Source organism: Podarcis cretensis (assembly GCF_951804945.1).
Source record: "Podarcis cretensis genome assembly, chromosome: 16".
NCBI classification, from domain to species: domain Eukaryota; kingdom Metazoa; phylum Chordata; class Lepidosauria; order Squamata; family Lacertidae; genus Podarcis; species Podarcis cretensis.
In genome coordinates, this window is record NC_137186.1 from 15,851,495 (window position 1) to 15,985,810 (window position 134,316).

The 134,316-nt window shown below is 48.5% G+C and overlaps 13 protein-coding genes across 20 annotated transcripts; 5 read left to right on the plus strand and 8 right to left on the minus strand.

The window, feature by feature from the left end:
* Nucleotides 1-7,021: 7,021 nt before the first annotated feature.
* On the minus strand, nucleotides 7,022-36,815 carry POLA2 (DNA polymerase alpha 2, accessory subunit). Its single transcript, XM_079957558.1, has 18 exons — nucleotides 36,601-36,815; nucleotides 35,527-35,651; nucleotides 34,495-34,571; nucleotides 33,936-33,993; nucleotides 32,605-32,711; nucleotides 30,818-31,011; nucleotides 29,709-29,797; nucleotides 28,645-28,800; nucleotides 28,016-28,078; nucleotides 27,743-27,785; nucleotides 26,517-26,641; nucleotides 24,955-24,993; nucleotides 23,242-23,315; nucleotides 22,594-22,699; nucleotides 18,462-18,568; nucleotides 9,753-9,812; nucleotides 8,664-8,790; nucleotides 7,022-7,480 (listed from the first exon to the last, which is right to left on the minus strand). The coding sequence occupies exons 1-18, from the start codon at nucleotides 36,695-36,697 to the stop codon at nucleotides 7,328-7,330; spliced, it is 1,800 nt and encodes a 599-aa protein (XP_079813684.1). The 5' UTR covers nucleotides 36,698-36,815; the 3' UTR covers nucleotides 7,022-7,327.
* Nucleotides 36,816-38,557: 1,742 nt separating this feature from the next.
* LOC307205288 (solute carrier family 22 member 20-like) lies at nucleotides 38,558-46,195 on the minus strand. Of its 3 annotated transcripts, XM_079957486.1 has the most exons (11): nucleotides 45,841-46,194; nucleotides 45,315-45,743; nucleotides 44,834-44,937; nucleotides 44,465-44,619; nucleotides 43,888-44,056; nucleotides 43,311-43,434; nucleotides 42,445-42,560; nucleotides 41,724-41,938; nucleotides 39,983-40,091; nucleotides 39,593-39,796; nucleotides 38,558-39,218 (listed from the first exon to the last, which is right to left on the minus strand). In XM_079957486.1, the coding sequence occupies exons 2-11, from the start codon at nucleotides 45,723-45,725 to the stop codon at nucleotides 39,134-39,136; spliced, it is 1,692 nt and encodes a 563-aa protein (XP_079813612.1). In that variant the 5' UTR covers nucleotides 45,726-45,743; nucleotides 45,841-46,194; the 3' UTR covers nucleotides 38,558-39,133. The 3 variants fall into 3 exon arrangements, with proteins under 3 accessions (XP_079813612.1, XP_079813611.1, XP_079813613.1); XM_079957485.1 differs by having other exon boundaries at nucleotides 45,315-46,194; XM_079957487.1 differs by lacking the exon at nucleotides 39,593-39,796 and having other exon boundaries at nucleotides 45,315-46,195.
* A 2,808-nt stretch (nucleotides 46,196-49,003) lies between these two features.
* Nucleotides 49,004-56,676, minus strand: LOC307205239 (uncharacterized protein; the record flags this gene model as incomplete). The annotated part of the gene is made up of 6 exons (XM_079957434.1): nucleotides 49,004-51,531; nucleotides 52,311-52,418; nucleotides 53,196-53,262; nucleotides 53,478-53,606; nucleotides 53,883-53,911; nucleotides 55,189-56,676. 6 exons carry the CDS (start codon nucleotides 56,674-56,676, stop codon nucleotides 50,545-50,547), a joined length of 2,808 nt encoding a protein of 935 aa, XP_079813560.1. The 3' UTR covers nucleotides 49,004-50,544.
* Nucleotides 56,677-60,184: 3,508 nt separating this feature from the next.
* CDCA5 (cell division cycle associated 5) lies at nucleotides 60,185-66,073 on the minus strand. The gene is made up of 6 exons (XM_079957474.1): nucleotides 65,881-66,073; nucleotides 65,330-65,460; nucleotides 65,021-65,083; nucleotides 64,187-64,225; nucleotides 63,185-63,718; nucleotides 60,185-61,271 (listed from the first exon to the last, which is right to left on the minus strand). The coding sequence occupies exons 1-6, from the start codon at nucleotides 66,062-66,064 to the stop codon at nucleotides 61,191-61,193; spliced, it is 1,032 nt and encodes a 343-aa protein (XP_079813600.1). The 5' UTR covers nucleotides 66,065-66,073; the 3' UTR covers nucleotides 60,185-61,190.
* Nucleotides 66,074-66,135: 62 nt separating this feature from the next.
* Nucleotides 66,136-73,927, plus strand: ZFPL1 (zinc finger protein like 1). Of its 4 annotated transcripts, none has more exons than XM_079957471.1 (8): nucleotides 66,136-66,276; nucleotides 67,029-67,167; nucleotides 68,121-68,232; nucleotides 68,652-68,845; nucleotides 69,464-69,539; nucleotides 70,048-70,227; nucleotides 71,103-71,232; nucleotides 72,071-73,927. In XM_079957471.1, the coding sequence occupies exons 2-8, from the start codon at nucleotides 67,066-67,068 to the stop codon at nucleotides 72,255-72,257; spliced, it is 981 nt and encodes a 326-aa protein (XP_079813597.1). In that variant the 5' UTR covers nucleotides 66,136-66,276; nucleotides 67,029-67,065; the 3' UTR covers nucleotides 72,258-73,927. The 4 variants fall into 4 exon arrangements, with proteins under 4 accessions (XP_079813597.1, XP_079813596.1, XP_079813598.1 ...); XM_079957470.1 differs by having other exon boundaries at nucleotides 66,146-66,263; XM_079957472.1 differs by having other exon boundaries at nucleotides 66,152-66,307.
* Nucleotides 73,832-77,073, minus strand: TMEM262 (transmembrane protein 262). Its single transcript, XM_079957475.1, has 3 exons — nucleotides 76,679-77,073; nucleotides 75,132-75,231; nucleotides 73,832-74,085 (listed from the first exon to the last, which is right to left on the minus strand). Exons 1-3 carry the CDS (start codon nucleotides 76,850-76,852, stop codon nucleotides 74,009-74,011), a joined length of 351 nt encoding a protein of 116 aa, XP_079813601.1. The 5' UTR covers nucleotides 76,853-77,073; the 3' UTR covers nucleotides 73,832-74,008.
* Nucleotides 77,074-77,844: 771 nt separating this feature from the next.
* VPS51 (VPS51 subunit of GARP complex) lies at nucleotides 77,845-86,664 on the plus strand. The gene is made up of 10 exons (XM_079957469.1): nucleotides 77,845-78,052; nucleotides 79,020-79,149; nucleotides 79,410-79,556; nucleotides 79,794-80,013; nucleotides 80,510-81,254; nucleotides 82,249-82,464; nucleotides 83,756-83,974; nucleotides 84,672-84,793; nucleotides 85,145-85,232; nucleotides 86,253-86,664. The coding sequence occupies exons 1-10, from the start codon at nucleotides 77,861-77,863 to the stop codon at nucleotides 86,511-86,513; spliced, it is 2,340 nt and encodes a 779-aa protein (XP_079813595.1). The 5' UTR covers nucleotides 77,845-77,860; the 3' UTR covers nucleotides 86,514-86,664.
* A 1,499-nt stretch (nucleotides 86,665-88,163) lies between these two features.
* LOC307205302 (toll-like receptor 5) lies at nucleotides 88,164-92,038 on the plus strand. Its single transcript, XM_079957505.1, has 2 exons — nucleotides 88,164-88,243; nucleotides 89,643-92,038. Exons 1-2 carry the CDS (start codon nucleotides 88,198-88,200, stop codon nucleotides 91,568-91,570), a joined length of 1,974 nt encoding a protein of 657 aa, XP_079813631.1. The 5' UTR covers nucleotides 88,164-88,197; the 3' UTR covers nucleotides 91,571-92,038.
* A 2,998-nt stretch (nucleotides 92,039-95,036) lies between these two features.
* Nucleotides 95,037-107,372, plus strand: TM7SF2 (transmembrane 7 superfamily member 2). 2 transcript variants are annotated; one of them, XM_079956903.1, is made up of 11 exons: nucleotides 95,045-95,143; nucleotides 97,705-97,834; nucleotides 98,616-98,812; nucleotides 99,820-99,874; nucleotides 100,162-100,356; nucleotides 101,390-101,493; nucleotides 102,105-102,224; nucleotides 102,847-103,015; nucleotides 103,822-103,902; nucleotides 104,269-104,391; nucleotides 107,069-107,372. In XM_079956903.1, the coding sequence occupies exons 2-11, from the start codon at nucleotides 97,780-97,782 to the stop codon at nucleotides 107,227-107,229; spliced, it is 1,260 nt and encodes a 419-aa protein (XP_079813029.1). In that variant the 5' UTR covers nucleotides 95,045-95,143; nucleotides 97,705-97,779; the 3' UTR covers nucleotides 107,230-107,372. The 2 variants fall into 2 exon arrangements, with proteins under 2 accessions (XP_079813028.1, XP_079813029.1); XM_079956902.1 differs by lacking the exon at nucleotides 97,705-97,834 and having other exon boundaries at nucleotides 95,037-95,143.
* A 1,168-nt stretch (nucleotides 107,373-108,540) lies between these two features.
* On the minus strand, nucleotides 108,541-110,162 carry ZNHIT2 (zinc finger HIT-type containing 2). Its single transcript, XM_079956947.1, has one exon. It carries the CDS (start codon nucleotides 110,023-110,025, stop codon nucleotides 108,796-108,798), a length of 1,230 nt encoding a protein of 409 aa, XP_079813073.1. The 5' UTR covers nucleotides 110,026-110,162; the 3' UTR covers nucleotides 108,541-108,795.
* A 3,094-nt stretch (nucleotides 110,163-113,256) lies between these two features.
* On the minus strand, nucleotides 113,257-118,090 carry FAU (FAU ubiquitin like and ribosomal protein S30 fusion). Of its 2 annotated transcripts, none has more exons than XM_079957316.1 (5): nucleotides 117,964-118,090; nucleotides 115,556-115,638; nucleotides 114,231-114,375; nucleotides 113,801-113,856; nucleotides 113,257-113,422 (listed from the first exon to the last, which is right to left on the minus strand). In XM_079957316.1, exons 2-5 carry the CDS (start codon nucleotides 115,628-115,630, stop codon nucleotides 113,297-113,299), a joined length of 402 nt encoding a protein of 133 aa, XP_079813442.1. In that variant the 5' UTR covers nucleotides 115,631-115,638; nucleotides 117,964-118,090; the 3' UTR covers nucleotides 113,257-113,296. The 2 variants fall into 2 exon arrangements, with proteins under 2 accessions (XP_079813442.1, XP_079813443.1); XM_079957317.1 differs by having other exon boundaries at nucleotides 115,556-115,643; nucleotides 117,964-118,072.
* A 93-nt stretch (nucleotides 118,091-118,183) lies between these two features.
* On the plus strand, nucleotides 118,184-121,526 carry MRPL49 (mitochondrial ribosomal protein L49). The gene is made up of 4 exons (XM_079957256.1): nucleotides 118,184-118,343; nucleotides 119,539-119,704; nucleotides 120,618-120,745; nucleotides 121,354-121,526. The coding sequence occupies exons 1-4, from the start codon at nucleotides 118,248-118,250 to the stop codon at nucleotides 121,498-121,500; spliced, it is 537 nt and encodes a 178-aa protein (XP_079813382.1). The 5' UTR covers nucleotides 118,184-118,247; the 3' UTR covers nucleotides 121,501-121,526.
* A 600-nt stretch (nucleotides 121,527-122,126) lies between these two features.
* Nucleotides 122,127-133,611, minus strand: LOC307204758 (pre-mRNA-processing factor 39-like). Its single transcript, XM_079956670.1, has 14 exons — nucleotides 133,456-133,611; nucleotides 132,168-132,478; nucleotides 131,835-131,960; nucleotides 131,208-131,326; nucleotides 130,620-130,787; nucleotides 128,960-129,155; nucleotides 128,545-128,652; nucleotides 127,725-127,889; nucleotides 127,137-127,263; nucleotides 126,186-126,454; nucleotides 124,527-124,711; nucleotides 124,324-124,398; nucleotides 123,098-123,260; nucleotides 122,127-122,726 (listed from the first exon to the last, which is right to left on the minus strand). Exons 1-14 carry the CDS (start codon nucleotides 133,520-133,522, stop codon nucleotides 122,664-122,666), a joined length of 2,142 nt encoding a protein of 713 aa, XP_079812796.1. The 5' UTR covers nucleotides 133,523-133,611; the 3' UTR covers nucleotides 122,127-122,663.
* Between the last annotated feature and the right edge of the window lie 705 nt (nucleotides 133,612-134,316).

The following is a 134,316-nucleotide window of genomic DNA, read 5'->3' on the forward strand; positions in this document are numbered from 1 at the left end:
AAATAGGGACGTCCTATTCCATCATAATGATGATAATATTTTTATTATTTATACCCCGCCCATCTGACTAGGTTGCCCCAGCCACTCTGGGCAGCTTTCAACATCTGAAACATAATAAAATCTGAAACATAATAAAAAATTGTACATTAAAAAACTTCCCTATACAGGGCTGCCTTCAGATGCAACTGCCTTCAGTTACTTATCTCGTTGGCTCGGGAATCATATAACTCTATACCCTCCAACATTTCTCTGATGAAAATAATAACATCCTAAGGAAAAGCAGGACAATCTGGGATCAAATCAGACCCATAGGAGCCAACTGCTAGGGGCTGAGGCCCGTTCGTGCCCCCCCCCCCACAACCTGGGATGTCCTGTTTTTTCTGCGACACTTGGGGTATGATAGGATAGCAGGTCGCTTTATATTGAGGGACCATTTGGTCCATTTAGCTCAGTATTGTCTACAGCTGCTCTGCCTCTGAGAAACACGAGCTCCTCAAGTGCTGGGTCTCAAAGATTATAATATCCCTCTACTTTTCCCTACAACAGCTGGTTTGAATTTCCAGCCGGGGGGGGGGGAGAGGACGTACATACAGGTGTGCCCTTGCACATGAGTAACAATAGGTTGCAGCCCATGTTAATCCTACTCAGAGTAGACTTATGGACATGACCAACTCAGGTCAGCGAATCTACTTCGAGTACAATTTAGCTGGAAAGAACCCATTGTCCAAAGATGGAAACTCAACACCAAAGGAACAATGTGTTTATTTTATACTTATTATTTAAAAGTATAAAATTGTGGAGTTGGAAAGGATCACGAGGGTCATCTAGTCTAACCCCCATTAAGCCGGAATGTGGGGCTCAAACCCACGACCCTGAGATTAAGAGTTTCGTGCTTTACTGAGCTATCCCACTTATTTATATTCCCTCTGCTTTCCTCCAAGGCAGTGTGCAAGGTTCTCTCCCCACCTCACGCCATTTTATCCTCACAACAACCCTGTGAGGCAGATTAGGCTGAGGTCACAGGCTTGAAAAACTTTATGGTTTAGTGGGGATTTGAACACTGGTCTCCCTGGTCCTAGTCCTACACCCTTTCCAAGAAACCACCCACCCATTTCCAGAAAAAGGACCCAGGAAATCTAAGTCTTTTCTGGTTGATGGGGAGCGTCACACAGGAAGAGGGAGGGCCTACTCCATATCTTTACACACATAAACTCTTTTTTCCCATGCGTGATTCATTCCGCGAAGAAATAAATAAATGTCATCAGCTCTGCTATCTGGCGGCCGGCCAGAGGCTGAGTTTTCCCTATTGTGAAATGCATTTCAGCTGAAATCTAAAACAAATATCCCCTTAACAAAGGACAGCCTGCTCCCCCCCCTCTGTTCGCCCCGCAACCCAACCCCCACACCCTGCAGCAACATTTCTGGAGAAATGCAATCAGTTTTGTTTTGCTTTAAAAAAAACACACAATTGGCAGCAAAAATGTGGAGAATATTTCCTCCTTTCCCTTTACTAGCTGTGGCTGGGACTGGAAATTTTATCCCAGGCTTCAGCTGGGATGGGATTGCCAGGGAGTGAGGGGTGAAGCATTCAGATTGGCCTAGGCCAAAGGTCAACCATAACAGATTAAGCCTGGGCTGAGCTTCTGCCATTGCTGATATTACCTCAGGTTATCAGCATTTATGACAGGGAAAGGTTCCCTTTGGAGGCACATCTTCAGTGAGTCGTAAACTGTATTGCACGCGCACAAACACACGTCAATAGAGAGGCCAAATGCTCAGTGAGATGAGCTATCGCTGACTGAAAGCAACTTTTTCTTGCCTCAGGTGGAAAATCCACAACGGCCCTCTGCATTTCCCTCTTATAAATTTATTGATTTCATTTGTGTCCTGCCTTTTCTCCAAGGAGCTCAAGTTGCCATACAAGATTCTCTCCCTCTACAAGAGGAGTGGAGACCCCCCCAAGCTCACAGGCTAAATTTGACCCACCAGTCCTCCACATTTGGGCCACAAAGCCAATTTGGGGAAGCTACGCACACCCATCTTCAATGCATCCAACGTGACGTCGCACAGGGTGCTGATGGAATTTGAGACCCCAATATCTGCCAATATCACCATCAAAGGAAGAGTCCACCTTCTGAGGGAGCCCATTCTACTGTGGAATGGCTCTTGCCCATCAGAAAAGCTCTTCCAGAGGTTTAGACGGAATATCCTTTCTTGTAATTTGAATCCCTCTGGAGCTGCAGAAAATGAGCTTGCTCCATCTTCCATGTGACAGCCCATCAGGGATTTGAAGATGGTTATCATATCGCCTCTAAGTCTCTCCTCTTCTCCAGGCTAAACATCCTCAACTCCCTCAACTGTTCCTCATAAGACTTGGTATCCAGGCCGTTGAGCATCTTGGTTGCCCTCTTCTGCACATGTTCCAACTTGCCAATGGGCCGGTCCACACTTAACTTCCCCCCACCAATGCTTTCTAGGCACGGATCTGCACTTTAAAGTGCCGTATCTGAGCTTTTTTTCATTTTCATCCCCCCCTCTTTAATGCTGAATTGGAACAAACAGCAGTTTATGAGCAATGCCTTGAAACTATGCTGTTGTAGAACATGAGTGTTTTTTTAACCTTATTATGTCTGTATAGTTTTATCTCAAAGCATCTTCTTCTGTGAACAGATGCCAATTTTATGTTTTGATTCATATATTCCTGTCTTCTCTGTATGCCAATAAAGGTTGATTGAATTGAATTGAAACAGCAATTCAGGTTTTCTGCAGATTGCTGTTTGTTGTGATTCAGCAGTAAAACATCGGGTATGGGGGGAGCACTCGGATAAGGCGCTTGAAAGTGCAGACCTGGATGAATCCAATAGCCTTCTTAAACTGTGGTGCCCTGACCTAGACACAGGACTCCAGGTGGGGTCTGACGAAGTCAGCAGTTCTATTACTTTACTTGATCTGAAACACTAGACTTCAGTTGATGCAGCCTAGAATTGCATTAGCTCTTTTTACTGCTGCATCACAGTTGAATCATATTAAGCTTGTGGTCTCCCCCATTTTTTAGCTGGAGAAACAACCTGGGTTGACGCTGAGAACTTTTGCATGCAAAATGGATGGCTTGGCCATGAGACCTGTTCCTCACAAGCACCCCACACAAAACTGAGATTTGTCTGGGGAGGAGGGTGTTTTCCCTAACATGCAGATCTTTCCGCTTCAGCAATAGAGCTCCTACTTTCAGAGCTCAATCCTATTTCCCAAAATTCGGAAGTAAAATAATGCAAAGCAGCCCTGGCTTAAAAGGGGAGAATGACTTTCTTAGAAAGGAATTCAAGGCGGTTGGCTTCAGAGACAGCAGGCAAGAGAATCCCCAGAAGGGAGGGAGGGGAAGGAAGAGGAGGAAAGGTGAGGATCTTGAGGAAAGGGGGCAGTACAGTATTGTCTCTTTGGGTGCGAGATTTTTTGTACACTCAAAATGCTGGCTCCTTAACTGAACCTCTCCCCCTTCCCCAAAAGACTCCAGATTTCTAGCTTTGGGGGTTTTGGGGTGGGGCACAGAAAAGGAGAAAGAAAATAGCAGCTAAGTGAGGAAAGCAGTTGTACACCTCAGTGGAAACTTTCAGAGGAAGCCACCTATTGCTTTCAGTCAAGGATGGTCACATCTGTCAATTCTGGTCTAAGTTTCTCACTTAAGGTCAATTCTCCACATTCTCACATCAGCTTGAGAATTTTTTAAAGGAAAGGTTCACATGAAAATCCACCAGCATTTTAATGCAAATGTAAACTGCCCCATGATCCTTGGATGAAAGGAGGTATCTTGTGGCGCTGAATTCCACCCATCCATTGTGGGGGGGGGGGAGAGGCTTGTCATGTGACATCACACGTGCAACATACACATTAAGTCACACATGTTGGAAGGAAGCCGCAAGGCCCTCCACCACCGTGAGGAGGCCGGGTGGGGCCTGACCCCTAAAGATTGGGGGAGGGCTCAATCCCATCCCCTCATACTTGTGGTGGGCATATTTCAAAAAGTCTGAATGGGGTGGGCATAGGCGCCAACTCCAGGGGGCCCTGGCACCCACAAGATATCTGCTGTGGCTGCCCGGCCTCCGCCACTGCTGCTGCCCACCACCACATCTGTCAAGTTGGGATGTGCCGGTTAAATGGGGACACTTGAAGGGTATGCAGTCACTCAACAATCCAAATGTTCCCACAGGCCTAAAAAGGTTGGCAGCCCTTGATGTGGATATTTCTGAACTAGAAGGGTCAATGGTACAGCTGAGTATAAGGCAGCTTCTTAGGAGCATAATTTTATCACAAGTTGATTTGTGGGGTCATTTAAAGCACTGGTAACAATTGGGGGTGCGCTGCCAGCAGAGGAGGGCGGACAAAATGCTTCTGAGAACCAGCCATGGCGCTGGGGGGGTGTGGTGGCAGCAGGTGGTCATTCCTGAACGAAGCGATCATGATAGGCTTGGGGTGGGGGGAAGCGGAGCCAGCCTCAAGTCTGAGGTATGCATGGCTGAAGGCATAGGGAGTATCATATGTTATATACAGCATTTTGGACTGCACCTCAAGCGGCTAAATAAGAAGAATACATTGCAGTGGCCTTCCCCAACCTGGGGCCTTAGGCTGCAACTCATCCCATCAACTCTCAGGACAGGACAGTCAATGATCAGGGAGGATTCAAACTGCCAGCAAGTCAGATTTTCTGACGGACCCATGGTGTCACAGTGGAGGCACATGAATGCTACCATAGGGGTTTCTACCGCCTGAGGCAGCGGCCTCACCCCACCTAATGGCTGTGCCGGGACAGAACAGGAGTGTTTGGAGGATTCAAATGGGGAGAACCATGCACATCACCTTAATATCCTTGAAGGAAAAGGTGATATGCAAATAAAAAGAAAAAAATAGAAGTCGTCATCCCCCGCCAGCAACCTATCCATATAGAAACACCTTGAATTATCGCCTTCCGATCTCTTCCTTCAAATGCCTTCTCAGAATCATTTCCCTCCTTACCCCAGGAAGTATTAGCTTGACCGTCTCCCCGCAAATGAAACAAAACCAACTTCATGAAAGTTGTTGTGGGTGCTATTTCTAGTTGCTGCTGTAGCCTAACCAGCTAACCTAGCAAGTGAATTAGAAGAGACACTCAGCAACAAACACACTCCACACCCTTCGGCAGGTTCAGTCGCTCACACGAAGACATAGGATGAGCAAGAGGAGGAGAATAATTACAGGGTTGTCTCAACAAGAAGCCCTTAAAACACTGTCAAGACCAGGAATGGGCGACCTGCGACCCTCCAGAACTGGGGTGGGGAAGCCTTTTCAGCCTGAGGGCTGCACACCCAACTAGGCAACCTTCCGGGTGCCACATGCCGGGGGTGGGTGGGCCAGAGGCAAATAATGTGAATTTCATCTTTGCATGGTGAGCTAGATTCTGTACATTCCCCCTATCTATCCTGCACCCAGGCAAGCAAAGAGGCAGCATCAAAGGTTAAGAGCACATTTCAGCCAGGAGGGTATAAAGCAGGTTCGCCAAGGGGGCTGTGGCCTGGGGAAAGGTCCCTCCATCCCCCCCCCAACCCACTCGCTGCCCAATAATGCAAAGTGAACTACATAGAACCAACCAACACACATAGCAAGAGCCAAAAGGCAAAGTTTACTTCCAGAAGAAGCACTGATCTATGGGTGGGGGCAGGGGGTGGAGGCTGGGTTGCCAACACCGAGTGCTCTAAGCTCTAGATCTAAGTATTATCACATTTCTTTTATTAGCTGCTCTGCACTTTGCTTTTATGGAGCAGTGTGGTTTTATAGGCGGGTGGTACTGGGTCATTAGCATGGAAGGCAGTGTTCCTCCCCCCCCCCCGTTTTCCCAAGAATGTGTGTGTTAATAGGTTTAACGAAACACATCACAGGTTCAGTGCAAAGCAGGAGGAATACTTAGCTTGTATCTTTCTTAAGCTCTTTGTCGGTCTGCCTTATTGAAAAAACGAAAACACCATAGTTCAGTTGGTTAGAACAGGCTTCCTCAACCTCGGCCCTCCAGATGTTTTGAGACTACAGTTCCCAGCATCCCTGACTACTGGTCCTGCTAGCTAGGGATCATGGGAGTTGTAGGCCAAAAACATCTGGAGGCCCGAGGTTGAGGACGCCTGGGTTAGAGCATAGTGCAGAGAACACCAAGGTCGCAGGTTCCATCCCCTTATAGGACAGCTGCATATTCCTGCATTGCAGGGGGCTAGACTAGATGATTCTCAGGGACCCTTCCAACGCTGCAATTCTATGATTCTTTGATCTCCTTAATGGCCATCACTTCATCAAGAGAGAGCAACTTCCACAATCCAACTCAGCGCTGTGTGAAGATGCATTTTCTTTTGTCTGTCCAAAATCTTCTAACATTCAGCTTCCATTGGAAGGCACCCGCTGGGTCCTTGTGTTATGAGAGAGGGCATCCGTAGTGTGCTCTGGAGCTCAAGTTCATAACACTCTATATGTATATCGCACTCGGGAACCCTTTCAAAATAAGCCTCCGAAGTAGATCACTTATGATCCCTCACACATTGCAGGCAGGGCCAAAGTTAAGCCTAAGGCAACCTGAGAAGAACCAGGGGCTCATAATTCAATCTCTTTGCCCCACCTCTCAGGCTGGTGCACCTTGTACAACTCAGCAAAGAAGAATAGGGACAAAACCAGTGCTAGATGGTTCAACCTGTCCCTGGCCTCTCTACTTTCCACCACACTGGTCCCAATGGGCAACAGCAACCACTGAATATATCCAAGACTAGATAACAAGACAAACTGCAGGAGAATTGTGTTTTTTTGTTTTAAATGTCTGCACCCCGGCCACATGCAAGACCTGAACTTTCAGTTTTCCAAACTAGAGGTCAGTTTCACCACCAACTTTGCAGGAGAGGAGCGTTTGAGAGGGGTGGGGGAGGGAGTTAAGACACCTCAAAGGATATCAACATTGAAGCACAGAGGGAGACATTTTGCTCCCCCACCACCCAAAAAAATGCTACACACCAATGAATATAGCTAACTTTTTATCTGTCTTCTCAAAGTAGAAAGTGTTTTGTCAAAAGGACATTAGCGTAGGCAAATCCATTCTTCCCCGCCCAAACTTGGGGAAATTGCAACAGAAGAGATTCTCTCCAGCTGTGTTGGCAGCAAAGGTGGAAGGCAGATTCCCAAACAGCTGCAGCCCTGAGAGACCCCTAGACATTGGAGGAGAAACCCGTCCCATCTCTTCAGTCTCATCCCTAAACTGTGTTTTGGTCCCGCTCCAGCAAAACCTCTGCAGTCCTCTCTGCTGGTGGGTTGAGGAGACGGATGCAAGTTAGATTCTCACGACCTGAGCAGCGATGCAAGGGCTCTTCCGCTCCTCTTGGTCCTTGGAGACCTTCTGCTGGATGCACAAACGCCCGTAGGTGCCCCCTACCTGGCCTTTTGTTAGCCGGCCTGGGTTCACACAGACACACCCAAGGACATCCTAGGGATGGGCAGGAAACAAGCGGAGGGGGGAAGAGACATTAAAAACAAGAATCAGGCTCTCTAGTCAGATGGGAAGGTATCATTAGGACATACTGATTTTAATCTCCCTAATATGGGTGTAGGAACTGTCTTGCCAGATCAGAAAAATCTGTCTAGTCCAGCATCCCAGTTCCAAAAAATGGGGGCAGCCAGATGTTTCTCAGCACTCACTAGCTGGGTATGGCAGCAATGGCTACCCTTTATTGATCTTAAAGGGTGTCTCTCTCAGTATCAACCACTCTGGGACCTACAATCAGCAAGGTTGGCCCTGATTGGTGGCAACCCGGACAGGGCCTTCTTGGTGGTGGTTCTGTTTGTGGAGTGCCCTCCTTGCTGAAGTGGGCCTGCTCCACTCATTATTAATGTTGCTATCCAACTGAGAGTATGTGGCTTAAAGGTTTTCAATGTTTTTTCTTAATGTAATTGCCACCACCACCACCCCCCGCTTTGTTGTTTGCTGTCCTTGGGTAAGCAGGATAAGTAAGCAGCTTGCCCTCTAAAATAGACTGCCTCTGAACATGAATGGTATAATAACGTTTTATCAATGGATCTTCAGTGAACTCATCTGTATTTCTCGCCCTCTAAGCCTTACTCTGCCATCTATTCTCCACCCCAACTCCTGCTCAACAGGGCAGCATGCAGAGATCCTTGCAGTGAAGTGGTGTGGCTGTGTTCAAGAACCTGTAGACCGGAGGTCGAATCCCAATGCTGGAATTAGAGGGAAGGGCAATGGCAGAGCATTCGCTTTGATTGCAGGTCCCAGATTCAATCCTGGCATTTCTGAGGAAGACTCGGAATATCTCCTGAGTAAAATCCTAGAGAGCTGTTGCCAATCAGTGCAGGCAATACTGAGCTAGACCCAATCCCCTGTTTCTATATAAATCAGCCCTTTATTCAGCTCTATGCGGACTGGAATCTTACTTTATTTTTAGAGCTGTAGCTCAGTGGTCAGATCAATTGCTTGGCATGAAGATCCCTGGCTCAGTCCCCAGCATCTTCAGGCAGAGGTGGGGGATACTCTCTTGCTCAAAACCCTGGACAGCCGCTGCCAATTTGTGTGGAGAACACTGAGCATAAGACAGCTTGGAATGTGTCCCCTCCCTCCATCGCCCTGCACCCAGACAGCTTCATTTCCCCCCAACCTTGATAAAGTATCTCAGTTCCGACGGAGTGATCAGCACGTCCGGCGTGACAGGCAGGGCTGCGTATTGGTAGAAATGTTCGTAATCAATGTTCATCTCTTCCGCGGGAGGGTAGAGTGGATAGTAACTGCTCAGGAATTAAAGAAAGAAGGAAAGATCGCGTTACCCCTCCCATTCCACAACCCGCTCCCTCGCATACATTGACACGCCTAGCAGCTGTTCCTCTCCCCCTTGGGTACCCACAGGATGCCAAGCTGTGCTTTTCAACACTGCTGCCAATTTCAATTTGCATGTGTGTGTTTCTGCAGTCTCTAAATTCAGCACCTTAAAGGCACCATGTTCCAAGGGATGTTATCTCCATGTTTCTAAAGTGTTGGGAAGGGGAGGAAAATAAAGGGAGTTTGCCAAATATCATAGAATCACAGAGCTGTAGAGTTCCAAGGAAGGACAGTTCACCACCTCTCGTGGTAGTCTGTTCCCCTGTTGAACAGCTCTTACTGCCAGAAAGTTCCTCCTGATGTTTAGTCCTGACCTTTGGACTTGGCGTGCATGGCTTGACCCCCCAGACTCTGGACTTGCTGCCAAGTAGGCCAGGGGTTCAGGACACATACAGCTTGGAAAGACAAAATACAAATGGCAATAATGTCGAGCCTGGAAAGATCCCAGCCAACTGGCTACCCCAGCCTCTGGTTTTTCCCTTCCTCTCATTTCCACGGCTACAGATGTTGCGCTTCTTTACAATACTACACGTAATCATGCAATGAACCAACTTTATTTTAAGGGGCAAGGCCACAGCTCAGTGGCAGAGGCCCTGCTTTGCAAGCAGAAAGTCCCGGGTTCAATCCCCCCCAGCTTTTTCCTGGTAGGGCTGGGAAAGACTCTGCCTGAAACCCCGGAGAGCGGCTGCCAATCGGTGCAGACAGTACTGAGCTAGATGGACCAATGGAGTTGCTGTGATTTGAACCCAGGACTTTTGGCAGGCAAAGCAGGAGGCCTCACGCTGCCAAAGGAAGAAATGAGGTCAAGTCTTGCCACAAAAGATACCTGGGAGCAGGGAGGGTTTGTTTTGCTGCAACAAAAGGAGCTTACCTCCTCTGAGTCAGGATGTGCTTCAGAGTTCGGGAAAAACGGTCCAAGACATTGGAAGAACTAGGACAGAAAGAAAAGAGAGAGGAAGGTGGCAAAATTAAAAAGAGGGCGTGAAAATATGTATTAAAAATAGAACCAGTACCGAGCCCCCTCCCATATCTGCTTCTCTAAAACAGACTCCCTTTCAGCCTAAAATAAGTCCTGAGTTGTCATGAGGATAAAATGGGTGGGGGAGATGGGAGATTTAATAATAGGACTGCTTAGTTGCATACCTTAATTATTTGTATTTTAATTTCTGTGTAGATGGATTTTCATATTTTGTAAAACTGCTTAGAAGCCTATTTTGCCAAGTGGGATTAATTATCATCATCTTCTTAGAAATGACTGGCTGATGTAAAGATTTCATCCTTAAATGGCTTCAACACATTAAACCTTAATTAAAATTAAAAGGTTTAAACCTGACCCTCTTAAATCCAACCCAGACACGTACACATACCAGGCAACATCAAGTCAGCCACCCGCAGGAAATTTAGACTGCTACAAACAACAGCAAGGGTGTGGAACCTTTGCCCCCCGCCCATATTGCTGAACTACAACTCCCATCAGCCCCAGCAAGCATGGCCAATGGACGAGGGATGATGGGAGTTGTAGTTTGGCAGCATCTGGAAGCCAAAGACTCCCTTTGCACCTGATGTACAGGATAATAAACCTCAGTCATTACACACACACTCTCTCTCCACAAAATACAACGCAAGTCAGTTCCCTGGCATTTTGGAAACATCAGCAGGCTTGTTCCCAGTGGAAGCTGCTTCTGTTCAGGAATATTCCCACCCGTCCCCTCTTGGGAAAATACTTACTTGTTCCATAAAATTAATATACTGCACAAGTGTAAAAACAAAAAACAAACAGACAAACAAACAAAAACAACATCTGCAGAATTTAGCAAAGATGTATTATTATTTATCTGCAGTGTTAGCACCCCAGCCTTTTCACCAAAAAGTGTTTCAGAGTAGCTTGTAAGAAAATCCCTGCCTTCAGGCTAACAAACAAGATATGGCACACGAGGAAAAGGGAACAGGAGGGAGGAGGGATGTGCTTTGGGAAGAGGGGCTGCAGCTTGGAGGGTCTGTTGTCTGAGGGTCAGCTAGAGGCCTGGGGGGCTGCTTTCAGCTGCTAGGTCTTAAGTTCCCCAGCTCTGCCCCAGCTTGAATATGCAAAGGCTCCAGGCTTCCTATTCTCAGGAGACAGATTCAAGGATCTTGAGATTAAGCCAGAGAAGGCAAGGTCTACATTCTTCCCCCCCCCCTTTTTTTTGGCGTGTTTATCTGCCAGTTCAGCTATTCCAAGCAGGATTTTTAAACAGCTTTTAAAAAATCAGCTAAAATAGGCTTTAGCAAATTTTCTGCAAGCCGCCATTAGTATTTATATAGCTAAAACGTGGGCTATAAAAATGCTTTCATAAATACATCAGGCACTGCCCTATGGACTCCCGCCACAATTTATCAGGGAAAGAAACTTGAGATTGGTTTGGGCTTGTAGTTCTGAACAGAAGCATTTTTAAAGATGCCAAATCAATCTTTCAATTGACTGGCCAGCCACATAAACAAACAAACAAACAAACAAACAAATCCTTCCCCAGCCACTCTGGGCAGCTTCCAACAAAAGATTAAAAATACATTAAAATGTGTATTCTGCTCTCTGTTGTCATCATCATCATCATTATAATAATATTCTCTATCGTCGTCATCATCATATTTATACCTCACCAATCTGACTTGGTTGCCCCAGGCACTCTGGGCAGTTTCCAACATAATAAAAAAGCCAGCAAAACATCAAACATTAAAAGCTGAAGAGTTCATGGAGATGTATGTGGAGATTCCCTACCCCCCAGTTATCTTCACAAACACCCTGTGAGGTAGACCAGGCTGAAGAAAAGGTGGTTGGTTGGCTGGCTGGCTGGCTCCAGTGGAGCTTCATGGCTGAGCAAGAAGAGTTTGGATTTGATATCCCGCTTTATCACTACCCTAAGGAGTCTCAAAGCGGCTAACATTCTCCTTTCCCTTCCTCCCCCACAACAAACACTCTGTGAGGTGAGTGGGGTTGAGAGACTTCAGAGAAGTGTGACTGGCCCAAGGTCACCCAGCAGCTGCAGGTGGAGGAGCGGGAACGCGAACCCGGTTCACCAGATTACGAGACTACCACTCTTAACCACTACACCACACTGGCTCTCCTAAGCAAGCCCAACTCTCTTAAGATACTGCAGGGATAGGAAGGATGGGGAAACGCATGAGGCCCTCCAGGTTATTGGACTACTATTCCCATCAGCTACACTGGCTGGGGCTGATGGGATTTAGAGTCCAACAACATCTGGAGGTGAGGGACCTGAGATGAAGGACACACATACAGCAAGTGGATGTTATAACTGGCAAAGCAGGAAAAAAAAAACCAGAAAAGAGGCCTCTGCATTCAAATTTTACCCTGCTGGTGTGGTCCACGTATGTGTGCAAGGGAAAGAGTCATGTGCTTACATTACATTATGTCAGAGCTGGCCCTCTGCCAGCCTATTGTAATATTCGAAACTCTGCTGCAGTTGAGAGGGCTTTTTGGCAGTCGCTGTTAAATCACCCACAAAACCAGCTTAACGCATCATGTTTTTGTACCCTCCCCCCTCCTCCCGTGGAATCCCAGCTAATACTCATAAATTAAAAGCTCTCTGTTGTCTGAAGGCACGGCGACTCACCAAAACACAGAAACCCTGACAAAAGGGAGTGCGAAAGTCAGGCATGAGACACACACACACAGACACAAACAACACCATGTCATCCGTGTTTTGTATGCAATGGGCAAAAGAAAAACAAAGGCAACCCAACAAGTCCTCCCCGATATAATAAGGGAGAGAGCTGGGTGGAAGAACAACAGGACAGGATCAAACGCCTTCCCTGGCAGGCGAGAGATTGCTCACGGCACCTTTTGCTTTGCTGGTTTCTAGTCCACGTGATCCCAAAAATACAGGGCAAGGTGAAAAGGCAATAAAGTATTACCTGAAATTAATAGCTTTTCATCCAACTCCCATAATTTCTGACCACTGCCCATGCTAATGGGAGCTGTGTCTTCATCTGCCCCACAGCTGACGCCAGGTGTAGGGAAGGTGGGTGCGGTATGGAAGAAAATGCACTTGTGGGCCAAATTAGGGACCATTTGGCAGGCCTAGCTAAGGATCCAGAGGTCCTCCACCTTTTCTCTAACAGTTGTGCAGAAGTGGGGGGATTTCAGCAGCATGACAAGTCATAAATCTGTGGGGGCAGAGAGGAACTTGCTCCAGCCACAAAACCACTCTTTCTGTGCAGCAGCTGAGAAGCCCCCCTGCCTTTCTCTGTACCAACTCACTGTGAGAATATAGATATTATTTTCATTTCACAAGATTTATATACCACCTAATTAAACAACAAAAAAGACCTCTAAGCAACTTACAAAAGACAATCTAAAGTTTTCTTCAAAATATACCAATGAAAGCAAACATTACAAATTTTAAACTTCTTTTAAAAATCAGTACAGTGGTACCTCGGGTTAAGTACTTAATTCGTTCCGGAGGTCCGTTCTTAACCTGAAACTGTTCTTAACCTGAAGCATCACTTTAGCTAATGGGGCCTCATGCTGCCACCGCGCCACCAGAGCACAGTTTCTGTTCTCATCCTGAAGCAAAGTTCTTAACCTGAAGCACTATTTCTGGGTTAGTGGAGTCTATAACCTGAAGCGTATATAACCTAAAGCGTATGTAACCTGAGGTACCACTGTAATTTAAAAATTATACTTATCAAAACCATGTATTAAAATTGCATGACAAAATTACACATCTGGGTAGGCTTGCCTAAACAAAAATTTTTTTTTGGCAGGCACTGAAAACAATATAGCAAAGGTAACTGGCTAATATCAAGGGGCAGGTAGTTCCAGAGATTAGGTGCTGCCACACTGAAGGGTTGATTTCTTGCAGATGTGGAACGAACACAATGTGGCACTTGTAAAAGTGCTACTTCTGCAGACGGAAGCAGGTTGTGTGGGCACAGATGAGGTGAGGCGAGCCTTCAATATTATTGAATCATTAGATCCTAATATTCATCAGGAGAAGGGGAGGCATGGGGTGGAAAGAGAGAGGAGAGAAATGCAGCCCCCCCCAAGAGATACAACATTGCTTTCCTGTCTTTATTCTGGAGAAAAGCAATCCTCTTTCCCCCAAAATGAACAGTCCCTGGAGATCTAAAAATAATAAAGTCAGCACTGAGAAGACAGTTATAAGAGCCAACTGCCGGTTTTCCTGGTATTTCAGGGCAAGTTTAAGGAACTGGTTTCCCTGTTATAGAAAGTGGAGGAAAGGCAGCAGAATTTGAAGCTCCCAAGAGAGAGTCTAACTGGACTAATTCAATTAAGATATTTTTGGCATGTTTTGGCCTTTCTCCTCCAGTGAGGGAAGTGTTTGAGGTAGTTTCCTTTGAAGGAGGAAGTGTGAGGTGACGTCTATGTGCCCCTTCCCTCTCTACAACATGGGACAGGGAGACAAACTCCTACAATCTACAAACTCCCCCACCCCAATCTCCACTATGCATCTAAAGTGGTGTGACATCACTTTAAAGAGTTATGGTTTCTACACACCCCACCAAAGAATCCTGGGAACTGTAGTTTATTAAGGCAGCTGAGAATCGCCAGGAGACCCTTATCCCCCTCACAGAGCTACAGTTCTGAGTGGCTTCATAATCAACCCCTCTTTCCCAGGATATTATTATTAATTCAATTTATATAGTGCCCTTTATCAAAGAGATCCCTGGGTGGTGTACAATGTTTAAAGCACATTACAGAACACCAGTGATAAAAACATAATAAAAAGCATACAGACAGACAGCCTAATAATAAAATAGTCATCAAAATAACAGTCCTCTCTCCCACAGGTCATAGATTATAGCCATAAGACTGGGTAAAGAGGAATATTTTGGCCTGGCGCCTAAAGATATTGCAATGGTGGCGCCAGGGGGAGAGCATTCCACACTAGGGGAACCACCACCGAAAAGGCCTGTTCTCTTGTTATAAAGTAACATGACAGAAGATGACAATGTGAAGGAGAGAAGGCCTGGGCTGGAGAGAGAGATTCAAAAATTTTAACCCACTATACTTCCAGAGGACATCTAACTAGTGTACAGAAATAAAACATTAAAAAATACAGGTCATGAACAGTACTGAAGCATAAAAACCCAGAAGTTAAAAACTTCAGGAAACAAAAAAACAGGCCAGTTTGGGACAAATGAATGGAAAGAGCCTAGCTGCAGAATCAGGCCCACCTGGTGCCGTATCCTGCTCTCATAGTGATGAACCAGAAATCCCAGTAAGAAGACCAAAAACAGGGCATGAGTACACCATGCTCTCCCCCCTTGCAACTAGTATTCAGAGGTTTATCAAGGTAGAACATAAACTTATCCACCATTAATTTGTCTAATCCTCTTTTTAAATTCCAAGTGCAGTTGTACCGCAGGCTTGCATTAATCGCGTGATATAGGCGGTTTTATTTTCAGCCCCTTTCTTAATTATCCCTAGCATGGAATCTGCTTCTTTCACACCGGAGACACCTTTGTCGAGTTATCCACTACACCTGAAGGTCTCTTTCCTGGTCAGTCACCACCGGTTCAGACCTCATATGAAATAAAGATTTTCAGTGACCCTCAGAATCATAATGTCAGGGCTTGTTTCCCTCCTGAGGGAAGAGAATTCCGGAGAACTGGTGCCACAAGGCTAAAAACATGACTTCGAGTCGCAGCACGTTTTTTGCTCAGATGTGTGACGCCACCAACAGATGACGATGGCGCTGACTGAGAAACGGGGAGCTGTCTCCCCATAAAAGAGGAAGAAAAGAAGAAAAACACATGGTGAAGGGAAAAGAGAGGATGTGACACAAACCCTCAAGGCAAAGGATGACTGCGATGCTTGATTTACTTAATGACAGGCCATGGTCGGCTGGCACCAGCCAACCTCTGAAGCACGCCACTTGTCAAGAGATTTTCTCAGGAACTTCACTTTGAAGTGAGACAGACTTTTTCTTTCTTTCTTTCTTTCTTTCTTTCTTTCTGATCTTGTTTGGAGATCAACCCATTCGGACGATTGATTCATTGGCTAAGACAGAAGGAACTCTGCATACACTCAGGAACACCATATTTGGGATGTAGGGAGCCAAACCATTGCTCCCTCGGTATTGCCTATACAGTGGTACCTCGGGTTACAGACGCTTCAGGTTACAGACTCCGCTAACCCAGAAATAGTACCTCGGGTTAAGAACTTTGCTTCAGGATGAGAACAGAAATCGTGCTCTGGCGGCGCGGCAGCAGCAGGAGGCCCCATTAGCTAAAGTGGTGCTTCAGGTTAAGAACAGTTTCAAGTTAAAAACAGACCTCCGGAACAAATTAAGTACTTAACCCGAGTCACCACTGTATTGCTCTCCAGATTTTCAGGCAGGTGACCTCTCCAGCTCTTCACCTGGCACCTAAAAGGTTTGCCAGCCAAACCTCCCTGGGGAGAACATTCCACAAATGGGGAGCAACTGCAGAGGCCTGTTCTTTCGTTGCCACCCTCCAATCTTCTCCTGGAGGAGGCACATGAAGGAGGGCACCACATAATGATCTCAGGGTCTGGGTAGGTTCATAGGTCCTTGAGGTATTGCGGTCCTCAACCGTTTAAGGCTTTATAGGTCAAAACCAGCAGCAATTTGAATTAGCAGCCAGTGCATTCGGGCCAGAATTGGTGAAATATGCTCAAATTGTCTTGCCCCAGCAAGCAGCCTGGCTGCCAAATTCCACACCAGCTGAATTTTCCGAATTGACTTCAGGGGCAGCCCTACATGTAACGCGCTGCAATAATCTCACCTCGAGGTTGCCAGGACATAAACAGCAGCAGCTATCTGGACAGGGGGCAGCCTAAGTGCCGCAGCTGGACCACCAGCCACAACTGATGGAAGGCACTCTGTGCCACTGAGGCCACCTGAGCGTCAAGTGACAGCGAAGGATCCAGGAATACACCTCCAAGATATGTACCCTTCCCTTCAGAGGGAGTGTAACCCCATCAAGAGCAGGCAATCTCCCAGCCATCTGGTCTGGGAAACCCCCACTAACAGTACTTCAGTCTTAGCTGGATTGAGCTTCAGTTTATTAAGGACTGAAAACTTCTGGACATTTCGGCATGATAGAAAAAATGAACTTGTAATGAATCCATATGGATACAAAGATTGAAAAAAAAATGGCTTATAGAAAATAGTACTATATTTAGAGGACAGAGAACTCAATGTCTGTCTGTCTGTCTGTCTTTTTCTTTCTTTCTTTCTTTCATTTCTTGTTTTCTCTTTTTTCTTCTGCTTCTTTTTAGATTATATTTTTAAAGCATTTCTTTTACAGTGGTACCTCAGGTTACATACACTTCAGGTTACATACGCTTCGGGTTACAGATTCCGCTAACCCAGAAATAGTACCTCAGGTTAAGAACTTTGCTTCAGGATGAGAACAGAAATCGTGCAGTGGTGGCACAGCAGCAGCCACAGGAGGCCCCATTAGCTAAAGTGGTGCTTCAGGTTAAGAACAGTTTCAGGTTAAGAACGGACCTCTGGAACGAATTAAGTACTTAACCCGAGGTACCACTGTATTTTGATGTATTATATTTATCTTTTGATAAGTATCAATAAATATATTTAATGTAGATACAAAAAGCTCATCCCGTACAGAAGTTACACGCAGCCTGTAGCACTATCAAAATTACTAACACGGTTTCACTGTAAAGTAAGCATGCAAGTGCACACACACACACACACACACACACACACACACACATCCAAAGGGTTTACAGCAGAAATGTGGACTGCACTTTGGAAGGCATTAGCAACTTAAGAGGGAATTTTGTCTGACATCAAGCCATGTGATTCCACAGCTCGACATTTCTTTTGCTCACAGAGCGATTACACTTTTTGGATTCTGAATCATGCCTGATTCATGCTGTGTCATCCCCGCCCCCCCCCCCCCGCCATTATCACATCTTCCACGCTCACAGCTGTCTGAAGATCAGCAGATATCCTTTTAAAAAGAAGCAGAAAATTGCTCAAGGAACAATGACCACACCAAGGAGCTAAATGCAGCACCAAACCACAGTACCTCCCAGTATGAATACAATCTCAGCCAGCAAATGGATGTGTTTGGGGGTGATTAATAATCGCTTCATTTTAATGCTGGAAATTTAAGGTTTTAGAACGGGGTGGGGGTGGGGGGTGGGAAGACTCATGCCTGGGGCGTGACTGCAGGCCTCTCTCAGTCCCCTTAGGACTCTCCCCACGGCCCTCACTGGGCCTGCTCCACACCCTCCTTGAGGGTTTTGGCCTCACTGGAATGTGTCCATGAGCTATGGCAGTGCCTTTTATCTGTGTAGATGGGGGATAGAAAAGGGAGTGTAAAATTTACTTTTTTTTTTTGCCCAATCCACTTTTGCCTCTGGCACCACCCAGCACTGTTGTGTGGCCCCCTGGAAGGTTGGCCAAGATGCAATGCGGCCCTCAGGCTGGGGGAAAAAAATACACACACCTCATGTTTTAGAGTTTAAGAGCATCCTGCATTGCAAGGGGTTGGACTAGATGTCCCTTGGTGTCCCCTTCCAACTCTACAGTTCTGCGAATCTACATCCCTGCTTTGAACATACCTGCTAATTTCTTCTGAGCCCATGTGAAAGACCAGGTCCACAGAAGTCAAGCCAAAAACCACACTGTTGATCTCCAAGGTGCAGGGGTCAGAAACGAAGAGAACCCTCTGGAATTGGAGAAAAGGGGAGAGAGGGTTTGTGCGGGCTGACCAAACAGCTCCCAAATTGGGCATTCAAGTAGAAAGCACAGCAGATTTTATTTTTATTTTTAAAGCAGGATAAGTGTCAGGGCCTAAAGAGATGAGGCAGTTACAAAGCTCTTTCCTCACTACTTTGAGGGGGGCGCAGAGAGAAGAGACACAGCACAGCCCAGGGATTCTCAGAGTTTGAAAAACCAGGTCAGAATCATACATTTTCAGGTAGCCTCAAGAGAATTGTTTTCATGGTCTTGGTCCATTCCCCAACCGCCTCACACTAAAAATCTGTAAAATGAGACCAACGTAGACTCTACCTTATAGATCACTACAAGTGTTTTGATATTAACTCCCCTCAGTTACCATATTTACTCGAATCTAATGCGGCATCAAATCTAATGCGCACCTCAATTTTCAAAATCTTGAAACCAAAAAAGTATTTGTTGGTGAATGTAAATGCACCATCAAACCTTATGCGTGCCCTGATTTTCACTACGTAATTTGGCCAAAAAAGGTGTGCATTACATTTGGGTAAATACAGTATTTCTTCATCTGCCACATTAGTATCCAATACCACCAAGGGGGAAGAAATGGGGATAATCCCGGTTTATCCACTGTGGTGTAGTGGTTATGATGTCAGACAAAGGCTGGGGAAGACCTGGGTACAAATTCCCACTAGGTCACGAAATTTCCTGGTTGGACTTGGGCAGCAACATTCTCTCTGCCTAGAGTCTCACAAGGCTGTTTTGAAAATAAAGTGTGTGTGTTAGAAGCCTACACACTGCCCTATGTGTGTGACAAGGGTTAAGATACAACTCTGACAGAGGGCTTATTTCCTTCTTCCTCCTCCCCTTTTTCTATTTTGTCACTTTGTTTCCCACCCTTCCTTCCTTTCCTTCCTTTTTCACTTTGTTTCCTGCTTTCTCTTTTGTTTTTATTTAGATTAGTTTGGCTTTTATTGTATTCTAGATTGAAAAGTTTCAATTTTAAAATTTTATTTTATTTTATTTTTATTTTTTTAAAGGAGGATTCATGGAGGATAAGGCTCTCTGTGGCCATGTTCAACTTCCACTGTTGGCGACAGTATGTCCTGAAGTATCCGACTGCTGAGAATCACAAGCGGGCAGCTCCTGCTTGGGCGCTTTTTCCAGAGGCATCTGGTAGGCTACTATAAGAACAGGACGCTGGGACTATAGTGGGCCTTTGGCCTCATCCTGCTGCAGCGCACTTCAGACGCTCATATGCCAAGAGTAGGGTAAAAATCTTTCAATAAGCAAATAAGGCAAGTAAGGAGGTGTGTAAGGAAGGGACACATTCAGAAAGGCTACAGACAAATTTGGTTCCTGGTGGGAAAAGCTTAAGCTGCTCCAGGGAAACCCCCGTATTTCTGCTGAAGAGTAAAAGACGCAGGACTTCCTGCCAAGGGGCTCCGACTGGGAATGCGCTCTATGCTTCCTCAAATGCACTATAACCAAAACACACACGCAGCTGGACTCTGGGACAGCTGAGAAGCCCTTTGCTGCCTAAGATTCTCCATCTCTATCCAGAGCCTTAGAACTACATGAGCCCTGCTGAGTCAGGCCAATGGGGGCCCTTCTAGCCCACTATCCTGTTCACACAGTGGCCAAGCAGCACAACTCTCGCCCCTCCCTGCAGTTCTCAGCAGCTGGATTTTCATGAGTGAAGAGAGAACCACAGCCTTGCCTCACCCTTCAGCTACATCCTGTTTCTCTTCACTTCTTTCCCCAAGCTCAGGAAAGGAGTCCCTTGTGGGAGGGAAGAGTAAGGCACTTGCCTGAGTCTTTAGATTGCCGATTCTGGTTCGAATACACAATACTGGGCTGGATGGGCAAAGATTGGGAAGGGCGGTAGCTCAGTGGCAGAGCATCTGCCTTGCATTCAGAAGGTCCCAGGTTGAATCCCTAGCATCTCCCCAGGTAGTATGGGGAATGCCCCCTATCTGAAACCCCGGAGAAGGCCAATCATAGACCTACTGCATTGAATGGACCCGTGTCAATTGATCTCAGTGGGTCAGCTCTGAGTAGAGCATAAAACTACATAATTAAATGCAAATCACCTTTACCTATCATTGCCAGGTAGGTGATGATGGGAATCGTAGACCAAAAACAGCTGGAGACCCAAGCACTGGTCTAAACAGAAGACTTTTCAGAGCACAGCAAAGAGCTCATCAGCTCCGATGAGCACACTTTTTTCTTTGTGGGGAAAAGCCATACAGGCTTCCAGGTCTCCCCACTACCCCATACCAAACCTGAGAGTTCACTAAAAGCACCTCCAAACTCCCGTCAGGAGCGAGAGGAAAACACCAGGCTTTGCCCAGAAGAGCACAGTCTACAGCAGTGCAAACACGGTGCCTTTTCTTCAGCTGGGAGCTCCCCCTTCTGGAAGATGGAGCTTTTTCACGGGATCCAGCTAAATGCTGCACATGCAGAATGCACCCACACAAGGAGTGTTAAAAGGAAAAGGAAGGGGGGGGGAATCCTTCATGTGTTTAGTGAAGGGAGGGGCGTGGCCAGCAGGAACACCCTTGCTAGCCCCCCCCCCCATTTACTGAACATGCGGGGGGACTCATTTGAAGCAGGAAAGTTCTTAATTTAGTGCCAGAGCATCAGCTTTGCTTAGCTTCTCCCGGTAAGGCTGGGGAAGATTCACTGCCTGAACCTCTGGAGCGCTGCTGCCAGTCAGTGTAGACAATATGGAGCTAGATGGACCCCAATAGCCCGACTCAGTACCAGGTTCATATGTAGACCTCTCAGGTAAAGGTGTAAGGCAGGCGTCCTCAACCTCTGCCCTCCAGATGTTTTTGGCCTACAACTCCCATGATACCTAGCTAGCAGGACCAGTGGTCAGGGATGATGGGAATTGTAGTCTCAAAACATCTGGAGGGCCAAGGTTGAGGAAGCCTGGTGTAAGGTATACCCTACTGAAGCTAAGCCTTAAGCACATGTAACTGAGTTAATCACAGGTTCTTCCCCTGTTTGTCTCTGTTTCACTCTCCTTCCTCTATGATTTTATGTTTATTTTCAGATTGAGTCCCTTGGGGCAGAGACCTGCATCATCATCATCATCATCATTAAAATTCATATAGTTGCAGATCTTAGGGAACTTTACGGAACAAAATCAAAATATAAAAACCACAAAATCCATTAATAAAAATAAAAACAACCAACATAACCCCTCCCTCCCTCCCTCAAACCCCACATTTTAAAAGGGCATAGTATGTCAATCAAATCAACCAAAGACCTGGTTAAAAAGGAACGTTTTCACCTGGCGCCTAAAGGTGTATAATGAAGGTGCCAGGCCAATTTCCCTGAGGAGAGGATTCCACAGACAGGGAGCCACTGCAGAGAAGGCCCATTCTTGTGCTGCCACCCTTTGGACCTCTCAAGGAGGAGGCATATGAAGGGCCTCATAAGATGATCTCAGGGTCCGGGTAGGTTCATATGTAAAGAGGCAGGCCTTGAGGTATTGCAGTCCTGAGCCGTTTAAGGCTTTATAGGCCAAAGCCAGCACTTTGAATTGGGCCCAGAAGCTAATTGGTAGCCAGTGCAGTCGAACCAGGATTGGTGTAATATGCTCAAACCGTCTTGCTCCGGTGAGCAACCTGGATGCTGAATTCTGCACCAGCTGAAGTTTCTGAACCATCTTCAGAGGCAGCTTTACGTATAACACATTGCAGTAATCTACCCTTGAGGTGACCAGAGCATAGACAACAATAGTTAAGCTATCTCTGTCCAGAGAGGGGCGTAGCTGAGCCACCAGCCGAAGCTGACGGAAGGCACTCTGGCTAAAGTTGATATCTTCAGACGGACAAGGCTGATTTCTGGCCTCACAGAGCATCTGAGAAACTTCAGGGTTCCTACCAGGCTTTGAAAGCCACCAACCTCCACCCGACAAGCCAAAATACAGATATTCCAGCTGTGCACACACAGACACAAAAACTTGAAACAAAGGCACTGCCTTTGGATTGTAGGAAGCACCTGTTTGTCTTCTTTCGAGAGCTCGCAAGTCAAAGGCGGCTGGGGATAGATGCAGTGATGGTGGACGTCTCTCAGCGAAGGAACGATGACAAGGTGCGATCCAGCACTGTCGGGAAACAGAAGAGCTAAGGCCCCCTCCGCACTATACACTTAAAACGCTCTTACACTGCTTTAACGGCTTCCCCCAAAGAATCCAGGGAGCTGTCACCTAACAAGTTGCTTCAGGAAAGCCCACAAGGGAAGCCCGAAGGCAACAGCTCTCACTGCCTCCGAACCACTTGGTTTCTGTGGCCAAGAGATGGCGATGGGTCCCTGGTGCCACCATTCTTCCAGGTCTTAACCTCTACTGAAGCTAGGGGCCATCTTAAATCTAGTGGCAGTGAGTTCCAGAAGATAATTATTTACCGTGTGAACCATTCCTTCCCCATTGGACCCTGCTTCTTACTATTAGCCATGGGGGCTATGTCCTATAACCGCTGTCGGAGGCAGTCTCTCGCAGCATGCCAGCTGCTTTGAGCCACAAGTGAGGAGAGTGCCGTTGCGTTTTGTCCTGCTTTCGAGCTTCCCAGAGGCATCTGATGAGCCCCTGCGAGATACAGGAGGCTGAGCTAGATGGGCCACGGGCTCTTCTCACGTTCTTGTTCTCACCTCCTTGTCCCTTCGACTATCATCTTCATGCACCTCTTGAAGACATCTTCAAACGAGGCAGTGAGCTGAGAGTCCTTGGGAGAGAAGAAAAAGCAGAGGAAGAACAGGAACTCAGTGGCAGAGCATTCGCTTCACATACAGAACATCCCAAGTTCAATCCCCGGTGTTACCAGTTAAGGAGGATCCAACTACAGACCAGGGGGAAGATCTTTTCATGCCAGAGACCCCAGATTGGCAAGATCCACACAGGATAATGAGTTCATGGTTAGACCTCAAATATCTGAAAGACCACCTCCATCCTTATAGACCCCCATTTTGGGTGATCAGAGGGATGGGCCCTCTTGTTAGTTCCAACACCCTCGGAAGTGCAGAGAATGGCGGCTCAAGACAGGGCTTTCTCTGTGGCAGCCCCCAATGGTGGGACTCCCTATCTACAGAGGCGTGTCTGGCACCTTCATTGCATAGTTTCTTACCCTGGCCCTGAGCAGTTAAGGAATTTCCCACCTCCACCTTTCCTTAGAACCCTGCTCCATTTGTTTCATCTACACTATTCTGTTTGGAACTGCTTTACTTGGCATATATATATATATATATATATATATATATATATAGTATGATCCCATTGTTATAAAGCTTGCCAGAGACCTTATGGCAAAAGGGGGCTAAGAAATTAATTAAATGTTAGCAGGGAGGATCAAATTAATTTTTTTAATACAGTGGTACTTTGGTTCTCGTACTTAATCCGTTCCAGGAGTCCATTCGACTCCCAAAACTGTTCAAAAATCAAGGCACGGCTTCCAATTGGCTGCAGGAACTTCCTGCACCCAAGCAGAAGCCGCGTCAGACGTTCGGCTTCCAAAAAACGTTCGCAAACCGGAACACTCACTTCTGGGTTTGCGGCGTTTGGGAGCCAAAACATTCTTTGGGAACCAAGGTACCACTGTACAATTAACCTTGCATTTCTTTGTTTTCTAGAGACTTGGGAAAGAGTACTGGCTGCATATTTTTATTATTACTACTGCTACCTTTATAATCCACCTTCCCTCCAAGAATCCTCAAGGAAGTGGACATGGTTCTCCCTGTCTACATCTTATCCTCACAAGAACCTTGTGAGGTAGACCAGGCTGAGAGACAGAGATTGACCAAGCAGGCTTTTGTGGGTGAGTGGGAAATCTGAACCCTGGTCTCTCCCAGGCCCTAGTGTGGCGCTCTAACCACTACACCACAGCGGACCTCTTTTATGCCCCTGCCAAGGAAGAATTCTAGATTGCTGCTTTTTAAATGAAATCTGAAAATTAAATGAGAAGCTGGGAAGTTCCTTGAGAGAAACCTTTCTCCTGCAAGTCCTGCTTTCCAAACTATGGCCCTGGATGTCTCCCAAATAAATGAAAAAACTCTCCCTTGGATATCTCTGGAGTAGATCTATGTAGTTTGTGAACAAAATGTGCATCCGATTTTAATCTAAGGAAAAGGTAATGTGTACACACACACGTGCGCACGTGCACACACACACATACATGCAAATACTATTTGTCATTAGTTTGGAAAATACTGTGTTAAGCACTAGACGTTTGCTTTAAGAATCAGGGATCCCCATACACAACTGGTTTCCAAAAGGGAAAGTGTGGGACACACAGTCAGCAGGGTTTCTAAAGGAAAAAGGAAAAAAGAAGACATGAACTTTCAAATCCATTCCCCATTCACTGAACTTACCTCAACTTGCTTGTGTTTTGCATCAAGGAAAGGCCCGAGCTGCAAAACAATCAAAGGAAATGAAGGTCGTCAAAGAGCGGACGACAAGGCCCTAATTAAGCGCCACCAACATTTCTGAAAAACCTATCAAGGTCCCTTAAGAGCCCCTTCAATTAATAAAAAGGTAGCAGGACAAGGATGGAGTCACAGGAAAACTTGCTTCCTCCCCCCCCCAAAAAAAAAATTCTAACATTTACCAGATGCAATAAGCATGACATTGACTTCCCATGCTTCGATGACTTTAATTATTCTGCCTTCCCCTCCGTCATTAGAACAGTATCACAACCAGCAACCATTATTTATTGCCATTTCATTTATTTCAACTACTCATCCTTGGCTGCTGAGGAGGACACAGATGGGCAACTAACCACTTACTGATAACCTATATATAGTAGAGGTTAGGGCCCAGGGGCCAAATGCATCCCCCTGCCTCTTCATTTGGCCCTCAGGACGCTTCTCGAAGCCACATCCTCCTTGAGTGTTTTGCTTGGCTGAAATGTAACGTTAAGAGCTTCACCCATTGCTCTGCCCGATTTTTGCCACCAGATTCTCAAACCCTTATTGGCATATGTACAAGATTCCAGTAGGGTTTAATACAAAAAAACCAATTAAGAAAGAGAAATAAAACCCTGCATCTAACACTTAAGTTATGGGACACAGGTGGCGCTGTGGGTTAAAGCCTCAGCGCCTAGGACTTGCCGATCGAAAGGTCGGCGGTTTGAATCCCTGCGGCGGGGTGCGCTCCCGCTGCTCGGTCCCAGCGCCTGCCAACCTAGCAGTTCGAAAGCACCCCCGGGTGCAAGTAGATAAATAGGGACCGCTTACCAGCGGGAAGGTAAACGGCGTTTCCGTGTGCGGCTCTGGCTCGCCAGAGCAGCGATGTCACGCTGGCCACGTGACCCGGAAGTGTCTCCGGACAGCGCTGGCCCCTGGCCTCTTAAGTGGGATGGGCGCACAACCCCAGAGTCTGTCAAGACTGGCCTGTACGGGCAGGGGTACCTTTACCTTTACCTTAACACTTAAGTTAGTGTTGTATAGCATTCGCGAATCCTCATTGCGTGTTGCAGAAACCTAGCTAGTATCTCCGTCTTAGCCCCATCCTGAGTAAACATAAGGAAGGCTACCTTGCATTCGCTTGAATGCCTCTCCCTGCTAACAACCAACTGATTAATGAACTTAGATCAAACTGTTTGATACCAGGGGTAGTTCGAAACAACATGTGCAACTGATTCTATTTGTGTCTGTCCATAGGGGAAGAGTCTCTCTACGAGTGGAGTTTTCTAGAACCTCCCCTATATCACTGCCAAGGGCAACACATTTTGTCTCTCCAGCATGTAGGCCCTGTGTTGATTCAGGCTGGTCAAAGGGGAGAGAAACGATGCCATTGGCTGTCCACCTTGCCCACCCCTTGGCTACTATTGGTATGTGGCTCCTGGAAGTTTGCCCACAAGCGAATCAAACCCTCAGGCTGAAAATGGGTCCCCCGCCCTTCTATAAAGCAACCACAGACGCTTTGCCCTTACCAGAATGCAAACATCTGGCTTGTCTCTATTAATAACGTCTATCAGGTCCAACATGGGGTCGTAGGTGATGCTGTCCGAGGTGGTATAAGGACCACAGGCAACGAGGACCATCTGCAGCTCTGGACCTGAAACGGTTAACGGGCTTTGGAAACAACAGCTTTGCTTCCATTACGAACCAACCAAGTTCCTACACTGAGCAGATCCTGAGCTATGAATTCCATACAAGAGCAGAAACAGGTACTAGATACAAAGTTTTATCTTCCATTTGTGGGAGACGGGGACAAATTAAATTGCAAGTTTCTAGTCCTTAGGGTTGTGTGCAAGAAGGTGGGCGGGAGGGAGGAGGGAGGGTGAAAGGCTGGTGATAATCTCAGGAGCCAAACACAAGAAGCCAATGAGAATTTCAGCGAGGTGCTCTAAATGGATAGGCATATACTTATCCAGTTCATAAAGAGAAGTGAAACTTTTTTCCTACCCTTTTAGTGGATTCCGTGCACTTGAAGCTGAACGTTGGAAGATGCAGGACTGTCGTGGAGGGGTCATGGAGAAAGTGAACAGACCCCTGAGGCGGAGTGGCATTTTTCCACCTGGCCCAGGACTGACTCCAGCTACAGAAGCTGAGGTTGCTGAACACTCTCAGGCTAGGGTATCGTTTAGGAGATTTTTGTTGCTGTTACTGACATTTTTTTTGTATATTTTTAGATCTTATTGTTGTGTACTTTTTGATGTGTTTTATTTATTGTTTATGACTACTTCTGGAAATTATGTGAATCTTTTCATGCTGTAAACTGCCTTGCGCATGGTTTTAACTATGGAAAGGCGGCATACAAACAAAACGGTGATGAATTTGGGGAGTTAGAGCTGGAGGACAGTGACGAGGGTCTCCGTGGGATGGGGATAGCAGATTCTGAACCCCAAGAGATCCCTGATCCCTGGGAGGGTCCCAGCAGGCTAGAGGGCGGAGACCTGCCCTCTGAAGGAGGCTCAAGGGAGTTCTCAGAAACACCTCCTGTTACCTCCCTGCCTCCTCAACCTTTCCAGCTGAGAAGCTGCTTCTGGAGCCTGCTTCTGGTTGTAAGTATCAGGTGGGGGCTGGCTGCTGGCATGCGGCCCCCAGACTGTTGCCCATGAGTCAATGTGGCCCTCAGGTTGAAAAGCTTTCCCACCCCTGTTTTGGGCAAGGTTGAGACCCAGCCCCTCTCTTTGAAGCACTGGGTCTAACTCACCTTCCGCTTGATCCACAGGCTGATAAAAAGGAAGCGGTATGCCCTGAGGGAGGGTGGGGGAGGAGGAAAAAAAGGGGGAGTTAAATGTGCTTCCATCTTCCTTTAAAAAGAGAGAAAAGATCCATATCTCCATGATGCTTGCAACTTTCTCCCCTCTCTCTCTATACCAAGCCTCTGCAAATAATGTGGTTCTGAGAACAGAATAACCTGACTTCAAGGTCATGAAATGTGGTAGGGAAATGCATTGAAAAATAATAATAATAAAAATATCACCTCATACAGCTTGGACACAACCAGCCTCTCCCCAGTACTGTTCATGCCTTCCATAACCACAACCTGGAATACGTGAGGGGGAAATAAGACAGGCAATCAACGTCAACTTTTGTTTATTTTCACTGCAGGAAAGAGACGGTGGCGAAAGCAAGAAATGCGTTCACAATTTATTTTCTTTTCTCAAGGCAGGCAAGTCTTCTGAAAGACAAATTCATGGGCAATAAGGCTTTGAATGGCTACTAGCCACAATGGCTACATTTCATCTCCACTGTCATCTTGGCTGTGAGTCCTGGAAAATCTGCTCCCGGCCTTGCAGGCCTGTTCCCACCCGGCCTGGGAGGGAAGGGCCCAGACTGACTCCAGCTAAAAAAGCTGAGGCGGCTGAACAAAATCTTGTGCTGGGTATTGTTTAGGGTGTTTTGTTGGCTGGGGTGGGGGGTTAGTTGCCGTTCTGGACATAGATTTTTGGTATTTTGTTTCAGATCGAATTATAATTTGTGTGGAAATTGTTCAGCTTGGCTGTGTACTTTTTCTGTTTTATTTATTATGACTACTTTTGTTCTCTGTGGAAAGGTGGTTCATAAATTAATAAATTATCATGAACACCCCCCGCTTCCCAAATGCCTCACCTGTCCTGGGAAGAGCGAGTACTCCTGGAGTTCAGATACATCCACAGGTACCAGGCCTCCCGAGGAGTGCTCCTGATCCCCTTCCAAGATGACGGACTTGGCGTTCAGCTTCCCATTGGAATCGCAGCCAATCTGGCCCAGGACAGTGACTGGCTCCTTTCCCAGCATCATTCAAAAACAAACAAACAAAGGAACATTTTTTTTAAAGCACTAAAATCCTGAGCACAGCATATCTCCATGCTACCAAGCGGTTGCCTTAGAGTCCATCAGATCTAACCGACACTATAGGGCTGTTGTGAATGGAGAGGGGGAAAGTGGGGTAACTTCATGGGCCTACATCATCCATAGGCAAACTAAGGCCTGGGGGCCGGATCCGGCCCAATTGCCTTCTAAATCCGGCCCGCGGACGGTCCAGGAATCAGCATGCTTTTACATGAGTAGAATGTGTGCTTTTATTTAAAATGCATCTCTGGGTTATTTGTGGGGCATAGGAATTCGTTCTCCCCCCCCCCCCCAAAATACAGTCCAGCCCACCACAAGGTCTGAGGGACAGTGAACAGGCCCCCTGCTAAAAAAGTATGCTGGCCCCTGGCCTACATTAAGGAGAAATTAGTTTGATATAACCCAGTAAAGTCTAATCTGGTTCACAAATTGGAAGGATTGCAATCCTTTCCTCCCCAAACATGACCAGCATGGTAACGATAAGCTAACTGATGGCACTTTTGCAAAGCACTAAGTGGGGCTTGGAAGGGGCCAGCAATCAAGAAAGCCACCGTGCTCACAACTCCCGTTCGGCCCAGCCACATCTTTACCTGCCCCACAATAAACATCAAATGTAGAGTGTTAAGGGCATGGGCTTGGCAGAAAGGCCTCACTGGCCAAATGGAAAAGCCTGGCAGTGACATGGAGGCTTGGAAATCTGAGATTCTCCCCTGCTAGTTTAAAGCAACTGTTTCTCTGAGCATGTGCAGAATGCTCACAAACCCCACTGGATAACTTTAGATATACTCACCCGTGTAAATAATTAAGCTCTAGCACCCGTAAGATATTAGCACAGAGGTTACCTGGACAGGGATGATCAAAGAAGAAAATTCTTCTATTTTGTAGTGTTCCTTCAGTGCCGCACCAAGGTCTTCCATCTTACAGGAAAGCACTTATTTCATTTTTAGAGGGAGGGAAAGAGGCAGATAAAGATTTATATTTGTATTATTATTATTATTATTATTATTATTATTATTGAAACATTTTTATTACTATTTCATTTTAGATTGTATATAAAACAGAGAGAACAATTGTAACAACACGCAAAAATTAAAAGATGAAAATGAAAATAAATAGAATAACAAAAGAGATCTATTCCAAAAGGGAAAGTATTTTGTTTGAGAAGTGATGATTAGGGATAGTATTGTATAGTTAATTTCACTTCATTTTTGTTCATGCTTTGGTTTTTCCTTACTTTTTGTTTTTATTTCCTCTTGTTATTTTTGCTTTGTTTCTTTGTTTTCTGTAGATTTGTTTGTTATGTCGAGTCTTGTTTGTATTTGCACAAAACTCCATTTAAAAAAAAATTAAAAGACGAAAACTGTAAAGTAGGCATGTAGAATGAGTAGCTGCACATAAATTAAAATAACAAAGTCCAAGTAAAAACTATCAACATTGTTAGATCATCAAGTATAGTTCCAGACTACACCTTAAGCTGGCCTGGTGACATGCAGGCAGTTAGCGCAGATTCTAAAAAAACCAGGAGTTCTGCAAGTACCTGTCAGTGCACCAGCAATCACATTCTGAACTACAGTGGTGCCCCGCAAGACGAACGCCTCGCAAGACGGAAAACCCGCTAGACGAAAGGGTTTTCCGTTTTGGAGGCGCTTCGCAAAACGAATTTCCCTATGGGCTTGCTTCGCAAGACGAAAATGTCTTGCGAGTTCCTGTGGTTTTTTCCCCCTTTTCCCGCCCTTTTCCTAAGCCCTAAGCCGCTTATCAGCTGATCCGCTAAAAGCCGCTAAACCGCTAAGCTGTCAATGGGCTTGCTTCGCAAGACGAAAAAACCGCTATACGAAGAGCCTCACGGAACGGATTAATTTCGTCTTGCGAGGCTCCACTGTAGTTGGATCATGTCCAATAGATTTTCCATATACAGGTAGAAACAGAAAGGGGTTTTTCTAAAAATTACCTTCACGGTTATCCACAAGTTCCTGGAACATGAATTTGTAGGGCTTGGTGAGGGAATCTTGGGGGGAATGGAAGAGGTTCACAGAGGTGGCCAAGCCGCCATTTCCCCTCCAGGAGGTTCCCTGCACAGAGCCGAAGGAGGTGACAACCTCTCCGCGGTTGCTTCGAGAACCATACTTCTGTGAAGGGGTAGCCCTTGAGGGGAGGCAAGGAAGGGGAAGAAGAGAAACAATTTTTAAAAATTTAGGAAAACCTGGTCACTTCCTTGATTTCAACATCGATATTTTACAAGTATTGCCCAGTGTTAAATAGTTTTATCCAATTGCAACTGGGTCTTTAATCTGGTAAAAGGTAAAGGTAAAGGGACCCCTGACCATTAGGTCCAGTCGTGGTCGACTCTGGGGTTGCGGCGCTCATCTCGCTTTATTGGCCAAGGGAGCCTGTGTACAGTTTCCGGGTCATGTGGCCAGCATGACTAAGCTGCTTCTGGCGAACCAGAGCAGCGCACACAAAGGCCGTTTACCTTCCCGCCGGAGCAGTACCTATTTATCTACTTGCACTTTGACATGCTTTTGAACTGATAGGTTGGCAGGAGCAGGGACTGAGCAATGGGAGCTCACCCCGTTGCGGGGATTCGAACCGCCGACCTTCTGATCGGCAAGTGCTAGGCTCTGTGGTTTAACCCACAGTGCCACCCACGTCCCCCGAGTAATCAACAAAAACCTTAGTAGGGGTATGAGATGTGAGGTATTTTTTTCCTCTGGTAGGTTACTGCAGAAAAGGAATGGAACAAAAAGTAGAAGGGGAAATCTGTCTTTAACAGCAGTTTGCACTGTATTTAAGTGTCTAAATAGATGCACCATGGTTTGTGATTGACTAACAGGCTAAGACCAGGAGCTATGATTTGAGTTTGCGCCAACTAGAACTTAGTATCACATCTGAAGGGACAAACCACTGTTCTGTCTCTGAAGGCCGCAGCACCTGAAGCGTTAAAGTAGGTGGCAAATAACACACAGAAAAGCAGACAAGCTCAAAGCCATTGTTTCCTCAGTATGTTGTTGGAAGCTCTGAACCATGGTTTGGGGCATGCTCTCTGAAATGTGCAGAGGAGTAATAAGCAATACGGTTGCGGCCAATTAAGTCATGCTCAGAGTGGTCCTATTGAAATCGATGGACTTAAGTACTTAATTCATTCCGGAGGTCCGTTCTTAACCTGAAACTGTTCTTAACCTGAAGCACCACTTTAGCTAATGGGGCCTCCTGCTGCCGGAGCACGATTTCTGTTCTCATCCTGAAGCAAAGTTCTTAACCTGAGGTACTATTTCTCGGTTAGCGGAGTCTGTAACCTGAAGCGTATGTAACCTGAAGTGTATGTAACCTGAGGTACCACTGTAATAAATCCAGCATCTAAAACAAAAACAAAAAATCCCAATTCACCCAACCAAGTTGGCACACCAAGAGGACCTCCGACAAATTCAGCACGTGGCAAATGAACCCAAGGATCTGCGCCACCACAGCTAGACATGCATCATGCTCAACTGGCAAAGTGAAAGCAGCAGTTACTGAGCTACTGTACCAAGACTTGGTTTGCTGCACCTCAAAGCTCCACCAGAAATGGGTCCATTTTCAGCTACAATGCATTTGTGCAGCAGCCGGAATGGGCTCTCTTCTTTAAGGACACTTTGACATCTCTGAACAAGAGGCAGGTTCCGAGTCCTTCGGAGACGCAACGCTGGCTAATCAAAGAAAGAGGTGGGCCACACATTTATGGGCTGCGTCAAGGCATACCTGGGGGAGAAGCTGCTGGGGGAGAAGGCCAGGCGGGGACTGCAGTTGGAGACAGTCCGCTTGGAACGTGGGTTTTCCGGTGTGGTTATCACCCGCTTCTGAGATCCCTGCAAGACAGTAAAGGGTAGAGCAGCTCAGCCTCACAGAGAGCCTTGTTGGAAGCACAGGAGTTAGCACATTGGTCCATGTAGCCTAGTACTGTCTACACTGGCTGGCAGAAGCACTGCAGTGTTTTAGATGGGGGATAATTCACAAGTCTACCTGCTTTCTGTCCTGAATCTCCCACCATCCAGCATCACTGGGCTCTAGTGTTATATGAGAGACGGAGAAAAACTGGATACACTGTACATCATTTATGTTTTCTCACCTTCCTTGCCTGTTTTTTTTTTTAAAGAAAGACTAAACTAAAAACATCTGGATGGCTGTTTTCTGCTCTGATTGGCAGTGGCTCTCCAGGGTCTCAGACGGCAGCATTTCCCAGCCCCAGATGAAGAAAATTCAGGACACACAACGGAAGTCCTTTGAACAGCACACAAACTAGGAAATTTGCTCCAGCGAAAGGCAGCGAGGGCCAAAAGAGGGGTAGACAAATTATTGAGTCGGTATAGCTCAGGTTGGTAGAGCATGAGACTCAATCTCAGGGTCGTGGGTTCAAGCCCCACGTTGGGCAAAAGATTCCTGCACTGCAGAAGTTGATCCCTTCCAACTCTGCAATTTTGTGATTCTATGCAGCTAATCAGTGGCTACTAGTCACAATAGCTAATCCAAGTTCTCCTTCCACAGTCAGAGGCAGTATGTCTTTTGCTACCAATTGTTGGTGCTGTTGCACTCAGGTCCTGCTTCCTATAGATATCCGGTTGGCCCATGTTAGCTCCACTTAGAGGACACCCAGTGAAATTAATGAGCACAACTAACTTGAGCCCATTAATTTTATTGGGTCTACTCTAAGTAGAACTTGTTGGACACAGCCCTGAGTGCTGGACATTTAGATGTGCCTTGCCCCAGTAGTGCTCTTATTGATACAAATCAATATAAAATGCGAATACAAATACACCATAGAAAAATTGTCCCAGCACAAAAGCAGGTCTCTGCCTGACAGCTTTAAGAGTTGCCACAAGCCAGAGAGGATAAACATTGGACTAGACAGATAAATAGTCTGATGTGATTTAAGGGTAGCAGAGAGGCAAAGCACCTTCTTTGAATGCAGAAGGTCACAGGTGCACACAGCTTTCTAAGTTGCAATGTTCCTGCATCAGCCTATGTGTGCAAGATGTGTTGTGTGCTCGTTCCTATGAATGTTCCTATGAATGTCCTTCCTTCCACATACTTACTTTTGATGGCGACGTGTAGGTATCTAGAAGGTTTTCTTCCTCCTCCTCTACATCGAGACTAAGAAGAGTCAAGGAAGCCAAACGCACACAGAAAATGCATGAGCTAAAATTACATGAGCCATCGTCGCTCACTGGTTGTCCAACCCCCATTGGTCCCACCCAGGAACAGCCAGTGGCAAAGCATGATGGCAGATGTGGTCCATGACCCATGGGGTGCTATTGCACAAAGTGGAGAAGACTACATGGGTGTGGAACATAGGCTACGCTGGTGAAATACACTTTGCACATGTTTAGATGCTTCTCCTCTTCAGTATTAGTGTGCCTATTTCAAGGCAGAGCACTGAACCCCATAATAGCAGCCACCACAAAAAGGGGAAATTGCTCCAATTCACCCCATTTTTAAAATTAGATTTTTTTCTCTCACCCAAACATTAGAAGACAAGAGTGGGATACAGAGAGATAAAACTTGCATTTGATTAGTTTTACCACTAGGCCATTTTGCTGCCATGTTCAAAAGGGCCTCTCCGTTTGAGTCACGCTCAGCTGCTTGGGAGGATACAGTTCTTGAATGCTGTTGACATCTCTGATTCTAGGGTCCTTCCTCTTCTGCGGTTTCGTGGATCGCTTGTGCAGCACCTGAAAGAAGAGCACAAGCAGTCGAAACCCCAGGGAAGCCAACACCTCCCAGAATCACAGCACTTTTGGCTTAGCCAGCACCAACAGGGCAGACATGGGCACTGCTATGTGTATCAGTACCTGCTATGACACCCGCAATGAAGAAAAGACTGCTTGCTCCTCCTGCAAGTCCCATTAAACATGCCCACATTTCATTGGATGATACCCTCCCTTCTGTTCTGAACAGAGAAGAAATGGAAAGAGCATCTCTCTATGAGCAAGCACCTTTCCCCCATGCACCTGGACCTGGCAAATTTCAAACGCTGACCCCGACTCAAGGGACTGGATCCATAGGCTGGCTAGCCCTGCTACTGGCCACTCCCCCCCCCGCCGCCCCTGGCCAGCTTAAGGATCCACTGCTTTCGCCACTGCTTCCTAGCAGATCCTGGCTCCCTTCATCCTTCCTGTGCTGTGATGACTCTTCTTCCTAATCAACCATGGGGCAGTGACAGCATGAGATGGTCCAAGCCTTTTGTAGTTTTCCCTGCCTTTCTGCTCTGCACCTCTAACATCAAGGGGAGGGGGTAGCAGTAAGGGGGGTGGGTAGGCGAGCAAAGTGGGCAGGGGCGGCAACCTCTAGCAAAACAGTCATAACATGAAACGTTAAAAACAAATTGGCATGAAATGTATCAAAATGTAAGTAAAATCTGCTGTTTTAAAATGAACATACACAGTTAAATTGCATGCAAGATGGCATTCTAAAAGTTTTTAGCCAGTGCCAAAAACAGTACAGCCCAGGAGACTGCCTAACATCAATAGGCAGGGAGTTCCAGAGGGTAGGGGCTGCCGCCTATGCTCCATATAACGTTATGCTCCACTGAATGCACCATAGCGGAACTGCCTTTATAGTGGATCTACCTCAAATAGGCAAATCAAAACATCTATCTCCCGCAATTCCTTCCAAAAGCTCACTTACTTCATGTTCAAAGATGTGCAGGGACTCTGCCGTAAGCTTAATGAATTGCTTCGTTATAGCAAAAGCAATTATTTCATCTGCAATCTCATTTTCTTTCAACCTGTACAATGTGCAAAGTTCCACCACTACAAGAGAGAAAGAGAGAGAGGAGTTATTAAACAGCGGTAGTTTATCAGTTCCTCAAGGACATCCCTCTAACAGACAGCGAGATCCACCTCAGTGAAGTGCAATGAAAAATTTCCACCATTAGATTTTTCTGCAGAAAACTTTCCAGTTTTTGAAATTGTCTCATGTAATCAATGAACAGAATACACACAATCCAGTCCAACAGAAACCATACTAGTGAAATCTAAAATCAAAGTTTTAAAATGTATTTATAACTTTTAGCACCTTTGTTGCTTTTCTTAAAATGTAAATAATTGAAGTCTTTTACATTGTACTCCGTTGAAATGTCAAAAAAACAGTTACAAGTATTACAATAAAAATAATTTCCTGGCAAATTTCCTGGATTTGTTTGAATGTAAGATTTAAAGCACATTAACAGTTCAACCCTAATTCCCCTCGTCTGATTCAGGAAGGCAACCCTTCACCACAAGGCCCCAGGGCTGGGTTACAACGATGTTAAAGCCAGCCAAAAACAATTTATTAAGGGGCAGCATTTCAAACAGGCAAAGCTAACAGCTACATTCTCCTGTAGACAGCAGCTACGAGTCACACTGAGCCTCCACATTCAGGGACAGTCTACCCTTTAAGACCAGGTACAGGGAACAACCAACCGTTTCCTTTAGACGGATCTTCTGGCCCGATCCAGGCAAGTCTCATTTTTAAAACTGCCCATCACTCTGAATCCGCCTCCCTCTTTCCCTCATATCTTCTTTCCCCACTTTCTCTCCACGCTTCTTCCATCCCCCAGAAACGCCCCCAAGTCCACCGCTCTTCCCCACATAGGCAACCGCCTGCTTATCCCAAATTAAGCCCCCTCCAAATAAAAATCTCCTCAATGAGAACTAGCGCCCCTCCTAGTAAATACCCCCCCCCCCATTTATCGCCTTCGCCGTTCTATACGCGGCTCACATTTGTCGGTAAGGGCAGCCCCGTCTTCACCCTCCTCCAAGTCCAGCCCGAAGAGCCTCAGCTCAGCCAACACGTCCTCAACTGCAAGCGCCGCCATCGCAGACCTCCTTTCCCGCCACTTTTCTTGGAGGGGTAGGCGGGGAGCGCGCAGCTATTCGGTTATTTACGGCGCCACTTTCCTCGCCTGCACGAAGAGGGAAAGAGCAGGAAAGAGCGGGAGGGGGCGGAGCTTCAATTCCTGAATGGGCGCATGCCTGTTCTACATTAATGGGAGGAGGTTGCAGAGGAGCATAGAGATGTGTCGTTGCTGCTGCTGTTGCTTGAAACTCCTAGAGTGGCTAAGAACGCCGGGATACCCTTCGACGCTTTGCGGAGTGAAAAAAGGACGGCTGCTTTATAAAGAAGGGTTCTTTTGCATGGCTTTGATTGGCCTGCGCCGTGTAATTCCCTCCCTCGCCCCGCCCCTTCTGCGCCAGAATAAACAGATCTCCTGCTCTTTATAAACGCAAGTATTTTTATTCCCCGCCAAATTAAATAACAGGTCATCATCGGTATCATTCTGATACCTCCCATTACTTTGTGATGGTAAAGCCTTCCCTGTCTTTAATGCTGTATTTTGACTTAATTAATATTTTGACTTAATTAATTAATGAGGGACGTTGCTGATTGGGCTGAGGCTCAACAACCCTGCAATGTAGTACGGTGGGATTATTCTCACATTGGGGACATCATCATCATCATAATTTTATTTATACCCCACCCTCCCCAGCCAAGACCAGGCTCAGGACGGCTAACACTGAATATGAATACAGTAAAAACATTTTTAAAAAAAACAAACCAGTTGATTGAAATATAAATCAGAATACATCTTAAAATGCAGCCTCGTTTTAGTGGTAGCCCATAGATCAAAGCCATAAGGGGAGAAAACATCAAATATTCACCGGGGCCAACTATCCATGCTGGTCCTACATGGGCCAGCAAAAAGAACCGAGGGAAAATTTATTTACAAAATCCCATATAAGGTGTTCCATCAAAAAAAAAAAAAAAGAGAGGGGGGGTTAGACTGAGTCCAGTCCAAAGGCCAGGTGTAACAGCTCTGTCTTGCAGACCTTGCAGGCTGGGGCCAGAGCTGCAAAGGCCCTGGCCCTGGTTGAGGCCAATCTAACCTCCTTGGGACTTGGAACTTCCAAAGTGTTGTTATTTATGGACCTTAAGGTCCTCTGCAGGGCATACCAGGAGAGGCGATCCCATAGGTACGAGGGTCCTAGTACCTACAAACTTACCTGCCCGATAGATATGTTTTGGATATGCAGAGGCCTTGATTTATCGGCTTTTGAGTTTTAGGGGGGAAATGCATGATTTTGTTTCATTTACTTATTTTTTCTTTCTTTAGTTCTTTTATCACTGCCAATATTACATTGTGTCAGTTTGTTTCTTTGAAGTGTATGGTATTTTGACAGCAGCAATACATTTTTTCTTTCTCTTTTTAAGTGGTTTTAAAATGTAATAAAGATAAGGATTTTTTTAAAAAAATAGCAGCAGTGGTGCAGTTGGGTACTTAAGAATCTTGTCTTTAATGGACTTCTAAACTGCGGAGTGTGCTATTTAGATGGTAATTTGTATTATTTCATTTACTTCTTAATGAGGTGAATTGCCCACTCTCCTTTTTGGAGCCCTCCTGCTCAGTCTGTTATGGGGACCATGGACCTCTTTCCCAAATTCTGACCTGCATGGCACCACAGGGCTTTATTATTGACACAATGTTTCTTCTTCTTTTTAAAATATTTTATTAAGGATTTTCTTGTTTTACAGAAGTAAGTGTAATGCCTTGTTGTTTTTTTCCCCATGTAACATTTTTACAAATCCATTTCATTTGTTGAGACATTAGGGGGAGAAGAAGAAAAAAAAGGGGGGGACAATGTTTCTTCTTAAAGTGTTCGGGTACATCAATTCCACTTAAAAAACACATCACACACTTTTTGTTGGTTAGGAAAGTGTTGAGGGAGATGCACTAAAAAGTTTGGGCTAAAGCTGTATAGCCTTTACCCCAAACAAATCAATAAAGAGTGGGGGGTCATGTAACCTTTTTGCAGGTTTTTAAATCTAATTTGATGTCTGTGCTTACAAACAAAAAAGCTCTAGAGTCTCACACAGGGGAACCCCCTGCTAAAGAACATTTCAATGAACAAGTGAATTTCACAAATTAAGTGGAGTATAATGAAGTCATTTAATTTTGTATGAACTGAATCTTACACCAGACTTTCCCATTATCATCATCATTATCATTACATTTATATCCCACCAAAGGGGATGGTCCCAAGCTTTCACTCAAAAATCTAAATGTGCCCACAGTTCTAAAAAAGTTGGTGATCCCTGAACTAAGTATCAGCCTCCTGTTTCTCCTGTCTTCTCTCAAAGGAAGATGCTTGGTTTTAGTGCTACCCATTTCCAGTTCTTGAATAACTTTTTCCAGAAATGTGTGGTTTGTCAAGGGATTCTTTCTCACAGAGAGAGAGAGAGCACTATTGCTGTGCTAAACAGATTCTTTGAAAACAGATCTCTCCACTTGCTGGAGGCAAATTTCTTCTACTGTTTCCATCGAGGATACATTTCTAGACCTAAAGGAACAAACACAAGAATACTGATTAGCACCATGATAATTTTCATTTTATGGACAGTGTGCTATTAATTAATTAATTAATTAATTAATTATCTGTCCTTCACCACAACAGCAGGTTACTGAAACCACCCTACTGGATAAAGGTGAAATTTGCATCCATTGCTCTGCTCACTTTTGCCTTTGGCCTTGCCAACCGCTGACCGGTGCCCCCCCCCCCATTAGGTTGAGCATAGAAAAATGTGGTACTCAAACTGAAAATGGTCTCCCCCTCCTCCATTCCATACATGCTAAATGGCATGAAAATACTCTTTGGGTCAGAATCTCATCCTAATTGTTTTTCAACTCCTAACAGGGATGGGAAAGAAAACTTACCTGCGTTCCATCTCTGCAATGGTTTCCAGGAGGGGTAAATTTCTTGTCTCCATCAGGAAGCAGGCAGAGACCCCCGCGAGGAGGGGAGCAGCTCCAAATATAATTGGTGGCAGGACAGGAAAGGAATCCCTAAGCACGTAGACCAGGGGCGCAACCATGGCTCCGAGACGGGCTTGCATGGACACAAATCCCATGCCTGTTTGCCTGGCAAGAAGAAATGCTGGTGTTTATAAGACTCTAAACACCTGCTGCTTGAACCCTGTGGCCGTTTATCTGGCAGAAAACATCCCTGACCACTGGTTCTGCTAGTTGCGGGTGATGGGAGTTGTAGTCCAAAAACAGCTGGAGACCGAAGTTTGGGAAACCCTGGTTTAGATACTAGCTGCTCACCTGATCTCTGTCGGGTAGAGCTCCCCAGAATACAGATATGCACCAATAAAGGAACTGGCGAGGCACCCTTTCCCTAGTGCTGCCTGCACTGTACGCAACGTTTGCATTTCTGCAGAAAGGAGAAATATATAGAATGAAAGAAACCTTGTTGTTTACAGCCATAGGCCGTCACAATATAAATACAACAAACTGTCTTTTTGACCTTTCAAACAGGCAGTCACACCCCCCCTCATGTACACACAGAAAAATAATACTCCCCCCACCAGTGTAAATCACATATTGCTCCTTTACAATAAACTATAAAGCTATTAAAATTCATTAGGCTAGTCCTACTCAGAGCAGACCCACTAAAGTTAGTGAACCTGACTACCTTAGCAGCATTCATTTCAGTAGGTCTGCTCTGAATAAAACTAGCATTCAAAGGACACACAACCACCTCCCTTTGCCTTACCTTGGGCTCTAATAATGCTTTTTATTTTCCTGGATGGAGAGGGATGTGTGTGGTTGAAGAAGCTAGCAAACCTACTGTACAAGGGCAAAATTCTCACTGACTGCTCCAAACACTTTGGGCTCTGGCCGTGTCCATCACTAGTATATAGCTCCACAAGAGGATGCTCAGAAGGGACTGTGTTCCTAAGTCCGAAAATGTTTCTGTACCCCTGAGCTAGATGGACCAATGGCCTGGGCTCAGTCTAAGGAATCTTCCTATCTTACTATATGCTGCCTTTCCTCCAAGGAGCTCAATTCACACACCCCTTCTCCATTTTAACCTCAAAATAACCCTATGGGGTAGGTTAGATTGAGGGTGTGTAGCCTGAAGTCACACAGTGAGCAAGAGCAGTGGTCTAGGACTGAAGAGAGTGAGGTTCCCCCTTCAGCCACGGTGCACCCTGGGAGCCTGTGGGCACATTTGCCACCCTGAGAGACTACTGTGGGCACCACAGGCAAACCCACAAACAAGCAGACACTGCAACCTGTTTTATAGGCTACCATGGAAGTGTCTTTCAAGCCTAATTTCAGCAGGGGGCAGGGACCCTATGGAACCAAGGAATAGTTCTAAGGGCACATGTGTGCCCAATGGAACTGGGATGGTACCCCTGTTCAAGCCGCAACACTGCATGGCTGATACCAAGGGTGACAGCAGTACAGCTCACAGGTTGATAGGATGGACTGAGCACAATATTCATGTGAAAACTGATTAGACAAATTCCTGGAGGCTATCAGTGGCTACTAGCCATGGCTGTGTTCTACCTCCGGCGTTGGAGGCCGTGTGTATCAGAACGCCACTCACTGTGGATCACATGTAGAAGAGGAGTTTGGATTTGATATCCCGCTTTATCACTACCCTAAGGAGTCTCAAAGCGGCTAACAATCTCCTTTCCCTTCCTCCCCCACAACAAACACTCTGTGAGGTGAGTGAGGCTGAGAGACTTCAGAGAAGTGTGACTGGCCCAAGGTCACCCAGCAGCTGCATGTGGAGGAGCCGGGAAGCGAACCCGGTTCCCCAGATTACGAGTCTACTGCTCTTAACCACTACACCACACTGGCTCTCGGTGAAGTTGTGCTACTTTGGGCTTCCCTTAGGCATCTGGTTGGCTACTGTGAGAACAGGAGGTTGGCCTTGATAAGCCACTGGCCTGATCCAGCATCCAGACTCTTTCTGATGTTTTGATGAAAACTCATAGCATGGAGCATCAGTGACCCAAGCAGATGCAGGTCAAAAACCCATAAAGCAACTTGCCGTCTGGCACAAACATGTTGACGAACACCAGGAGCCCAGCGAGGGATAGGAAGCCGGCCATGGTAAGGCGGCGCCCGATGAAGACCATGGCAAGGGTGGACAGCAGCACAACGGGAAGGTCGATCGCTCCAAACAACACCTGCACCACAAAGATGTTCAGGCCAAATTTTTGCACGTCCATCGCCAAGCCGTAATAAGAAAAGGAACTGGAAAACCTAGGTAGAGTGGGAAGCAAGCTTAAGTTGCAAATTTAAAGACTGGATTTCTGCAATGATGGATAATAACTAATAATTATTATTAATAATAATTATATTTTTATTATTTATATCCCAACCATCTGGCTGGGTGTCGGCAATGCATATTATGCACAAACTATTATTATTACTACTGCTACTAATGAGTGATCATTGCTGCTGCTGCTGCTACAACTCAGCACTTAAAAAGCACCTAAGCTGTTCTAAATGCGGCCCTTTAAAAAGCAGCAGCTCCACAGCCTCTACCTGCTTATTACAATGTAATAGGCACAATACAAAATTACTATGATTAGTAGTATTTAACGCATAAACCACCTCATATGTTCTTGAGTTGCCATCATACTTCTGTGTTCTGAGAAGAGGCTCAAAGCATAAGAGGAAAGAAAGGGCAATCCTTGACTTGTCTCCTTTATTCAATTACCGTTTCCCTCTTCAGATAAAAACAACAGAGGTCCTCTTGCACTCACCAGACAACCATGAGGCAGCAGGTGACCCTCCGCAAGATTGGACTGCGAAACAGGTCGAATACATTGCGCCGGGATTTCAGACTTGCAGCTTCCATCTGCATGTGGGAATGCAATACCTGTGCAAGACGGTGGAAAATGAGTGGAAGGAATGTGGCAGGCCTAGGGAGGGGCCTTAATCCAGAAGAGTGCAGATTGAGGCTTTGGTGGTCTCAAGTTGAACCCCAACATACCTGTCACCTTCTGTCCTAGCCTAATAATAATATCCTGCCCATCCGGCTGGGTTTTCCCAGACACTCTGGGCAGCTTCCAGCAAAATATAAAAATGTCAAACATTTAAAACTTCCCTCTAAGCAATGCCAGGCCTCCATTTTAATTTCCCAGAATGCTCTGGCTTGTGACCCTCTGTGGCACTAAACCCAGCTGTCTAGAGCCTCTACTGCTCCCTCTTGCCCAGGGGGCGTTGCTAAGGGTCGGTCTATGAGAAGTAAGCTTCAGTTTGCTGCACTGGCAGCTGCCACTTTACATCAAATTACACTGATTATATAAAACGTCTGAGTCACCCTTCAGGGAAAGCCCTCTGAAAAAGATATGTTTTCAACATCTGCCTAAAAGCAAAAATACCAGGTGCCTGTTGCTGGGACCTTCCCCTGAGTTGGACCCCTGCAACTCTCCAATCTGCCCCCACTCCTCTTCATTTGACCAGCCTCTCCACAAAGCCTTCATGGGACTCGTGGCACCTAGGGCTTTAAATACTAAAAGCAAAACTGAACATATTATTACATTATTATATCATATTTGCTAATCTCCTATTATAGAAATTATTATTAGTACAAAAAACCAAAGCACTGGTCGATCTCGTGGCTAACCTCTTTGTTAATTTTCTCTCCCTCCTTGCTTTTGCCATTTATTGCGGCAACTTTCCTCAGATTCTGGACTGCTACCTGTGCCTTGTTATGAAGCAGGAGCCAGCGTGGTGATTCTGGAAGTTTCCTGACAAGACAAGAGATAGATAGATATTATTAACAAGGGGTATGATTAGAAGAAAAAGAAAAAAGCTTGTGTAACGGAGTGTTGTTCACATTTCCAGCCACTCCGTTCCATCCTCCCAGGTGGAACATCTACTCCTCTCTTCCATAATGCACTCTGCATTCCATGGCCTCACTGGCCTGTTTTAGTGGTCCCCCCCCCCTGCTCCCCAGCACACATACATACACACTGTATACTTTGTTTTGTTCTTCTGCCAACCAAGTCTGTTGACACATCCTCCTAGGTGTGGATGGTGCCATTTTGTCTACATAAGGCTCAGCACACACTGCCTGAACATCAAACATGGCAGCCATAAGGTCTTGGCCTAACACAAAATGGCTGCCACATCTACAAGAGCGGAAAAGAGAGAGACACCGAAGCCATACCACGGTCGTATTTGGCACTATCACCCCCTACCATGAACAGACAAAAATGATGAAAAATGGTGCCGAGACGGAGAGTTGGAGCCAGCGCCAGTTTCTGACTCCGTATGCAACTCCTGCCAAGACGATCTGCCCAAAGGTGACGAAATAACCTAAGAGGGCACCTGCCATTGTCCGGCCCTTGTTGGGCATCCACTCCAGAACTAGGAGAGAAGCAAGAGAAACTGTTAAAAGGACTTGCAGTAAAAACCAGGATGAACATTTTTTTATGGGCACATGCAACCGTTTGGCTTCCATGCAGAAAACCCCAGGCACCATAGGCTGACTGCTGATATAAAGCTGAAAGGACATTTGTATCTATAGTGCCTTGTCTGAGGCTTATCCACACTTCTCTACTCATTCCAGGCATAGGCCTAGTGGCGTAGCAAGGTCAGGTGGCACCCGGTGTGCAAAATTTCTTGTCACCCCCCCCCCCACAAACACACATTGAAATCTAGTTGGACTCCCCAAAGGCTGCCTGTGATCTACCCATTGTCATTGCCAAGAGTTATTGAGCTTTCCCTGCAAAATCCACACTTTAAATTTGAATTGGAGCAAACCAAACTACTTACTCAAGGACAGAGAATTTAGCATGATTCCTGAAAATGTCATGCCAGCCAGGAAGCGGAAGGCACAGTAGCTGCTGAAGCTGGGCAGGAATGCTGTGATGGTGCCAGCGATGGCAATTTGCAGATATGACCAGATTAGAGGTTTGCACCTGCCAAACCTGTCCCCACCCCCAAAAAAATAGAAGTAGGATGCATTAATTAATATATTGCCTGGTGGTGAGTTATGGGGACAGGATCTAGCTGGGTCTTAGTTTCCTTGGGTCTCCAGCTGTTTTTGGACTACAATCCCCATCCCCTCATCCGGAGACTTCAGGTCAAACCTGGAGGTCTGGCAACCCTACTCACCTAACATTCATCACAACAACCACCCACCTGTCCGATAAGACTCCAAACACCCCAGCCCCAACCAGCACACCAGCCATGTAGAGTGACTGGGCTACATCTCTCAGGTTCTGTAGGTCACACACCAAATTCCACTGGAAGGGAGAAAGAGGAGAACTGAGTCAATTTTCTGTCCATTGCCTTGAGCCCCTTTGAGGAAAAGCAGAATGCGAACGTAACAAACACATTAGAAACAAGAGGCCCTTTTCAGATCTTATTGTAAAATGGCAGGGTTTACCGTAAATAGCCAAAAGGTACTACTGCAGGGTCTAATACTAATTCTTCCCCAGTTAAACATGATCTTAATATGATAAATACTGTATATTCTCTTTTAAAAATTAAATCTAAGCCAAACAACCCCAAACGAGTTACTTCATTTGTTATTGGAATGTTTAATTTATATCCCTGCCGCTCTGTGTTTTAAAACTGCCTTCCCATCTTTCATTTCTTGTTGATGATGAAGAAAGCTCACCTCCGTCACAATGGTAGACTCGAACACACTCACATCATAGACCCATCCACCTGTGCAGAGTTCGGTGTGCACCTGTGTGGCAGAGTCCCCAACCTCCACAGTCGCATTTGGACTCAATAGACGCCACCAACTCATGGCAAACTGGAGACACTTCTCTGGCTTCCAATTCTGGTTTATGGGAACAGGTGCCTTCAGCAAGACCCCTTCTGCTGTGCTTTGGGTGTAGCTGGAAGGCAAGGTTTGGTTGGTGGGCAGCAAAGGCTTGCAATGGTGGTCTGGAATGGCGGCAGTGAAGTTCTGCAGGAAGTTGTGGCAACCAATGAGGCAGACGGAGATCAGCAAGAAGATGATTTGCGAGATCTGGAAGCGGCCAACTCCTCCAATAGACTCCAAGACATCATTGAATGCCATAACAAAAGTTGAGGATCACTGTGCAATTGGATACAACAGGCGAGGTTGCTGACTTTTCTGGATTTCTCTCCACGTAGGCCAACTTATGGGAAAGCCCTTTGGAGTCAAAGCTTACCCAAGACGAGCAGTTAGCTGTTTTGAAGTTTCCAAGCAGTTTTGAACGCTAAAGCCTTGTAATTGAATCTGAAACGAAACAATAATCTCAATATTTAAAAAACCCAACCTATTATTTTTTCCCCAAATCTAAGTCAGAAATCTAAACACTGAATAACCCAACAACTCCCACTTGTTTTTTTCAGACAGAGGAAAACAACCTGCCACTTCTAGTGGTTATTTTAGTCTCCCCTCCCATTACTATTTCTTGCATCCAGATATGCCTGCACAAAGCTTGTGTTAAGGTCCAATAAGATCCTGTCTTTATCAAGTTTTTGTTCTGATTTGATTGCAGGGAGGTGCTGTTTGTGCAGAAGTTATATGCCTTTTTCTGAATTCCACACTTTTTAGTGTATTTTCCCATCAGTTTCCTAACTCCCCTTCCCAAAAAATTGTTGTTTATTAAAAAAGTTTATCCACTTGAATTGCATAAACTAAGGGCTCATTCACACTTTTGCTTGCTCTGTATTTTGATGGGATTTTATACCAATAAATTCCCCAGGTGTATGAGAGCTCCTTTTGTTGTTCCATGGCTATGCCTTTGGAAAATCTTACCCACTGAATCAGAAGCTTGCTAAGCAAAATCTCTCTTCGGATTTTCCGTACATCTGATAAGATCCAATTCAGCAAGTAAGAGTGGATTTTTGCCGCAGAACAAGGAGAAAAGCTTTCAGATCCAGGGGAATTAATCGGTGCACGATATGATCAAAATTTCCCTTCTGGGCAGGTAAAAGCAGTGCTGGTATAGGGGGCAACTGGGGGGGGGGGGACTTACCAGGCACAGAACAGGTTCCAAATATCTGCATGGGCGAAGATGGGACAGGCTTTCTAATAAGAAAGAGGCTTTCTGGATTGCAGGAATCCTTTAATTCATCCCTGTGATGCCCTAACATGCAACAGATTTTGAGGGAGCTTGAAGAAATTGCAGCATCCCAAATTGCAAGAGGCCTGAATCTGTTTATTGTGTGTTGACTGACTATATATGCATCTACACACACACACACAATGTCTACGCACAAAAACATCCACACAGCTACTCTTGAATTTCTCCTGGGCCTCTGCTCTTTTCACAGGCTCCTAAAAAGAGCAAGGGATTACGTAAGGGGCAGGTGTTTGGCTACCGTGGGAAAGCTTTATTTACATGGTTGTTATTGGAAAAGAAACCACTAATTAAAAAGACAATTACTTCGGGATTGGTGTTTTGGTTGACAGTAAGAATTGATTACAATTAAAGGGCCAATGCAGTGTATGCAAGGGAAAGCACCCATGGGGGCAGAAACATATTAATTACACAGATACTTCTACATCCCCTCCAACATTTCTCCGATGAAAATAGGGACATCCCATTCCATTATGATAATTTTACTATTCATACCCCACACATCTTATGGGGTCACTCCAGCACTGTGGGCAGCTTCCAACATATATAAAAACATAACTAAACATTAAACATTAAAAAAAACTTCCCTATACAGGATTGCCTTCTGACGGCTCAGGGGGTTGGATAACTCCATACCCTCCAATATTTCTTCAGTGAAAATAGGGGCATCCTAAACTAAGGAAAAGCAGGACATTCTGGGATCAAATCAGAAATGTCCCGCTTTTCCTTAGGACTTCCCTATTTTCATTGGAGTCGTGTTGGAGGATAACATCTGAAGGTGGCCCTGTACGAGGAAGTTTTTTTTAAGTAGTTAAAATGTTTTATTATGTTTTTATATATGTTGGAAGCCACCCAGAATGGCTGGGGCAAACCAGTCAGATAGGCGAGGTATAAATAATAAAGTTTATGTTTATGTTTATTAAATAATATTTCCCTATTTTTATTAGAGAAATGTTGGAGGGTATGCTCATGGGCAGTGCTTTCTTTCTAGAAAAATAGGTGCCGGTACTCAGTATGAAGTTGTTGCAGTAACTGCCACACTTTTTAACAACAGAAAAGAGGTGCCCTTGAGGACCTCCTGAAAAAAAGCACAGCTCATGGGTGAGGCTGGTCTGCAAACTGATTCAAATCTCTCCCCCATTCCTGGCCAGGCTAAAGGGTACTCTTGGGAAAGTGCTCTTTCTGTTGACTTCGCCAGGACTACACCCAGAGGACTGCACACAAGAGCAGCCTTTCCAGTTGTGAGGATTCACTTCCGCCTCTGGTGCCTCTCGCAAGATGGCGTCTTTAGTGCCCTCGGTGGCGGCGCCCGCTGCAGCTTCAAGATGGCGCACTTCCGCCCGACCTTATCCCGCAGCGCCTTTCTCAAGAGGTCAGCGCTCCCGGAGGAGAAGCTGCAAGAGGGCGCCGTCGCGGAGCTCCGGTTCCTTAGGTACCGTAGAGCATGTGCAGAGGGCGCCACACACCCACCAACGGGGGAATCCCCTAAACGGCACACTCCAAACCGACCATCCCCTCCCTGTCCCAGAGTCTCTCTTTGGGAAGGGCTGCTTGGAGCCTCCATGGCTCAGCGCAGTCTGCCTGCAGGCGATGGCAGGACTTCAGGAGCGGGCGGACGCTGCGCTCCAGGTCTCCAGCTCCATGAGCACGCTGCATCTGCCCAGAGGCAGCCCCTATGTGCTGCAGCAGTCTACCCCACCGCCTCCATTGAGTGAGACAGGGGAGTGGGATATTTTTATTTTTAAGGCAGAATCGGCGTCTGTTTCTTATTACATCTCGAGCGCCCTTTCTCGGGAGATCTCAGTGGGTGCCCTCGGGGCGCCGTAAACCCCCGAGTGGGAGAAGAGGACTCGAGGAGGGCTCCGGTGAGACAGCTCTGTTCCCCGAGAATGAGGTGGGCACCCTTGCCAGAGGTGGGAAGGGGGATGGGAGACACCGACGTCCTTCTTCATCGCCTCTACCCTATTCTTGGAGGGCAGGGGAAGAACCAGGTGAGGAACAGCTCGTTTACTGAGAGGTAGAAAGCCTCTGGATGTGGAGGCTCCATGCTTGTGTAGCTTATGCCTGTGGACAAACTTCGCTGTGCTTGGGGATATGAGTGGCATCCTCTGGCTTCTAGCACCCCTGAAGGCTTGCTGGTCCTCTGAATAAACAATAAAACATGACACTATGCTCAGAAGTTATATATTTCTCTCTCTCTCTCTCTCTCTCTCTCTATATATATATTAAAAACTCAGCCTTGAACTGATTTTGATTTAATTTTAATATGCTTGTGTTGATAAATTTATTTACATTAAAGTCAGATTTCCTTTCCAAACAATTATGTATATTTACGAGAAGCACAGCAGAAAAGAAACAAAAGCAATCTTAAGTGCTCCACACATGCTTATCAGATTGCTGCCCAGTATTGTTTTTCTTCCCATAGTTTGCTGGTTCTGTGCACATCTGAGGGATGAAAATAAAATAAAAATACTCCACCAGGATTTCCACTATAGAAAATTAAAATTAAGTTGTCACTGTGCTTCCTCACAAGTTGTAAAATTGCCCTATTTTCTACTGTGTTTAAGCATTCTTTATATTTTAGTTTAAATCCTGTTATCCCGAATTGTACCTTCCCCAAGAAGGCATTATTGTGAGCCATCCTTCTTTTGATCAAGGAGGTGGGATAATGTTGAAGATGAATGGTAAACACCAATGACCTGTTTAGAATTCTAGTTGCTTATACATTTTCTAGTTCATAGGCTTCAAAAGCTAACAACCACCCAGCGAAAACCCACAAGAACAGTGCTGGCCTGATACAATGCTTACAGGTAAAAGCCTGGTGAGAAAAGTAGATTACTCTTTGCCATACTAAGCCCTTATGGCAGAGCTTTCTAAACTGTGTGTAGCGACACATTAGCATTTCAGCTGCAGTGTGTAGATGTGTCATGTAAATGCGTTCGTTTAACCTCCAGTTTGCTAGTACAGTGGTACCTTAGGTTACAAACACTTGAGGTTACAAACTCCGCTAACCCGGAAGTAGTACCTCGGGTTGAGAACTTTGCCCTAGGATGAGAATGGAAATTGTGCACCGGCGGCGCAGTGGCAGCAGGAAATCCCATTAGCAAAAGCGCACCTCAGGTTAAGAACAGTTTCGGGTTAAGAACAGATCTCTGGAATGAATTAAGTTCGTTACCCGAGTTACCACTGTAAAGCTGAATTATTGTGTCGTGAAATGATGCATGTCTAAAAAGAGTGTCACCAGCATGAAAAGTTTGGAAAGCTCTGCCTTGCGGGAATTATCTTTAAACAACAACAACACACACTTCTGAATGCAAATAGTGAATTGTCCTTTAGGTGACTGTTTCTCATGTGTCTGAACTTCAGTGTGACGTACTTCACGCTGTAAATAAAGTTGCGCCCCATTTGTTACGAAAGAAGAAACACATCATCAGATTTCCTCTTCACTAAAATAAACTTTCCAAACTACAAGACAGAGATTTAATATAACCTAGCTGCTGCTGCTGCTGCTTTTTAAATCAAAACGGGGATTGAATTACAACCAAAAGTCACACCTGGAGAAGAGGTGGGAAAGGGGCTGGCCAAGGTTCCCATGGGGTCCAGGGGCTTAGCTCAGGACCTGGTTCGGACCCTGATTCATAGGAAGATAAGCCTAAAGGAGAAAGTTCATCTGAGTCACGTGCAGAGTGCTTTTTCTTCACCACTGAGTAAGGAAAGACAGTCCCGTGGATTGCAGGGGGTGGGAAGTATGGCATGGCTAAGGGAGCAGCTTCCTTTCGTCCCACCTCAGAGGGATGTAGAATCTTGTGCAGCATCGCTGCCCTCTAGCCCCACCACTGCCCCCTTGGTGCCCAGGGGGCATGGGTAGCTCTTTCCCTCCTCAGGACTCGGGAACTCTTGGTAGTAACGGATCCTGTGTTGCTGGTGCTGCTGCTGGTGGTAGTGAGGGAGGCCCCGGCCTGCTCCGTTCCCCTCTGTGGCACCAGCTAAGCGGAAGCCTTCCAACCTGCCCGCTTTGGGTGGTTCATTCCCCCGGCGGCTTTTCTGCAGCAGGCCGTCAAGCATTTTTTGGGCCGACTGATAATCCAGGTGGGGTCCTCCTGATGTCTTCTCCACCAAGCCAGGGCTCCAGGAGACCTCGCCATCCTCAGAGCTCTCAGAGCTGCTCATTTCTGGCACCATCTCCTCAAGCTTCCCACTGGGCGGCAGGTTGGTGGGGGAAGGCAGGTGGGCTGCTTCAAAGACCTCTGGCTGCAGTGTGGGCAAGGCTGGGAAATGGCTGCTGGGCCCCGGCGGGGCCACCAGGGCCTCCTGCCTCAAGTATAGGAAGCGCGGGGCTGGGAGGGGACAAAGCGGGGTTGCTTCCTCCTCCCCACTGCACTCGCTTTCTGTTGAATTCGTGTCTTGCGTTGAGAACGTGGTGGACTTCTGCTTCCAGGGGATGAAGGCTGTGGCCCGGCTGTGGCTCTTGCTGTGTCTCTTTGGCCCTTCTGGGGACGGTGCCACCAGGGCCGCCTCGTACTTCAGCAGGAGGCTCCTCTCCTCACTAGGCCCGGCTGCTGTGTCCGATTCAGAGCTGCAGCCCAGCTTGCTGGTTTCGGTGGCCGAGTCGGACTGGTTGGAGGTGGTTTGCGTCTCAGAGGCACCGTCCATGAAAGCAGGAGGGGGCGCGACATCCAGAATGTGCAGAGAGCAGAGGCTGTCGGAGGGAGACTCGTCCTTTCCACTGCGCTGCTGCTTTTCCAGGCTGGGCTTTGCCAGCAGCCCTGAGATCTGTGAGTGGAGAGACAGCAAAGACCATTCGGACCATTTAGGTAATGACCTTCCCTTCCCAAAAAATCCCAGCAGGTCTTGTAGTTTGAGGATATGCTATAAATATGTTTGGCCCTGTAAAGTGGAACAGATTTGGAGGAGAGCAGTTTATGCACATTCAAGAGGTGTGCAACCGTGTATAAACACATCACACTGAATCCTGAAGTCACTGAAATATCACTAAAAGGGTGAGACGGGGGTGGAGTGGTTTGTTTGTGGGGGTTTTCAATGGGTTTCAATTATATGCGATTTCACAGACGTGTGCGGTGCCTTGGAATGTAAGACCTGCATAAACGGGGAGCTGCCTGTATGGAAAATGAGGAAAAGTTGAAGGAACTGGATAAGAGAAGACCGGGGTAACAATAGCAATGGCAAATATTGGAAGGGCTCCTGCCAGCAACACAATCACACACAGCAGTGGAAAAAGGCTGCTTCTTTTCTCTGTTGTCCCAGACAGAGGGCAGGACCATATCTAAGGGAGTTTCAAGAGAGGAGCAAGAGGGTAGTAGGAGAAACCTCTTGATGGATAAGTGAGATCAACCTAAGCTGGGGGGTGCTGGGTTCTCCTCCTTTAGAGGTCTTGAAGTAGAATTTCAAGAGCCTTTTGTTGGGAATGGTCTCGCACTCTGAATTTCCCCCACTAGAGTAGTGGGGCAGACGAAATTCTCCTCCATTATTCTGTTGTTATACCTTTCTCTCCTCACCCCCCTCCCAAAAAGTACTTTGATCAAAGTACTCACGTTAATTTTTTCCAAGGTGCAAATCGTGTTTTGTGCACTGATCAGCCTCTCCAGCAGCTCATTGATCCGCTGGTTCAAAGTTTGCTTTTCTTCAGCCATGCTCTGAGCCTGTTGTGAGGAAAGCATGGGGCGGGGAGGCAAGTCAGCAAAGGAGGCCAGAGAGAGAGAGAGAGAGAGAGAGAGAGAGAGAGAGAGCAGCAAGACATAATAATACAAATAGAATACACTCTAATTGGTGCTGCAAAGTGTAACTTAATTAAATAAGTAATTTAAGTACATTTCTTGTGACAAGCCTGGGGGCCAGTTACTGTAAGGGAGACTGAGACGCAGAGGAAATAAAATGTAATAATAAAAATGCAAAAACAGCTATGTGTTTAAACATCTTGGGGTGGATCCATCTAGGATAGACCCACAAAGATAAATAGGCTAGACCCACAAAGATAAAAGATGCACAGTCTTGCTGTGCATCTATTTCAGTGGGTCTCAATGTTGTCTTCTCTTTTTACGACCTTATTCATAGGGCGCTGGGTTGTGCTCTGAACTTAATGGTTCCAGCATAAGACGAAAAAATATCCACTTTTCAAATAAATAATTATATTCCTTCTCTTCTTCCAACAAGATCCGTTAGTTTGACCATATAACTCGTCTCCCATACTTTTAGGAGCTGCTACTCTAAAAAGGCAGGGTGGTGAGAATCTTTTTCTCACAAACAGCTGGACGTGTGGCTGCTAAAAAAGGAACCATCATCTTGATAACTTCATGCATGTTTTGACATAGCACAGCGATATAGTTCCCAGTGGCGATGTATTTTTGCTTTTTGCCAGTATGTATAATATAATGGCGAGAACCAAATTTATTCATTCAGTTTTTTTACGTTTTCCTTACAATAATCTGTAGTCTGTCTTCCAGCAGCTGGTTAGTGAGCCGTGTGTTGGAATAGTCTTCCTGAAGCCTGAAAGGAAGGAAATACAGTCATGATAGCAAAAACTCTGAGCCAAAGTCCTGCACAAAATTACTCTATATATTAATATATCAATTGGTTTCATGAATCCAATTGAAGCATATTTTGCTCCTTCCCCAAAGGACGGGGCTTTGAGAGCAAACTCCTCCCCGCCACAAATCCTGAATACAGGATGAGCCCTGACCGCTGTGCTTTTGACATGTCACCTGCTGAATTTTTCTTTTAGAGCGTCCAGTTCGTCCCAGGTTTTCTGCAGGTCTCGCTGAGCCGTTCTGGGTTTGGCATCTGCTTCCTCCTTATGTGCTGGGGATGCTGGCTCCTGCTCCTGTGAGGGCCTATAATGACAGTACAGAGTGCGTACATGAGATGGAGAAGCAATTCTAGCGAACAGCAGCAGAGGATCAAAATCTCTGCAGGTGGTAGGTGGTTTGATACCTGTAGCTGCAGTGTCTTAAGCAAGCAGCAGCAGCAGCAAGAAAGGGAGCAGCAGCCAGGGCAACCGCAAAGCAGGTAGAACTTTTACCACTGGCTCCCTGCTTTGCTACTGCTGCCCCATGAAGGGAGAGGATAGGTGCTGGAAGATGATACCAACTGCTGATCTGCATACTCACACAGGTTGTTCTGCCTCTGCCAGCAGCTCCTGGAGATAAAAAAGGAGAAAATTCATCTCCATACTTTCATTTTTAAATTATTCTTTAAAGCAAAGATACTACCACTTAAGATTGTGACAACAGGTTTAAACACACACACCTACCAGATGAATCAGTGTCCCCAACTCCAGAAACATTTTCCTATGCATTAGAGGAGAAATAGGATTGCATCTTCCCAACTTGGACATGCCCTGCCCCAAATCTGGGAACAATGAGCCAACGTTATAGAGTGGTTATCCAATACAGCTACATGCAGAATACTGATTAAGGTAAAGGTAAAGGTACCCCTGCCCGTACGGGCCAGTCTTGACAGACTCTGGGGTTGTGCGCCCATCTCACTTAAGAGGCCGGGGGCCAGCGCTGTCCGGAGACACTTCCGGGTCACGTGGCCAGCGTGACATCGCTGCTCTGGCCAGAGCCAGAGCCAGAGCCAGAGCCAGAGCCAGAGCCAGAGCCAGAGCCAGAGCCAGAGCCGCACACGGAAACACCGTTTACCTTCCCGCTGGTAAGCGGTCCCTATTTATCTACTTGCACCCGGAGGTGCTTTTGAACTGCTAGGTTGGCAGGCGCTGGGACCGAGCAGCGGGAGCGCACCCCGCCGCAGGGATTCGAACTGCCGACCTTTTGGTCGGCAAGCCCTAGGCGCTGAGGCTTTAACCCACAGCGCCACCTGCGTCTGATTGCTTCACATCAAAAAGGATATTGTAGAGACCTTTATGATTTTTAAAGTCTCCATCATGTTCCCCCACCTGTAGTCTTCTCTTCCTCATCCCCCACCCAAAAAATTAGCCTTTCACAAATGGGTCTTCCTGAAACCCCCTAATCATTTTAGTCACCCATTTCTGCACCTTCCCAAATATTCATTTTGGGATGCGATGGCTAGAACTGGGCACCATATTCCAAGTGCGGCCTCCCCATAGGTTTATGAAAAGGGATCAGAACATAGCCGGGTAAGGCCACGTGCCATTAAAGGTTTGTGCTCTCTAGTTAGCCAAATGAAAAACATAGTGTGTGGCCTTTGAAAATGCACAGGAAATACAAGTTCAAGTCCCTCCTAAATTGTGCGGCTCGACCTCAGGTTATCAGACCCTGTGGCCTGACTGAACATGTACAGAGTGCTTTTCCATCATTGAGATTTAATGGGCCGCCTAGAAGGTGTGAGCCTTTGGCAGCTCACCTGGGTTTTGTTAATGGTGTGGGGCAGCAGGTTGGCAGGGAAAGGCACTCCGAGGAGGAAACCCCACAGGCCCCTACCAGGCCCCCATACCTTGCTGTTGTGCATCCTCTTCTTCGCGGCTACACCCTCGTGCTCTTCCAGGGGGTTGGCTTTCTCGGCTGTCCCTCCGGTGGGAAGGCCCTTCTCTGCTTTCTTGAGGGGCTGTTCCAGCCTCTTGACCTCCTGCCCGTGTCCACCTTTGGCCTCGCTGGGCTTCTTCGGCCGCTTGGCTGCCTCTCCTGGCAGCTTAGGCAAACTCCCCAGCTTAGCTGGCAAGTGAGCGAAGGGCGCCAGTTCCGGACTGGTACTGGCCTCATCTGTGGCCCTGCCAAAGGCCAGGCTGGCTTGGGATCGGCTGTTGGGGCTGGGAAGGGCGTCCGCCTTGGCCTCGGCCTGCCCCGTCCTCCTCCTTGCCGCTGCCTCTGCTTTCGCCTCAGCCATCTCCAGCAAGGACCCTGGGGAGCTGCCTTTGCTGCTGGAGCCTTTCGAGTCTGACCCGTCGGTGCTGGGGGCCTTGCTGGCCAGGGAGGGCTCTGGAGGCTTCCAGCCCAGCGAACTGAGGCTGGAGGGGCTCATCACCTGCTGGGTGATCTCGTTCAGGAACTCTGAGAAGCGGAGCTTCTCCTCCACCAGCTTCATCCTTTCCGTGACGGGGGGCTTTTTGGGGGCGCTCAGATCCAAGCTGTTTGGGGGCTGCTTCTCCCTCTGGAGAGGCCTAGCAGGCCCGGGGGAAGACAGAGGCTCCTTCCCTACGGACCGCACAGTGATGGTTTCAATGGACTTGGCCTTCCTCAGCCAGTCGCCACCGGCCACCGCCCCGTTTTTCAAGATGCCTTTGCTTGGCACTGGAGCCCCGGTGTAGTGGGGCTGTCGCGGGGCCAGGATTTCCGCCTGCTCGCTGAAGGCGAGGCTGCGCTCCAGGCTAGCGGCCTTGTAGAGGTGTCTGTCCACGCCGTCAGGTTGGCCAGGCTGCGACTGCAGGCCATGGCGGTTGCCCAGCCGGTCGGCACTCTTGCTCTGTCCTTTCCTCAAGCGGTTGAAGGAGCCGGGAGCTTCCTCCTCCTCAAACTCCGCCATTTCTTCCTCCCGACTGCGGTGGAAGGCCCTGGCTTCTCCCGAAAGGTCCACGCAGGACTGCGAGTGCTGGGGGTGGTAGCGAGGGCTGGTCAGCAAGAAGGCCTCTTTGTCCAGGCTGGCTTCAGAGGACCACGAGGCCGAGCTGGAGGCTGAGGAGGAGGCCGAGGTGGAGGAGGCCGAGGATGACGAGAGCGTGGAAAAGTGGCCGCTCCGGCTCTCGGCCCACTGCTGGTGGCAGCTGCTGCAGTCCCTGAGCCCCAAGTCGGTGGAGGAAGAGGAGGAGGCCCCCTTGTTCTCCTTGGTCTGCCGGACAGGTGTGAAGAACTTTTCCATGACCTGCAGCTTCCCAGCCGGAACGTCTCCGTTGCTGCCCTTGTCGCCCTCCCAGTGGACGGGGGAGAACAGCCCGGCTTCCTCTTGGGCTCTCTTGTAGGACTTTCGGCGGATGGCTGAGGCGCTCATCCTGGAAAACTGGGCTCCGCTGGGCTCCCTCTGCTGCACCGACTGCCAAGTCTCTCCCTGCCTGACTCGATTATTTAACCACCCCGCCTGGCTCAGTGGAGCAGAAGTGGGAAATGTCAATATGATGGGCACTGGAGCATCTCATCAAGCGGGGAGAAGCAAGCCGAGCTGTTATGACATATGGTTTGCCTCACCCCTCTCCCGCCCTGCTCATAGATTCATGGAATCATAGCTAAACAAGATTATTACCTACCACATAAGACAGACCTTCCAAATGTCTCTGTTTTCCAGGGACAGTCCCAGATTTACAGAAGCTGTCCCTGTTTCTGATTTGATCCCAGAATGTCCCACTTTGCCTTTAATTTGCGAAATATTGGAGGGTATAAGGGGCCTTGGGTGGGTACAGGACTACCAGAATGCACATGCTGGGGTGGCCTTTCTCTGTTGGCCAGCTATGGTAACTACTTCCAGTAGCTATCCACTAGCCTGGGAGAACGAGACATTGGCCAGCACTCTGGCTGCCCCACAGCAGGATCCTGGGCCCCATATGCCACCCCAACATTACGACTGTAAATAACCTTATGGTCTTGTTTTACTAATCTCTGCTTCTGTGTGTCATCTTTGGCACTTGGTCAATGAGGAATAGAGGAATAGATTTTGGAGCCAATGCCTTAAGTCCAGCTTATCATAGGCAAGGATGAGCAACAAGGATGTTCAGCTGCTGTGAAACCACTGCGCCAGGTTTCTGTATCTAAGCTGGAGTTTGCACAAGGCTTAGCCTGTATCAGCACACACCAGCACACAGATTGGCCATTTAGACACAGAAAATCAACAGTGATATATTTTTTTTAAGCAACCAGTGGCACCCATTCCTGCACACTATTGTTGTGAGAGGGGATTATGGTACACGTGAGAGATTGCAGGAGGAACGATCTAGGCTCAGCCAAGCCAATGAAGCACCCAAAAGTACCAGTACATAAATATGTGTATACCTGAGAGCGTTTTTCCTGGCCTTTAGGCTACTGTATTAATACAATATTGATGCATTGTGGCATGTGAGGAGGGAGTACAATCCCGTAATTAAATGTTGGAGTTATTTGATGCCACTTTATGTATCACCCATAGACATTTACAGAGCAAACTTTCTGCAGTCTGGGTTGAGACATTTGCCATCAGCATGACTTTCAGATCTTCTCCAAGGGTTAAGACTGCCTCCTGCACTAACCCCCTGGAGGCAACTCGGAAAGCTTTAAGCCAAGCAGGAGCTCCCCCGCCTCTTGTCACCAGCAATAAGCAAAGATCGATAGTGCGGCTCCTCTGCCCTCGAGCAGTGACACTGGCAAGGTCACACGTGGCCTTGCTATGTGGTTGCTCCTCTGTGACTGGCAGGAACTCAATGGGTAGCAAAGACACCGAGCAGGTTAAATCCAAAGAGAAATTACTGTAATCTGTACAGCAGCACCCAATCGCCAGAGCTCTCCCCTTCCCCTAACTGCTCCATCCATTGAAACAGCACCGTTTGCAGGATTTATCAATTACTATGACAAATCCAACATCCAGGAGAGGAAGCTCTCTCAGGTCCTATTTGGCAAGTTAAGACATTTCACAAAAATGCTTCTCACAACTTATTCAACAGCTAAGCCACCCTATGTGGATGCCAGGATCTTGATCCATCCCTTCTGTATCTTTTGGTGGGACAACAGGAGAAGCATTTATAGGTAGCTGCTCTCCAGTATCTCAGATAGAGATCTTCTCCAGCCTGACCAGGAGATGCTGAGTATGCTCTGGTGTTTACTTTTTTTGGGGGTGGGGGGAATACTTATATGCAAATACATGTGGATTGAACCAATTGATTAAGACTCTTTAGATAGATCAGTTGGTTAGTGTGGTGCTGATAATGCCAAGGTTGCAGGTTCAATCCTGCATTGCGGGGGATGGATTTTAGGATCCCTTCCCTTCTACGATTCTGAGTTTCATAGAGCAATGGTGTGAAACTGGTACCCACCCTACCATCCACAAAGCTTGCTGGACTACAACTCCCATAATTCCTGACCACTGGTCACACTGACCAGAGCCAATAAAAATCAGAGTCCAACATCTGGAGGGCCAGTTTCCCTATGCCTGTTGGTGCTGAAACAAAGTGCTTCCTTCTCACTTTAAGAACACTTACAGGTAGCATTTGATAGGTAAAGGTAAAGGGACCCCTGACCATTAGGTCCAGTCGTGACAGACTCTGGGGTTGCGGTGCTCATCTCACTTTTTTGGCCGAGGGAGACGGCGTACAGCTTCCGGGTTATGTGGCTAGCATGACTAAGCTGCTTCTGGCGAACCAGAGCAGCACACAGAAACGCCGTTTACTTTCCCGCTGGAGCGGTACCTATTTATCTACTTGCACTTTGATGTGCTTTCAAACTGCTAGCTTGGCAGGAGCAGGGACCGAGCAACGGGATTTGAACCGCGGGGATTCGAACCGCTGACCTTCTGATTGGCAAGTCCTAGGCTCTGTGGCTTAAACCCGCTGACCTTCTGATCGGCAAGTCCTAGGCTCTGTGGCTTAACCCACAGCTTTTGAGAAGCTTTGGGTCTCCCCTTTCAAGCTGTTAAGATATATCAGGTCCCTTTTTACTCACACGTGTGGGCAACTAGCCTAAAAGGTCAAGTTAAATTCTACGTAGCCCAAAGACACACACACTTTCTCACGTCATCAGCTGGCAGGCTGCAGTTGCTTTGCTCTCCAATACATGAATGGAACGGCAGCCAAATAAGATTCTCCTTTGATCGCAAGCCAGAACAATGCAGTAACGGAAACAGGGCAGAATTGGCATCCAGGATGGTTGTAGTGTCCAGCTGCTGAGCTGCTGGTAGGCAGGTGTTTTAGAAAGTCAAGCCTAACCCTACTCACTCCCCCTCCTGTGGAAGGACCATGGTTCAGTCTTAGAGCATCTGCTCAAGACCGTTTGCACAGGCCTTCTCTAGTTTGGTCACAACAAGGATAAGCTATGCTGAACCTGCTCTAAGCCACACTGGAAATGCATTCCACCATCTCTCCAACTTCTGGCATTGTCTTTTTATTGAAAACTGAGATTTCCAGGGAAGTTTAACTCTGTGGCTCCATTTCACGTTTTCTTTCTCTAAAAGCAGGCAAGAGCTCTCAATCTTGTGGAGACAGAGAGAGAATGACTTTCTTCACCCTCCGAGGAAGCTCTTGGCCAAGATGAGGTCCTAGCCAGAGACTTTGCTGCTCATACGTTCCACCGCTGTTATTACTCTAGCGCTCTAACAAGCCCAAAGGCTCTTCTCTGCTGTGTAGAACTAGCAGCTTGATTCTTTGGATCCTGCCAGCAGATGTGGCACATTAAGGAAACTTGCCCTGCATGGACTCTTGCAACAATAGTTGGCGAGGTATGCATTTATCATGATTTAAAAGTCATTTATTATGGACACATCAATATAAACACTCTGGGCAAGACCAGCCAGCAGAACTACAAAGGAAAACCAGGAAAGGATGAACATGGAAGTATTTTTTTTATTAAACATATTATTGCTATAAAATGTTTTGAACCCAAACATGGCACGCTTCCCTCACTGCCCAACCCTCCCAGTAATTTGTGCTTTTTAACATTCCTGCTAGCTTATACAACACACTGCGTCACCATGAAGAAACTCTCCAAACCAACCAATGGAGCAGGTGTACATGGGGGAGTTATTTTTCCAGCAGGGAAATGTTAGCATGAAGTGAGGGAATGCCCATTATTTCTTCTGTACTTACTCTTAAACAAGTGCACTGAGAAACAGAAACACAGCCAGAGAAAACGAGTGAAAGAGCCTCAGGCAACCACCCCACCTCACCATTAACAAGTACATGATAAGAATTATCAACCATGGACTAATGTCACTCTGTTGGTGACATTTCACTGCAAAAAAAGTAGTAATAAAATGTATCGCCCCTAAAAATCAAGAAGAGCTGGTATTTCACTCTATGCTCCAAAGGAGGAATTACAAATATCTAGAGTCTAGAAAGCAAACACAGAATATTTTTTAGAAAAAAACACTGAATTTAAATATACAGCAATGTTCTGGTGGTGCAATGATACCTTAGCACATTTTGAATAGTCCAAGTAATTATTATTTACCTGCCAACCTATGAAGAAAAGGATAAACAGCCTTTTAAAAATACAGAATGAAAACAGAATGAGCATAGGCAGATCACGCAGATGTGATGTTTCAAATGCACAAGACAGGCTATTTAGCAAGTATTACATGGGATGCAGCCAGAAGCTGTCGTCCTTGCCTCCACCAGTGTCAGAACTCAAGGGAAAGTCATCACCCAGCAGCTGGACCTGTACAACATTATTATCCAGTTTGCAATTTGCCACCAAGTCCACCTGGCAGCAAAGAGGTGTACTGCTTTCTGGGTTTGGAGAACTGGAAGAGCTCCACAGGATAAGCCCAAAATCTGTGAATAAAGAGCACTCAAGGAGCAGACAGGCAGCGCTCCAGTGAAAGAGGAGCCTTTATTCCACAAGGAGGTCGAATCTCTCTGCTTCTTCAAACTCCGCGTTCATCTGGGCTGCCCATTCATCCAGCTGTGATACCTGAAAAGGAACAGAGAGGCTTCAGCTAAAAGGGTGGGTCCACTTTGGTGACCCTACAAGATAACAGTCACTGGTGTCCAAACTTTTTTCAAAGAGGATCAGATTTGATGAAGTGAAGGGCCGTGAGGGCCAACCTTTTTTTAGGATTGAAGTTGTTGAGCTTTTTTTATTTAGGGTTGAAATTGTTGATCCTTTTTTAGGATTGAAGCTGTTGATATTTTTTAAAGGATTTTACCCCAGGAAATAAACTGCCACATGGGCCAGATTAGGTCCCTGAAACAGACTTTGGACATGCCTGGTCTTGGGGCAGCAAAGTGCCAGAGAGGCCAACAGTTTAGGGAGTAATGAAATTCTGTGCTCTAGAGAATTAAGCAAATTTGAAATGTACACCTTAGTGAATGAACTGTGTGTGGTTAAAAAAGATTCAAATAATATAAAAATAAGCAAACCTATGTTATAGTTTAGCCATATTATAGGGCCCTGTGGAACTGTGCTTGTCATCCTTTTTTAAAAATAGGAGGCTGTACTTGTTAAAATCCCAGAACTCCCTGCCAAGGTGATCCAAGTTCTGAGACAAGTAAGACTGAACTCTACCACTGGAAGGGCTCTGCAAATTAAGAACATGAGCCTACAATTATTCTGCTAGATATGGGGATGGGAAAATATCTAAGCAGGGTGCTAACCATTGGGCAATGCTACTCAGCAGAAGCAGCTTTTTTTTATATTAAAAAAATAATATTTATTAAAAATTTTAAGGGTTACAAAAAGCAAAAGTAAAAACACCATATTAAACAAAAACAAAACAACACATCACAATAAGGAAAAAACAGCTTTCAAGACCTTAGCAAATATGGCCAACCATTTCCTGTCTCCACACATGCACCTTCGAGGCAATGTTTGAAATTCCCCAGGTGTTTTGCGACTGGGATGTGTCCAATTGCAACTGTGGAAATCTCAGGATGCCAGGTTGGCGACTGACATCTCCCATCAGGATGGCTCTCCAGCTTTCTTAAGCAGGTAAGCAGAAGAGCTTATTTATTGCATTTACACTCCACCTTTCCCCCCCGAAGGAGTACAAGGTTCACCCACCCCTAGTGAATTCCTACAGTGACCCTGTGATGTAGATTAAGAAGCTATGACTGGTCCAAGGTCACCTAGTGAGCTTCATGACTGAGTGGGGATTTGAACCCTGACCTCCCAGGTCCTAGTCCAACACTCTAACCACTACACTACCATGGCTTCCTACAGTACTTCTGCTTTAGGGGCAGCTATATAAATTAAATCAGTGAATAAATATTGGGAAAGTAAAATGTCACTCAGAGAAGGATCTGAAATATTTTCCTTGAAGCCTGAATTTGTTTTATTCTAGATTGTTTGATTTGACATTTGAATATTAATAACAACAAATTTCACTGGGGCCGGAGCGGGGGAGACGCCTAGGCATTCCATGGTGGTGACTATAACCTAGATTTAAGGAGCCATTTAGTGATTAGCTTATATATCTGAGTTCCTAACATTGCTTCCAGAATTGCCAGGATGTGGCCATTTCTAGCCCTCCATGGTGCAACTTCAATAGCAAATAACTAGATATAGCACTTTAAAGTGCTCAATAAGGCTTCCTGTGCATTATTTAGTTGAGATCCTTACAACAAGACCATGTTACACTTTTCACAGGTGTAGGGAAATATTTTTCAGCCACAAGGCCAGATCTTTATCTCTCCAATCCCTGGGAAGCCCAATTTGACAGATGGTTGGGGACCCCCACATGTCAATCACTTGACATTGCAGTGATGTTAGGCAACTCTTTTCTTTTCAGCAGTGGAGCCTCAGGAGCCCAGTTGGTGCAGACTTTAATGTCCATGTTATGTCCCCCTTTTATGCTTCCCACACTCCGTCTGAAATGTTATACTTACATCAAATTGTGGCATCTTCTTCTTCCTTCGTTTTTCCCTGACAAATGAGATACCTGGGATGTCTGTGTCTCTCTCATTGATGGCTCCAGACTCTGCCACTGTTGACTTCTGGGGAACAGCTGTGTTCACAGGAGAGATGTTGGCGAGCTCACCTGGAACCAGAAGCTTATCAAAGCCAAAAAGTGTTTGCCGCTTGACTGGGCCATGGGTAGGTGTGGAAGTGTCCGACAGGCCGGAGCTGGGAGACTCTTGTCGCCTCCCCAGGAAACTGTGGCTTAAGGGGTTCTCCAGGCGGCTGTAAGACCGGCGTACTCTTTTTGGCCTGGCCAGTTCTTGCTCGTCATCAGCACTGACTGGGGGCAGGAGGTCGGTCCCTGCCGGTAAGGCCTCGGCCTCAGGATGCAAAGAGCTGTGCAGGGGAGAAGGCTTCAGTTCCACCTTGGCATTACTTTCAACCTCTGTGGTTCTCAGAGGAATGTTTTCAACCTCTGTGGCTCTCAGAGGAATATTTTCCTTGTCTTCTTTTAATGAATTCTGTAAGAGAAGATGCAAGCTTAACCTTCAATAGGAAAGGCTTCTGCAGGTGACAGACTTAGCACGCTATGCTGAATAATGCTGAAAAGAGTACTCCAGCAAGAATGCCAAATGATTCACTAATTTCAGCTGATTAGCTACCTGCCTTGGGACAAATTAATTTAAGCCTATTTGCATATAGCCAAAGTAACAATGTTATGTGCCTTTCAGGTATCAAATATATCCCTATTCATTTGTAAATTAACAACCCATCACATTGCGAGTTGGCATCATCTTTAAATAGCTCTTTTTTTATTTCCTTGTGGAGCGACACACCAGAATCAAAAAGGCTTAAAATAATAATAATAGGAACAAGTGTGTCCGTCATTTACAGCATCCCTGCTCCAACATTGGCAAGTTAAAGTTCACAGCCCTGATGGAAAGGCGTGGCCTTTCTGTTAACCACAAAACCTGGTGCTTGAGACTTACCCTTGGACTCCGACGAGGAATTAAGGCTGTTTCTTTTATCTGGTTTGGAAAAAGGAAGAGAAAACCCAAATGAAAATGCATTCTGCTGCCAGAACTGCTGCTCCTGTGGATCATGGCGTCTGAGGCAGTTGCCTCCCTGCTTCAGAGGGAGTGCAATCTCATCCAGAACAGGTAACAGAACTATTTCTTAGACATGGAACCATTCTTCCACAGGGCATCTTTCTTGCCAGGATTCAGATTCAGTTAACTGGCCCAGACCAACACTGCATTCAGGGTCTGATCCAGGGTCTGCATGTCCCCTCCTGATCTTAAAATTAAGGTAGATGCACTATAGCATTAAAATTTTGTCAGTATTTGGATTTACTTGTTCTTTAAGAGCAATTTGTAGATGAAAAGAAGAAGTGGTGAGCAGGTGTGAAGGACAGAGTATCACACAACTACAAGCAGCAGGTGGTAGCAGCTTTTCCAACTTTCATCAGAAGCTCCAGCATGTCTTCTTTCAGTACAATTCTTCAAAAAATGTTGAGTTATAGTCCAATTCTTAGAGCAACCAGTTACTAAGGAAATTACTAAGGAAATTTGTGAATTTCAAAACAGGAAACTTGATTTAACTATCTTTGCATCTGGTCACCCTAAAGAGTGGAATGTAAGTACAAAAAATTAATCTGAAGGGGATACTATGTTGCAGTTTGGGCTCTAAACTGGGTCCTGGATGCAAAGAGGCTAAAGGTCGGGGGGGGGGGGGGAGAGAGAGAGAAAGAGAGAGAGAAAATCCATGGATGGCTCTCTCTGCACTAGTGGAAAATGGCACCAGGCCTCTAAAACTAAACATACCTGCCGATTTCGTGGCATGATCTTTTTCACAGTGACCGGCCGCATTGCAAATGGTCCAGAGGTCTGTGGAGAAGACAAGTAACAATTGGCGTGAGTGTTGAAAGAGAACCTTAGTAGAAAGGGTTATGCTCCTTCTGTCCAAAAGTACCCCAACACCAGCCTAGGCACATCAGCTTTCAAAAAAGCACATTGGTAGAAGCAGTCAAAGTTCAAGCAGGAGGAGCGCACCCAGGGAAAACACACAGGCTGAGGCGTTTCCTGCCCTGATCGCAGCCTGGGCAGGAAAACAGGAGAAAGGTTTCCACCCACCAGTTTGCCGCCTGGCACTTTGCTCGCCACCGGACTCGGCTTCCCCTGCCACACGCGCTGAGCCAGGGGCGACGCGATCCTCTCCGACCGGCGCCGCAGCAAGGGAGAAACAGCATCAGCATTAACAGCACCTGCGAGAGAGAGAGGGGGGCGCTCAGCAGGAGCAAACCCCGGGGGGATCCGCCAAGATCTCCCGCGACCCCCCTGGGCGGCAGCTCTAGATGTTGCTCGTTCCCGCCGCCGCACCAGCAGCGGCCACCCCAGGCGGGCTGGGCTCGGGCAAGACAGACGCACAGTCTGGGGGCAGGATCCCTTCGTGCGCAGCCAGGCCGCCAGCCAACGGGACCCCACAGCCGAGGGGGCCTGAAGGTCGCCCCAAAGGGAGGGAAGAGCGGGGCTGGGGGCGCTGAAGGAGAGACGGAAGCGGCCTGACCGACTGCCGCCCCCCACAAAACGGTCCTCCGCCAAATGGGCGCCTCTTCCTCTCTTTGCCCCCCCCCACCGCCCCTGCTTATAACGGCCCTCCGGTAACGTGACCCCTCCCCGCTCACCTGCCCGGGCCTCCCCAGCGGAGCGAGCCCTCCTGGGCCCTGCGCGGCCTCCTCCCGCCATTGCGGCCTGCGGGCGGCTTCGCTTCAAGATCCTCTTCGCCGTTGAATTCGCCCGCCACCGCTTCGGCGGAAGTAGCGTAAGGGAAGAGGCGAGGCAAGGGAAGCGAGTCGCCGCCAGCGCCATCTTGGGAGAGGCCGCCGCGGCGCCCCTCGCGGCGCTCTCGCGAGGTTAGCGCCGTTCGCGTGACGCTGGGGATGATGCCATCAGAGCGCGTCCTCCCCGGAAGAGACGTGGCAACAGGGCCAACAGGCGAAGGCATCGTCGTCCCCCCTCCCTCCTCCTCCTCCCTTTCCGTCATGGCCACGCCTCTTCCTCGGAATCTGTGAGGGGAATCCGTGAGTATCGGCGGACCCTCGCACGGAGCCGGTAAAGAACGGCTAGGGCGCCTAGGGATCGCGTCACTCGGACGCCTGGGTTCCTTTCCTGGTGGAGGGCAGGATTCCTGGGTTCCTGGCAGGGCGGGGCTGCAGAGCAGGGCGCCCGGATCCCCTTCTGAAGGAGGAGCGGCAGTGGGGCGATCACTGCTCCTGGGTTCTTCGCGGGGCGTGAGCGTCGCTGGATCCGGGCGGGGCGGCGGCTGGGATGCTTGGCTGGAAGAGATGACGATTGGCATGTGGGTGGGGGGAGAGAAAAGCTTCTGTGGTTTTTAAACATCCCAGTCTTGAGGGTGCTTTCGTAGAGATATCTCCAGTGCGCCTGGGACTAACTTAGGTAGTACAGTACTGTATTTGTGTGGGCAGAGTATTGCTCTCTCCGTGGGCTGATTCTGGTATAGCTCCTCCATAGAGCAGTAATAGTTGCCTGAAAGATCAGGAAAATCAACAGATCTAGCTTTTGCAGCGCCATGTTCCTCAGTGTTACCTGCTGTGTTTTGGGGTGGGAGGTGGAGGAGAAAGTGCAAATGTTGTGGGAGCATTCAGATGGTGGCAGTGTAGATTCTGGACTCTGCTAGTGAGGAACGTGCAGGAATTGGAGCCAATGATGAAGACTTGGGGCGGAGGTTTTGTTTTGCTAATCTGGTACCTAGGTTGGGTTGGAAAGCCTTCATCCAGGCAAGGCAGTAATCCCTCTTTCTTTCCTTGCCTAGCTTTCTTTGGTCCTGCTTTGGGACTGTATTTGCCATCATGGGGCTTTGTAAATGCCCCAAGAGGAAAGTCACCAATCTGTTCTGTTTTGAGCACCGGGTGAACGTCTGTGAGAACTGCATTGTTGCTAATCATGCCAAGGTAAATGAGGCCACTGGATTAAGGGTTCAGGGTTGAGACTGGGCTAGAGAGTTACCTTTTGCCAGGAGGCAATGTAACCTGGGAAAAGGGGGAAATGGGGGTTATAGGTTCTTGTCTTTCTCCCTTTTCCTTCTCTTGTTAGAAACACGAAAGCAGAATGTTGAAAAGTATTTGCCTTCGTGATGGTGTGTGTGAGAGGAACCTGCATCATTCAAGATTTTGGGCTATAACTCCCACGAGGGGCACACGGGGATGGTGGGAGTTGTAGCTCGAGGGCCCCAGCACCATCTCCCCTTCCCTCAACTGTTGCTCTACGCTACCTTTTCAGAAGTGTGATGAAGTGCCTCTAGGGCATTGATTTCTAAGCTGTTCAAACATTTGATGCAGAAGGGTGGCTTTTTGTTGCCCTTATCTTCAGCCTTCATTGGCTTTTTTTTACTGGAGCTTGGAAAGTTGGCAGAGGGAAAAACCTAGAACCACCTCTGTATCAACAGCTACTGGGGCCAAAAGAGCCAGTCCATATGATCTCGGTCAGTCGTTCCGAGGTTTTTTCCCAGCTCTCCTGCCCCCTTTTATTTTTTTAACTTTTTGTCAATCTGCATAAAGCTTCAGTTGCGCAAATGATATCACCATAATATGTGATTTACCTGTACATAATAAAGGAATAGGGTTGGTTCTGATTTAGTTATGTGACTGTCTCCTTCCTTCAGTTCGACAATTTCCTAAGCACCCTCTTAGTAACACCTACTCTGTACTAAGTTCAGACCTTTCGAACACACAAAAGTTGGCTGTGTTTTCCTTTGGGGATCTTACTAGACCTGAGCATCTTTAGAAAACTATGTTATTGTTATCATTATCATTGTTACTAATATCCTAAAACTCTGGTGCATCCACACTTACCCTGAGCCTAATTCCCTCTTGCCAAGCATTTGCCTCTCTTTTTCTTCTTCTAGTGCATTGTCCAGTCATACCTGCAGTGGCTTCAGGACAGTGATTACAATCCCAACTGTCGGCTGTGCAATACACTTCTCTCCACTAAAGAGACAGTCCGGCTGGTCTGCTATGGTCAGTAAAAGTTCTCTACGCTCTTAGGTGTGACATCCACCCATAAAGGTCTAGGCTCTGCAAGCAGTAACTCTGCTAAACTTAGCAAATCGTCCTCCTGAGGCCATCCAGAAAATCCCCCCCCCCCTTCAGTGGACCTTGAAATGCCACTGCAGCAACTTTAAAGTTGGCTTCATGCAAATAGAGAGGCAGGAAAATGTTGATTGTGGAAAGAGGGTGGGGTGTTTGTGGGAGATGCCCCCTACTCCGAGTCTGCCAGAAACCTGTAGTTGGTTAAGGCTACTGGGAGGGGGAAGCTACAGTTCCCAGTATTCATTGTGGGAAATCATGTTTTTTGGATATGTTTTAGCTGTTTGGTGTGGATCTCTGTCCCCATGCGAAGGTTCGCCCTAACAGATCCCCCATCCCCGTTCCTGTAGATCTCTTTCACTGGTCCTGCCTCAACGAGATGGCCAACCAGCTGCCGAAGAATACTGCCCCAGCCGGCTACCAGTGTCCCAACTGTCAGGGCCCCGTCTTTCCACCGGCCAACCTTGTCAGTCCAGTAGCATCAGTACTGCGAGAGAAGCTGTCGATGGTGAATTGGGCTCGGGCTGGCCTTGGGCTCCCGCTGGTAAGAGGCAATTCCAGCATTTTTGGTTTTTGCTTTATTCTAAGGAGGGCTAATTGGAGGCATAAGAAAAGCTGGGCTGGATCAGGCCAGTGGCCCATTTGGTCCAGCATCGGTCACAGAGGCCAATAGAGCATAGAGCATGATTTGCCTAGAGCCTGCTGCCAGGTAGAGAAGTTCTTGCTGTTTTTAGCTTCTGTGATTGTCTTGTGAGGAGGAAAGAAAGTGATGCAGCAGTCAGCAAAACATCCTTGATGGGGAGGGGGAATCTGTAGTGGGCTCCTTATCAAGCAGATTCCCAGATGGCAGTTCCCTTTTTCCTTTTCCCTCTCGGGGACTGGACCAGTTCCATGTTTCAGCATGTGCAAACGGTTCCCACTTGGGTAAATCCAGGGTGTTTGTATCTGTGGACAGACAGACATATCCATGGAAGTGAAGGGTCAGCTTCAGGGCATCTCTGCAAGCTGGAAGATGAACCTCAGCCAGGCCTGCTGGACTGAAGGCGTAGATTCCAGGGCCAGAGGACTTTCTGCACCCACCCACCTACGCGCACGTTTCTTCTGCCTGCTTTTGATTTTCCTAATTAGCCTTAAATCTGACTTTTGCTTTCATTCTGCTCAGATTGATGAAATGGAGACAGTCCAGGAAGCAGAGCCTCATGACACCGCAGACTACACAGATTGGTCCAGCTTCACCGGTGAGTATTGCCGGAGTAGGAGGAGCCAGGCACTGTGACAGCTGTTCTTTCTCTTGGCTGCTGGTCCCACCCCTCTCACCCTCTCTGGCAGGGTCTCCTGGCATGATAACACAACACCTTTTCTCTGGAGGCTTTGTGAGCGCAGAGCATTCAAGGTGCCCCACTCAGGGAGACAACTGTGTTTAGGAACTAACTGGGGAGGCGGCTGCATTTCGCAATTCCATTCCCGTTGGGAGATTTCCTACCCCTCTCTCCCATGAGCATTGCAAACAGGAAAGTTGGGGAGGGGGGGTTACCCTCATAGCAGCCAGAATCTCTTTGTTTGGTGGAAAGGAATTGCCGTGGCCTCACACTGAAGACCTTGCCCCTTGAGGGAATGGGCATGGCCCTGGTGACCCTGGGTCTCTGGCCTAAACTTGTGAAGAAGTGTCTCAAGTGCATGAACCAAGCCTGCTCTCTTCCAGCCTTGCCTCAATTACCTCTCCTCTCTTTCTCGCCCCATATCCAGTCCTCAACTCAGAGGAGGCTGTGCAGCAGAGCCCCCATTCGGCCTTCTCTTACGGTTCAAGTGCAAGCTTCCCCTCCTCCCAACAACAGCAAAGCATGAACAACGGGGCGGTGCAGGAGCATCAGCACACGGTCATCAGCATGAATGCTTTGTCCAATGACCCCGTCACCATTAACGCAGGTAGGCACACAGGTGGGGGGCCTTTCATCCAGGGAAGGGTGCTGGTGGGGGAACAGTACTATCTCCCCCACAATGGAACGTGGGCTGAGGAAGAGCATTGGGACGTCATGCCTTTTTGCTTTCTGCCTTGCTGCTTGTGGCCCGTTCCTCTCAGATGTGAAGCTGGCAAAGGAAATGAAATTGGCAAATGGGGCAAATTGGATTGTGGGAAGCAGGGAAAGGAGAGTTCTCCCATCCTACTGATGCTGCCAGTTGACGGGCAGATATTTAAGATGGACAAAAGGAAGAACTTTGTACAGCATAGACCATACATAGTTGGATACATACCCGCCTTCTTCAGGGGTCTCCCTGCTACTGCTCTTTTGCTGATCTTCTCCTTGTCTCCTTGGGAGTCAGGAGGGCAACCTCAGCCCAGGAGCACCCCTTGATCAGTGGCAGGAGCCAGAGGGTGCTGCTCTTCAGTTCTGCAGTCCCCAGGCAAGCAGCAAGTTGGAGCCAAACAGTTTCTGGCATGGAGGGCAAGGCAGGCAATGAGGAGAGCCATGCCCATGCCTAGCAAGCAGGAGGTCCAGGGTTCAATCCCTGCTGGCATCTCCATTTAAAAAGGAGGACCAGGGAGCTGCAGTAGCAGCAAGAGGTGTTGGGAAGACCCTGCCTGCCTGCCTGGAGGGTCAGTTCTGCTGGTCAGTTTGTGCAGAGGCAGCAGCCCTTGGCTCAATGAGAGTCTGAGTTGGGACAGAGCAGCTTCTGGGATGCCCTCTGGGCCATCCTCATGCATATCAGAGTTTGTAAAGTGGGTTAGGCCATTTTTGTGGGGGTGGGTGGCCTTTTCCAACCCATCTTCTCTATGCTATTATCCGCTCCTTTTCTGGCAGCCTCCTCACCACGGAAAGTGTATGACACCCGGGAAGGCGGGGGCAGCAGGGCTTCCGAGGCTCACGTGGACTTTGACGAAGACAAGTACCGGCGGCGGCCAGCGCTTGGCTGGCTTGCCCAGCTGCTGAAGTAAGTTTGGAAGAAGCTGCAGCCATTCAGAGTGGGGCTGGCCAGAGACAAGGGGGCCTCCTGTTCCCATGGGGCTGATGTGGAATCTGGAAGGTTTCTATACAGGCTGGCATGAGAATGGTAGAGACACCAGATACAGGAAGAGTCTCTGCTTATACTGACGGAAGGGTGGGAAGCCTAAGTCCCAGTAGGGAGGGCCAGGAAGCTGTTCTGTGGTGTGTATGCAAATGTGGGCACATACACACTCTTCTTTTTGTTTGTTTCTACCTTCAGGGAAGTACTGCATTCACATTTTCAAACACATCATTTGGGCTATGATGTTGTACAGGAAGCCAAATTGAGCCTCATAGATTGAGCTCAGTTTAGCCTTGATTCCAAATATTTCTCTCTGTCTCATCATCCCTGTTCTGAATTGACTCATCCTTGTAATGTGGAGAGGGTTGAAATCCACCTAGCAGGCTGGGAGGCACGAGGTCTGTCTCTCGCCCCAAACTTCCCAAGCTTCCCTCCATTACCTTCTGGGTACTCGTCTTTTTTATTTGAGCTTATAAAATGTTTAAATCAAAATATGTTCAACCTTCCAATTGCTTTCCCCCCACCTTGGATTGTGCCACTGAAAGCAGGCACTTATTTCTTTAGCCTACTTATTAAGGAACTCCTTTCAGAAAATGCATTGTTCCTTACTATACTGTCCCTAAGGCTTTCCTCCTCAGCTGTGCCCTCACAGCAGCTCAGCTAATGTCTAGAAGGAGCTCACAGTGCACCAGTTTGGATTTTGCCTCTTCCCTGCTTGGAAGGAGCTCTTGCTAACACTTTCTCTCCTTCCTCTTGCTGTCAGGAACCGCTTCAGCTCTAGGAAGCAGCCCCGCTCCATGATGCAGAGGTTCGTCATCCTCCTCCTAATTGGTGGAATTGGTTTCCTCACCCTTGTCATCATCATGATGAAGGTGGGACGGGCCTCTGCCGACCACGACCCCAACTTGGACCCCAAGTTCAACCCACACATCCGGGTTGGGCAGGAGTGAGTGGGGGGGCAGCCTCTTCCCTGCTGGGCTCCCTTCTCTGTTCTGGGCTCCCCTGCCCGCTCCTGGAGAAAGTTGGACTGAGGAGAGTCCTGGAATAGCTCTTTGGTTGCAATCTCAGCCCCTCCCAGGAAGAAACAGGGGACCACGGCCACTCCTGACAGCTTGGACAAAGAGACTCTGGTGAAGGAGTCGCCCTCTTCCTTCTGTCTTCTGCAAACTCAAGCTGGAGCTGGGAACTCTCTTTTTGCATTTTGGGGGGCCCCAGAGAGCACCCCACCCCTTTCCTGCTGCATCCAAATGCCGGGATGGTCACAGGCGGGAGAGGCTCGCTTTTCCTGGGCATCTCCCCATGACACTACAGAGAGGAATAACAGTTCAGTGGTCTGCATCTGCTTTTTCTGACTACCACTCAATGGAGTACCCCCAGTCTTCCTCCGTTCACTGATGTGAAATGACAGCTGCTGAGTCAGCAGAGGAGCTCTCTCACTCCCCCCGCCCCCGTCACACACACACCAACCCCCAAAGTTTCATTGGCTTTCTTTTACTGAAGTGAAAAGCCCATCCTCTTCGCTCAGCTTTTACTAGCAGCTGAGATACTCTCTTTTGTTTTTCTCAGCTTTGATGTTCATAATTCTAAAGAAACTATGGAAACCAAGCACTCCCCACACACCCCTGCTCCCTCCCAGTGCCCTGTAACAGTGTCGGTAAAAGAGTGGGACCAAGTGGGGGTGGGGAGGAGTTTCCTCCCTTTGCCCAATTTGGGGTGGGAGGGGGTTTCAGTAATAGGCTTCTGCTGCTTCAGACCCGCCTCAGTGCTTTGCTGTGGGATACCTGAATTCCATGAACATAGGGAAGCCCTACTTCGATCTCCTTTTGGTCCTGGCAAGGCTGGTGTGTGGGGGGCCAAGCACTTTACCTAAGGCAGTTGTTTTTCCAGCACAAGGGTCTGCACCATCCCCAATAGCTTTCCTTAGCACAGCTGTAGCCCCAAGGAGCAGGTGCCGCCTGCTTGCACAGCCCATCTTTGCCCTCTCAAGTGTGCACCTCTCAACAAGGCGTTTGCAGCTGGAGAGAGCACTGGGAAGGAGGGAGTAGAATCCCCCTTGCCACAATATTCTGGCAGTAATGGAGACATGGATAAATGGCTCATTGTCAGCTCAGCAGAATGCTGAAATAGCAGAAATCTAACTGAAAGCTGGCAGCACAAGTGGTGTTTGTTTTTCCTGCTTTAACAGTGTAGTGGCTGGGATCGTGGGTTCCATGTTAAGTTTATTGTTGCAAATGTGATGCCTGTGTACCATTATAGAAAGGACTGAGTTGGCCTTGCAGTCCCAAGCACCATCTCTCTCTGCTCATCCACCCCCCAGATCTCACGCTGCAGGGCTGGTAGCAGCTGGGTGATCCTCAGACCCTGCTCTTCAACTGAGAGGTGCTGGCCCCATTCATAGCAGTTTGGAAAGGGAGTGGGGCACACAAGCCTTCCCATAATCCCTTGCAGCAAGGAAAGGTTATTTGGAGGTGTCTGTCTGGCATTGCCCCAGCAACGTGACTGTGTGGCTCACTGACCACCTCAATTCTCTCTTGGTGAAAATACAAGACTTTATTACACCTGAAGCAATAGACCTGTTTGTTTGTTGGTGTTCCATTAAACTCTCTTAGTTAACCCAAAACTGTATTTGCTCCCTCCCTTCTTCCTTGGAGGCAAACGGGAACAAGCCTGGGGAGTGCCCCCCCCCTTTGAGAATCGCTGCTTAGTACTGTTCCTCTCTGTAATCAATGGTGGCATAGTCCATGCTGAAGCGGGCAAGGAAGGCGACAAAGTTCAGGGCTGGGCAGAAAGGAGAGGAAGGCATCAGTAATCATTTCAGTACAAACACGGCTTTTTCCCAATTGAAAGATGGACATCTGAAGTCTGACATCCTCCACACAACCTAGGCCGATGAGTTTCTTTCAGAGTTACTTGTGTGCTACAGACATGCAGGCCCATTGGGAATGTAGCGCTAAACCATGGTTTAGCTCTATGGTAATAAGCCATAGGCTTGCATATTTCCCCTTTCCCTCTCCGCTGGCATGGCTCCCATGAGGAAATTCGAAGTACCCACTTTCAAACTATTTCGAATTCCTTGCTGCTTCTCAGTTTGGCGGAACTCTGGTTAGCTTAAACTGTAACCTGAGAAGCTGCCTCATACAGAGTTAGGCCATTGATCTACCCAGCTGAGTACTATCCCCGCTCCACTGATTTGTAATAGCTCTCCAGGGTTTCAGATGAGGGACTTTCCCAGCCCTACACAGAGATGCTTCCGAGGACTGAACCTGTAACCTTCTGCATGCGAGGCAGATGCCCTGACACTGAGCTGCAGCCCTTCCCTTGGTTTGTTAACAAGCCAGGACCACAGACCAACAACTTGATAGTGGCAGCACCATAAACCATGGCTTTGATCCTACATTTCAAAGCAAAAGCAGAAGCTTCCAGTCTCTTCACTGCTTTGGCAGAGGAGACTCATTCACAAACCACTAACATTATGCGAAAAAGTACGTTGTGGCAGGGGAGCTGATAGCGCTGATGGAAAAAAGTGACTCCAACACAGTGGAGGGGCCCACTGCTTTGAAGCAAGCAAGTTTATGCATTTCTGGGTATGACAAAATGTGGAATGGCTGACAGCAGCCTGGGAGGTCGGGGGAAGTTGAGCCATTCAGTAGGGAGTTTGGCCTAGAGGACACAGTCTTATGTCTGGGAAGCATCAGGGAAATTGCCCTAATTTGCACAAAAGATTCCAATTCAATCTTTCTCAGAAAGCTCACATCACTGGGCTTGAAGTGAGCCCCAGAATATGTGGTGGGTCCCCATCCCTCTACTTCCCCAACTTGCCTTACCGAAAGATGTCATGGCAATGTACATCAGCACATCGTCGTCTGCTTGTAAAGTGTAGATCGCTGCCAGCAGTGCCCAGTAGAAGCTGGTTGTATGTGAGGACTGCAGAAACCAAACAGAAGGAGCAGAAGTGATTTGTCTTCAACGATGGAAAAGTGGGAGAGGGGAATCATCTCTATACTCTGATGCACTTCAGTCTGGGGGATTAAGATGGAAGGGGGCAAATGGGACACTTTTCTAGATGCTTATTGCAAACCCCCATTACATTTGTGGAAAAGTTAGCTTAGAATCCTAGACCACATACCCCAAATCTCTCCACATCCATTTAATCTGGAGTGAGTCTCAGCATGCTGGTCATATTCAAGAACTTTTTTCATTAATTTAGAGTCAAGGTTAACCTTCCTGGTTTTCTATTTGCAATGCTGAATGCAGATTCAGCAGTGCATAAAATTAAGTGCACCCATGACCACCAAGTCAGGATGTTTAAAACAGAGACAGGTAGAAGGCAAGACCTACAGTGGGTGACTGGCAATATTTTATGTATTTATTTTCTTAGCACTATTTTTATAGACTGCCCAATAACAACAGAAACATTTAAGATATAAATGGTAAGGGCAAGAATATATAATGAAGAGTAACAAAATTCCACCAACAGAATTAAAAACACCAACCTCAAACTCAAGTAACACTAAGAATATTTTAAAACAGTTTTCAGGATTTAATTTTTGAAAGAAAGAGTTGATGGTGCTGGAAATACGACGTTTTGGCAGAGCAGTCTACAACTGAAGTGCTATCACTTCTAAATGACCATCTTATTCTCCTCGAATTTGTCTTGTCCCCTTTTAAAACTGTCCAGGTGTGTGCCACCACCTACATCTAACAGTAGTTAATTCTCTCATTTACCCGTAACATGAGAGCCAGTGTGGTGTACTGGCTAGAGTGCTAGACTAGAACCCTGGAGGCCAGGGTTCAAATCCCCCCTCAGCCAGTCACTTCCTCTCAGTCTAATCTACCTCACAAGGTTGTTATGGGGGTTAAATGGCAAGAAGGAGAAGTGTGGATGCCACCCTGAGCTCCTGGGCTTCTCTTATTCAGTCTTCACTGGATGATCCCACTGGGTTCTTGTATTGCAGGAGAAACTCCTCTGTCCACTTTCTCTACATCATGTACAAGTTGACACACCTCTCATGTCCCTCTTCAGTGCTTTTAAACCTAAACTAAAAAGACTCAAGTGTAGTGACCTTTCCTCCTAGGGGAGTTGCTGCATGCCCCTGATCATTTAAGTTGCCCTAATCCACCTCTACAACAACCTTTTTGATAAACAGTGACTTTGAGATTTGAAAACACAAATTAATGCCAATTATTTATGAAGGGACAGTGTGTCAATGTCCATCCTGATGGGTTTGGTACTTATGCACCAGAACTCATCCATTTTCTACAGTCGCAAGCACCACCAGGGAGTTTTTCTTGTGTAAGCCTCTTTGAAATGACTGCCTGCAAAATAGAGGAAATGTGTGAGAGAGACAGGGAGAGAGATAGAGCTTTTTACCAATAGCACTACGGTAAAATGGAAGCTCATGAGGTCCCCCCTTTGGGAGACGAAGAAGTGATACAGGTCACCAATGAGAACACCTGTGTGAATGATGAGCATAATAATAGAGCCAATGGTGTAGGTGACTTTGCTTGGGAAGGTGATAGTTATGAATGGATCCTTCCAGCTCATCCTCTCTCTGCCCCTCTGCAGTTGGCTGCTTCATTGATTTAGAACCCTGAGGAAGGCAAAGTACATTCAGACAGCCCAGCCTCTGACAGATGCAGATCCTGGCCTGCTGAAGTCATAGAGACCCAGAGGTTCCAGAACTCTTGGCCTGGGAAAAGGCAGCCACGGGCAAGAGAGTGCTGGGGTGCAGCAAGGTCCCTTTGGAAAGCCAAGTTGAATAAGGAAGAGGGGGTGGGCAACCTTGCAAAGTCCCAGGAAGCTGGAATCCTTGACCCCAGCAAACTCTCAGCATGCCAGGCTGCTTTCCTCAAGCCTCACTTTCCAGAAGACGGGCAGAACCTTCCTCCAGATCATACAATGCGGGGTGGGTCTCTGGCACTAGGGCAGGCTGACCCCTAACCCTTTTGTGACCAGGCAGCACCTCCTCCTCTTCTCCTCCCTCCATGCACAGAAGCCGAGATCTGCCTCAGTGCCCTGGGGGAGGTTAGTTCCCTTGGGGGAGAGTGAAGAGTATGCTCCTTAAGGGGGGGGACCCCGAGACCCTGCCAGTCCCCCCTTCTGAGTCTTGTTCAGTGGAGGGGGGCCTCCCGGGGGTGAGAGAAGCGTTTTCAAGGGGTTGTCCCTGTGCTGCTAGGCTGGGCGCTCCCTGTGTGCCTCAGGGGGTGTGGGTTTTTTTTTGGGGGGGGGGGAAGGCTCCCTCCTCTTTTCCACGGGCCGGCCTGGGAAGCCGCCGAGCGCTGACAACGTCGCCAGGCAGCGGCAGGGTTGCTTTTTCCCTTAAGCAGCTGCAGCAGCGGGAGGAAGAGCCGGAAGCGGAAGCGCTTCAACAAAACTTTATTAAGGTCCGGTCTCCATAGAGACGGGAAGGCCTTCCCTGCGCCCGGTCGCAACAAAACTTTATTGTTCCCGGAAGTGGAAGTTGTTGCCGTTGGCCGTTGCCGCCCTCCCCTCTCCGGTCTCCCCATCCTCCCCCCACCCCACGGCCAAACACGCACTCATACGCAGCGGGTCATGTCGGCGCCTCAGGCGGAGCGGGGCCCCGAGGGCGCGGGCGGCAAGCGGAGGCCGCACGGGATGCTGAAGCTCTACTACGGGCTGCCGGACCCGTCTGGGGAGGCCTTGGCAGGACCGGCCAGGGGGGATCTCGGGGGCCCCACCGACATCAACGGCCCCCACTTCGACCCGGAAGTCTTCCTCACCAAGGTGAGGGGGGGCACGGACGGGCAGATACACCCTCCGCGCCTAGCAACACCCTGCCCACTGGCGAGGTCTCCATGACAACTCTCCCTGGGCTGGCTCCACCGTCCCCAAAACTCACTTGTTCCGGGAAATGCTGCTTTGCTTTCCCAAAATGCTGAACAGCTTGAGCTGAGTGTTTCTGGGCATGAGCAGAGTGCCTTTTGCCTCGAAGAGTTAGAATGTTCACAGATCCAGGTTTCACTCCGCATAAAAGATCTCAGGGTTCCTCATGGTCAAGGGAGCCGTCTACAACGACTGAAGCATTGGATCTGAGAACAGAGTGCCTCTGGTAATCTGCAGAGTGCCATCTCCAAAGGATGCCAGACCTGGTGTTGTGCTGTGGTAAAGAGGATAAGGAGAGCATAAGGCCACTGGCCCATCTAGTCTTATTCTCACAGTAGCCAACCAAAGGGAAGCGCCCAAGCAGGATCTGGGCTGATAGGCTTATCCTCCCCTGTTTTGGCTCTCACTTCCACCCTGAATTCACTATGAGCCCGGTTTTTGAACCGGGAAGCACGGGGTATAAATAAAAATGTATTATTTTTATTATTATGTGTTCCTTGGTGTTGGCAAGCCACTCCCTCAGCCTCTGTCTCCCCAACTGCAATATTGGGGAGTAAAAAAATAATCCCCTTTTAAAAAAACGAATAACCCAAACAAGCATGCATAACGGCGGTGTGTTGCATTTCACTTGCAGCAGCTCAGACACCTATTGACCTGCCTTATCCAGAAGTCAGACTCTTGCTCTGTTTAGCCCAGATCTTAGCCCTGCAGCCGGTGATCCTTTGGAACCTAAGGCCTTCTGTACACAAAGCAAGCGCTCAATGATTAAACTGGGGTGGGGTGGGGGAGTGTTCACAAGGATAGCCAGAGGAGCATTGGCCAAGTTCAGTTTGCTGCTGACAGCACCCACCTCTGTTGTGTGTGACAGCTGCGAAAAGAATGCCCCCTGGCCCAGCTGATGGACTGTGAGACAGACATGGTGAAGCAGATCCGATCCTTGGACAGTGACATGCAGACTCTAGTCTATGAAAATTACAACAAATTCATCTCGGCAACAGGTAACTGGAAGGCTTGGCGGGGGGGCACGGTGAGGTCATGGGAAAGTTATATTTGTGGTTCACCTCCCTCTTCCAGTTTATTATTATTTAGTTCAGGTGTGGAAAACCTGCAACCCACAGAACTTCCCCACTCAGCCCTCAGTCTCCGCCCCATCCTGTGTGCAGCCAGTCAGCTTAAACAGACAGCTTCTGTTAGTGCCAATGGAAGAAAATGCTTTTGAAGCAGACTCTTCCTAACATTCTCATGTTCCATTCTTCAGACACAATCCGTAAGATGAAGAATGACTTCAAGAAGATGGAGGATGAGATGGACTGCTTGGCAGCAAACATGGCCGTCATCACGGAGTTCAGTGCAAGCATCAGCAGCACCTTGCAGGATCAACATGAGCAGATCACCAAACTATCCGGTGCGATACCACTTCTCTGATTCCTGCTAATGTGCGACAAGGGTGTCAGGAGCCCGTCGGAGCTGATGGGGAGGGGGCACCAGTTCAGTGGCAGAACATCCACTTTGCATGTTGGAGGTTACCTGTTTAATCCCCGGCATCTCCAGGAGGCGCTTGTTGAGTGCTGGAAGGTGGCGTGGCATCAGTTGGGCAACTTGCCTGCCCTGCTCTGACTTCCTCCCTCTCTCTTGACCCCAGGTGTTCACGCGCTCCTACGCAAGCTGCAGTTCCTGTTTGAGCTGCCGGCCCGCCTGACCAAATGTGTGGAGATGGAGGCCTATGGACAGGCTGTGCGATACTACAGCAAGGCCCGCTCCATTCTCCACCAGTACCAACACATGCCCTCCTTCCGGGGCATCCAGGACGACTGCCAGAAGATCATGGCTGACCTCGCACAGAAGCTGCGCGAGAAATTCAGGTAGGCAACGGAAGACATCAGGGGAGCTGTTGCACTTGACTGTTTGCGACGAATGGGGCTGTGTTTGGGAAGGTCTTGGGGACTGAAGCAGTGGAGGCTGTGAGCCAGAAGACTTGGCAAAGAAGGGTGGCTGCTCTGTGATTCTGCTGTACAAATTTAGATTAGCTTAACTGTCATGGTTTCTATTCGAGGAATCCTGACATTGGAGAGGATTCCTCAGAGCCCTACAGTTCCCTGGGGGGAGAGAATGGCTGCAGGGAGCCAATGTGGTGCCAGAGTTGGAGTGCGTAATGAGGAGCTGGGGTTCAGGTACACCACCACCCTGCTCAATGCAGCCCTGAAGCATGATGGGCATACTGGCCCCCTCACTATCTCTCACCTTGTAGGATCGTTCTGATCGTTGGGAGGAAGGGTGGGATGAAAATGTCACTTAAGAGGAGGAGCCAGTTTAAAATCTGCAGCTCAGCCCTAAGACCCTTCCTTCCTGCCTCCTCAGGGATGGGGGCTCTTGCGCCAAGGACTTAGCGGAGTGTGTGGAGCTGCTGCTGCAACTGGGCGAGCCTGCCGAGGAGCTGTGCGACGAGTTCCTCTCTCACGCCTGCTGCCGCCTGGAAGCTGAGCTGCGAGCCCTGGAGGCGGAGCTGGGCGAGGGGCAGCTGGCCACCCCGGCCACCGACATCCTGGAGTTCACCGACCGCGGCTGCAACAACTTTGTCAGCAACATGTGCCTGGTGATTGCCTCATACCAAGAGCTGTTTGTCAGCCGGGAGGGGGCCCGTGAGATTGCCAGCATGGCCCACGACAAGCTGGTGGCCTTTGTGGATGGCCTGATGGAGCGCTACTTTGCCCTGGTGGAGAGGCGCATCCAGCTGGAGCGGGGCGTGGGCGATAACTCCCTGCTGGTGCGGGCCCTGGACCGCTTCCACCGCCGCTTGCAGGCTTTGGTCAAGCTGTTGCCCGCCTTGCGGTCAGCGGTGGAGGGCACAGAAATCGTGGTGCGGGCAGCCAAGGAGCGCATCCGCCAATACCTACAGGCCCTGCAAAGCTTCTACCTGGACTGCTTGACGGACGTGCGCCAGTCCTTGGCCGCCCCTCGGCTCATGGGGAAGGACAGCCCCAACCTTGCAGAGCTGCTGGGCACCATCTCAGCCTCCATCCTCAACCAGATCAAGTCTGTGCTCACCTACGTCCACCTCTTCACTGCTAAGGACATCACTTTCTCTAACAAGCCGTATTTCAAGGTAAGGAGAGAGAGAAAGAGAGTTTGTTAGACTTTTCAGAGAGAAAGTTTCTTGCTGGAGCCCGGAGACTTGATACATCACAAGAAATAAAAATGCATGGGTGCGCATATGTAGAATTACATAAGGTAACCCATGGCGACACAAATTGTATGAGAGTCAAACCTTCTGTGGGCTTCACCACAAGACCCTTCCACTGCCACCAGAAACCCCATAAGACACTCCTCCTTGGGACCTGCTTTTGTAGGATGGACTTCTCTGATTGTGGGAGAAGCACCCCAGGGTATCTCCCTTCCGGGTGTTAAGGCAGAGCTGGGTGTACCCAGCCTCTGTCTCTTTAGTTTACATTTTGGGATATGCAGCTGCCAGCCTGAAGCTTCTGCCTGCTGTGCGATGGGGCCCCATAGCTGCTAGTCCTCATGAATCCCTTCTCATTATGCTCCTCAGCCACTTTCATCTCTGAAAGATCCCTGCATTGCTGGGAGTTGGACTAATGACCTTTGGGGTCCCTTCCAGCCATACAATTCTATGAAATGTCTGAAATGAGGTAAGGGCTCCTTAACCCTTCTTCCCCAATGTGCACAGCTGTAGTGGCTTCCTGACAGTTCAGCAGCTGGTGGCCCCGTACTTGAACTGCCCCACATAGCTCCAGTCCTGCTGTGTGATTTCTCTCTTAAGAAAAGCAAAGGCTCAAAGCTTTCTCACTGCCTATGATCAATGGTCTTTGGCAGCATCCTGCACTTCAGGCATCCCTCCCTTTTGTCAGTGTCTTGGCTGACCCAGTGAGTGGTTGAGGGACCCGAGGGGCAAACTTGGACAGAGCCTCTGTCCCTGTTCTCGCCGGAGAAGGAAGGGTTAAAGAGCCCCTTGGCTCCACCAACTCCCTGCAGTGCTGGCCCTGGAATCAAACTGTGGCTCATGTCAAGGCTGGGTGGCTGAGACTTTTGGCTGCGATGCCTCTTAACTTTCCCCTGTGCCTCTCCTTGCATTTTCCTAGGGGGAATTCTGCAGCCAGGGTGTCCGCGAAGGCCTCATTGTCAGCTTCATCAAGTCCATCTGCCAGACAGCCCGGCAGTTCTGTGAGAGCACTGGAGACAAGGGGGGCTCCACGCCCCCCACCCTGCTGCTGCTCCTCTCCCGCCTCTGCCTGGACTACGAGACCTCCACCATCAGCTACATCCTCACGTTGACAGATGAACAGTTTCTGGTGCAGGTGTGTCACACGTGGGAAGAGAGGATGCTGGGAGTCATTTCAGGCTTGGGAGACTTAAATGGCTAGGTTGGGGGGCAGAAGGGGGCTGTGTTTCCTTTCCTCTGCTCAGAACCGAGCTCATTGAGATCTGAATAAGGCCTCAGCTGTGCCATTATTCCACACAACTATGGAACAAACATAGGGCTTTGTTCCCTCTGTATATATACAAAGAAGCACATTTTAGACCTGCCAATTTTCTTTTAGAAGCCGACTACCAAACAAGAAGGGAGGAAAAAGCATTACGCAAGCTCCGTAAACAGGTCTTTTAAAAAAACATATATAACATAATATATAACGAAATAGCGGAAGCCAGAACTGTACATACTGTTCCATTTGCATCATCTCTCTCTGTGTGTGGCAGAGCTTGCTGATTTCCTTATTGCAGAATATGGGGATTGCAGTATGTGTGACTCACAGAATTTTCTCAGCCAAGGGGCAGCCCCAAAGGAGAAATCCTGGCTAGCTTGCTCCTGGCTTTTGGAGGGGTCCTTCCCTGTTGAGCATGTTGCTTGGTGTATTCAGGTGTGGGGTGGAGGTGGGGTCCCCCCCCCCGTATCACAGGGCCAGAGTCTCTTTCAAGGGAATTCATCCTATGCAGAGTAAATACTATTTATTAGAAATGCATTAGAATTGGATTTTGTCACTTTGGAAGATGCTTGAAATGTAAGTATTGTGACCCCTGCATTCCACATGCGTTGGCTGAGAATGAAATGTGTAAACTCCATTTATGGCTCTGGTCCTCAGTGCCGCTTCTTTGATGACTGTGTCAAATAGCTTTCCAGTCACTCCTCAGTCTTTCGGTCACTGCATAGGGTGCACCTGCTGCTTCCCCACCACCCCAGAAAACCCCTACATTTCTTGCCTCCTATAAAACATGTACCGCATTTCATTTCTCCAGATGCGGTTCAGAAAGATGTAAATCTCAAACCATTCAGAAGCCAGCAAAGCCTATCCAAATATAGCCTGTTTAGTATTGGTATGGTGTAGCAGTTAACAGCGTGAGCTTTGAGCCAGGAAATCCCTGGTTCAAATCCTGCCTCTGCTGGGAGCCTGTTGGATGACATTGGGCAAGCCAGTCCCTCTCAGCCTTTCCCAGCTTCCACCTCCAGTTTTGTTCTTAGCCGACAGGCCTTCCTTGTGGCGAGGCCTCTTTACGTATCTAAAAGCCCCTTGAGTTTTCCAGAGCCCCACATCAAGCTGCCAAGTGCCACCCTTTTCATCCTCTTCCTGCTCTGCTTTGCCTCTGAACCAGGACCACTCTCCCGTCACCCCTGTCACTGGCTTGTGTGCTGAAGCCCGGGAAGCCGCCCAGAAGCTGCTGAACCACTATGTGAAGGTGCAAGGCCTGGTCATCTCTCAGATGCTGCGCAAAAGCGTCGAGACGCGGGATTGGATCACCACCATTGAACCACGCAATGTCCGTGCCGTCATGAAGCGTGTGGTGGAGGATGCTACTTCCATTGATGTTCAAGTGAGTGGGGCGGAGGGGAAAGGGGGAGGGGTGGGATTTCAGAAAACCACCCGGTTCCAGCTTCTTACCTTGCCTGTAAATGGAAAGAGAGGGCACCATATGAGGAAGAGGGGGTTGGAATTTGGGGGTTTGTTCCTTTTTATCTATTTGTTTATTTATAATGATACCATGAAAATATCAGTTTCCAATGTATCTATACGGAAAGCACATTAAAATTTAAAATTGGCTAATCGTCATGGAAAAATGTATTCTTAACAGGCTACATAGGTTTGGCAGAATAGAAAAGTTTTCAGCAGGCGTTGGCACAGAAGGGACCTGCTGAATCTCTAGTGGCGGAGCGTTCCACAGGACTGGGCCAATGACACCGAAGGCTCTTTTTTTTTGTTGATGTCAAATGAGCCTCACCAACTCGGGGAACGACCAGCGACGTTCCTGCAGATGTTCTCAGTGATCGAGCTGAGATAGAAGAGCTTTGTCAGTCCCTGAGGCACCCTGGACCTAAGTTGGTCAGGGCTCTGTAAATTAATACAAATAGTAAATGGGCAGCCACTGCAGCTGTTTTGACAGTGGTGTCATATGCTGCTTGTTACAGGGTAAGTGTGGGGTGCCAGGGGTCCTCACTTGGAAGAGGGTGAACCTGTGCAGAGGCTCCCTCTCCATTTGAGTAACTGCCTCACACGTTAATCTCCCCACGCAGGTTGGGCTTCTCTATGAGGAAGGTGTGCGCAAAGCCCAGAGCAGTGACTCCAGCAAAAGGACCTTCTCCGTCTACAGCAGCTCCCGGCAGCAGAGCCGCTACGCGCCGAGTTACACACCCAGGTGAGCTGGGGAGGCAGGCTCTGTCCTTCCTGCTGGATGGGGAGTTTGAATCATCCCTAAATCATAAAGGAGCAGGCGGGGCACTGTGTGTATCTAGTGCAACCTTGCAAATTGGCCCCTAAGAGTTTCTGGTTCACAAGAATTGACGCTGGCTTGCCTGCCATGGATACCTCGCATAGTTATTGTGTGCCACAGTCTTGGGTGGAGGGAAAGAGATGTCCATCCAAACCCCTCTCCAGCAAGGCAGCTCAGGGGTGGGGGATAGTGTGCTAGTCTCCTGGGCATGGCCCTTAGCCCCACAAGCAGTCAGCCACTCTGTGTGAGCCTCATCTCGTCTCTTCTCTCCCCAAGCGCTCCCATGGATACCAACCTGCTGAGCAATATCCAGAAGCTTTTCTCTGAGCGCATCGACATCTTCAGCCCTGCGGAGTTCAACAAGGTGAGGAGCCTGCAGTGGCGTGCTCTGTTGTGCTTCCTCCAGCCAAAGCACGTGAGGTTGGTGGCCTCTCTACACTGGTGCCTGGATCTGCCTCTTGGGGAGATGTGCATGCACCCCACAGGGAGAGAGGAGCCATTGCCCTTGCCAACAGATGATGGGAGTGATCTCTAGAAAGGGTAGCAGGTTCCTTTTCTTTGGTTATTGCTAGATATATTTATACATCTCTTTCACTAGGGCTGCAGTTGCAGCCTGAACCTCATTCAATTACACCACTCAGATCAAGAGAACCGTAATTTTCCCAATATGTAGGGGAGGCCTCCGCTTGGCTTCTCCCTCTCAGTGTTAAAGTCTAATAGTTCATGGAGCTCCAATCTGCTTCTCCCCTCCCAAAATGCCTGATTCTCAGCGGAGCCCAGCATCGGAGCTTGTGGTCATCTTGGCACCTTTGCTGAATGAATCTCCCGCCCTCTTTCAGTTTCTGAGCAGCGTTTGGCTGCCACCAGGACAGAGGTGAATCAAGCCTTTATTAAGAGGCTTGTGATGAACATCCATGATGAAGGTCCTTAGTAAGACCTGGCCAGGATGGAAGGTTAACCTTGGCTGGTAAGAGCAGCCACATAAGTGCCTTTACTCTTGGGTCTTAGGCGTCCCCCTCTCTATCCGTTTTTTCTGTTTGTAATCATCAAAACTGACACAGCAATGTGTGATTGGGGCAGGAGGGCGAAGCCACAGGCAATGGCATTTACCTGTTTTGTTGGCAAGTGCAATTTAAATGAAAATCATAGAATAAAAACACAAAATGGCCGTACAAGAGGAAGGGAGGCACCCATTGACTTAACCAAAGGCCTGGCTGAAGAGAGGCAGACTGAGCAGTTGTCCAAAACCATACAATGATTTCAATAAGCACCCCCAGGGGAAAGTATCAAGAAAACATCCATTTGGGGGGTGGGGCGGGCAGATTTTTAGATCTTCACTCTGCTGTCTCTTTTTTCATCCTCTTCATCCTCTTCTTCCACTCAGGTCTCTGTGCTTACCGGTATCATCAAGATCAGCCTGAAGACGTTCCTGGAGTGTGTCCGCCTGCGAACTTTTGGCCGCTTTGGCCTGCAGCAGATCCAGGTGGACTGTTACTACCTGCAACTCTATCTGTGGCGCTTTGTCTCTGATGAGAACCTGGTGCACTTCTTGCTGGACGAGATTGTGGGCAGCACAGCCCACCGCTGCCTTGACCCCGTGCCCATGGAGCAGAGTGTCATTGAGGTCATCTGTGAGCGCGGCTAGGGCACGAGGAGGGGGTTGGACTGGGGGGAGGGCAGTTATGTGTCTGCACTCTTGTTCCCTGTCAGGTAGGGGGAGAACAGGAATGTCTGGCAGGTGAGACCTCAAAATGTGTCAATGTGGTTGTGATAAATAAAGAATAACTTAAACCGTATTCACTGGTGAAGGCTTTTTTGTTTCTGCAGCAGCCAGGAAACTGTAGCTCTGGATAAAATTAAACCGTGTCAGTTGCTCCTTTTTGCATGATTTCATGAGAGCATGAGAAAGGTCCTGCAGCAGCAGCAGCTGGGACAGGCCAAAGGCTCATCCATTCCAGCATCCTGTCTCTGTGGCCAACCAGATTTGTTCATTATTGTTACTCCATTTATATCCCACTTCCTCCTTCCAAGGAGCTCAAGGTGGCATGCATGGGTCTCTCCCTTCCTCTGAAGACTCCTAAAACAACATATACAATCGGAAGACTTAGTTTGCTCAGAATCAGGTATACACTTCCAGAGTTAATTCTAAATACATTATACAGTGGTACCTCGGGTTACATATGCTTTAGGTTACAGACTCCGCTAACCCAGAAATAGTACCTCGGGTTAAGAACTTTGCTTCAGGATGAGAACAGAAATTGTGCTCCGGTGGCGCGGCAGCAGCAGGAGGCCCCATTAGCTAAGGTGGTGCTTCAGGTTAAGAACAGTTTCAGGTTAAGAACAGACCTCCGGAACGAATTAAGTACTTAACCCGAGGTACCACTGTACTGTATCTGGTAAATGAGCCACCATAGCCACTGGAGGGCTGTGAAAATTTGCGTCCCAGGCTTTTTAGACTCATCTACCCATGTACTAACTGAAACCCAAGGGGCACATGGGTTGCCAGATGTGAAATATATTGGCAATATTTTCGGCTCTCCTATACCACTGCTTCTCCAAACTGCTGAACTCAGTTCTGGGCTGAGTTCAGGGATTTCATACAGAGGACTAAAGTCCTACATTACATGCATGTGACATGCACAAGCTGAAAGGGACACGCAACATTGAAAGCTTAGGCCTTTCATTTCTCCCCTTCATGTTGCTCTCCCTGCCCTCCCTGCCTTGCAAATGCAACTGTGAATAATTTTTTTAACCACCCCTTCTCAAAAAGTTGGTAGGGAAGCGGGCAGCTGAGTGAAATTGCTTTCGGGGGGCGTATGTGGCACAGAAGGCCAAGAGTTTGCCACTCTGGCCTTAAATGCAAGATGACAAAACTGCAAATGGAAATGATTCGCTGCTCTGGAGAGGACATTCCAGCGGGGCGACAAGGAACCTTGCCTGAAATTTCCACTTTCACCCAATGATACAAAGTGCAGGAAGCCTGCCTGCAGTTATTCTTGGGTAGACTTGGTTTTAGCAATCTTTAAGGATCTGTGCACCTAGGAAATGTTGCGCATGAGCTAGCATGGCGGCGGGCGGCGGCAGGGGGGTTGGGAACAGTAATATCTGCTGAAGGGCCCTCAGGGAATTTCCCCATTATTTCCCCATTATGCATCTTTCCAAATCGCATTTGAGTCAACACAGGCTGTTGACGTGGGGCCCAGAAAGGGAACTGCTCGGGTGGTGTTTATATGGGGCAAGGACTGTGCCAACCCATAAGCAGCAGCAGCAGCAGCAGCAGCAGCAGCAGAGATAGAGAGAGAGTCTCATTTTGCACCAGCTTCAACACCATGCTGAGATTTCACCAAAGTCGCCCACTTTGGAGGGCTCCAAAAGGTGAGTGACATAAGATAAAGTGGGGTTTGAGTCCCTCAATATGACCGGTCATCTTTCTAGAAATTCAATAATTCTCCCCTGCCAGGTGAGTCATCAACCTTCAGGTTAGTGAAAAGCTTTAAGATGGGGAAGGCCCATTACTCCGTGGCATATGTGGGATGCAAATGTTTTTCCACACACTGGTCCTGAAAGACCTACATTGACTCCCAGTACATTGAAAGTGTTGGTGCTGACCTTTAAAGCCCTAAACTGCCTCGGCTCAGTATACCTGAAGGAGCATCTCCACCTTCATTGTTCAGCCCAGACACTGAGGTCCAGCTCCGAGGGTCTTCTGCTGGCCTTCTGGCAAGAAGTGAAGATAGAGGGAACCAGGCAGAGGGCCTTCTCAGTAGTGGCACCTGCCCTGTGGAACACACTCCCATCAGATGTCAAAAAGATAAACAACTATCTGATTTTTATAAGACATCTGAAGGCAGCCCTGTATAAGGACTTTTTAAAAGGTTTTATTGTGTTTTTATATATGATAGAAGCCACCCAGAGTGGCTGGGGAAAACCAGTCAGATGGGTAGGGTACAATTATTATTATTATTATTATTATTATTATTATTACTACTACTACTGCTGCTGCTGCTGCTACTACTACTACTACTACTACTACTACAGTACTACTATTCACAAGGCCAACAGCTTGAACTGCAGACATCAGCAGATGGCCATGACTTATCTCTTTACTGTGTGGAAGGAGGGAACCTTTATTGCAGTTTTCTGCACATCAAGAGAGTGTTAAAAGGTGGTTAAAAGATGGTCCGTCCTTTTGCTGGTCAGTCCGCAACTCTATTGCTATATCCCGTGCTTTGCATGCCCAAGATTCTTCAGTTTGGGATATTGTGTAGCCAGTTTGGTGCAGTGGCTGTTGGGCTAGTGTCTGTGAGTCCAGGGTTCAAATCCCCACTCAGCCATGGAGTTCATTTGGTGATCTTGGGCCACTTGGGGTGTTGCAGGGAAGAAATGTGAAAGGGGAGAACCATGATTGCTGCCTTGAGCTCCTTAAGAGGAAAGGCAGAATATACCTGAAATTATAAAATCCTCACATTTCCAGTTAAAAGGTTCTTGGACAAGCAATGCTGCGAGAGGCCTCAGCACAGGAACACCCTGAAAAGGTCTTGCTGCTGCCCATCAAATGAGACAATATTGGACCACTTTGTGTGTTTGTTGCAGAGGTGGCATTTAAACCTGGGACTATTAGCAGCCAAATTATGCCATCTCTCTGATCAGTCAACTGTCAAAGCTTCTTCTTGCCCCATTGAACTTTAGGAAAGTTAGTTTTACAGGACAAGCTGTGCTAGGAAAATGAACAAGGAACTAACAAATGTCCCCTTTCTTCTCTCTTAATTGCCAGCTCCTTTTACTAGGATCATCTTCTTGCTGGTTTTGGGGTCCACTGTTGACAGCCAGCCCCGCTGCTACCATACCAAAGTGAATTCTCTGCTGGTGGCCAATTGCCAAGCTCAAAGACACAAGGAAGTCCCTGAAACGGACAGCTCCCTTCAGGTCCTCTTGCTGAACTTCAACTTCTTATCAAACATCTCGGATTCCTCCTTCTCCCAAATGCCGTCCCTGAGGATGCTGTCTCTTGGGAAGCAACTGGGAGGATCCCTCTATGTCGGAGAAAGGGCGTTTCAGAATGTGCCCAGCGTCAGGATCCTGGATCTTGGCGGCAACAAGAACTTGACCTTGCACCCAGCTGCTTTCCGCGGCCTCACCCAGCTTGAGGTGTTGCTCTTGGATTTCAATGGTTTTGACGAAGAAGTACTGGAAAGAGGTTATTTCCAGGATTTGGTATCGCTGAAGAGGCTGGATCTTTCCGGAAACCGCATCCGTAGGCTGAGGCCTGATCCAACTTTCCAGGGCCTGAGAAAGCTGAGCGTCCTTCAGCTGAAGCTCAACCAAATTGGAGAGATCTGTGGGGAAGACCTACAGAACCTCAGGGGGCACCATTTGGCCTTGCTTGACCTCTCATCCAACCGACTGCTTAATCCCAATGCCTGCACCAACCCTTTCTTCAGCATCGTGCTGGGAACTCTGGACGTCTCTTCGAACTCATGGAACGCGATGGAAGCTCAGAAGTTCTTCACACGACTAAATGGCACTCGAATCCATAACCTCAAGATGCAGCACTCAGCCGCCCTCGGCAGCGGGTTTGGTTTCCGTAACCTCAAGGGCATCTCGCCTAGCACCTTTCTTGGCCTCCGTGGCAGCGGAGTTTACTCCTTCGACATGTCCAATGGCTTCCTCAGGGAATTGGGCCCATCTGTCTTCTCGGGGCTCCCAGACCTCAACATCCTGCTGTTGAGATCCAACCAGATTACTGAGATCAAGGATGGGGCCTTTTCTGGGCTGAGCCAATTGCGTATTCTCGACCTGTCCCTCAATCTTCTTGGGGAGCTGTACACAGAAGCCCTGCGACCCCTGAAGTCATCCCCACTCCAGCACCTCATCCTGAAATCCAACCACCTTGGGATTGTTCAACACGATGCTCTGGTGGGGCTGAACTCCTTGCAAACCCTTGACCTCGGGGACAATGCTCTCGTGAAGGTCCCGGTGGGGAAACTCCCATCCCTTCTGCGCCTGATGCTGGGGCAAAACAGGATTGGGGATGCTTGGGGTCTCGAACGTCTTAGCAGCAACCTGACCCACCTTGACTTCTCCTCCAACCGCCTGAGTGACTTAGGGAGTCTCTGGGGTCAACTAGGGAAAAACCCCACCTTGCGTTTCCTGAATCTCTCAGGCAATCAGCTGGCAAAGTGCTTCAGGGCTGAGAGAGGCCCTAGGCAGCTCAGAGAACTAGATATTTCCCATAACGACCTGGGAAGCATCTGGAAAACAGAGAACTGTGTGGACATCTTCCAGCATTTGGAGAACCTAAGAGTCCTGAATCTCAGCTCCAATGGCCTTCGGGCCCTTCCTGAGGGACTTTTCCAGGGTCTGGCGTCTCTCCAGACTCTGAATCTCTCTGACAACCTCCTGCCCATCATTCCTGAGGAGGCATTCCTCAGCTTGAAATCCTTGCGCAGCCTTAGCCTCCATGGGAACCCCATAGTGACCCTCTCCCACTCTACATTTGAGCCGCTGGTGCAGCTGCAGTCATTGGACCTGAGCGAGTTGTCCTTGCTGTGCGACTGTGGGCTTTCTGACTTCCAGAGTCTGATGCAGGACAAAGACTCCAGGCTGAGTGGAGCTGTGGCCAATCTCCTGTGCATTCAGACCAGCCCTGATTTCCTGCATCTCTCCTTATCCTGGTTCCTCCAGAGCAAGTGTGCCCAATAACATGTTATGATCCAATATGGGGTTTGGGATGAAGAACAAAATCTTATCTTATCCGGGATGCCATCAAGCTGCACAGCAGTGGCAAAACCTGTGTTTCAGTTATCAAAAAAATGCCTCATTGTTGTCGTTTTCGCATGTGTGGGAACATCCATTTGGTAGGCCCATAATCTCTGTGTATTCAAGTAGCAAAGGCCAAATTGCTGACGTTTCGTAACTCACACCCCAAAGCTGGCTTTTTTTGCTTCTGGTATGTGTAAGCAAAACAATCCAAACACACACAGAGAGAGGCAAATGCTGTGTGATTGCAGACCCTCCAAATGTCCCGATTTTCCAGGGACAGTCCTGGAAGTGAGTCTACTCCCTGCTGTCAAAACTGCCCATTCCAATTCCCTCTCCCTTTGGTTCCTAAGCCCTAAACGACTTAGGTCCAAAGTGTGTGAGAGACATCCTTTCCTAGAGATCCTCTTGGGAGTTCCTGTCAGAATTCAGGGCCGGTCAGAGGTATGTGCCTATCTCTCCAGGCACCGGCTGAATTCTTTTGACCTCCCTCCGGCGACTCCCGGCAGGAAATACACACGAGGTCCGTTCCGGCGATTTTCCTCAGGCTGTGAGGAAAACACACCAACTGCTTCTCTTCCTCCCTGCTCTCCAGCATATCCCCAGGGAGGGGAATCAGACTCAGACAGAAATGTATCTACATTCTTTTATTCCTGTCTTTACTTCAGTACAGAGAAAACATGTCTGCTCTTTTCAACAAACAGAGAGAAACTCCAAACTCCACCCATGTACATCCTGTACAGGTCATATGACACACACACTGAGCTAACATCCGGTGCTCAGTACAGAATGGACTGCCCCTTTGTTTCCATGGCAACAGTCACAAACATCCTGTCTGGCTTTGCAGCCACAAGCAGCTGTCTGAGCTGCTGTAGCCTTTGCTTGCTGCAGCATTGCTGCTTTAGAATAACAGTTCCTCCACCATCAGTAGTTTGAGGTGTGTTGTGTGTGATGACTGAAATGCATTTTGTATCTTTAAACATGGTTTTAGTAAGTTGATAATCCTAAGAAGCAGAAGTTTTAGAGCCAACTTGTGGATTTGGCAACCTAGCAATTTAAGTAATCTACTATTTATTTATTTATTTATTTTATTTACCTATTAAATTTATATACCGCCCTTCATCTGAGGATCACAGGGTGGCTCACAGTATAAAAACACAAAAATACATAACACAGTTTGAGCAAGGTTTTTTTTTTAAGACATGTATACATTTAATGAAATAAATAATGTTTGTTAGAGATACTTATGCTGTTGATGTATTCATACATAAATGCTTTTATCAGTAAAACTGTGTCCTTAATCCAGTTAGATTGATCATTATCTTTGCCAAGTAATTCAGCCTTGAAACCAATCCAAGGCGACCTGGCAACCTGAACAGAACAGTTAACACATGTGTGTGTGTTTGCGAGTGATCGGGTTTTGCTTACAGAGGACTAAGATGCGAAGAAGCAGGGTTGGCCCTAACTTTGAACCTACGCAAATGGAAGTTCCCACACATGTGAAAAGGACAAATATTGAGACAATCATGGATAATTTGGGCAAAGGGAAAATGCCTGCTTCCGCAGCCCAGCACTGTTTTCTACATCCTGTGGGGTGGAATTTCCTTTGCCATGTGTCTATGAAGGCAATTTTGTTTCAGTGCCGACACCAGGAAGGCAATTTGGGGCAGAGAAGACCGAGTGGGAGAAGCCAACTGGGGAAAATATTACAATGTGAAGAAAGGATTATAATTCTGAAAAGACTTAAACAGCATAATTCTGAAGAGTCAACACATATCTACAGGCCTCACTTTCCCCCTATTTTTGGTTGTTACAGAACCCTTACCCAAGTTCCTTGGTGTGTGTACTCTTGAGTGTCTATGAATTTTGGGTTTGTGTGCTGCTAGGTAGGGTAATAGCTTCATTCCAGATTCTCTCTCCCTTTTCCCCAGAGTCAGTCTCCACATGGGAGAAAACACCTCACTGTTTAAATATTTTGCTAGGTAATAAAGTCTTGAACTTTCATTTTTGTTCTGGATTTCCCCCCTATACATTCCCTTGCAAAGGAAAACCCCCCAGGTTGAGGTTTAGTTGTTCATCTTTGTCTCCTTGCATTCCCTTTGCAAAGCAAAGGTTCTTGTGTGTCTCAGGCTTGATCAACTTGACACACACAGCACCCTCTCACAAACTCGCTGTCCTGAGAATAATGGACACACGGTCTATGTGGGTCTTCCATAAAAAACTCCTAATATTTCTCCTTGCAGCTACTTTGAATGGAGATTGCCTTGCGATGGCACACTGCTTTGGGCTTGATTGCAGAAGCTTGGTACTCACGGATATGGTCTACGGAGGTACCTCGGGTTACATATGCTTCAGGTTACAGACTCCACTAACCCAGAAATAGTGCTTCAGGTTAAGAACTTTGCTTCAGGATGAGAACAAAATCGTGCTCCAGCGGCACAGCAGCAGCAGGAGGCCCCATTAGCTAAAGTGGTGCTTCAGGTTAAGAACAGTTTCAGGTTAAGAACGGACCTCCGGAACGAATTAAGTACTTAACCTGAGGTACCACTGCATATCCCTATCCGAAAAACCGACTTGCCAAATCTGAGCAGCCAAAGGGAAAACAAACCCCCACCTTTTCTATAACACACGGCATTCACACACCATTTGAATGGCAATGCACATCAAATGGGGGAGGGGCGGCCCCCTCAATTATTATTATTTTTGGGGAGGGGGGTCGAAGGGGACCTCGGTTACAAGGAGTTGGTGTCTATGAGGCCAGCGAAGGAGATAATACGATGGTTATGCTGCAGCGTCCCCAGGTGGACAAACAGCCACAGCCACCATCACATCAATGTGGATGAGCTGGTTTTGCACAAAGCAGGTCCTTTTGAAATGCCAGACTCCAAGCAGCGCCTTAATTAAAAGGCCACTTATAACAGAAGAGCCGAGTCATGCACACTACCTCGCGTAAAAAAGGTGGGATATAAATAAATAAATCCCTGTGGCTTAACAGAGACTTGAAGGCAGCATTTTTTATTATTTTTTTTAGAAACAACAGGCGAGATTTAAAAGCCATCTCGACACCCCCAGTTGTTCATTTCTCCACTGAACTCCAATGCATTGGAGCAGGAGGCGTTTTGCACTCTGCGTATGCTCAGGCGCTCTCTTTTCCTTCTCTTTAGCGCATTCTTCCACCACCAAGGGAACCCAGGACGGCGAAGGTGAAGGATTGGGACACCACCGTCCACCCCACCCCCCACTCCCTCTTCTGTCCTCTCCCTTTTCACCACCACGATTTCATTTCTTTCCTGCGGCGCCTGGATGCACGAACAGGGCTGGACGGGACGGGATGAGCAGTGAGGCGGGCCCGCCTCCTCTCGCCTGATAGGCTCCGCGCCCTCCTCCCTCCGGGCGCGATTGGCTGCTCCGGGATAGGGACAGGATGGGCAGAGGGTGGCGCAGCTGATGCCGGCCTGATGCGGGCGGGCAGGTGGCCGGGACAGGTGAGCGCCTCCCGCATCCAGGTGCCTCCAGGTAAGCCTTCCTCCGGTGTGTCCCCTCTCCCATGCCAGAGGATGCCGCCGCTGTTGCTGGCGGGATCGGGAGGGCCGGTGGGTGGGGCAGACATGCGCGGGTCCCTCTGGGGATGCACCCAAGCCAGGCAGGGGACTGGGGTCCCCGCGGGGGAGGGTGGATTTAGGGACCTTCCCGAAAGGGGGGCCAGCCCAACCTGAGGTTGGCATCCTCGCCAGCAACGCTTCCGCCGGGCTGGGAAAGGCCCCCGTCTGGAAGCGCAGTGCCGTCGATGGATGCGGAGCTTAGGCGCAGCAAGGACCGGCGGAGAATGATGAGGCAGCTGCCTTTTCTACGGAAAAGACGAATTTTCTACAGAAACATGAGGACTGGGAGCTTGCTCCTTTCTTTTAGGGGAAAGGTGGCGGTAGCTCAAATGGGAGGGCGCATGTTTTGCACGGAAAGGGTGCCCCGCACCCACCCCGGCCAGGTTCAATCTCTCTCTCTCTCTCTCTCTCTCTCTCTCTCTCTCTCTCTCTCTTTCACACACATTTGAGGGCGGGTGCTGGGCAGGCAAGATGGGGACTGATCCAGTATGGCAGCTTCCTATAAGGGTTGGATCCTGCATCCAGACCTGCAAGGCATCTGACATCTCCCTCTTTCTAAATGTATTGAGGTCAGCAGCAGAACTGTCCTCCTCAGAAGCGCCACAAATTCTGGCTCCTGAAGTACCTTGAATTACCTCATATTGTTGTTGGCCTCAGTCTGTTTCAGGAGACAATGGGAGTGTGTGCCTTTTTTTGGGGGGGGTGTAGTCAAGCTGTTGGAAGGTTATGGTGCCTGCTGTGGCTGTATTTGGGGGTGCAGACACTTTGGGGGTGATGCAAATGGCACAGATTTCAAGCATGCACCTTGTCAGGTGGTTTAATAGTTCTTGAAGACACATACAAAAGCCATGTATTTCAAAGGTTGGCAGTTCTCTCGCTTATAAGGACAACTCTGCCACAGGCTGTTGGATCCAGAAGATTCTTTGTTAGAGAGTTGCTTTCTCTGCTGGAGACAGGGAACTGGGCTGAGAATTTGAGACAGAGACTACAAAGCAGTTAGCATGTTCTTAATGCAAAATTACAAAACTGACAGGACTCTAAAGGAGAGGAGAAAGGCCAATTCCTTTTGGAACCAGTAAATCAACAAACAATTTCACAGGGATGAGGCTTCAGTTGAGAACCAGTGTGTTGTAAGGCATTTAAAGACATCCCAACTAAGCCTGGAAATTGTAATTTGCTAAGGGTGCTGGGCAGTGGCGTAGCGTGGGTTGTCAGCACCCGGGGCAAGGCAAGTAATTTGTGCCCCCTAACCCTGGATTTGCGCCCCCTATCCCTAACCCTAACCCCCAGATGTTGCGCCCGGTGCGGCCGGGCCCCCCTGCACCCCCCACGCTACACCACTGGTGATGGGAATTGTAGCTCTGTGAGGGGCAAACTGCAGTTTCCAGGATCCTTGGGCAGGGATGCTTTAAATGTGTGGTGTGTTGGCAAACCTAGACCATGAAGGCCTAAATTCAAATCCCTACTTGGCCATTAAACTCTCTGGATGACCTTGGGCCAGTCACACACACAAAAATACAACAGTAGACTCCTAGGAGGAAAGGAGAGGAATAGGATGGGTGTGTGCTGGGGCTCATGTTTCCCTTGTCCTAACAATGTCCAGATGTGTCTGGAGGGCTTAGTGGTGAGAGAGCAAGCACTCCCAATATGCTCAGAGGCACTCGATCGTAACTTTGAGATGTGTGCTTTGGTACCAGAAATGGGTGCTGAGGCTCAACCTTGGCAAGCACTAACTCCAATTTTGTGCAGCAGGAGACTAATTGAGGAGTCTGACACACTCTTGGGCTCATGACCCCAAGAGGTGGGGTAGGGGGTACACTTTGCACCTGATGTTTGAAATAATTGCACTCAAATATTTATCCTGAGTCGCAGATTTTCTGGGAAAGGGGAGGTGGACTTGCCAAGCACTTGTTTTGCATACAAAACATCCTTCCCAGTTATGATGGTTGCCTGGGAAAGAGTCTGGAGAGATGCTGCCAGCCAGTGGAGGCAATACTGAATTTGATGGGACAATGGCCTGACTGCCAAAGGCAGCATCGTGTGTTCCTATGAGAGGCGTTTCACAGGTGCTCATGAACTAGTAGCACTTTATATTAACTGGAGGTCTGTTCCAAAGGGTTCAAAACGCTGCACATACCTTACAATAGCCCTGTGAGATAGCCTAGTGGCAGATGTCTAACGGGACAGACATGACAGTCTGACAAGCATGCCCTTCCTCTGGAATCCCTGCCTCCAGCTGGCTGGCTTTTGTTGGCTGTGCCTTCCTGGTGATTAATGTCTAAAAAAAGAAGGGGACCTGGGCGGAATTACTCCACGGCCATGCGGCCTTGCATGTAAGGCACAGTCAGTTAGAAAGAATGTGGCTTCTGTTAACAGGCGATCCAAATCAGCTCGGCCATCGAAACACACATAGCGGGGATACTCAGGGGCTTGTCTCAAGGGACTCTGTTTGGTCTTCATGGATTCTTTCTCTAGGTCTGTGTGCGGTTGCTGAAGACCGGGGAAACTTGCAAGAGGAGGTTTCTGGCCCAGGACCTGCTCAAGAGGACAATGGATCGACTGAAGGTCCCCCGTACCAGAGAGCTGGAATTTGGAGGCGTCCTAGGTGAGGGGAGAAGGCTGAGAGCAGGGTGGGTGGGTGCAGGCAGAATACTGTTATAGATTGGTGGCAGGGGCTCAACCTTAGAAATTAATAAATGGTAGAATTTTTATTATTTGGGGATGCGAAGGGAGAAATACAGGCTGCGGAGGAATTCCTGAGCTATCCTATACCAAATGACCTGGCCAAGCTTTGGGCCATTAAGAAACAATACAGGGTCATTGAGGGCCATTGTCAATGCAAGATAATTGTCCTTCTCCCCGCCCCCCCTTGCCCTGAGGTGTGAACAGAGACTGGGAATTCACATGGTTGCCAGGATAACTTGGAGTTGTATGACAAGAAAATATAATTTTTAGCAAAGTATGCTGGGAAAAAGAAGGGGGGAGAAGAAAGACTGGGATCCATATTGGGCAGGCTGGCTGAAGGCTGGTTGGGAGAGATGCCAGGGCTGCACTGCTGTGGGGGACAATCCCCTCTTGAGATGACCATGCTTTAAGATCTGGACTCCCTCCATGCTGACTGAAGATGTAAATAGGTGAATAAACCATATTTTTTAAAGCTACAACAGTCTCCAAAGGGAGCCTGGGTGAGTGCCTGGAATCCCATGGACTCTGGCTACTGCTCGGCAGAAAGAGGGGGAGGCACTTAACTTTTGTAACAATACCTTTCTCTCATCCCTCCCCAGGAATCCTCCATTAGGCAGGCTTGGGAATGGTGTGAGCAGGGGATGCAGGACTCCTGGGTTCTGTCTCTTCCCCTTTCTGACTGCTCCATCTTTTCATCACAGGGGCTGCCCTCCTTATCGTCCTGATGCCCACCACTGTCTTCTACCTCCTGTTGACTTGCAGAACGGAGCAGGCCAGCCTGTTGAACATCCCCTATCCTTTGCCCACCCTCCGCTCCCTGTGGGACCCCCGGGACTTTGCCCTAGTCTTGGCCTGGGTTGGATTGCAAGCTTTCTTATATATGCTCCCGATGGGGAAGGTAAGGAGACCTCCACACACTCAAGGGATTTTTCCTGGCTTCTGCCACGGACTCCTTCTTGCCTGCACTGCTGTAAGGTTCTGCAGCCTGGCCTCAGTTTTCTTCATCTGCACAATGGGGAGAAAGGCTAGCTGGTCCTACTAGTAAAATGGCAGAAATGGGGAACTGACATCAGAAAACAGCGGCAGCCCTTGGCTGCAGAGGGATCCTTGAGTTGTGGGGAAAGGCCAAAGCAGCCCTCTGTCTTTTTATTTCCCCAAAGCGTGTTTTGAGCATTCCTCTCCCACCAGAGAGGCTTCCCCATGGCTCCATATAAAGCAGAGTTTCCCAAATGTGGGTCTCCAGCTGTTGTCGGACTACAACTCCCATCATCCCTAGCTGGCAGGACCAGTGGCCAGGGATGCTGGGAATTGTAGTCTTAACTGTTGGGAAACTGTGTACGTGCAGCTACTCACACAGAGTCAGTTAAGGTTTGGCAGACAGCCAGAAGACAATCTGAAGGAGTAAGTCTGCCTGGTGATAACAGAGACATGGGGATAGCTCCCTGATTGGTCAAGCTCTTTGTAGGAAGTGATAATTAATGGCCTACTAACTGGAATGTGTTAATTCAGTATTCAGAGCTCAGTGTTCAGAGTTCTGTGTGTCAGTGTAGGAGTTGAGAGTCGTGTCAGAGAGAGTTAGCAAAAGATCCGTGTTCTGTTCCTGTAAATAGTCCACTGTACATAATAAGCACCTAACTACAAGTTCCTGGTTCCTGCTTCGTCTATCCTGTCTGCAGCCAAGTCGCCAATTGCTTCCATGGATTCTGCGTGTACTCTGCTAGGTCTGGCTAAGGTCCTGCGACTGGTCAGAAAGTTGCGAAACACCAAATAGGTTTTGCCAATATTAACAACAGCTGGAGACCCAAGTTTGGGAAACCCTGATATAAAGAAAGCACCCAGCGTTCAGGCAGCCCTGGCAGCATAGATCCCACCACTGCCTTCTGCATCTGTGTGTGTTTTCAACAGCTCACAGAAGGGACCCCCCTGCGAGACAAGACCCGGCTCCAGTACCGGATTAATGGTAGGTGCCCCCCACCCTTGGGAAAGGTCCCCCAGAGGTGAGACAGCCACTGAGGTGCTGCTGCTGGTTCTCAGCAATGGGGAGGGATGTGGTGCTGAGTGGCTTTTCAGCGTATCCCAGTGTTTCAAGACCCGAGAACATTTTATTAAATGCCACCTTGTGATTCTCCCCAAGTTTTGCCATATTGGTATCGGCTTAGGAAGGTGGGGCAGGAGGAATGAGAAATTGATGTCTGGTTGTTGTTTGTTTGCCCCACCCTCTTTCTCCCCCTGCCCCACATTTCTCAGGGTGCCATGCCATGGTGGTCACAGCGCTGGTGGTTGGAGCTGGCCTGGCGGCTGGACTGCGCCTCAGCTACATCCACGACCATTTCCTGCAGTTGGCCTTCTCTGCCTCCCTCGTGGCCTTCGGACTCAGCGCCCTCCTGTACCTCAAGGCCTTGTTCGCCCCAGAGGCAGCCCTGGCCCCAGGCGGGAACTCAGGTGAGGTGCGAACCCTGACACAGGGCTCCTTCTGGCCTCCTTTGCCAGCTGCACCCCGGCAGGGACTAGCGACTTGATGGGCATGGCCAAAACCCATCAAATGTCCCGTGTCTGGTGCAAGCTGGTGGTGGGGTGGCAGGAAGGAAAAGGGCGGCGGGGGGGGGGGGGAGAGACTGAAGCCGTTATCTCCTCACATGAATTGGCTGGCAAAATCAGATAAGGACTGTCTCCCGGGGATGATACGTCATTTAGCAAAAATAACAGAGAGGCCTGCAGTCCTTTTAAGGCTCATTCATATCTAGAGGCAGGAGTTTTTGCGGAAAAATGTCCACCACATATGTAGCATTATTCTTGCTGGTATTATTGTTATACGGCAATGGTATAAAAATCGCTACGTGTAAAAATGATAAAATACCCAGGGGACGCAAATTGTTATTCCCAGTTGGCAATTACCTCTTTGTACATGTAATTTGCATCGTTATGAACACACGGGAAAATGCGAATAGACCGGAAAGGTCTTTGGGAATGCAAAGGGCCTAAGTTCACCCAGGGAGCTTCATGAGTGGGGATTTGAACCCTGGTCTCTCAGGTCCTAGTCTGGCTCTTTTACATTGAGACATGGTGACTATAAGATCAGCTGCAGAGCATTCTGGGAGGCTGTGTGTTCTTCCTCTGGTTTCTGAGCATATACAGTAGTACCTCAGGTTACAGACTCTGCTAACCCAAAAATAGTACCTCAGGTTAAGAACTTTGCTTCAGGATGAGAACAGAAATCACACGGCGGCAGCAGGAGGCCCCATTAGCTAAAGTGGTACCTCAGGTTAAGAACAGTTTCAGGTTAAGAATGGACCTCCAGAACGAATTAAGTTCTTAACCCGAGGTACCACTGTATGCTGAAAATGTGGGCACAACGTTCTGCCAACACTTTCCTGCTTCACGGGGGTGCAGCTGCCTAGAGGGGTGTGTCAGAACCACCTCCCCAAAGTGTTTTTGATGGCAATTTCTCCTGCTTGCCTCTTTCCCCTTCCCACAGGAAACCCCGTTTATGATTTCTTCATGGGCCACGAATTGAACCCACGGATCAATACCTTTGACCTGAAGTTCTTCTTTGAGCTGCGCCCGGGTCTCCTTGGATGGGTAGGCATCCCTGCGCTGGTCAGTAGCAGAAGGCAGGGTTGGGGAGCGACCCCTTTGTGTTGGTGTGGCAGTGCCAAGGAGCGCCCCTTCCCCCATACTGAAGGGTCCGGATCGCTGGGGATCAGGCAGCCGACACAACTGGGATGCAGTATGGTGTTGTGGTTGGAGTGCTGGGTGAGGACTGTGAAGATGCAGATTCAAATCAGCCTATAGAGCAGGTGTGGGGAACCTTTGACCCTCCAGATGCTGCTGAACTACAACTCCCATCAGCCCCAGCAATGGCCAATGATGACAGGAGTTGTAGTTCAGCAACATCTAGAGGGCCGAAGGTTGCCCACCTCTGCCATAGAGCTGGCAGCAACCTCCCCATACTGGGTGGCCTTCAGATTGTTTTCACGTCTTTTGGGGCCATGCTCTCGCAGGAGCCAAAATGGGACATCCCAGGAGCCAATCGGAAGCTAGGATGGCTTCTGTAATTCTGGGGGTGTCCTGCTTAAAACAGGACACTTGAGGGGTATGCCGCAAGCTGTAGCTTTTGCTACTACTAATGGTGATGAGGATAATACTGCTTTTTCCCCTCTGCCACCCGCTGCTTCCCTGCTCTCTTGTAGGCCCTGATTAACATGGCCATGTTGGTGAAGGAGACGGAGCTGAGAGGAAGCCCTTCCCTGGCGATGATCCTCGTTAATGGCTTCCAGCTTCTCTACGTGGTGGATGCCTTATGGCACGAGGCAAGTCTGGCAGAGGGTGGGATCTGAACCGGCCGGCCTGAGTTTTGCAGGGAGCCTTAATTCCTCCGTTTCTGCCATGAAGATGCATCACAGGAACTGCCAGGCTGAGTTTACAAATGACACCCGTGTATATTTTGGTTTTTTGGTGATTTCCTGCACTTCCTTCCATAAGGACTAGAAACTTGCTTTTGTCTTTAAAAAAAGGAACAGAAGCAAAAGCAGGGATTTCCAAACTGCTCCCCTTCCCTAGTGCTGATTTCAGTCAAGCCTCCCAGGGGCTCAATAAACCTTCTTTTCCCTGTTTGGCTGTAAACAAAGAACACAAAAAGAGAAACTGACACCATGTGTGCCTGCCGGGCTGTTTTCATCTTAGTGGACCTCAATTCTGCTCATGTTTCTTCTTCTGATTTTGGGGTGCGCCCCTGGGGGAGAGGAAGGCTTACCTTTCCTCCCTAGTACCTGCTTCCTCAAATCACCTGAACCTGTTTGCTCTGCTGGCACTTCTCTGAAATGCACCCACTCTTCAGTCTGTGGCTCGCAGTGGGTTTGTTTAGTGGGGACTGAGAGCTGGTGGATTTTCCTGGGCCAGATTTAAAAAAGCAAAATTTCTTTCTTTCCAAAGGAGGCTGTTCTCACCACGATGGACATCGTCCATGACGGTTTCGGCTTCATGTTGGCTTTCGGGGACTTGACGTGGGTGCCCTTTTTGTACACCCTCCAGTCGTATTTCCTCGTCACCCACCCGCAGAAGCTGAGCCTGCCCATGGCTGGGGGCATCACCCTGCTAAACGGTGAGTTGGGTGGCAAACAGGGCCTCTGAGCATGCACAGAATATATTTTCTTCCCCTCCAAGCTTCAGCAACTTTCTTTTATTTTCGTGTCAGGGGTCTAATAAAGTAACCAACTTGCTCTTAACTAAGCTTCCAGAATGGGAAGGGATATAAAGCCTTAATCAATTGATAGTAAAGAGTAGGGACTTTGTACATTTAAAAACAAACAGGCAATATTCAAAATTTCCACTGTGTCAAAGATAGGCAGCCCCTCTTTGCAGAGTGCCCCTACCCAGTGCCTAAGCAGGGGTGTGGATGATGCCTGCTACCTAGAAACAATTACCGTATTTTTCGCTCTATAGGACGCACCTGACCACAAGATGCACCTAGTTTTTGGAGGAGGAAAACAAGAAAAAAATATGCTGAATCTCAGAAGCCAGAACAGCAAGAGTGAAAGCAGCAATCCCTCTTGCTGTTCTGGCTTCTGGGATAGCTGTGCAGCCTGCATTCGCTCCATAAGACGCACAAACATTTCCCCTTACTTTTTAGGAGGGAAAAAGTGAGTCTTATAGAGCAAAAAATATGGTATTTCCTGAGTTTGGGAGGGCCAAGGGAGAGGCTGTGCATAGGGTACTAAAAGCAAAATTAATGTGTCCTGAACAATATCTATGCAAATGTGCATGTGTTTATTATTTTTCTTCATAGCCCTGCCCCTTCAGCCACCCCAGAGCTCAAACTCTCTGTCTGTCCATCCACTCTTTCTCTCTAGCTTGCTCTGCCCATTCATGCCATCTCACTCTCCCCCCGCCCCTTTCTCAACCCTGCAGGCCTGGGCTACTCCATTTTCCGTGGCGCCAACTCCCAGAAGAATGCCTTTCGCCGGAATCCTGCCGACCCCAAAGTTGCTGGTTTGTCCTCCTTTGTACCTTGTGGCCTGTTTGGACCCTGCTGGGAGACACACAAGCTGTACCCTGCACTTTCACAACCTTTGGCCTCTAATGTTCCTTTTCTTAAAATGCATAGCCGCGGCTCACGCGGGCAAGTGCTTCAGAAAAGCGCCTGCATTTAAAATCCAAATGCCATTGCTTCTGAAGAGGAGTGGGTGCCTGGGCGTCGTCTTTTGCCTGTGGGAGGGAGGTGGAAAATTGGGCATCGCTTTCCTCCCTGTTGCGAAAGCAGAGCGTGGCTGGCCTCCTGCTTTTGGAAGACCTGCACGCCTTTTGAAACTCTCCCAACCCCTTTGTTCTCACAAGAGAAATGTTGTTTCCTTGCAGGACTGCGAACCATCCCCACGGCCACAGGACGGCGCCTGCTGGTGTCCGGCTGGTGGGGGTTTGTGCGGCACCCCAACTACTTAGGAGACCTCATCATGGCTTTTGCGTGGTCCTTACCCTGCGGTAAGCGGGAGCCTCTCTCCCCCTCCTTCAATATCCAGACCACAGTCTGTAGGAAGAGAATCTCAGTGTCCAGCCCACTCACCAGGGTCACTCAACACCATTACAGGCAATTACCGTAAATTTCGCTCCATAACACGCAGATTTTTCCTCCTAGAAAGTAAGGGGAAATGTCTGTGCGTGTTATGGAGCGAATGCCTACAGATGGCGGGGGAATCTGCTGCAGTTGTGAGCAGTCCGTGGCTCGCTTTGAAACAGCAAAGCGGGTGTAAGCGGCTCCTGTCAGCGAGCCGAGCTGGGGAGGAGGGAGAGAAGCAGAGCGGGCTTGGCTGCTTTAAAACAACCCCGTCCTCTATGTTCCTCTCTCCTCCCCACTGAGCTGCTAAGTAGCAGCAAAGCTTTTCAGCCAACCTAGCCGGGAGGAGGGAGAGAAGCAGAGCTTTAAAACAACCCCGTGCTCTCTGTCCCTGCCTGCAGTTTTTTGCTGTCCGATTTTGGATTAGCCACTGTGTGTGTGTGTGCTTGAGCTATCGTTCTCCTCCTCCTGCTTCCCGTTCACTCTCCCTGCGCCCCTGCGCTCTCCCTCCGACTTTAGAATTGACACTCTGTGTGTCTGTGTGTGTGAGAGAGAGGGCTCCTTCTCCTCCTCCTGCTTCCCGTTCACTCTCCCTGCCCTCTGCCTCCGACTTTAGAATTGACACTCTGTGTGTCTGTGTGTGTGTGTGTGAGAGAGGGCTCCTTCTCCTCCTCCTGCTTCCCGTTCACTCTCCCTGCCCTCTCCCTCCCTGCCCTCTGCCTCCGACTTTAGAATTGACACTCTGTGTGTCTGTGTGTGTGAGAGAGAGGGCTCCTTCTCCTCCTCCTGCTTCCCGTTCACTCTCCCTGCCCTCTGCCTCCGACTTTAGAATTGACACTCTGTGTGTCTGTGTGTGTGTGAGAGAGGGCTCCTTCTCCTCCTCCTGCTTCCCGTTCACTCTCCCTGCCCTCTCCCTCCCTGCCCTCTGCCTCCGACTTTAGAATTGACACTCTGTGTGTCTGTGTGTGTGTGTGAGAGAGAGGGCTCCTTCTCCTCCTCCTGCTTCCCGTTTACTCTCCCTGCCCTCTGCCTCCGACTTTAGAATTGACACTCTGTGTGTCTGTGTGTGTGTGAGAGAGGGCTCCTTCTCCTCCTCCTGCTTCCCGTTCACTCCCCCAGCGCCCCTGCGACTTCCAGCGCCCTGCGACTTTAGGGCCAGTTCTCTCTCTGCGTGTGTGTGTGTGTTTTGACCTCACTGCGCTTGTTGGGGGAGAGTGTTGGTTGCAATTTTTCTTGATTTGTCTCATACTATCATGGTTTCCTTTCCCGGGGAGGAGGGAGAGACGCAGAGCCTGCTTGTTCTAAAGGAGCAAAGCCGGAGAGGAGCCTCTCCTGCATTATTAGCAGCATCCTTTTCCACCCACCCCACGCGTGCTCCTTGTCCCTTGAGTTCTTTTCCTTCCCTCCCCACTTAAAACGTGGTTACAAAGCACGGATCCTCAGGATTTTTGCACTAGGTCACCCCAAATTCACCATCAGATCACATAGCATATCCATGGCTACAGCCTGCACCAAAAAGCACACGCACCCACTGTTTCATGGGGCCGCAATGGCGCAAAAACGTGGTTACAAAGCATGGATCCACATGGATCCTCAGGATTTTTGCATTGGGCTACCCCAAACTCACCGTCAGATCACATGTCTGTGGCCACAGCATGAACCACAAAAATCATACATCCACTGTTTAGTTTAGAATATTTTTTTCTTGTTTTCCTCTTCTAAAAACTATGTGCGTGTTATGGTCAGGTACGTGTTATAGAGCGAAAAATACGGTACATGACCTTACACATAGTGTGTGCCAAGTTGCCAAAGGGAGACAGCATCCCCTCAGATAGACAGAGCTGCTGTGCTTCCTTAAAGAAAAAGAGAACCATCCTATACATGTCGACACAAATTCTGAGGGTGCAGAGTTAAGCAGCACCCGTTTTCCGATGTCCATGACTCTCATGGCCTTTTGAGTAACCGCTGGGAGGCTCTCAAAATCCTCACTTTGGAGAGAAACAAGCAAAACACAAAGAAAATTAAATATACCCCTTATAATTTCATGTTATGCCCTGCAAAATCCCGGAAAGAGCCTTCCCATCACTTTCCAGCCTTCACCCAGGGAGCGGGAGCCTGCAGTTGGGCTCCCACATCCTCATTCCTGACCATTGGCTAATCTGGCTGCTGCCGGGGCTGATGGGAATTGTAGTCCAGAGGTGCCTGGTGGGGACCCCTGCACTGGCCCCCGTTCCTCGCAGTAACCCAGCAGGCAAAGAATGGCATTTCATTTGAAACACTATATGTATGTTACACAGGAGTTAAAATAAAGCATTAAGATCCACATTACAGCAATACCTCCGTTAGGCCAACCTAAATGTTACAAAATAGTTTGGAAGCTTTCAAGGTTCCCCCACAAACTGATCAGGCTGGATCTTAAAAGCTGGGTTTGGGGCGAGGGGGAAAGAGAGAGAAAAGGCTGCTGGTGCCAAGAGACCCCTTTTCTTTCTCTCTTCGTCACCCCTAAATGGGATTCTCTGTGCCTCCTTGCACTGAAATCTGAAGTCCCAATAGTCTCTGCTCCACCCTCCCCAACGGCCTCCCCATTCTGTTTCCTATCCTCAGGCCTGACCCACATCCTGCCTTACTTCTATGTCCTCTACTTCACCATGCTTCTGATTCACCGGGAAGCCCGGGACGAGCACCAGTGCCTGAGGAAGTATGGCCTCGCTTGGCAGGAGTATTGCCGCCGTGTCCCTTACCGGATCTTCCCCTACCTCTACTGAGCCATCATTTGACAACTCAGCTCTCACCCTGCTCACCACAATGGAAATCCACCCTTTCTGCCTGCCTGGAGAAGCCCATGCCCACACAGTCTCAACCAAGGAGAGGAATGGGTGCCATGGTCCCCACTGTGGGGTCACAACCCCCCTCCCCCCCTCCGGGAGCTGTGGGGAAGGGGGGTCCTCAGCCTGCTGCAGCTTTGTTTCCAAGACCCACTCAGACAACATGGCCTGCTTCTTTCAGGAAACGAGAGGCTCTTTTGCTTCCTATCTATTGCCCGTCAGGACATTTCGATCTAGAAATCGCCTTCTTTTGTCAAGCCTGAATTTGCAAAAATTTAACCCACAAAGATCATGTGGGCAAACTCTGTGTTGCTGGTTTTTGTGGTTTTTTAAAAAATCCTTTTTCTGTGCAGACAGCAAGAGCCCAGATTACATGACTGGAATTGCTGTGTCGATCTTCACATATTTATTCTGTTTCTGCAATGCAGCAGAGCACTGAGCTACATCAAAGACATCTGGCAAGCTGCAGCCCACTGGAAGTGCTGCTCTGGCCTCTGAGATTCCACCGCAATTCGTTTTGGAGCAATAAGGACTAGAAACATTTTCAGTTAATTAAGGAAACATTTTTTTAAAAAATCTGAGATCTTTGGCACGCACAATTTCTGTGACCAGTGCTACTAACCTGTGGAAAAGGCAGATTCCTGTTTATAGGAAGTTAAGAAAGCTGTACTGAGAAACCTGACATTAAACAGAACTGAATTTATTTTGGGATGGGAAAAATAGCTAACTCCGCTTTTTGACTATGGATGTCACTAGACATCCAGAAAGTGACATAAAAACTCTCAATCTGGATTTTGAATGATTTCTAATCAAGCTTGGATTTTGGGGACTAGATTTTAGTAACCACTGATTTTGGTAACACAGCAGAGATTCAGGTTTATTAAAGCAGCTTTTGAAAGCCAAATGTTTCTTGAACAGCAAATTAACACCAGGGAACTTTCTGAGTTTTTGTCAGGGTTAACCATTTCGGCTAGGCTAGGGGAATGTTTGCAGTCAAGTCTGCAGAATTTCAAATTTATGCAGAATCTTAATTTAGGTCTAGTTGGGCGCTTCATGTGTGCATGGAACAGAGAGCAACCTTTTTTCTCTGTCTTTTACACACACACACACACACAAACACACAAACACAATGTAAATACTCAATGTATTTACTAGAATGTAAGCTCTACTAGATACAGTGGGACCGTCCTTATCCCAACTAACCACACATAGGATTGGGCCATTGATTAAAAAATGGAACAAAAACAGCAAGAAAGTTCACCAATTTATTACACCAGCAGCCCCCACAAGTGCCTCTTGAAACTCAAGCCCTGCTCCATTTCAAGGTGTTAACGTGAAGTGAGACAGAAAAGGGGCTAATCTTGTCTAATCCAATATGTGATCCCGTTTACAGAGTATTCAATTTCCTGCTCCAAAGCCTAATCTGGTTTCAGCAGGAGCACTCTCCCCCCCAACTCCCTCCCAGGCCAGCTGGTGAGCATCTGACAGCTGTCAAAGTTCCTGAATTCAGTCCAGTTCTTCTATCAGGGGCTTCTTAGGAGGAGGCACTTTGGCCCCCCACATCCGCTCCAGTTCCTGGCTGACAGCCCCCACCTCCTTGACCATGTCTAGGTGGGCATGGTATTCCTGCTGCACCTCCAAGGCCAGGAGGCTCAGAGCCACCTCATTCTCATTCACCCAGGAGAGCAAGAACTCGCACTTCTTCTGGGCCCCAGAGATTCTGGCTCGGTCCTGGGCAGGTAGCCGCCTCTTCCCTTTGCTCAGCAGTCGGGCCATGTGGGCGAGGGCAGCCAGGCTGAACCCCTTTTGCTGGGCCTGGCACTCCCCCATTAAAATCTGGGCCACGGCCACCATCACCTCAGCATTGCCTAGCAGGCATTCGGGGTATTGCCCCATTGCCAGTGCCTGGAGAGCAGCTTGTAGGGCCTCGGCTGTAGAGTGGAAAACCTGCTTGGCCCCCAGAGCCCCAGAAACGTCAAGGACCGTCTCGCAAAACTCAGGGAGCATCTCTGCCTCGTCCGCCTCTCCGTTATACAGCGCCAAGGCGTAGGCATAGGCATAGAGAACATTGGGCAGCTGGAAGCGGACCAGAGGTGAGGCAGGAGTACGAGTCAGGTGGGCCAGTGGAGGGATTGAGGATGGCAAAGTGGGCACTGCTTGCTGTCGAAGACTCCGGGTGCCGGTGGGAGAAGCCTCTTCTGTGTGGGTGGGAAGTGGTGGCTGTTGCAAAGAAGCCTCTGGGTGCCGGTGGGGCTCCTGCTCCTGAGCATCCCTGGAGTCCCCCTGGAGCTCCTGGATCAGGGCAGTGCCATCGCATCTCCTGCCCCTCAGCCACCAAGGCTCCCAGGCCGGCAGGAGTCCCGAGATCTGTCCGCTGCTCAGCAGCCGCTGGAAGTGCTTCCTCTGGCCAGGGCTCAGCTGCTCCCACAGCGCCTCCTCTTGTTCCACGTCAGGGTTGAGGCCTAGCGAAAGGCCGTCATCCCCGGGCTCGCGTAGCTCCTGCAGCCGCAGGAGGGCCTCTCTCAGGCGGCGCTGGGAAGCCTTGTCCCCCCGAAGGCCCCGGAGGCTTAGCTCCAGCTCGCGGCTCTGGAAGTCCTGGGCGCAGGAGCCGTGGTCCCGGTAGCAGGGCACGGAGCAGAAGCGGAGGTGGCACCGCGGACAAGTGTAAGGGGCTCGCCCGGCCCGGCAGTGCCCGCAGGGAATGTCCGGCGCGGGACTCGAACCCGCGGAATCCATGCCGGAGAAGAAGCAGCCGAGGAACGCCGAGCGCGTTCGGGAATTTCCGGCAGCAGCCTGTTTAAAGGGTTTCCGCGTTAATACCTTGCTGCGAATCGGAAGTTTCCGTTCATTCTCGGGCCGGAGAGCGCCGAGTCCCAGAAGGCTGTGCGCTCGTTCCTTGGAAAACTGGTTTCCGCGCAGACGCACTCACGTATGTAAATCTAGCCACAACAGTGCATTGTGGGAGGAAAACCGGAGAAGAGACCGGGGACTTTAGGGCATCTGGAGATATAAATCTACAGATATTGGATATGGAAGCATTGCTGTTCTACTACAGAGGTTTATTGCACCTACTTTGAAGAGGTCACCATATCTTGTATAGCAGAGCCAAAGAGTGCCCAGGAGGTGCTTGAGCATTTCCAACTCATACTTACCTGGCAGGGGAGACACCATGATCATGAAGGTGGTTTTCCCAGGGTGAGGCTCATCCATTGCACTGCGGGTGTGCTGACCCCTGCGATTTCCCCAAATGCGGGAAACTCGACTGCATAATTTGTGGTAGTGGGGGACTGCGTTCGCGCTTTCCCCTGATTTTTCGGTAATAAAAATAGATCTAGTGTATCGTGCCGCTTTTAAGCTTGGAAGTGCTTTTGAGCGCAGAGGCTGTGTTATATCCATTTAATATATTTATAGCGCTCATATCCAGAATGAGTTACAGATAGGTAGCCGTGTTGGTCTGCCATAGTCAAAACAAAAAAAATTCCTTCCAGTAGCACCTTAAAGACCAACTAAGTCAGTTCTTGGTATGAGTCGTTAAGAGTCGTCAACAGGCTCATCACAGCTATCTGCCAATCACCCATTCCCACCACCCTTCTGAGTAATACCCCTCCCCACCTTCTCACTATATAAAAGGGTCTGGAAACTTCTGTTTCAGTGTATCTGAAGAAGTGTGCATGCACACGAAAGCTCATACCAAGAACTGACTTAGTTGGTCTTTAAGGTGCTACTGGAAGGAATTTTTTTTATATCCAGAATGGTTGGCGTTTAGTTGGCGCTGTGCTACGCTGCTTTGAAATGCGGGAAGTTAGCCACGCTGGTTTGAGATATAAGCATACCTGATTTGTTAAGTGGGTCGTATACTGTTCTTAATGGTGGAGGCTGGTTCCTAAGGGGAGTGGCATGTTACCCCACCAAGCAGAACGTTCAGCATGCCCCATCTACTTAACTGTGCCTTCTGATTTACAACCAGGGTAAGGAGGGGGTCACTTATCAATTTTCTCCTCCTTAATAGGACTGTTGCTCCTTGTAGTAGATCTCTGCTGCAGGGAGGATGGGGGCAGGGGACACAAAACCTCCACCTGCAGTTTGGCCTCCCTGCCTTCTCCAATACCCAACAGGTATTGTGCAGGTGTGTGCCAAAACCCTGAGCTAGTTACAATATGCGAAGAGCAATTTTCACAGGGTCCAAAAATGTGAGCTGGGAGCAGGGGCTGGACAAGCTCTTGGGGGGCGTGGCAGCTCCTTCGGCTCTTTGAACAATATAGAATAAAAATAATTGTGCACCAGTTAATTTGTTGTCAACAGTTCAGCTTAATGTTGCACTTGAATGTTTATGCCTGCAGACTTGGGGCAGGAAGCAGAAAAATGTAACTTCCAGAGACCTCAAAGGAATGGGGATAGAGTGTGGTAGTGAAGAATCAACACTGTAGAAATTTACAGAGAGAAATAGGCAACACCAGTGGGTGGGCAACAGGGACGACTGGAGCAATTGGGAGAGGGAGGAGCAGCTGGCAGCATTTCCAGGTCCGGCTTGAGCTTAATTGGCAACATGTGTTTACTTGCAATTTCTGAACCCACTGACTCAAGCCCATCTTAAATAGCTAAACACATGCCCCCAAGCAGAGGTAGTAGAGCAGGTAATGTAATCTGCGTTCCCCTTCTTCAAGAGCAGCATATTTAGCACTACCATGCTAGTACAGTGGTCACCCTGTGGCTGTCCACTTTGGACCATGGCCAGGTTCCTGTCTCCCCTCCAATAAAACATCCCTTGGCAGGAAAAAAAAGCATGGCAAGGACAAGCCAGAATCCTTCTCCATGATACTTGTGTTGGAAATATTTCCTGTATGAAAGCAGTCCATCCTGTGAGCCCTCTCCAATGACCAACTTAAAAATACATCAAACTAAATGAGCACTGTGTTGGCCATTGGCCCTCCTCCTCCATTATTTTCTTGCTTTGTGAGCTCCTAGTGGAAGTGATTTGTCAAATAGTAGAGGCTAATGCACTACATATAAAAACCAGCCATGGAAATATGCCATCATGGAGGGGCAATGGAGAGCTTGCCCATTTTAAATGCATATATGCTTACTTCTTATTTTTATGAAGGTGGCTGGTGACAGTATTTCCCTCTAAAAACTCTGACCCTGAAAAAGGAACTTCCCTCTCCCAAGACTGATTTAGTAATTCCCGAGTGATCGGAAAGAGGACATTGAGCACTTTTCTACTTGCTTCGCAGTCCTCTCCACTCAGCTGTGCTGTGACAGGTGGGTTCTTGAATGTTTTTGAAGTGGGTAGACCACAATCTTGAACCTGATATACAAATTTTAAAAATAGCTAAACGGAGGCTGTTTGGTCAGAATGGAGTATATTTTCAGAGTTAACACTAAATACAATACTACTGGCTGAAAATTTGTGTCCTGAGATTTTTAGACTCATCTACCCATGTACTAGGGGACGCGGGTGGTGCTGTGGTCTAAACCACAGAGCCTAGGGCTTGCCAATCAGAAGCTTGGCAATTCGAATCACTGCAACGGGATGAGCTCCCGTTGCTCAGTCCCTGCTCCTGCCAACCTAGCAGTTCGAAAGCATGTCAAAGTGCAAGTAGATAAATAGGTACCACTCCGGCAGGAAGGTAAATGGCGTTTCTGGGCGCTGCTCTAGTTCGCCAGAAGCGGATTAGTCATGCTGGCCACATGACCAGGAAGCTGTACAAGATGAGCGCTACAACTCCAGAGTCGTCCATGACTGGACCTAACGGTCAGGGGTCCCTTTACCTTTACCCACGTACTATCTGCAACCAAAGGGGCACATGGGTTGCCAGATGTGAAATACACTGGCATTATTTTCAGCTCTCCTACACCACTTTGCAACTTTGATTGCCCCACTTTCTCTGAATCGACTGCAGTCCTCGGGCTCAAGTGAAACAAAGCCCCTGTTCCCAATAAACAAGAAAAACACCCACCAACACCAGGTCCAAGCTAAGATCAGATTTATTAGGTAACTGGGTGCTGCTTAGGAGTTGGCATTGGGGCCCTTCTTCTTGCCAAAGCCTGGCACAATGTTGACAAAGCGGCGGTTGTATTGCATGCGCCTCTTGGCACGGCCAGTCTTCTTCTTCTTCTTCTCTTGCTTAGCAACCTGGGAGAACAAAACCGAACAGGCATCAGTAAAAGATCCGCTTGAACTTCAGCAAGGAATTCAGCCTACCACCATTCACCCTGCCCTGCAGCCTCAATTTCCACCATGCAATGTCTAGCCCCTGATACGTAACTCCCAGAACCACACCCTGAAAGTCGGGCAGTTGACAGCTCTCCACCCAGCCCAATCCTGCCTGAAGACATTTGGGCACTTAAGTTATGGACTGGGCCAAATTCAGCAGCTGCTAGCTCAAGAACATGCCGGGGTCAACTATACTTCATGGATTTCTGCCTGGACTGCAAGCCAGGCACTCTTATGCTGATGGGGCTTTGTGGCTCAGAGTCCTCCCATACAGCAGAAGACAAAAACAGGACCTACCTTTGGGGTCTGGCCTCTCACTTTGCCAGCACGAGCCAGGGAGCCATGGACCTTACCTGAGGAGGAGAGAAACACAAAAAGATATCAGGGAGGCCACTGGAGGCACCACCACAGCTGACAGAAGTGACCAGAGGTGTATGGGCTAAAGAAAATATTGTCAACCAGGACCTTTGTTGATGAGATGATATTTGGGTCCAGGGAGAAGAGGCTGGCACAGCCCTTCACAGGAGGGCTAAAACCCACCCGCTGGGTAGGCTATTGTTTGAAAGTTTACTCTCCACATTCTTTATGTCAGGCAAAATCCTGACTTCTGATCACCTGTGGCAATGCAGTTGCTGGCCTTCTAGCCAACTGGACTCAACAAGCCTCAATCCAACTGCCATCACTTTGGTACCTGACCCACAAATAGTTCTGGGGGCTCCATACTTACCACCCAGCATGCGCGCAGCAACCTCCAGTGTTGTGAGGTCACTGATGCCACACTGCCCAATGACCGCATCATCTTCCAGGGGGGTTCCACCAAGGAGGATCACCTGATCCTCAGGCACAATGCCCTCCAAGGACTCGATGTGGGCCTGGGGAGGGGAAGGGAGATAGGAGTCACCAAAACACCCCACCGCTCTAATTGCAACAGCAGGGAGGATGGCACAAAGGCCACGGACAAGGAAAACGGAATTGAGCTGGAAGGACCCGTCGACAGCCAACTCTTCAGTAGCCCTTGTGTGTGAACTTCCCAGTCCCTCAAGGAAAAGTCAGCAGAGATGGGGCAGGGTGTGTGCCCAACCCTCCCCTAAGAAAGCCCTGGTGAATTTTTGTAAGGGCATGTCTGAAACGAAGCAAGGGAAAAATAGCAGTAGAAAAAGGAGCATGGAGGGGAAGGGTTAAGCGCCACCACCACCACTCTGCTTCACTTCTACCAACACTCCCAGCTGTATCAAGGTTCTGTTGAATGTGTTTGCAGGAGCCATGCATTTTATTTGTTAGCTAACGAAGGACAGTCTCTAGACAGCTTACAATCAACTATTAAAAGCATACAAAATGATTTAAAATGTCCACCAAAATGTAACACTGATTATGGGGGGGGGGGGAAGAGTAAGAATAAACCCTGCTTGTCTCAGCCTCTTTCCCAAGCTGCAAGGAAGAGAAGCCACTACACACTGTGTCTTCAATGGACCTCAAGGTGTTCTCTCATCCAGGCACTGACCAGACCCAGATAGGCCTCACTCACTCAGCCTAGGGTTGCTGCCTTCAGACCACAGACCTAGTCCTAAGACCACCCAAGCCTAGAATGAGCTGGAAAGGCCACAGGCGTCTGACCCAAAATATCCCCACCCCCAGCAAGCAGATGGCTGGTGGGCCGCTAAGCAATAGCCAAGGCTCCAAGTGACTTCTGCAAACAAAGTTAAGCGGTAATGAAAGGTGGCAAAACTATAGATACAAGTGTTGAGAGCCTCAGACCAATCTATACAAGGGGGGGTAATCCCTTCCCAACTTCAAATACAGCAGCTAGAGAATAGCAGAAGCAACACTCGCTATCGCTATGCAACAAACCAAGTACAGTGAACCTAGTGAGGTACAGCACTTTTCACAAAGGCTGCTAAGAGGGTGGGGGGAAGGTCTTTTCTTCTCCATTAATAGGAAATTAGCCAGATTTGCTTCATTTTTTTTTTGAATATTGCTATAAGCTGCCTTGAACACCAATAGGTGGAAAAGTGGAACAATAATTTTGTAAATAGCACAACAACTGTTCCTTACCTTAAGGTGAGCTACTGTTTCTTGCCCGGACACCTCAAGGGTGTGCAGATTCTGAGCACGAATAAAGAGCTGCATGGTTCCACCTGTGCTGAGGAGAACAGCAATCAGATTAGGGTGCAAAAGTATAGCATTTCCTCCTGAGGATTAGACAAATTCATGAAAAATAGGTCTATTGATGGCCACAGGCCACAATGGCTACGCTTTGCCCTCCACAGTTGGAGGCAGCAATGCTTCTGAGGGCTCTTGTGCTCAAATCCTGCTTGCGCATTTCCCACAGGCATCTGGTGGGCCACTAGAAGAACAGGACTAGATGGGCTATTGGCCGGATCCAGCAGGCTTTTCTTACTTCTTAAGCTAGTACCACTGGAGTTTCCCCACCTATCTTTTAGACTAGGAAACTCTCTCCATTCTGTAAAGCAGACCTGAAGGTAATGCTGCTGTTCAACAACAAACTCAGAACATAAGATGTGGCTCACAAGCCTCTCCATTCAGCCTGCTATTGGTGCTCATCCTGGCAATAACTTAGCTTCCATCAGGATACTGCTGGAAGGCCCCTAAATTCTTTGTTTCAGGGACTCACAAAATTGTCTGTGTGTATCCTTCCAAATATGGTGCAGGGAACAGAGTCCACTAGGAAATGCCAACCTCAACACAGTTCCTCTCAAAGATTATCGCCGCCCCCCATTTGAACAACACACAGTGCCATCTGCTGGGCCACAAACAGCTCCACACACAGAAACAGAGATGTCTTGACCTATCTGTTGCAAAGTGAGAATGTAGCCGTGTCCAATTCTCTTTCAGAGAATCCTGGTCTCCCTCTCTCTCTCTCTCACACACACACTGTACCATTCAAGGCACAGCACTGCCACATTAACAGCCATGGCTCTCCCTCTGTCCTGGGAACTGCAGTATATTAACGGGAACTGTAATTCTGTGATGGGTGAACTACCATTCCCATGTTTATTTGTGGGGAGCCATGTCTGCTAACGTGGCATAAATGTGCTTTAAACGTATAGTGGGGATGTGACCAAATACTACAGTTCTGAAATCATCTCTCTTGCATTCCTTCCCACACCTTGGCAATCAGGCTTAACAATATGAATACTAGCATCCTGACTTACTCCCCACCCACCCACCCTTCTCCCTACAATTCCTATCTGCTTTCTACCTTATTAAGCTCTTCCATCTCTTCCCCACACCCTGCTACCCCTCCATTTATCTTTCTATCTTAAAACAGGACCAAGGAGGTTCAGACTCTTAATCCCATCCCTCCACTGAATTCTCCAGGAAAAGCCAGGAGTTCATTTAGACAGTGTGTTCCCCCAGTCACATAAAAAGCACTCAGGAGTCCTGGCTCTTATCACTCCCTTACAAAAAAAAATACTAATACAAAAAACCCCAAGTACTGTATTTAATTACCCACGCCCAATCGTTATGTCCTTAACCTCACTTACACATACCAAAGCCCACTCTACCTCCATGAGAAGAGGGATTACAACCGGTTATGCACTGCCTATGTTTTTAGTTGTTTCCATTTTATCCGTTAGATGCCTTGAGTCCCTGTCAGCGGGGAGAGGCAGGATATAAATAAGTATAATGCCCAGGGAACGTTGATTATGGGGAAACATGAAAACCTAGTCACTGCATAAATAAAGGTCTCCTGCAATGCCTCTGTACAGTAACCTTCCTTGTCTCCTTAAAGTCTCCAGCAAAACTCATCTGGATCATTCCTAGTCCCTACTTTTTACTTCAAGCAAAGGATGTGCTATTCAAGCAACGCTTCCATTCCCTCACCCCGTTTTTGCCTCGGTAACCTGTCATGCCCCTTCTTTAGGAAGCAGCATCCACACATAGGGGGTCATATAAGAATGGCCACAAGGCAAACCCGTCCCGTCCCCCCAGCTTCGTTTGCTCCGCAGGCTTTTAAAAGCGGCTCCATGGCCTTTGCCTGCCTGCGCAGTCTCTCAGTCTTAGCAGCGTGAGAAGAGCGTTGCTGGCCGCGTTTTCCGTACGGACTGACACGGGGAGCCTCTCTACGGTCCCCGCGGAAGCCGAGGCTACGGGGACGGACGGTCCGAGCAAGGCAACTCCGGCCGCCCGCATCGCTGGAACACGCGTCCCGCTCCATCCCCACGTGCTTCACGGGGCCCTGCGAGCCGCGTGCAGCCGAGGCCAGTCCTGCTCCGAGTAGGCCCATTGGGCCAAGGGCCAGAAGTCAGCCGCGCTCATTCACTTCATGGGCTCTACTTCCGAGTAGGTCGAATGCGGGCTCCACTCCCTGCCCTTCCCCAATTCCCCCCTCTCCAAATGGGAGGCCTGGATTTGAGTGCCGGCTCAAGGGGACCCAGGAGTCCGGGGGACCCCACCCCCACCATTTTCCTTTTGATTCCCCTCCCTTCCCGTCTCACCCTCAGTCGCCGATCCAAGATGGAGCCGGGAGAGCCGAAGAGTCGCCGCCGCTTCGCGCACGCAGACGAGGGAAAAGGAAAGAGGCAGGAAATGGGGCGGGACTACCAGGGCGCAGGCGCAGTGGGGTCGGGCGTGGGCGTTGGCGTCTCTATGGTTGGTTCGGCTTGGTGTTCTCTCGCGGCCGGGCTGGCACCATCATTTTGTCTCTATGGTGGCGCCGTGCCCTCTCTATGGTAGGGTCGCGTTGACGCCCTCAGCCCGCGCTTCTCCTCCTCCTCGCAAGATGGCCACTTTGGCTTTCGCCTTGGCCAGAGTTGGGCTGCGGAAGGGGCCGTTGCTGGGAGGATGGCGGCAGCGACTCTTGGCGGCGGCTCATACGGTAAAGGGGACTCGAGCACAGCTTGAGGGAGGGAGGGGGCGGGGTGCCGTGGAAGGAAGCGGCTAGGGATTAGGTTGTGAGACGGGCGCCGCCGCTGCCGGAGCTTCAGGGCACGGGCAAAAATACAGCCGGTAGAGCTTACTCTCCAAAAGAAAAGGGCATTTTCTAGCTTTGCAAATCCGTGTTTGCTCTGTATTGTGTAAAAAATGAGCGGTGAGGGTGAGGGCAGTGGTTTTTATTTTATTTGACATCATCTGGGATGCCGAGTAGGGACTTCGCAGTCCCCTCTAATGCAGGAATGGGGAAGTTTTGGCCCTCGAGATGTTGTTGGGAGCCCTGCTCTCCTCAGTCCCAAATAGCTTGGCTATTAGAATGGACTAATGGGAATTGTAATCCAGCAACATCTGGTGGGCTGTAGGCTCCTGACCAATACTTCATAGACTCTATTATCCTTATTTGTTTACTCTACAAGGAGGTCAGGATGGTAGACATGGACATCTTCCTATCTCTTCCTTGCCCCATTTTTTATTCTTCTGGGGTGCTTGTTAGGCAGAGTGGCTCAAGTTGAATTTTGTGATTGGCCAGGTGCAACTAATGTGGAGCAGCTGAGGGTCTCCAACCCAAGTCACTGCATATGGGTATCCTCCCCACTAGCCAATCAGCACTTAGAACACAGGGGACCCAGGAAACTCCTGATACTGGTGTGTGAAATACAAATTATACTATCATGAATCAACAGACCTTAAACCAGGGTTGTAAAAGGGAAAGAGACATGTCATCTAACTCCTCAAAATTACAGTGGTCTTCTGCGTTTCCCCTACAGGGTGGGTGCTTCCTTGCTGAAGGTCTTCAAACAGAGGCTAGGAAGCCATCTTTCGGGGCAAGCTGTTGAGTGATGTTCTAGCTCTGGATTTCCCCATCAAGCAGGGGGTTGAATTAGGTGGCCTTGCAAGATCTCCTTCAAACATTGTGCCTATTCTGTCTGGCCAAAATGGTTCAATAAGACTTATAAAAAATGTTTTAGGAACATTTAGTTTCAGTTCCCCCTGTTAGCATACGATTCTCATTCTCCATAGCTGAAGAAAGAACTGATTTCTCTCTGACAAATTTATCTCTGCCATTATTATAGCAGAAAAATAGTGACGATATCCCCAAGCAAAATTCTTGTAAGTTGACTAACGTTTTTCTGTTTCAGAGGCAAGCTTCAGCAGAAACCAGCTCTACAGAACAGAAATATCCAGGGATTATTGAATCTACTAATGAATATAGGTTTGTGGAGAGACTTATACCTCCCTCCCGAGTACCAGTACCCCCGAAACATTACAGTTATCCCACCCCTTCTGGATGGAGCCCACCTCAAGGTAAAATACAGGGGAAGGGGTAATTTGATTGCTCTAAATAGTTCAGAGTCTTAGACTCACAAGACCATTTTGGCCCAACCAGGTCTAACTGCCCTCTCCCTGGCATCATTTATGGCATCAGGTGTGGGGTTGGTGAAGACCTGGCTGAGCTGAAAGAGGGTTTGCAGGCACCATCGATCAGGCTGTTTGGTCTGGTTTGCAAAGGTCTCAGTAAGAACCGTGTGGTCAAAAGTTGTATTGATGTCAGAGGAAGGGTCATAGCTCACTGGTAGAGCATCTTATTTAACTGCAGATGGTTCAAGGTTCAATTCCCTGTGGTATCTCCAGGTAGGCCTGGGAGAGTTCTTATTTAAATCCCGGAGAGCCACTCAGTGTAGACAGTAGTTAACAAGATGGACTGACTTCATATACAGCTGCATCCACCTGCCAAACTTGACCTGTGATAGGTGAGGGAGAGAGCGAGATGCAGTTGCCCACCCTTAGCTTTTGAAGGGAAGGGGTCCCTGAAAGAGTTTGTACATGTAGTATCCTTTCGGCACCCTAGGAAGTAAAGTTTGAACTAGATACAGAAGGCAGCAGAAAGCAAATCACACCATTCTGTCACTGGCGATAAGCAAGTCTGGCACTAGTAGGTGCCTGTATATGACATTTCATTTATTGCACAAGGTATAAACCTTTTAAGTCAGTACTTCTACCTGCTTGATTCACATCACCCCTTTCCCTTATTCTCTTGCTAGAACCTCAAGATGTTTTGTGGCTTTAATTAATTACACAAATTAGGAATGTTTATAAAATTAGTGGAGGGTTGGAGGAAGGGGGGGCAAGTATACCCAGCTCTCTGCTTTGTGCTTTGATTTAGTTATATAAATGTGACCATCTGTAGATCCACACATTTTGCTTTCTCCTACACTAGACCCACCTCCTGACCTTCCTTATTTTGTAAGGAGGTCGCGAATGCACAATATCCCAGTTTACACAGATACTACCTTCAGAGGGTGCAGGAAGATGACGGTCATCAGAAAGATTGAAGGCGATATTTGGGTAGGTGTTATTCACATTGCATACTGCACCCTGTTGGTCTTTCTTATACTAAGATGACAAAATAAGTGGATTATCTATGGATAAAAAGGTAAAGGGACCCCTGACCATTAGGTCCAGTCATGGCCGACTCTTGGGGTTGCAACGCTCATCTCGCTTTATTGGCCAAGGGAGCCGGCGTACATCTTCTGGGTTATGTGGCCAGCATGACTAAGCCGCTTCTGGCGAACCAGAGCAACGCATGGAAACGCCGTTTACCTTCCCGCCGGAGCGGTACCTATTTATCTACTTGCACTTTGACGTGCTTTCGAACTGCTAGGTTGGCAGGAACAGGGACCGAGCAACGGGAGCTCACCCCATCGTGGGGATTCGATCTGCCAACCTTCTGATCAGCAAGTCCTAGGCTCTGTGGTTTAACCCACAGCGCCACCCCCGTCCCTATCTATGGATAGTTCCAGGTTAATCCGGAGCAAGTGGCTGTGATCTTATTGGTAGCAGAGAATTGAGCATTGTTTAACAACAGTGGTGGCTGTACTGTTCTTAGCCAGTGATTAGGAAATTGAGGTGGGTTAATCATGCTACTTTCTGACCTTTTTTTCATTTCCTCCCAGGCCCTTGAAAATGAAGTGAAGGAATTCATCACACAGCTGTCTGGGCGGACAGCAGTCACCCAAGTGAATGAAGTTTCCTGCATGATTCGCGTCAAGGGATTTTTTGAGCAGGAATTAAAAAAGTGGCTGTTGGACAAAGGCTTTTAAATAAATGATATTCTCACTAGTTTTTTTATCTTCTTGTAAGGTCCACTTTTCTAATAATGTTGATCAGTAGGGTGGGAATAATGGGCAGGGCGGGGGGATTATTTAGGCCTAGAGGTTTGCATTTGTACAGCAGGAAACAAACGACTCTTTCAGGTGTGCTGAGCAAGCATAGCGTAAACATTTTCTACTTTCGGCCAAGTGGAACTTCTAGATGCCTGCCATAGAGTTCCTTGTTAGGGAAGAGCACTTTTGCTAAAGAACCTGATTTTGCTGGATTATTCTGCCTGGCTTTATTCTTCTAAGGTGAGCAAGTAGGTTTTAGAAACAATTGTCAAACTTAGTCTTCTTCCAGAGCAAATGATCCCTTGTACACAATTCCTGTTCCAAGGGGGGTTGCTGAATAAACAGTTCTAGCCCATCTAGCTGCAGAGTTGAGTTTGAATGAGAAGAGTGCAGCAATCATTGCCTGTTCCTACACTGTTAAATAAAGTAACCAGGCGAGCAGAACTTGTATTACAAATAGAAAGAAAAGAAAAGCCACAACTTTGGCTAAGCACTATGCCAACCCATACTAGAATAACCCCGAGCACTCCCCTCTTGCAGCAAAATGGAGGATGGTAAAGACATGATAATGAATTCCTGTTTATGTACAGTTAACAACACATGAAATGTACAGGAGAAAAAGTTTACAAAAAAAGGAGGACTCATTTTAACAGACACCAATTCTGCCTCGTGAAGCCTGCTAAGAGAATCCGGTGGCAGACAAGACATAGTCCTTGGTCACTCCATCATCCAAAGGGTCTCCAAGGAAGACTGTGGCAACCTCCCTTGTGTGGTAAACAAAAACAGCTCTGCATGGAATATGTGATTTCAGATCCTCCACATCTAAGAAGTGTCAACATATTCCCCTGAATTGTGGAAACACGAAAATTGTGGCTCGTAATAGCTGGTAGGGCAGCTCAGTACATACAAAGCTTTTGTGGGGAGGGAGAATCAGTTTTTCAGATGGAGACAGTTAAGTTTCTCTAACGCTGCTCAGAGAGGAGGGAGCAGCAGCAGGTACAGGTCATGCCTGGACTTCATGTTGCTTCTATATGTGGGCCAAAAAGCTGCAGCTGCCACTCAGTCTCATGGATGCTGTGGGCATCTTGGGCGAATCAGTTTCAGGTCTGTTGGTAATACTGATTGTAGTTCCATGTGTTCTGGTACCCATAGCCACTATAGTTCTGCAAACAGAGTAGATAAAAAATGAAGCAAATAAATTATTTCAATTTTGCCAAGCAACTTTAAATAAATTACATTATTTATTTTGTGGACAGCCTTCCTTCCGTCCCCCACAAAAGCAAAAAGTTCCATGGAATGCTTGTTCACACAGAATGCTTGGCTCAACAGGTCTAAGCTAAGCTACCTACTCAAACTGGCCCAAATTAACTCTGTTCAACTGGGTTATGCAAACTACCTAGCTGGCTCAAATCAAAAAGCTATCTCAGTAATGCGTGTATTACCTGTCAAGCTAACTAGGAACTGGTCCCAAGAGTCTGTTTCAGCCACCTCTGCTATGTCTATAAACTCATTCTAGAAGCCTCTCGCAACTCACCTGGTACCAAGTGTTATAGTTATAAGCTCCTGTTGTGCTGCTGTTGCTCACATCTGCTGCCATCAAAGGGGTGATGCCCGTTGTTGCAACTGCAAGGCTGCCGCCTCCTGCAGCTGCAGCGGCATCCTCAAGTCTCATCCTTTTTTCATCGGCCTCCTCAGCACTGCATGGAAGTTCAAAAAGGGCAGTCAGCATCCTGGAAGGGAGTGGGCATCTGCCTGCCTTAAGGGCCTGGCTTAGCAGTGGCAGTCAGGAATGTAATTCGTGCATTAGGGGACTGGTGTTCAGCTGGTATTTCAGGACCTCATGCTGGGTCACAGCAACATAACGCACACAAATGTCTATGATGCCACAGACACCCTCCTCCTAAGATCTTAAGGTGGGAAGAAATAACCAATGGCTTTTAAGACTGTAAAGAAAGTGCACAGACAGATGTCTCAGCCAGGAAACGGCACTAAATCCACTCTTTATGAGGGAGGGGCCCAAGTCTATAGAAAATCTTGGAGTGCCTTAAAGCAGTGGGAAGAAACTTTGAACAGTTAAAAGGACAGTACAAAGCTCACACAATGGTGAGCTTCCATACAGCCTGGGTTTTTATTTTGCAGAAGAGCAAGAAGGAAGTTTGAGGGAACAGAATTGGCAAATAAAGCTAAGTGGGGTGGGCCTGTGACAAAAACACGAATGAGATAAGATGCCCTGGTGCACAATCTCCACCCTGATCTTCAACACTGCAGGGTTTTTTGCATGACTGGGTCAGGTTGTTTTTTTTTTTTAAGTTAGCCATTTTAAAAAGGAAAGAAACCCTGAACCCCTGAGTGAGGGAAAGTGTAATGCAGTGAAAACACAGTACTTCTGAACCATTTAAATCATATGAATTATCGGCACAACAGAGCTCTAGGAGAGACCAGTACTGTTATCCCCCAACTGCAAGTGGGGGAACCGAGGCAGAGAACTGTGGTTGGCCTTAGGTCATCTTGTGAGTTCAAGGCGGAGGTGAGATCGGAAGCAGGGACCTGTGCCAGATTAGCTTTCACAGTAGACATGCAGCCCAAACTTAATCCATCATACGAAGTACATCGTACCGATTTCAACAAAAGTCCCCCTAAGTACACGCACAGAGGTCCACAGCCTCAGTGAGGAAGACTGTGTTGGTCACCTCCTCCTCCTAAACAGACAACAGAGGCCAAACACAGGCCAAGGACCTCAGTGGCTGCGGAGTTCCTCACCCATTCTCCAGGAGCCTCTTCCTCATCACTTGCTGGTTCAGGAGTTTCTGATGCTCATCGTACGATGTCAGCAAGCTGCCAAGGCAAAAACGAGAAGAAATATTGGGAGAGAAAAAAGCTCTGTTGGCACATGGCTGTCATGAACTGGACAGACAAAAGCCTGCAAGTCTGGCCCCCTTTCACTGTACTCCTCTCTTTGTTACCTGTTGATGCTGGACCCAAAGTCCTCAAGAAACTCCACCCTCCGCTGAGAGAATATAATCTTGGTCTCCAGAGGGAGACCGCTGGTCAGGGCTCGGTCGAAGCTACTCATGGTGTTGCCCTCATTTTGCCGGACGTCAGCACTGAACTCCATTTCTAACAGATTGGCGTAGAGCTTGGCATTGTCCTGCATCAAAAGAAAATGCAGCAGAAAACATCACTCAGAAAAGTTGGGGACAATGCTTGGAAGGAAAGAATCCAGATAATCTCTGTCATTGTGTTCAATTCAGCGCAAAGGAAAACCTGCAGCTCAAAATAAAGGGTTGGCAAAATTTGGCCAGCATTAAGTCTACCTAGGTGGTCCCAAGGGAAAAATTTGGGATCCTGTAGAAAATGCTTTCTTATTCCTCTTTTAAGACAGCCAGGATGGGCAAAGGCAAGCAGAACTGAGCTTTACTTTGACCTTGAATCAATGTCAGCTAAGGGACTGGCTCTTCTGGATAGAATCCAGATAGAATCCAGAAGATACCTGCAATTAGAAACACCATGTTCCCCCCTTGGTATCCACTCTTGAGAACAGAGCATTTTAGAGCTAGCTATCTGACCAAACTCTCACCAGCTTCCTTAAGAAATGCCTTTATTGAGCTGCGTTTCCAAGTAATTCCTACTGTAGGATGCAAGCAGTTGACTGCCGTTCAAAGGAATTGCTTTATTTCACACTTGAATGCTGCAAGGAGGAAGCTTCAGCTAGGAAGCTCCAAAACTTTGTGCATGACTGACTGGGCTGAAACTTTTAACATTTTCAAGAAAGATTAGATACATTCAGGGCTGATCTGCACTCCCCACCTCAAAGAAGAATACCGTATTTTTCGCCCCATAGGGCACACCGACCCATAGGGCGCACCTAGTTTTTTGGGGGGGAGGGGGAAATAAAGAAAAAAAATTATTTCCCCCCCAGGCACGGGGCTGGGGCGGGGGAAGCCCGAGCTTCCCCCGACCCCAGCCCCCAGAACAGGCTGCTATCCGCAAGCCTAGGGAGCCTGCGGGAAGTCGCGCCGGTCTCCCCAGGCTTGCGGATATCTGCCCGAAGGCTTCGGGATGCAGGCATCTCTCTTCGGGATGCAGGCAACTTCGCAAAGCAGGTCGGGGAATAGCGGGATGGCGGCGCTCTGCCTCCCCGCTGTCCCCCGAGCTTGTGGGGCTGCCGGTGGGGAGAAGCGCGCACCAGTCCGTGCGCACCGACCCCTCTCGCTCTCCAGGCTTCAGCGAAAGCCTGCATTCACCCCATAGGACGCACATACATTTCCCCTTCGTTTTTGGAGGGGAAAAAGTGCGTCCTATAGAGCGAAAAATACGGTAATTGCAGGAAGAGGCAGCTGTTTACACATACAGCAACGGCAGACATGTGGTAATAAGCCCCACCACACTTCTCTTGGTGGCTCTAGGAGGTCCCAGGGACCCCCAAGGAGGCTGCGCACACATGACCATGCGCAACACTGACAACCAGCCTTCTAGGAAGCCACACTCAAATCTATCTCAAATCTCTGAAATGCTGTGCAAAGTGGCATCAGAGAAGTTGAAAACTATACCAGTCCCTCACTTTTGGATGCCGACCTTCAAGGTCCCCATCTCCCCCTTAGCAAACGCTCAGTAATTTTTACCGGATCCTTCTCCAGTGCCTCCAAGAGTATCTTCCGGGCTTTGATCAGGTTCTTCTGCACTTTCAAAACCTGCCGGGCTAGTTTGACAGAATAGAAGGAAGAGACAGGCATCCCCTCGTTCTCCCGGATGGCTTCCATCAGGAGGGCCTCCGCCGCTTCCATGTTCCCCAGCCGGCGCTCCAGGCTCACCCGCCGCAAACGCACCATGGCCAGCCCAGGCACACAGTCCTCAAAAGACTTCAAGATGCGCCGGGCTTCCTCCACCTCTCCTGCATGGGGAGGGGGCAGAGTGAAAACTTCTGCATTTGCTGTGCTGAGAGCTTAGAAGAGCTGAGTTCAAATTATTATCCTCCAAGAATCCATGACAACTTCAGCAAGGACAACGAGCAGGCATCCTCCTGGCCATTCGGAGATCTTCCCCACTGCCCTGGCCCCTCTTAGCCCAGTTCCCCTGGAGCTGAAGGGAGCCAACTGTGTGCCCTTCACTCCCCACCCCTGCCTATGTCAGCTGCCTCTGGGAATCTCAACAAATATCCTACAATGGGTTGAATCCAAAGCAGTGTCCCACCAGCACAAAGATTTCTGCTTGTGCAACACGACTTCTCCCCACACCCTTTCCGTCTGCTCTACGGGTTTCCCCAACTGCCTAGAGCAGATTTTGAGGGGAACAGGTGTGGGAGGAGTCCTGTTGTGCAAGTGGAAATGTTTACACTTGCAATGTCTCTTTCATGGCACACCATCTGGACATTGACAAAAAAATTTAACATTTCAATCTTTTCAAGTTCAGTAGAAATGTTTGGCTGGTGAAGAATTCTGTGAACCCTTGAAAGGCAACCCCCGGCCTAAGCAGCTTACGGCTGATCAACAGAAGATTTTAGCAGCGTGGGACAAGCAGCTCCTTGGGCTAGAAAACTGAGGGGCTGGCAAGGCAGTGCCCCTTATTCTCCTCACCTTGTTTCTCCTCAAAGGCTGCCCAGAGGAGGTGGATGTTGGGCTTCCGAGGGAGGTGATAGCAGCAAGCTCGCTGGAAGACGTTCCTGGCCCCAGCTACACTGTGGTTCTCGAGGTACCTTGTGTACTGGATGGAGGGGAAAAGGGGACAGAAGCAGCAGAGGGTGGTATGAAAATCAGCTTGGATGCACACCTGCAATGACAGCTCTGGTCAGAAGGAGCTTAACCCAAAGAGATCACGTTCTGTCACTGCGTTTCTGAAAAAGCCAGTGCTAATTTTTTGCCCCATCATGGCAAAGCTGCTACTGTTGCTTGCCTCCTCCTCCTGTGTGGGGACCATTCTGTAATCTGGGCAGACACCAATATTTTATCCATCTAACTACAGCCCACAATTGGGACATCCACAGCGAGACAATATGCACTTTCCGGAGGAGGAGGCCTAACGAAACAAGAGGCTGTTCATAAAGGGAGGAGTTTAAAACACAGCCTCTGGGATTGCCTAAAGGGCAGAGAAGGAGCCACTCCTCTCCTCTGCGTGGGGCAGTCCGGGGGCATTCAGGGGAGGAAGCACATCTTGCCAACACACACCTTGATCCAGAACTCCTCATACAGGGCGCAGGCAATGACGCACCGCTCAAAGAGCACAATGGTGCGCTCGTGTGAGCCGCTGGCGATCTCAAAGTCCAGGTAGTCCCGCCAGTTCCGCAGCTGGGCTCTCTCCAGCGGCTTTACGTGGAAGTAGGGCCTCTTGATCTAAGGCAAAAGGAGGGGAGGGGGAAGGAGCTCAACCGGAGAGGCAAAAGGAAAGCAGGGAGATAAATTCCCCAATCCTGCTGGGGCTGAGGTCCAGAGAGAGGGAGACCTCGCACACTTTTTCTGGCTGACCCAAGACAGGCAAGGAATGGAGAGCACTGGCATCGGTGCACGTCAGCGCTTCAGTCTCAAAGCTCTATGTCACACTGGCAGGGCACAGGATCCATCCCCCAGCTCCGCCATGTGCAGCCTATTTGGCAATTCAGGCCTACAGAAGCACTCTGCCATCCGTCACCCCTTTTGGCTTTGCATGAGCCCTGGACAACATTTCCAAGCATAAACCTCACAGGGCAGGGGGAGGAGCCTCACAGTGTCTGGCTGCTAAGCAAGTGAACCCCAAGCTAACAGGAGAAAGGCCCAAGGAGGCAATACAGGCAGGCCTGGCTTTTGAAGCTTCTCAGGCTCATTCCGTAGCCTTAAAGGCAAGAGGCCAAGTTGCTTGTCTTTTAGAAGAAAGGAAGAACTGAGCAGAGCTGCTTCTCTCACATACCACATAACCACAGCAGAGAGACTGACAGCTGCTAGCCAGGTTCTTAGAAAAAGTTAAAACCTTAGATAGAAAGCACTGACCAAACAGCGGCTCAGCTATACAAACCCCTTCTTCAAAATTCCAGCGCTTGCTGACTTCACTCTCATTCTGGGTGTAGATATGCTGGCGAATAGAAATCACAAGCTCCCGGATCCTGTCCTGGTCCAGAGGTCCCTGAAATCCAAGAGCACAGCTCAGCCACTGGTCGCGCAAGGCATGGAAGCACTCAAGAAAGAGCCTTAAGAGAGCCTAAATGCACGTGGGAAGCTCATGAACAAGCCGCGAGACGTGAACCACAACAGCCATTTTGTTCCCAGCACCAGACACTTAAATGGTATACTGCCTCTAAGGATGGAAAGCTCTCTTTCTATCCACTTTTTCTCTTTCATTGTGGAATAGTGTAACCAGTGTGTAGAGCTCAGGAAGCACCCCCCCCCCAAGTACCAGAGAAAGCAGAGCAGCCAGCCACACTGGTACCCACCAGCACTTGGCTCCCTTCCACCATCTCCTGCTTGGCTTCTGTCTTCAGTGGGACGTCCTCTCCAGGCGGAGCCTCCTCGGCCTCCATTTCGGTGGCCTTGGCCACTGTCTCAGAGGCCATCTTTGACTGCAGCCACAGCAGCTCCTCCGTGGAGAGAATCTCTCTGGGGGGATGGCTGGTCACGTGCTCCTTGAACCTGCGTTAAGGGAAGAGAAAGACAATCCTGTTCTTTGAGAGAAAGGTGGGGCAGGCAAGGCAGGGTGCCCACTCTGGAGAGAAGGGGGAGCTTGGAGGCTGCAGAGAACTGGGGAGGGGACAGTGGTCTGGTACTGTGCCAACAACAGAATGGTGCCCCACAGCAGCTAATAATACTAAGCACTGATTCAAGACCTTAAGTTGTTGACGCCATAGATGTTATCTCAGTAAAACCTTTACCACAAGACTGTAAGGGAAGTCAGCAGGATTGTACCCCTAAGGCAGCGTTGGAAGGGGGAAGAGTGGGGAAGGGCAACAGAACATACCTAAGCCCATCACATGAATTACATTTTCAATATTTATTTACAGCACCAGCAGGAAACTTGCCTTACAAGATATCAGAGATATCTAATCACATCCACAAATATCTAGTCTCTAAAGGACAGCCACGTCTGCAAGTCTTTTCACAAACTTTAACTGAATTTTGGGTGCACCCACTGCAGATAACATCACTTTATAAGCCAGCACCTTCATAGCTTTGCTCAGGAAAAAACAGAGCCTGCAGATCATTCTCTCAGGTGTTCCTGGCTGAGGGACTGCCTTATTCCCCCCACCTCGGTTACATGAGCTCTCTCATGAGATGGGACCTGGGAGGCAGGAAGTGTCTGGGTGGCCTCTTGCCCTCCACCTCATTCCCTAATCTGTATTATGGGCATATTTTGGCAGTGCCAGCTTTGCATGTGGAAGACACATTCAGCCAATGAAGCTGAATGGGTGTGACCACTGAGAAATCATTTTGCGGCACAACACAGTCTACCTCACAGGGCTACTGTGAACATAGAGAATGAAAGTGCCATGTTGCATCGTGATTCCTAAGGTGCTTTCTGATTCCATGACTTCAAATGCTGATAAAAGCTTGAAATACATCCATCTTGACGGACAGGTTGAATTGTGCAAACTGTGAAGCGCCCACTTGGTGCAGTGGAGGGGGCTCGTACCAAGAGCGGTGAAAACCTGATTCAAAATCCTCAAAAGCCTCACAGGGTGACCTGGAGCCAGTCACTCTCTCCCACAGCCTAGCCTACCTCATAGGGTTGTTCTGAGGATAACAATGGGCAGAGGAGCGGGGGAGAGAGAACCATGTCTGCTACTCCCAGCAAATTGAAAGGAAGGAGGACAAAAGTATAAATCAAGGATGACTGTATCAATAGCAAAACATGGACAGGGTTCCATCTTTGGAATTTCCCTCCTTGGGGAGTTATGCAGGTGGGGTGCATCGCTACACCCAGGACTCCGCATCCTGAAGTGCTGCGGCTGCCCCTGCCTCCTGTGGGCACGTTTAGCCACTTTCCTTCTCACACAAACCAACACCTCACTTGGGAGCCTGATGCTCTGACACTCACATCGCAGCTCTTGAACAAACTGTGGAAGCCCCCCCCCCAGTAGCCCCCCCCGCAAGACTTACTTTTCCCAGTGGTGGCTGTACAGCTGGGTGGGGGTGGCCAGCACTCGGTCATAGATGGCGGTGATGGCCTTCAGGTCCCCTTGCTCCCTCTGCCACTCCACGTACATCTCCCAAAGTTTGTCCGAACGGAAATCCACCCCTGCGGCCGCCACTGCCGACTCAAAGGTGCTGCGAGGACCAGAGCACAGGCACAGGGAGATGTGATCAGTATTTGCAAATAGGAGCCAGGGCAGAATACTGCAGAGTCATCCTCTAGGAAACTCCATTCCACCCCACCCCACCCCCGTGTTCTACTTTTCCAGCTGACAGAATATCAGGAGTACCTTGCCTGCTCAGTTATGCTGGCCCTGGAGGTGCTCCTAGAACTCAGCATACACACACGGTAAGGAGGCAAGGACACAATTTGTTTGGCCAGTAAGATCTGGAGACCTGCTTGCTATGTATTTCTCAATATTGCACAAAAGGGGCCATGGCACTCAGCATCCTGAGTCTTGCAGGGAGAATCAGGCTTCCAAATAATCACTTCTCTCTCTCTTTCACACACAGGGTTACAATAGGAAGTGCCTTCCTCACTCTGACATGATTTACCCGCAGATTTTCTGAGCTGAATCTGGAAGGTTCATATCCAAGCTGGACTGCAGAAAGGAGATGTAATGGATCCACAGGTCCATGCTGAGGGGAATGGACTGCAGGCCTCGCTGGAAAACCTGAGGAGCGGCAGTAAAGCAGCAGTAGCAGAGAAATGATTTGTAAATACTTATTCATTTATAGAGAACTGGGGGAGGAGAGGCCAGGAAGAGTTTTTATTCCCTCCTCCCCATCAACCCCTTGCCTTCAATCCTTCACCCTTAAGATCTTGGATTCCCTCCTTTCCTCTGAAGCACTAGGGGCTGACAAAACCAGGCACAACATGTTGAGGTAGGAGCTTTTGTCCTTCTGGAGAGATTGAATGCAAAGCAAAACTCATCCCAACTGAAGCTAAGAAGACACCAGACACGCAGGCTTTTTGCCTTATCCTGTTGCGTGAGGTGGCTTGGCTCACTTGCAGGAGATACCTGGAGCCTGCCTACTCTGCAGCACCTTTAAGGAGCGTGCGGCTCCCCTATGTCTGGCTAGCGGAGGTCTGAACTGGGTGCGTCCCAGGGACACACACACACACACACACAAAAGGAACAGAAGGGGGGAGGTGCGGAATCCCCTCCGGCCCCTCCTCACCTCCTCGGTCTCCTTGATGAAGTCAAAGCGCCGCTCCATGTCTGCATATTTCTTCCAGTAGCCGTAGCAATAAGGGTACCGCAGGAAGAAGCTGTCAAAGGCTTTGCGGGCTGCATAGATGTGATTCTGCCCGAGTGGGAAAGAGGAAAGAGGTGAAGCTAGGCACACAAAACAGCAGGCTACTGTAAATGTGAAGGAAAAGGAGGCACCTGCCTTATGAAAGCTGTTATCTTTCATCGGGTAAGCCTCACTCCAATTAGGGACAATTAACTTGCACTTCAACAGTTAACCACACAATTCAATCCAAGCTTGCAGGTGGACCCCTCAGCTTACCTCTTGCTCTACATACTGCAGCAGCTCAGTCCATGCAGTGAAGTCAAGAGGGTTCTCTTGTGCCGCTCTCCAGTACCGCTCAAACTCCAGCGGATATGTGATGGAGAGCTCCTCCAGGGGGGGGTTCATTGCCATGTGCATGACCACGTCGGGAGCAGAGGGCTGAGGGGCTTCCTCCTTGGCAGGCTCAGGTCGCAGGGCCAGAGCAGTGGATTCTACACTGACCCCGTTGCACTCTTGCGCTGGCGTTGCCTCATCTGGGTTTGTGGCTCCATTACTCGCTGGCTTAGGAAGCACATCTTGGTCAGGACCTATTGGATTTAGGAACAACAAAAGGTAATGAGAATTCTTCCAGTTCTCTCTGAAACCTAGTTCTGTTGCCCCTCGCTTAACAAGGGCTACCTGTGCTGTTCTGAAGATGGGCCATGGGAAGGGCAAGGAATGCCCCAACCACCCTGGCATTTCCTGGCTAAGCAACAAACCTCCTGCCTTGATTCTGCAAGCAGCACTTTGCTCTCTCTGCTGTGCACATTAATTCTCTCTCCCTGCCAAATATTTTCAACAAATGCATATATGAATGGAAAATGCATTCTCCAATAGCCACTCCAACAGTTCCCTTTTGGACTTTTCTTCACTCAGGCTTGAAAATAAACATTTTTGCCTGTGGTAAGTCACCTCTAACCAAGAGACAGGGAAAAGCTTTTCCACTCAGGAGAGAATCCAGAGCAGGGCGCCCCAGGCCCAGTCCTGAAGATAAACAAGGTCGTTGGGTAGGCGAGCAAGGAGAAACTTCCACCAAAACATTCAAGAGCCACTGCCTGCTAGTAGTGGACAATTGTAGGTCAGACAGACCAAGTCCGACTTGGCAGACGGCAGCTGGACATCTTATAGAAAGCAAATTGGGCTCCATTATTACATTCCCCCCCTAAAAGGATCTCAGGTATCTCTCTATGCCCACGTGCGGTGGCTGCCAGGTCCACTCTCGCATGTCAGCCAGGAACGAAGCCTCCATGGACAGAGGCAGTGTACCTGCGAGGGGCAGCACACGCCATGTCGTGCATAGTGAACTTCCCAGGGGGAAACCCGAGTGTCCCCCGTTGGAAACTGAGCACTGGGGTAGAGAGGCACTTGGGGACAAAGGACTTTGCGCGCGTGCTGGGTTTGGGGTTCTAGTACGTAGTCTCGACCCCCTCTCCGTCCACGCTTTGGAGCCCCGCCCTCCCCACCCCCGGCCGTGACCAACGCAGGCGTGACCAACGGACACCTCTCCGACCCGCCCCCCTCTCACCAGCCTCGGCCCCCGGGAGCCCCTCCCCGCCGGGACTGGCGGGAGCCTCGGGCCCTTCCGCCGCCATCCTCCCCGCGGCCGCCGAACTGAGCGTCTCTGCCTGGGGCCTCCCCTCTGCCCGTCGCCGCCGTTGCTCCCGCCAAAAGGCCGTACTGCGTCTGCGCCGCCGAAGGACCCGGATGAAATGGGCGCCTGGCGCGGCCTATGAATTGCTGAGGAGCCTTGAAAGGAGAGCCAGGGTAACCATAGAGAAAGCAGTTCAGAGAGAGGAGGAGGAGGCGGTTCCAAGGGCTAAACCATAGAGGGGGAAAGCGGTGGAAGGACCTCAAGCGCTTCTCCCATAGATTTGTAGTGGTAGACTAGCATAGGTGGTCTGATCTGCGGGTTTACTTCGGGCGCTATTTCCCCCCTCTCTTCCTCCCGCCCCGCCTGGTGGAACTGAGAGCTGCAGATGGAGCACGAGAGAAAAGAGACAGAACTGCAGCAGCATCGTCGTAGCTTGGGCTTCCTTTTGCGCGAAAAGTGGTTGCTGCTTGTAGTTATTTAATTGCAGTGTTTCATCAGCTAGTGTCTTGAGCAGCATCGTCTGGAGACGAAGGGCTAAAAACCGGCGCTGCTCTCCAAAATTATCTGGCCCCTTTTAACTTCGTATTTCAGTGGCGTTTTGCACTCACACACTGTTGAACGAACCCAAACCTTGCCTGCATTTTTTGATTGGCCCATGCCAAGGTTATTCTTTACTGTCGCACAGCTAAGACAAGTTTTATAAGTTTTTCCTCTCTCTTTTGCACGTAGCTGTTCCATCTCTCTCGCAGGTAGCGGTAAATTATCCTTGATATTGGATAGTTAGTTGAAAGGAAA

Coding starts and splice junctions, on each gene's coding strand:
- POLA2 (XM_079957558.1), bottom strand. CDS start 36,697: ATGGCGGCGCTTGCAGTTGAGGACGTGTTGGCTGAGCTGAGGCTCTTC. Junction 34,572..35,526: donor TGCACATCTTTGAACATGAA/GTAAGTGAGCTT, acceptor CTCTTCTTTCAG/GTGCTGCACAAGCGATCCAC. Junction 33,994..34,494: donor GTCAACAGCATTCAAGAACT/GTATCCTCCCAA, acceptor GACTCTTCTTAG/TCTCGATGTAGAGGAGGAGG.
- LOC307205288 (XM_079957486.1), bottom strand. CDS start 45,725: ATGGCATTCAATGATGTCTTGGAGTCTATTGGAGGAGTTGGCCGCTTC. Junction 43,435..43,887: donor ATCATTTTTGTCTGTTCATG/GTAGGGGGTGAT, acceptor TTGTCTTGTCAG/GAAACTTCCAGAATCACCAC. Junction 39,219..39,592: donor ATTGCAGAGATGGAACGCAG/GTAAGTTTTCTT, acceptor TTGTTCCTTTAG/GTCTAGAAATGTATCCTCGA.
- CDCA5 (XM_079957474.1), bottom strand. CDS start 66,064: ATGGCGCTGGCGGCGACTCGCTTCCCTTGCCTCGCCTCTTCCCTTACG. Junction 65,084..65,329: donor AAGTGCCAGGCGGCAAACTG/GTGGGTGGAAAC, acceptor TCTTCTCCACAG/ACCTCTGGACCATTTGCAAT. Junction 64,226..65,020: donor TCATGCCACGAAATCGGCAG/GTATGTTTAGTT, acceptor TTTCCAAACCAG/ATAAAAGAAACAGCCTTAAT.
- ZFPL1 (XM_079957470.1), top strand. CDS start 66,238: ATGGCCACGCCTCTTCCTCGGAATCT. Junction 66,264..67,028: donor ACGCCTCTTCCTCGGAATCT/GTGAGGGGAATC, acceptor TTCCTTGCCTAG/CTTTCTTTGGTCCTGCTTTG. Junction 69,540..70,047: donor AGATTGGTCCAGCTTCACCG/GTGAGTATTGCC, acceptor CCCCATATCCAG/TCCTCAACTCAGAGGAGGCT.
- TMEM262 (XM_079957475.1), bottom strand. CDS start 76,852: ATGAGCTGGAAGGATCCATTCATAACTATCACCTTCCCAAGCAAAGTC. Junction 75,232..76,678: donor ATTTTACCGTAGTGCTATTG/GTAAAAAGCTCT, acceptor TGGTTTCTGCAG/TCCTCACATACAACCAGCTT. Junction 74,086..75,131: donor CATTGCCATGACATCTTTCG/GTAAGGCAAGTT, acceptor CTTTCTGCCCAG/CCCTGAACTTTGTCGCCTTC.
- VPS51 (XM_079957469.1), top strand. CDS start 77,861: ATGTCGGCGCCTCAGGCGGAGCGGGGCCCCGAGGGCGCGGGCGGCAAG. Junction 80,014..80,509: donor AAGCTGCGCGAGAAATTCAG/GTAGGCAACGGA, acceptor CTGCCTCCTCAG/GGATGGGGGCTCTTGCGCCA. Junction 85,233..86,252: donor GCCCTGCGGAGTTCAACAAG/GTGAGGAGCCTG, acceptor TCTTCCACTCAG/GTCTCTGTGCTTACCGGTAT.
- LOC307205302 (XM_079957505.1), top strand. CDS start 88,198: ATGCTGAGATTTCACCAAAGTCGCCCACTTTGGAGGGCTCCAAAAG. Junction 88,244..89,642: donor ACTTTGGAGGGCTCCAAAAG/GTGAGTGACATA, acceptor CTTAATTGCCAG/CTCCTTTTACTAGGATCATC.
- TM7SF2 (XM_079956902.1), top strand. CDS start 95,086: ATGCGGGCGGGCAGGTGGCCGGGACAGGTGAGCGCCTCCCGCATCCAG. Junction 103,016..103,821: donor GGGCATCACCCTGCTAAACG/GTGAGTTGGGTG, acceptor TCAACCCTGCAG/GCCTGGGCTACTCCATTTTC. Junction 103,903..104,268: donor TGCCGACCCCAAAGTTGCTG/GTTTGTCCTCCT, acceptor GTTTCCTTGCAG/GACTGCGAACCATCCCCACG.
- ZNHIT2 (XM_079956947.1), bottom strand. CDS start 110,025: ATGGATTCCGCGGGTTCGAGTCCCGCGCCGGACATTCCCTGCGGGCAC.
- FAU (XM_079957316.1), bottom strand. CDS start 115,630: ATGCAGCTCTTTATTCGTGCTCAGAATCTGCACACCCTTGAGGTGTCC. Junction 114,376..115,555: donor AAACAGTAGCTCACCTTAAG/GTAAGGAACAGT, acceptor TCCCCTCCCCAG/GCCCACATCGAGTCCTTGGA. Junction 113,857..114,230: donor TGCTGCGCGCATGCTGGGTG/GTAAGTATGGAG, acceptor TCTCCTCCTCAG/GTAAGGTCCATGGCTCCCTG.
- MRPL49 (XM_079957256.1), top strand. CDS start 118,248: ATGGCCACTTTGGCTTTCGCCTTGGCCAGAGTTGGGCTGCGGAAGGGG. Junction 118,344..119,538: donor TCTTGGCGGCGGCTCATACG/GTAAAGGGGACT, acceptor TTTCTGTTTCAG/AGGCAAGCTTCAGCAGAAAC. Junction 119,705..120,617: donor TGGATGGAGCCCACCTCAAG/GTAAAATACAGG, acceptor CTCCTACACTAG/ACCCACCTCCTGACCTTCCT.
- LOC307204758 (XM_079956670.1), bottom strand. CDS start 133,522: ATGGCGGCGGAAGGGCCCGAGGCTCCCGCCAGTCCCGGCGGGGAGGGG. Junction 131,961..132,167: donor TGCAGTATGTAGAGCAAGAG/GTAAGCTGAGGG, acceptor CCACTCGGGCAG/AATCACATCTATGCAGCCCG. Junction 123,261..124,323: donor AAGAGGCTCCTGGAGAATGG/GTGAGGAACTCC, acceptor ACTTCCATGCAG/TGCTGAGGAGGCCGATGAAA.